Source organism: Amborella trichopoda, chromosome 8, assembly GCF_054954075.1.
Source record: "Amborella trichopoda isolate Santa Cruz 75 chromosome 8, AtrichopodaSantaCruz75HAP2 v2.0, whole genome shotgun sequence".
In the NCBI taxonomy this organism is placed as follows: domain Eukaryota; kingdom Viridiplantae; phylum Streptophyta; class Magnoliopsida; order Amborellales; family Amborellaceae; genus Amborella; species Amborella trichopoda.
Genome location: NC_142343.1, coordinates 8,822,780 through 8,935,525, shown reverse-complemented (window position 1 = coordinate 8,935,525; position 112,746 = coordinate 8,822,780). Strand labels below are relative to the sequence as shown.

Sequence of the window (112,746 nt, the reverse complement as noted above, 5' to 3'; positions counted from 1 at the left end):
ACCAAATAAAAATATGAAAAAAATAATTCGCAAAATATAAATCGATCAAAATACCCACAAAAATTTATGAAGGTATTTTGGTCAATTTATATTTTACGAATTATTATTTTTTTATTTTTTTATTAGGTGCGTCTTATTAAGATGTACACATGCTCCAAATTTCAGATCATTCTGATTAGTAAAAAAAAAAATTACTACCGAAAAAACTGTGACCGTGCAATGAAGTTTGGATGATGATGAAGATAGGTGAAATCACTGTTCATTTTCACCTATAGGCGTTTTGTAATATTATATATATATATATATATATATATATATATATATATATATATATATATATACCACAAAGAAAAATATAAGGACCCAGTTTCTATGCAGCCAAGCCCGCATATGCAAAAATGCGGGCTTCTTAAGAAATCTATTTTTGAGATGGATTTGAAGACTTAATTTTTAAGGACATGTAATCTCTAAAATGGAGACCATGAAAAAGAAAAAATAAATAAATCTTAAAAACTAGAAATAATAATTCTAGTAAAAAAACATTTGGACCATTAGTTTCCCTTGTTTTGAAATGGAACACCTACTTGCATTCATTTTTAAGATGGATGCTTTACATTTTCTAGACAACATATGTAGAAATGCGGTCCAGCCCGTATGAAACAATTTTCCACCGCAAAAATATATGCCATGGACGTGTGTTCTAGAATGGAGACATGCAGTACATAATTACGTGAAAGCATATCGTTCTAACGTTCAAAACAAGGAATATATATATATATATATATATATATATATATATATATATATATATATATATATATATATATATATATATATATGGGAATAAGAAAGAAACAAAAAGGCATATTGTCTTTATGCACATAATATCGTGGGGCAAAGGTTTCCATACTTCCCTACTGTATAGAAGATATATACTTCCACCTCCATCGAGCTATCTAATTTAATCAAGTGATCAACTAACCATTTGATCTAGATCTGATGTCTCCAAATATTTATTTTTTAATACTGTTTTTACAAATTTAATGAATATGAAATTTGGTTCATCCCATCATCTCAATGGGGAGCACTTAAAACAAATATTAAAAGCATATTTGGGATAAAATACTATGACCAAAATACCCCTAAAATATTTGGTACCCCCCTAAACGTTTTAGGGGTATTTTGATCATGGTATTTTATCAAGAATATTTATTTTGTAGTATTTATAGGTGCTATTTTAAGAGAGTAGTAGATGCCAAAAATTTGGTATCAAATTGTGTTATACAAAATAAATTTAAAATAAAATAGTGTACAGTCGTGACATTGTGATTGGGGTTATCTCAGCCATCCATTCAACATGGACAATTGGATTTATACAGTAGGGGAAGTAAAGAAAGCTTGCCCTTCTGGATACGGTGGACAATCCCTAGAATAAAACTAGAGAAAAAAAAAATCCCAAAAATGATTTTTCAAATTGAGAGAAAATATTTCGAATATGAACCATGAAATTTAGGGCAAAAAAATATCTTAGAGTCATAGGGAGATTTTCACTATATTTTGTAGATTGCCTCATCAACAAATAAACAAATTAAAATTTTAAAATTAGTTACTGCTATCTTAAAGGGCCTAATCTAGCCTAGGGGTTGCAATGGACCAGACCAGACCTGGGATCCAACGGGTAGACCCAATCTCGAGTCAAGGTATAGGCCAAATTTTGGACCATAAAAGGTATGGTCTGGGTCTAGCTAACCGGACCCAAATAATATAGGTGTATGTGGGTATTTATAGATGTTGATTTGTTTCTTAAGAATTTTTAATTATTACGTAAAATAGTAAAGAATGTGGGTATATATGGGCATTCATAAATGGTCTGCAATACTATAAATGTTGTCAATAATATGGGTATATGATGGTAAAAGAAGGGCTTAAAAAATAAAAAAAAGCTAATGGTCATAGCACATAAACAAAGGGGTGGCAATGGACTTGACCAGACCCGAGACCCGACAAATAGACCTGACCTCAAGTCCTGGTATGGGTCCAAATTTTAGACCCAAAAAGTTGGGTTTAGGTCCAAACCTTGGACCCGAATATTATTTAGGTGGGTCTAGCTTTACCCAGACCCGACCTGTTGCCACCCCTAATCTAACCGTCTATGAAGTAGAGTGCGGTCAGCACCCAAGCAATGATATAAATAGTGATGCAGGACCTACTTCCTGCCGCATCTCCCAACCCATTGATGAGACTGCATTGACTAACCCTACATTAAGGTCTTGTGCATTAGAAACCTAGTCCTTTTGGCAAAACCGTGTGTCTATGGACATCAGCATGTTGCTCCCCCTCTGTGTCCTTGCACTCTGTATGACCTCCCCTTTCAGCTATAATACTACAATACAGTGAAGCATTTACCACAACCAAGTTCCAAGGCATCCTCTTGATCCACTAACCCTAAGTGAGATCTACAATGCCCATGATATACTACTATCTGAGCACCCAAGCTTCTCTGCTTCCACCATTCACTCCTTGGTCCTTGAAGAGCCCCCCAAAAAACAGGTTTTGTAATATGCTTGGTTATGGTGTAGATTTAGAGTTTTCTTTCTTAGTATAATTTTGTAAGCATGGCTTCTTTCATGCATATCTTTCTCGAGAGATATTTTTCAGAGGAAAATTCATCAAATGACCACAGACTGGGGATCATTTTGAGGAAGACTTGGGGAGAGACTTGCAGCCTTTGCATTCCCTAGTGTTTCTGATGATGGTTCTTTGAAATAATTGTCTGAACATCAATCAGTTTTAATTGTTTCCATGATGTTCTCATCTATGATATTCAAATTAATGGTTGGGATCTGTGCAGGAAAAATCGGCTGGTCCAACTCGGAACCAGCCGAGTTAATCGGAATTGAGCATTTGTTGAGCTTGGTTTTCCCTGGTTCCGGGGTTCCACTCATGGGACGATGGGCCGATTTTTATGCCGAATCGCAGGGGACGGGTTAGAAACTGGGTGGTTTTTTAGGAATCGGTCGATTTATCAGAAAACAGCCGATATCTACCCGGTATTTATTTATTTTTTTAATTATATATATATATATATATATGTCAAAGTGGTTTTAAAAGAATTTAAAATTCAAATTCAAAGGTTTCTCTCTTTCTCTTTCTTTTATCTCCCTCTCTCTCCGTCTGTCAGGTCCCTTCTCTCTCTGTGTCAAGGGTAACCCATCACTTTCTCTCCATATCTCTCTAGAGACGAAAAAAAGTTAGAGAGAGATGGAGAGAGAATGAAAGAAAAAAAGACAGTCTCCGAACTTTATTTTCCTTTTTCTCTCTAGCATGCTCTATCTCGATTTATTGTTATACTAAAATAGTGTGGTCCATAAGGACCACACGCACTTACTTTTTATATTCTTTGCGATAGTTATCGGAGTCACTATTCATTTATTTCCACATTTATCCTATCTTCTAAGTTCAAAGTGAGAAAATCACATATTCCAACGGCATCTTACGTCACACACTCACCTGATCACACCTACCTTATCCAACCATGAGGGCCTCTCTTTTTATCAAATACCAACTCTCGACTTTACTAAATCTCAACTCTCAACTTTACTAATGGGACCAAGTGGGCCACCACTTCTTATTTCTATCTCTTCATTTCTTCAATCATTGCCCTTGACCTTTTTGCATCTTAAATCTATTTACAATCTATCTCACATTTTAAAATTGTGATGTATATCACCTGAATTTATATAAAAAATTATTTCAATAGTATTTTTTTATTAATTTTATTTATTTCAAGATACATGTAAATAATAACAAAATATAAATAAAATCTGGATCGTTTCATATTTATTTGATTTGTTTTAAGATTTTTTACCCATTTTAAACAAAAGCTTTTTACTTGACCGACTCAGACTAGTTAACTAGCCGTTCTGAGTTACTTGGAACCGACTTATGGCCGGTTTCATTTTGTGATGAAGGTCAGATCCACCATGGGTATTCGAGGTTTGGAGCTTCCACTCCATCACTGTTCCAACCTAACATTTATAACACTCATGAGAACCATAGCATAGTTTCGACAACCAAGCTGGGTTGAACCGTAAACGCCTGAGTTACTCAAAACTGACCATTGGCCGTGGCTGGTTTGGTTTTTTTAACACTAGTCGGAATATGATTGATGGAGATTTTTCGAGCACTAGTTGTAATATGATTGATGGAGGTCAGATCCACCACGGAACCTATTCAAGTTTTGGTAGCTCCCACTGTCCATTGCCTTCCAACCCTTTTGATTACCAACTGTCAGCAATTGTGAGGACCATAGCACAGTCTTCGACAACCAAGGCTGGGTTGAACTGGAACCTGTCATTGGCCGGTTAGGGTGGCCAACCTGCTTGACCATCCTAGCTTTTTTATATATATATATATATGTAATTCAAAAAAATGAAAATTGTTTGTAGTATATTTTTTAAATGTTTCATGTTGATTCGAAAAAGATTGAGGAGTATCTTGGCCATAGATACTTATTTTACATTTTTTTCCATCCTTTTTGGATTATTTCCAAAATACATTTGCACGAGCAAATTGATTTTTCAAAATCTATTTTGTCAACATTTTTTTAATCTCATTTGGATGTACTTTGTTTAATTATACTTGAAATATACTTTTTATATTTTTTGAGATTTATTTTAGATTTATTTCAACCCTGTTTGGACGGATCAGGACTTGCCCCCTTAGGACCGGTTACCAGGACTGGTTCTGGGTTACTCGGACCCGGCATTCGTGCAATCAAGCACTGCATACCATACTCCCCGTTGTGACTCTAAAAGGATTCCTATAACTCAAGTACTTTAAAAAACAGGATCAAACCACCAGGACAAGGGATTGATCTTCGAGGTCGTGGAGGGGCACCAGGTGACATTGGCCTGTGGAAGTTTCACCTCAAGCCCCACCCCCGGGCCGGTCTAGTAATTTCTCAAGCGACGGAACGGGACCCTGTCACGGGGGAGTTGCGGAGCGTGATGTATATGGGCACTGCATCAGAGCTGTTCGTTCCATACATGGACCCCTCCAATGCCTGGTATTTCAAGACGTTCATGGATGCGGGAGAGTACGGGCTGGGGTTGTTGGCTATGCCGCTAGACCGGCTCAATGACTGCTCTCGCAGCTCGTATTACATGGATGCGGTGTTCGTGGGATCGGACGGGATTCCATACGTAAGGCCTGATGTAATATGTATATCCGAGAGGGATGCCGGTGACGTCGCGTGGCGCCACACTCACATCCTCTTTCTCTCTCTTTCTCTCTTGCAACCTTCATTGTTCTCCTGTAAAGTTGTTTGTTGTTACAGGGGGAGCAGATAAAGAGAGGTGAGGCCGAAGGTAAAGCTGGTGGTGCGGATGGTAGCGACAGTGGGCAACTACGATTACATATTGGACTGGGGGGGTTCCAAACTGACACTAGTATCAGTGTCAAGGTACAATTTTTTACTATTAATTTATTTCATGAAAAAATAAGTCTCACCTCAAATCCTTGTTGAGAAAATACTTTTTGGATATGAAAATCTTTATGATGGCTCGAAAATCAATTTTCAACACCGATGATAAAATTTAAAAAAGAAAAAATGGTACAGATCTTGCGGATTTATGAACAGGTATTTTTAAAGCACAATAGACAAGCTAGATAATTTTTTTTTAATATATATTATTTTTAGAACTTTGAAATCATATTTTTTTTTCACAACCACAATGTTCAAGTCCAAATGATCGATGTAAAGGTTTTCCGATGCTTAAGTTGCTATTTTCGATGAGTTATAAAAGGAGGATTTACTTATTTTAATATCGCTGCAGTCCTATCAAACCATTTTTCAAAAAAAAAAAAAAAACTTCGACCAAGGATGTTCCATATTTTGGAACCACCACCACCATTTAAGCAGATCAAAAATTAGAATTTCGAATGAGCCATACGGGGATAAAACAGAGATAGAAATAGTCTATGGCGGGTCTGAGCGCTATAAACGATTCTCAGATCGAGTATCGGATGCTGTTACTCACAAATAGAGATCAAGTTCCTTGAACAAACTTCTTGTACCTGCCGATTAGTCAGTACTTCACAAAACCAAAAGCTCTTTACTACGAAATCTCCAAAGATATTGCTGGTTCTGCCAACTCCTGATGGCCCCGTTAAACTCAGGTTTCAATCCTTATCGATAATCTGTATCATCCTCATCTTGCTGATCTGTTATTCCTGATCGAGTTTAGAGATCTCATGATAGAGATCTCTCACTTTTATCAAGTATTGATTGATTGACATCATTCTTTGGGACACCGATTCGAGCTTGTTCGCAATGAATTGCAACTGAGCATTGTTCCTTTTGACAAACAATGTTGCTAACGCATCCCAAGATTCCTTTGGAATGGTGCCTTCTCGAAAGTTGTTCAATAGTTCATCTTATAATTATTAATGTGGCCTTTCCAGCCTTGATACACCTCGACATTCTCATTTATGAGAGTGACTGTTTCATTGCCGCCAGCAACCTCTCAGAGGTCGTGTCCTTGTACGTATGATTCTATGGACCGAGGCCAATCGTCGTGATTGTGGTTGTTCAACTTCTCAAACCCTCCAATTGTATTTGTTAGGTCTGCCATCTTGATTGGTGGGTCGCTCGCCGATCTCTTCCACCAAAAAGCTCGATCCCCAACCGATTAGGTTCACAGGGTCTCATTACTTACATAAAATAGCCCCTTACCGAACCCACTCTGTACCACTTGTTTAGAGTCGCACCGGATAAAAATCATCATACAGGAAGAAATATCTCTTTCTATTAATTACTATGAATGCTATTAAATCACAATTTACATGACACACCAACCTCACGTCTACTCACTAACTGCCCACAACCCATTCACTCCTTAAATTACTTGTATTATCTAATAGCATACACATCCCGTCTATTTATAAGTTTATGGACCATTCTATGTGGTGTAAAATGGGTCACATGGTCCATCACTGTATCGGTGAATGAGGACCACGTGAATCGGATCGGTTTTCTAACGGGCTCTTAAAATTTGTCAAGATACCATGTAACAGGCTCGGTTTTATAGCCGCTTCTTGAGATTTGTCGAGAGGGAGGGAGGAGGGAGGAGGGAGGGAGGGAGGGAGAGAATGAGTTGAAAAAGAGACGAGCAAGCCACTTATTGCTCCTACGATTAGATGTTTCAAACAGGCCCATTGTAGAAAACTGGTTCAGACATTTAATATCTGAATTGATCTCTCCTTAAAAAAAAAAAAAACTTGGTTCGGAGATTGGATGTACAAATCCTTTGAATATTAGATGTCCGAACCTCGGGTAATTTAGAAATTAATAAAAAAATCACAAAAATGAATTGAGCATAAATAGAAAATATGGAGGACTATTTTTAAATATAAAAAAATTAATGGGATTGTTTCATAAATTTCTCTATTGTTTATGAGAAAATTATAAACTGTTAATACATTAAAAATAAGTATATACCATGATAAAGTTTCACATTTTCGTTTAAAGAAATCTCTGTAAATCTAGGATATTATGTGTAAAACTTACATAGTATATCATGCACTAAGATCATCCACTGCTTTGCAAGATAAGGCATGGTTCCAACTGTGAAAGTGGTGGAGTTTTGTTAGATGACTCGTTGTATCAATTATAAAAACATAGATTTTTGAAGAAAATGAATGGCTCATCCATGTTGCTTTTCATTTAGGAGAAAAATGTGGGTGGTCCTTAATGGGACTAAAACCGAGAATCACTCTCGGTTTTGCATTTCACCGATTTATTGATTTACACTGTTTAACCAGAATAAAGGAATGCATGTAGGTGCAAGGGGTTAGTAATAATAGATAGAATCAGGGAAAACTCTTAAATACGGAGTGGGAAATCGATCAAAATATTCATGAGACTTCAACTATTTAATATTTTACTCATTAGCAACTATTCTGTATCTTTTGATAGGTATTTTAAAATTAAATTAAAAAAAATACAGGTAGAATGTTAAAAACTTAAAATAGTACATCTATCATGGATATTTGAATAAATTTCCCATATTTTTTGGATGACCTAGTAGAACATTATATAGGTTTTCATTTTAAGTACCTTTAAATTAGCTTTGTGCATGGTAAGAACCCCATTTTCCTTCTGGCTCAAAATCCATCTAACTTATCAAAACTACAAAAACAAAACCCAAATATAGAAGGATGCTGTGATGGTGAATGCCGCGAGTCGAACAGGTGGGACTAAGCGGGGTCCTGATGGTGAAAGCTAGCCCCTACAAGAAGGTTCCATCATATCAAGAAGAAGCAGACATGGATGGCATTCTAGTCTCAGAGAACGTGATTGGTGTCGTACATGACCATTTCATCACATTCTACTTGGACATGGATGTCGACAACTCTAACAACTCATTCGTGAAGGTGGAGTTGGCCAAGCAAGAGACAGCACCAGGTGAGTCCCCTTGGACGAGCTACCTTAAAGCTCATAGACGTGTGGCTCGAACAGAGACAGAAGCCCAAATCAGGCTCATAGACATGTGGCTCGAACAGAGCCGACTGAGTTTCATATCATCAATCCAACCAAGAAGACTCGGGTTGGAAACCCGGTTGGTTACAGAGTGGTGCCTTCTGCTAATGCTGCTAGCCTACATGACAACCATTTTCTCCTCTCACATTCACTCCCATCAAAATTGGAAAAATCTCCATTTATAGGAAATTATGTGAGGAACTTTTGTTTCTTGTGATATTCCTTATATTTTCTTCCTGCTTTTTTTGGTTCGGTTGGTTAGCTTGGTGCAAACACATGACCACATTGATTGCCTCCATATTTGTTGTATTTTTTATCTTTTTTTCTTGGAAAATGAATGTATGTTTTGAACATAAATATAAATGTACCCATAATTCATAATAGATATATTAAAAAAGTTTATATAAGATTCCAATCTTATTTGTAGAAATAAGGTTGCATTAATTTATGCCATCCATTTTATTTGGATGATGTAAATTCGACAGTATCTTAAAAGATCTACCATGTATTGATATTGTTTTAAAAGATGCGTCAAATCTACATCGTTCAAATACAATAGAAGGTATAGAGTAATACAATATTATTTCTACAAATAATGTTACAACTTTATGCAAACCACACCCACAATATAAAAGTACTAGTTTAAAAGAACTTAAAATAGAAGAATGTTTATATTAAGAAACTTTCATTTCCCTTTCATAAGTGTTTCTCTTAGTTTTTCGAGTACTTCAAACTTGTGTTTAGTTATTTCCATTTTGTCGAAAGCTTACATTGCCTAGAACTTTGCAGTAATATGAAGACTAGGGCCTTACACATACATTGATTCACTTTGTTGTCCTTGTGGTGGTGTTAGATATGGGTGACCCCCTACAACCAGAGCGAGCAATGGGCAGGTGGCTTATTTGCATTGCAAAGCCATGGTGATGACACCCTTTCGGTTTGGTCCCAGAGGATCCAAACTGAACATTTGCCTCTTTATGTTGTCGCTTCAAGGGAAAATACACTACACAAGAATAAGCTATTCACCATACATTGGAAGAAAACATGATGATTCAAAATCTTCTTTTTTGTATGAAAAATTTATCCAATTTTTTATTATCATTTTTAGAAATGGGGTTTTAAATATCACTGAGTCGACTCCGAATCATTTGATTCCAGATCGGAAATGGTGGGTGCGCGATTTCGATTTGAAGAACCCTAGAATTGTCTGATTCTATGATTTTTGAAGTATTTTTATTTTCTATTGTATTTGTACAATGGTCCGACTCCGGAATCACCCAAGTTTGTCGATTCAGAATCGATCCACTAGCAATTCAGGGTCCAATTCCAATTTCTTTTTAACACTACATAGAAACAAATCATGGGTCCAATTCCAATTTCTTTTTAACACTACTTAGAAACAAATCATTCACGGTATTCATCGTGAAGAATGTATGGCAAATTAAAATTGCACATTGCAATATTTTTATATTTAATGGTATAATTTTTTGTTATTGGCAGGAATCGAGAGATAGAAGATAGGGACATAGTGTTGTGGTACACACTGGGATTCCACCACATCCCTTGCCAAGAAGATTTCCCCATCATGCCCACTGTCTCTGCAAGTTTTGATATCAAACCTGTCAACTTCTTTGAAGCAAATCCCATCCTCAGGGCTGCCCCCAACTTAAACAAGGACATCCATGATCCTGAGGATTCCTATGCTTAAAGGGGGACTCTCTATTTATAGTTACTATTTTGTCTATTTAGATTATTAGGAAGATGGTTAATTCCTAGGCTTTTATTTTGGTATTTTTGCGATTTACTATCTTACCCCTAATGTTCAAGTCGAAAATATATATATATATTTCTCTTTTTTTCTGGTGTACAAAACAACGAGGAGAATCAAGATTTGTAGGACACAAAATACATCAAAATGATGTACGTCTATATGAGTGAGAAAATATGCAATAAAAAATAAAAATAACTTATTGTCACCGAGATTTACATGGTTCACCTTTTCAACCTACGTCCACGGGAAAAAGAGACACGTCCACTATTAAAATAATAGTTACAAAGTTCTTCCAAAAAATAAGCTTTCTTGGGCTCTGTGATTTCTTCTAGAGGGTTTTCTTTCTTTAGATTTTACCTCTCAGATGTTCTTTTCTCTCTCAGATGCTTCTTTTCTTTTCTAAAGGCTCTCTCTCTCTCTCTTAATGAAAATGTTCTCTCTTGCTCTCTCTAACAAGCTTCTCTTTGTCTCTCTTACTCTTCTCTCTCTAAGAAGAAGGGTGACTTTTTCTCTCTTCTTCTTCTCTCTAAAAGATTGCTCTCCGTATTTTTCTAATGCACCAAGATAGGTACATCCAAAGAAGAGACTTAGCATATTGGGGAGAGACAATATTAATATTACGTGAAGCTTTCTCTTTTTATAATGGATGATATTTTATTTCTCCAAAATCTCTACCTTATCTCACATAGTTTTCATCCGATGTTACGTGGGAAGAGATTATTATCCTCTCTCTTTCTCTTTAAAGAGTTAAGAGAGAATATTTCATAACAACCAACTCACATGAGTAGTTATGTACTCATAATAACTCAATAGGTTGTTATCACTTAATACCCCTTTAATGGGATATTATCACCGGTGTCCCACCCTCATGGGACATGACACTTAACAATCTCCCCTCTAGTCCCAGGAGGGAGGCTTCCCTTCACAAATCAACGAGGTGCTCATACGGCACCCATGCTAGTCATGCTTCTACACAGCTTTTGCTTGTCTCTGGCTAAGGTCATCGTCATCATATCCGATGTACTCCTGTCGGTATGGATTTTCCCTAGTTGCAAAAGTTCTCACCCTTTTGTAGCTTGGATTGCCATGAAACAGTTCCCCTGCAAAAGTAAGCAGCTATCTCGAGATGGACTCTCTAGAGTCTAGTTCTCTAGCCATATATTCATCTGTGTACCCTTGTAACACAGGTTTTCTTTCCCCAAAATTCAAACAAACTTTAGATGTTCTTCTAAGATATTTGAAAATCCAACTGACTGTTGCCTAGTGTTCCTTACCAAGATTAGAGATGAATCTACTCAGTACGTCGCCAACTACGAGAGCAATACGGTCATCATGTACATTGTGGCGTACATCAAACTTCTTACGGCCAACTCATAGGGTACTTTATGTATGTCTTTCTTCTTCTTTTCAGTTGAAGGGCTCTGCTCAGCACTTAACTCTTGTGCCTTCTTGTCTTTAGGGAACTTTATTAAGTCATAGTTGTGGTTCTTATGCAAGGATCCAATCTCATATTGCATAGTTTTAACCCACACCCCTTTATATTTGTTAACCTAGACTTCCTGGTAGCTTTTTGGTTCACCCCCTTCAATGTATAAGACATACACTGATGCGAGGTACCTAGGGTTTATGTCGCCTAGAGGACCTTTTCAATTCAACTATAGGTTGCACTTCTTGAACAACATGCTCCCCCTGCTCCACATCACCCAGAATTGGCATGTCAAACTCTTGGGACTCATCCTCTTGTTGCATTTCTCCCCCACCTTCATTTACCATTGTAGGAGGAACTATGAAGTTCTTAATCATTGAAGATTCGTGGCTTTTCAGACTTCTTCAAGTCTTCAATGGTAGTGTCTTCTTGAAATACCACATCCTAACTCCTGATCACCTTCATATTATCAGGATCCCATAGCATGTAGCCGAACTCTTTATTTGAGTACCCTAGGAAGATGCATAAAGAGTGTTTTCTATTCCAACTTAGACATTTGTTCCTTGGGCACATGGACCAATGCCTTGTGAGGACTACATCACCCCAATACGGCTTTAATAGCTTAGCGACATATAACATGCTCCTACCTCTTTCCATAATGATGTGATGCATTCTCTCTGCTACAACATTATACTGGGGGGTATACAATACTGTATTTTCGTTCATTATGCCATACTTGACACAATAGTTTTTTAAAATATTCCAGTTGTACTCCCCTTATTGTCTAATCTAAGACACTTTAGCAGCTTAAATGTTTCCCTTTCCACCTTAGCATGGAAATTATGAAAGATCTCAAACAATTGATCTTTCGATTCATTACACCCAAACCTTTATTGATGCATCTTAAGTTGACGAAGTATGATGCGCCACCAAGTGACTTAACATTTATGGGATCACACACATCTTAATACACCAAATCCAGGATTTTCGTATCTTTAGAGCCCTTACTAGAGAAAGAGAATTTATATTGTTTGCCTAGTTGATCACATGGGGCTAGAGATGTACTCTTAACACTAGGAAGAATTTGTTTCTTTGCTAAGATTTGTATTCTTTTTCAATCATGTGTCATCCTTGCTTGTGCCACAAGTCTTGTGAGAGTTCTTTCATGACGCCATTCACTTCGCCATTAGAGATCTGCACCTGTGTTCTATAGAGTGAGTAACATTTCTTTCCCTTTGCTATGACGAGATCCCTTTGTCAACTTCCAATGTCCGTACCAAACACCGAGTGATATCCTTCATCATCTAAACATCCTCCTAAGATGAGGTTAGACGGATATCTGGTATATGTCTGACGTTCTTTAGCATCTGCTTCATCCCAATATCAGTATTGATGTGTACATCTCCCTTACCCACAGTCTTTGAGGAAGCAGTATTCACCATATTTACAGAGCCAAAATCTCTCACTTCGTAAGAACCAAAATAACATCTATGTGGGGTAACATAAACGATGCTCTGGTATCTACAACCCAGTCTGAGTTGCATGAACCTGATGCAATATTGACACACCCATCACCACAATTTCCGACGACACCAACATCTATCGCCACTGCAGTGGTTTCTTTGCAATCATTCATGGCATTGTTCTCATGCACTCTTTTTTTATGTGCCCTTCCTTGCCACAATAAAAAAATGTGATGACCTTTCCTGTCTTCGATCTAGCGTTATCATTAGATTAGTTTGATCAGATTTGGTTCCCATTCTCGGACCTTCCTCTATTTGTGAGAAGAGCTTGTAAGTTCGATGTATCGGAGGATCTTCTTCTTGTCTCCTCATTCAGCAGGCTATTAGTGTCCTGACCCATGGTCATTATCCCATCAAGTGCTGAGTTACTCACGGAGACTACCAGGTTCACTATCTGGTAGTGAACTGAGTAAAAATGAAACTTGCAGCTCATCTTTCATGAACAACTTCATCGTTGCGAGTTGGTTGACAATATTTTTCACCTCATTTAGGTGATCTGCAAAGGATCCCCCATCCTTGAACTTCATATTCACAAATCTCTGGATGAAGAAACCCTTATTTTCGGAAGCCTTTCTCTCATACAAATCATGTAGCTTATCCCACAATGACTTGCCAAATGTCTCTATCGACACATGGAGGAATACATTTTTTTCTAAAGCTTTTTGGTCTATCTTCTTCCTCTCATCATTTTTCATACTTTTGGGCTTGTGTTCTACCCCTTCAATGGGTGTGCACAAGTCCTTAAAATATAAAAGATCTTTCATTTTTGGCTTCCAGATGATCCAGCCATTCACTGTCACACCCCAAGTTTACTAACATTCCTGATGTGCAACAGACTATTCTTCTACTATATATATATGTAACAAATTTAAAATTTCTACTATTATATTCGCACAAAAACAAATTCTTCCATTTCTTTTAATCTGTACAAAGTCTACCCACAACCGATATTAACATGAAGGGATAAATATATATATATATCTCTTGATAGAACAAAAATTACAATGGCGCATTTGATCAAAAGTTACAAGGGAAATGTCAATCAAGCCTACAAATTCTTCAAAGATGGTCCTAGTGTATTCGAACTATGAGACTGCAATTACCCTGAAAAATATTTACCATAGTTTGATGAGTTTGGTTACTCAGTAAGTGATCAACATGGTCTTAAAAAATAATCATGGTTGGAAGATATAAACATTTTCTGAAGAATGTATGTTAAAAACCACCAGAGGAAGATTTGCGAGCAAAAGCATTTATAGATAACAATTGCACTTTCACAAATACACAGTTAAACATAATCCAAATGATTGAAATGCATGTAAACATTTTAACAAAAATGCATAACTCAAAGGATTCACAAAATACCTACTGGCATCCCAAGTAGGTCACCTGTATACCCCACCAGCGTCCTGATGGGTCCAAACAATCCCTGCAGGTCCAGACATACCTCATCGGTATACCGAATAAGTCCAAATAGCCCCTACCAGATAGGTCTAAATAATCCCTGCAGGTCTAAACATACCTCACTGCCGTCCCGGATGAGTTCAAATAGTCCCAACCGGCCAAACCGGATAGGTCCTAACAATCCCTACCGGTCCGATCATACCTTACCGGCGTCTCAGATGAGTCCAAATAGTCCCTACCGACATAACCGGATAGGTCCTAACGATCACTGCAGGCCCACTTATACTCAAATTATCTTTGAAACTCTTTAAACATCAGAAAGCAACAATATCATATATGCGAAATATCATTGAAAACATTAACATCAATTCACTTGAAGCAATTTAATAACAAATACTTCCATTGAAATATCTGTAAGTAGCCAGTCAAACATTTTGAACAATAATTCCAGAATGGTTGAGACATTCTTGAAATGTACCATGATAAATAATCTATTATTAATAGAAGAACTCTCATAAAAATCCATAGGTAATGTTTAATATCCTTAACAATAAATAGACATATCACAAATCATGTTACATAGCCATGTAAAACTTATAACACGGAATTCTCAACTGTTTAGTAAAATAAGCTTAAAGATTTGATGAATCGAATCTTTAAGGCTTTTTTGGACATCATCTTCCTGAAAAATCCATAGGTAAATACAAATTCTCAACTGTTTAATATCACTTACTGCTGAAACCCAATAGCAGCCATGAGTAGTGTATTCAAAGGCTAGCTTCATTATTCTCTGTGACCCAACTATTTGTAGGGTTTTCACTCCAAAGCAGGAAGGCCTTGAAGCTTAATGCTATGAAAGAGAAAAGGCAGGGTAGTGCAGGGATTGTGAGAGGTCTAGAGAGAGAGAGCGTGAGGTGCTGCAGTGCAAGCAAGAGTGTGATGAGAGGTATAAAAGAGAGACTTTCTAAAGTTAAAATACCTTTTTAGAAGGAGAGAGAGAGTATAGCAAGAGAGAGAGAGCTTTTAAAATGTTAACACCTGTTATAAAAGGTGTCTTAACTTATGAGCGTGGTTTGTTGGGTTACCACGTAAGGTGGTAAACATTCTCGTTTAAAATAAAATATAGTGCAAAGGAAGTGTAGACCATAAGGTCTACAATATAAAAGTAGACTAGCACCAATTTAAACAAAAATAATACCAATTGATTGGAAATATTTTGTTAAAGCACAACACTACCAAAGCTTGTAATCTAGGCCAGCTAGTTGTAAGCATTTTTTTTTATTTTATTTATTGTTTATATCTATCAACACTATTAATATTATGTTTTAATTTCACAAATTTTAGAGTCGTCACATTCACGTTGAGCGATATATTCCTAGTCCTAGTACTGGATTCCATCTTTAATCAACACAAACTATCTTCCACACCCCTCTCTTCTATTCACTGGTGGTCAGGGAGATTCACTGTCTATCAAGCTCCCATTGTTGGCTAAGGATTTGTTGACAGTCAAGGATCCATCGTCTGTCAAGGATCCGTTGTCTGTCAATTCATCGGCAGTTAAACTCCCACTAGCTATTAACTAATCAGTGGTCCAGTATCTGTTGGCGGTCAAGCACTCACCGATTGTCAAGGTGTCACTGTCAATCAATGTGAGTCACCGACAGTCAAAGTGATTCGTTGTTGGCCAAGGTAGTAACCAACGGTTTGTCAGTCAAGACTTTCTTTGCATAAGGACCGCTCACCGACAGTATCTGACTGACAACGTGTCCCAAAATGCTTCGTTCAGCAGTCAAACAAGATCCAGCCTACCAAGAGGTTTTTCCTCCTTACTCGTCCTATGACTACTAGACTTTCTACACCAACAAACAATGATATAGATAACCGAGCGGAAGGGATTAGCAAAGAACTTCTCATCCTAAAGTCCAATATTATGGCTTTAGCAGCAGATTGGTTCTCATCTCATAAAAATAGCGGGTCAACCCCAAAAAGCCCAATTATTAATAATCTGTTGGCAAAGGCATCCTTGGCCTTTGTCAACGTTAATCTAAGAGCTGATGTTTGGTCCCCACCACCTACTAATTCAATTAAGCTAAACTTTGATGGAATCAGTTTTGGCAATCTCAGTGTAGCTGGCTTTAGTGGACTGATTATAAATAACTAGGGCCATATCTTACGCACTTACTCTGGCCCATGTAGTTTACTACCTCTAACAAGGCTAAATCTCGAGGTTTGTTAGAGGGCCTGAAGTTGCTCTTTAGATGTGAGGGTAGATGGATAATTGAAGGAGATTCGGCAAATGCTATAGCTTGGAGTAGATGGGAGTCCAATATTCCTTGGAGATTGAGATCCTTGTTTTATGAAAGTAGATATAAGGTATAGCTGCTTAATGTTGATCTTCGTCATTGTTATATGGAGACCAATGAGGAAGCAGATTGTTTAGCCAATGAGGGAGTTTCAAATTCCTCATTGATCATTAATATTTCTTGATTTTATGCTCCTATTGTACATCACATCTTGTAATATGATTTTATGTTTAATGGAAAGCTTGCGTTAATGTTCAAAAAAAAGAGAGGGATATCTGAGCGATGTATCTTAGTCAAGGGAAACGCGATCTTATAGCACTTGTGGGGATCATCCAGTCAAGACCTCTCATATGAATGCAGATGCATGCAGCAGAACCCAGATTTGTGGGACACAAAATACATCAAAATGATGTGCATGTGTGAGAGTGGCAAACTATACAATAAAACAAATAAAATAAAACTAACATGCTGGCATCGAGATTTACATGGTTCATCTTTTTAAGCTACGTGATCCCAAGATTGAATAGAAACCATCCAATTTTTAGAGGGTGAGATCAAAATAATAGAAAACTTAAATTTCAAATTTTATTTTTTTGATGAGCATCATCTGGTTATTCTAAGGTGGCTACCAAAATTTTAGACTGAAAATCCTCCCAAGACCGAGAGAGTTAGCATCGTATATATATGCGCTCATCTGAAAATCTTCTAGCTCTGGATATAACGAAACAAGCACTGAGCCATAAAAAGAAGGGTGTGGTTTATATAGAGTCGAGGCTGTAAACAATCAAAGTAAAGCAAACCTTCAAATAGTGTCAAGAAATGTCGTTTCAATACTGGAAATATTTAGGATAATCTTAAAATATATTTTCACATTTGATTATAAAATTTAAAGCTTAAAAAAAAAAACGTAAAACAAGTAGATCTATGAAAACTTGAAAATCTTGAAAATTAACGGTCCAAAAATACGTCACAAGATGCACTATTTTCAAAAATTGAAATCCATTTTTTTTTCTCATATCCATGCATCTTGATGTCGAGATGATCAATTTGAAGATATTTGGGCATCAAAGCAACCTTTTCTAGTGAAATTTTTGAGGTGGGCTCTAATTCGATTGTTTAGAGCCTCAGCTCTATATAAACTTTTTCCTAAAAGGAAATAAAACTTGAGAATCCAATACCACAGATTACACCAATATGATTCAATATAAAACAAAAAAATTTGATACCACAAAGAAAAATATAGTACCACAAAAAAAATACATGCCATGAACGTGTGGTGCAGAAAATGGAGACGTAGTACATAATTACAGAATGTATACCTTCAAAAAAAAAAAAAAAGGCATATCTTTCTTCTATCTTTTATGCACATAGCGGACAATCCCTAGGAAAAAGGAAAAAAGTAAAAAAGAATTTTCAAATTGAGAAAAAATATTTTGAATATGAACCATAAAATTTAGGGGGGGGAAATATCTTAGATAGAGTTATAGGGAGATGTATTTGACTCTGTATTTTGTAGATTGCTTCTTCAACAAATAAACAACATAAAAGATAAAAATTAGTTACCACTTTCTTAAAGGACTTAATCTAGCCGTCTATGAAGTAGAGGCCCTGCATACACTAAGTTCAAGAAATTCTTCCTACGTTTTTTTCAAAATATATTTTCATAAGACTTCTTGAGAGTCCATGAAAATGTACCAACCAAATTCAGGGCCAAACACATGCCGTTTAACGCTACTTAAAAAAGACCTTTATACTAAGATTTTCCTTGGATTATATATGAATTTGTGAGAAAAAAAATTAAAATTTATCTTATTCCAGACAAATTATATTTATTCCCCAAAAAAAGAAAAAGGAAAAGTATACAAAGATACCATTTGCTTTTAATACAAAGGGGTTAAAATTATTCATGTCCATCTGATTTCGTATTGAGTGGTTTGTGAGTATGTAAAGCCCCAAGCCATCCAATTTGACATCTAATGGCTAATGGCAATTGTCACTCATTAATGTCAAATTGGATGGCTTGGGGTGAGATACAAGTTTGAAAAAAACAAAATTCGGAACTTTGTGTCTATTCAATGGCACTCTTAAAACCACCCATTTTAAAATTTAAGGGACAAGAATGATTATGACCTTCATGTACAAAAGATAACTGATCTCGTAGTAGACAATCCCTTATTTAGCCAAAATATTCTATTTCCTCATAAGTAAAATGTTCATTCTCACTTGGGTAAAACCCCACCTAGAATTAATTTCAAGACCCCAAATTTTTGGAATGTAACCTCTTCAACCATAGATTAACCTCAATATAAAAATAAAAATATAAAAATAAAAATAAAAAATCTTAATTGCATCCACTATGCATTTAAAAAAAAAAAGAGGTTGAATAAAGATCATCTAATTTTTAGATGGTGAGATTTAAAAAAACTCAAATTTGATTAGAGAACAATCTTCCAATAAGTTTTAGGTGGCTCCCAAAATTTCATATTGAAAAAAAACTTCCCAACTAGTTCTTTTAACCAAGAAAGTAGAAGTAAACTATGCTCTCAAAGAAACATAGCATACATGCTAAAATAAAATAAAATAAAAGGCTACAAGAGGTTGGACCACGCTGACGATCTGCCCCAGGGCGATCACCACCCAAGCAATTAACTATTGTAATAAAAGTAGCATTGATATGGATAGGGATGCAGGCCCTGCTTCCTCCAAAATCTTCCAACCCTTTGATTGCCCAGCCCATTGATGAGACTGCATTGACCTCTAGGTTAGGAAGTTACTAGGGCTTTATCCATGATATTAACCATACCCAAACATACCTATAAGCCATGATCAAACTAACCCTACACCAAGGTCCTGTCCATTAGAAACTAAGTGCTCCCCTTTGTGTCTTTGTACTATGGACATCAGCATGTTGCTCCCTCTCTGTGTCCTTGCACTGTGTATGATCTTTTCTTTGAGCAATAGTACTGTAATACAGGGAAACATTTACCATAACCAAGTTCCAAGGCATCCTCTTGACCCACTAACCCTAACTGAGATCTACAAGGCCCATGATATACTACTATCTGAGCACCCAAGCTTCCCTGCATCCACCATTCACTCCTTGGTCCTTGAAGAGCCCCCCAAACAACAGGTTTTGTAAATGTGCCTGGTTACGGTGTCTATTTAGAATTTAGAGTTTTCTTTCTTAGTATGGTTTTATAAACATAGCTCCTTTCATGCATATCTTTCTCAAGAGATGTTTTTTCAAAGGAAAATTCATCAAATGACCACAGACTGGGGGTTATTTTCAAAGAGAGTTGGGGAAAGACTTGCAACCTTTGCATTCCCTAATGTTTCTTATGATGATTTTTTAAATAATTTGATGAACATAAATTAGTTTTAAGTGTGATTTATGTTCGGCCACTAAAATTTTAGGTAAAATATAAAATGCTATGTTTATAGGCAGAAATTACAAAAAAAGTCAATCAACCCGCTTTTTTTAAAAAAAAAATTGCCCCTTGATCAACCGAAATTTGATTTTTTTTTTAGTTTTTCATTAGTAGGGAAGTGCCTCAAGCTTTAAGGCACTGCTTCTAAAAAAAACTTTAAAAAAATCCAAATTCAGGTTGACCAATGGGCAATTTAAGAAAAAATACAATTTTAGAGATCGTATGTAAATAAATCACTCTAGTTTTAATTGTTTCCATGATGTTCCTTTGTTCCATTAGATGTCTAATTTGATGGCTTAGTATGTATCACAAAATTCAATAAAAAAAATTCTGAAGTTTGAGTCAAGTAAAAAATATATTGGTAACCATCAAATTTGAAAATTGATGGACAAGCATAGTTGTGACCTTGTATTAAAGTAAATGATCTCTTTATATATTTTTCCTTATAAATAAGCTGAACAAAGTGTACAGTACTTGCGTGTATAATACAAGGTTCAGAAAATACATTAGTTCACCACCATTGTCATTTGATAAGCACGGATGTTGGATAACTAGTCTAAGTATTCCATGCTATGCTTGTGTATAATATAACACCAACTCTAAATAATACAATCCAATGTTCGAAAAACTAAACCAACTCTAAATAATACAATCAAATGCTCGAAACACTAAACCACCGTTAGAAACCTGCTTCAGAAACTGGCTAAGAGCATGTTTCGAATAACCAATAAACCGGCCTATTCAATTGGCCTAACAGGTCAGGCTCCTGCCAGTCCAAAAAGTCCAAAAAATAATAATATGAAGAGTGTATTTAAAACATGATTAAACAAAGCACATCCAAATGAAGTTAAAAATTAGTGATTTTTTTTAAAAAAAATCGATTTGTGCCAAGGGGTAGTTTTGAATTTTTAAAAAAAGATGGGAAAAAGTGAAATAAATATTTATTGCCAAAACACTATCGAACTTTTTCCAAAATAATATAAAACATTCAATAACTCATTACAAACAAATCCCTTATCTTTCGGGATTATATATATATATATATATATATATATATATATATATATATGAAAAATTTTGGGATTAGCCCACTAGCTCATATGAACATATGAGCCCAACGACCCAAATTAAATCTAGGCCGATCTGACAATCACGGATGTCCGATAGTACGTGAATTTAATATTTTTTCTACAAATCCAAATCACTTGAAATTTTAGTAATGTGTTCAACAAAAATAGTTGAAGTTTTGAAAAATATCAAAAAAAATATTTTATGTGAAATAAATTGACAAAAATACCCCTGAAACATTTTAGAGGTATTTTGGTCATTTTGGTTTCTATGAATAACTTCTTATATATTTTTATTAGGTGCGCCTTGGTGAGAAGAACACACTAGATATGCTGGCCATCTGTCATGCTAACATCTCAAGGTCAGTGAGTAGGCCTTCTAATTCCATAAGAGACGGTTGGGTCTGCCAATCCCTGATGGTTGTCATAAACCTATTTAACTCAAGTCTCAATCCTCTAGTGATAATCCGTCTCATCTTCATCTTGTTGATTTGTGATTCTTGACCGAGTTTGGAGATCTCATGATAGATGAATTCTCACTTTTGTGAAGTGTTAATTGATCGACATCATTCCTTGGGACACTGATCCAAACTCGTTCTCAAGGAATTGCAGCCGAGCATCGTTCCCATTGACAAACGTTGTTACTAAGACATCCCAAGCTTCCTTTGGAGTGGTGGCTTCTCGGAAGTTGTCCAAAAGTTCATTTTGCAACTGTTGTCTTTAATACAAATATGTCCTTTCCGGCCTTGATGCGCCTTGACATTCTCACTTATGAGTGCGACAGTTTCATTGCCGCGAATGACCTCTCTGAGATCTTGTCCTTGTAGGTACGATTCTATGGTCAAGGCCAATCATTGTAATTGTGTTGTTCAATTTTTCAAGCCCTCCAGTTGTCCTTATTAGGTTTGCCACTATGATTGGTGGGTCGCTTGTCGATCACTTCCACCAAGAAGCTCGATCCCCAACCAATCGGCTTCACTATGTCTCATTATTCACATAAACTAGCCCTTGACAGAACTCATTCTAATACCACTAATTGAGAGTCTAATGTAGATCAAAATCAAATGGATTTAGTACTTTTCATTCTTTTCAAATTTTTGGGGTCTTAATTATTTCTTTATTTTTTATGAGTGTATTTTTTTATTAGATTCAAATTTTTGCTTTATTAAAGTCAATTTTTAAAAATAGGATTAGTATTTTTTTTAGGTTACTTGGTTACAGTCAATTTTGTTATAGTGAATCCATTGTCAAGAGATAAAAGAGTCCGTGGTTTTAGTTCTTATTAAAGAATAAAAGAGCAGGCGGGTTTTAGTTCTTTCGGTAGGAGCTAGCCTATAGAAATTTTTAATTTTTGGGAAGTACGGTTAGTTTCCTATTTTGAGGGGATTGTTATTTTCTTTATTGGGTTGGAACCAGAGATAACGATGGGTTATGTAGATGGAAAAAATGAAGTAAGGAGTTGTGGTTATCTTTTAAAAAGATGGTGGTGGAAGAAAATAGGAAGAAAATAAAAAAGGGAGTGGATGTGCGATGTAAAGTTGATTAATTTTGATGGAATAAAGAAATTTTTTTTGTAGAGAGAGAGATTCTTTTTGCCGGTGTTATTTTCTTCTCATGTGTTTGTGGGCACGTGGCAAAAGGCTCGGATCCGTACGTTTGTTCTTTCTCCTTGTTGATTTATTTCTACGTTTTTCTTTTTCTCTTTAAAACGTGGTGGATTTTGCCTGTTTTTGGCGGTTGATAATTTCCAACTGCAGATCTCGAACTTTAATAGTGTGTAAAAATCGTCATAGGGAGAAATAATGTTACTGTGAATACTATTACAACACCATTTACATGACATACCAACCTCACATATACTCACTATATGCCCACAACCCATTCACTCCTTAAATTGCTTATATTATCTAATAGCATATGGTGTAAAATGGGCTGCATGGTCCAACACTGTATTGATTATGGATTTCCATCCTATCATAAGTTTATGGACCGGGTGTAAAATGGGCCACGTGGTCCATAACTGTATTGGTTTATGCGGGTCCACGTCCATCCCTTCTATACCATGTAACAGGGTCAGTTTGTAATTGCCTCTTGAGATTTTTTAGAGATACCATGTAACTGGGTCGGTTTTGTGATTGCCTCTTGAGATTATTTGGATGTATAAATAATTCGGATATTAGATGTCCAAACCTTGAGTGATTTAGAATTACAAAAAAAAAAAAACACAAAAATGACTTGAGCATACATGAAAAATACTAGGACTATTTTTAAATATAAAAAAATTAATGGGATTGTTTCGCAAACTTCTCTATTGTTTATGAGAAAATTATAAAGTTTTAAATACATAAAAATACATATATGCCATGACAAAATTTCACATTTTTGTCTAAAGAAATCTCTGTAAACCTAGTATATTGTGTTCGAAACGTACATAGTATACCATATACTAAGATCACCCAAAGGCTTTCTAAGATAAGTCATTGTTCCAATTAGAGTGATTTAGGTATCGACTCTAAAATTTTAGGTAAAATATAAAATGCTTCACTTATAAGAAAAAATTACAAAGAAGGTACATCAACCCACCGTTTCTATGTTTTTTCAAAATTGCCTTTGGTCAACTTAAACTTTGGTTTTTTTTTGGTTTATTCGTTAGTAGGACAGTACCTTAAAGCTTGCAGCCCTGCCCTACTAACGAAAAAACTAAAAAAATAACAATCAAAATTCAAGTTGACCAAAGGGGCAACTTTGAAAAATAAATAAATACATAAAAGGGTGAGTTGATCGACCTTCTTTATAATTTTTACCGATTTTTTTTATATTTTACCTAAAATTTTAGGGTCTGTGCATAACTCACTCTTCCAACTATGAAAGTGGTGGAGTTTTGTTAGGTATCAATTATGAAAACAGATATGTTCGAAGAAAAAGAATGGCTCACCTGTTATTTAGGAGAGAAATTTGGGTGGTCTTTAATGTGGACTAAAACCGAACCACTCTCGGTTTTGTACTTGACCGATTTATTGAGTTCCACTGTTTAACCGGAGTAAAGGGATACATGTAGGTGCAAGCAGGCATCATGGTTAGTAATAATAGGTAGCATCCGGGTGAAGTTGATTAAAATATCTTTGAGAATTGAAGTATTTAACATTTTACTCTCTTCTGATCATGAGTATTTTGAAATTAAATCAAAACATATAAATAGAATGTTAAAATAGTACATCTTTCATGGGTAGTTGATAAATTTCCCATATTCTTCGGATGACCTAGTAGAACATTACTCATGTTTTCATTTAAGTACACCATGACGGCACCAGGTGAGTCTCTTGGTGCTTAAAACTCATAGATGAGTGGCTCGAACAGAGAAGGAAGCCCAAATCAGGCTCAATCTTTATGAGCCGGCCGAGTTTCATATCATTAATCCAACCAACCATACTGATTCCCATCTACATCTACGGTCCAGATTGAGAATGGGGTTTTACAATAGTGGGGGCCACCAACGGAGCAAACTTATTGGAGGAAAAATTATTGGAGTAAAGGTAGCATTGAGATTAAAATTGTGATCCAGGATCTTCCAACCCACATTATTTGCCCCGTCAATGTCAAAGAGTAATTACACGCAAAACCATGGCAATACTCATATACCCAAACGTGCCAAAAACCATCACTCGTGTAGCTAGTCGTTTAAAAAACGGATAAGATATCCAAAAATTGAATCGGTGAATCGGTGTTTTGGATCGAAAATCGGTCAAATTGGTCAGATTCGGCATTAAAAAACTACAAAAATTTTATTAAAAATCATTATAAATATTGCATTTTAAGAATCCAATAAAAAATGAGGGCACGGCATTATGAACTTTCATTTTTTTATCAATATACGAATATTGAGATGTTTTTTCCCTCTATGAATAAATTTTAAACTTTATCTTATAATATCATCTAATTTTTTAAAAAATTTATTTACAACTATAATAAAAATAATACATTATTTAATTTATAATATAAATAATAAATAAATAAAATACAAGATTCGGTTATCAATGTATAATTATTTATAATAAACAAAGTAAACAATTTAGAAATGTAAATTATTAATAATAAACAAAGTAAAGAATTTAGAAATGTAAATAAATCTACAAAAGTAAAGAATTTAGAAATGTAAATTTGTAATTATATTGTAATAAAATTAGAAAAATATATAACTATCATACTTGCAATGTGGGATAATTGGCAAAGCAACTTTACAATAAATTTTAAAGTGGTTTGGGCTGGTATTATTTTTTTAATTTTAAAATGTCTCATAAACTAGTAATTTTTTTAATGATCAATAAACTAGTATTAATATTATTTTTTTTAGTTCTAACATTAATAACTTTTTTGATGAGTATAAATTATAGGTATGACTTTAATGAGTGATAATGTTATTAACTTTTTGGAGTTATTAACGACACGTTAATAACTTTAATGTTAATGAGTTACACGTTATGCCCATTAATGTTATAATAAAGCAAATTTTTTTTTATTAACGACACATTAATAACTTTAATGTTAATAACTAGTAACTCATTAACGTTAATGAATGATAACGTGATTAACTTATTAACGACACGTTAATAACTTTTTCGATGGGTGTAATTGGACAACACGTTATACCCATTTGCAAGTGGATGAGTGATAGACAAAAAGCATCTGCCCCACATCGAAAAGATGAAGTACTACACCGTATAAAAGACATGGCACAAGGCACAGTCGAAATGTTTTGTTTAGGGGGTGGGATTACTTGGCATTGAAGATGATCCTTTCAACGTGAAGGACAATGCACAACTAGATGAGCCCTTGACTCACCTACAGCACAAGGTAATGCCGTATCAATTGGTTTTTTAATGGACCACCTATTTGCATCCATAATTATTTTTAGATGGACCATCTATTTGCATAATGGACCACCTATTTGCATCCATAATTATTTTTAGGTGGACCATGTATTTGCATCTATAGTTAAGATGAATGTTTTATACATAGAAAATTATAAATGTAGAAATGTGATTTTCACCTCATAAAAAAAAAATTTTAATATAATATATGTATTTAATCCATATACATATTTAACAAATTTATAAAATATATTTAAAATAAATTTAAATATATAGATATTTTGATGTTTGGGGCAGGTCCGTTGGGATCAAAGTCCATGTCCGAATCCATATCCTATGATATTTTTGGAGTCTGAATCGAGGTCTGGGTCCGGCCCTACCGTTGCCACCCGAAAACACTTTCACCCTTAATAAACATAAAAATGCAAGACACGTGCTTTTACACTTAACAAGCATAAAAATGCAAGGCACATGAACGAGTGGGTAGTCGCAAGCGGCAGCAATGCAGTTGCCCGTCACACCGTTCGTACATATTTTTTACTCGACCCGCCTGCTTTTTCGCTTTCGCTTGGGCTTTCGCCTTCGCTTTTTCATTCTCGCTGTCATCTGAGTGAGCCAAATTTAAGCTTTGTTTGTTTAATGGGAATCTTTTAGGGGTGTTTGGGTACTGAAAATGAAACATGTTAAGTCTATTACATGTAGACAGTTTGTGAAATTCATTACGCGCTTATCAGTTAATCTAACTCCATCGTCTTTTTTACTTAAAAAAAAAAAAAAAAAAGGCCTTTTTTGTGCCGTCATTCTCAAACTTTCCGTGCAGATCCATTGTCTTTTTGTAATATCTTCACATGAAAGACTGGACCTCTCCTTTGTGAGATCTCTTCATTAGATAATGACCGGACCTCATCAATATAATAATTTTTTTTAAAATACATCACCATTTATAATTTAAACTACAAATTAACGATATTTAAAAGTTGTAACTAAAATAGTTCATTCGACCAATATTAATTCACACTATTAAGTTAAAATTCTTTGAGGCAATGGTCATGCTATTTATATATATGCATTTCAATATTAAATAGGAATGTCTACAAAGAGACCATTTATCTTTTGTGAACGGAGGTCACAATCATTCTCAAATACTAAATGTCAAATTCAATGGTTTGAGGTGAGTCATGAAGAAGTGAATTTTTGTTTTTTTAAATTTTGTATTTAGACACTAGTAAAACCACCCATTTGAAATTTAAATAACACGAATGATTGTGAGTACAAAATATAAATGTCTAGACAACTCCATAGTTGTTTGGACGGATCTTGATCATTTGAATCTAGCACCATTCAGAGTGGCACCGACACACTTTTCAATAGTGCCAGTAACTTTTGGTCCTGATTTGCCTTCTCTAGGAGCATTCTTTGGTGCTTCAAGTCTTGCTAGGCTGACCTGGTGCATGGCATAGTTTGAAGGTTGGTTTGTGGTTGGCTATGAATGGTTCAAGTTTTCGGATAGTCTCTTTGGGGAATTTTGGTCTTCCATAGTTTCCTCGATCGGAACTTTAAGTTCTCATAAGAATTTTTTGTAATGAATAGGTTGGAAGGTGAAGATCCAAGCATATATCATTAAAAAATATAGAAGTTTTTAAGACAAAATCTGAACTTCATGTTCTAATCTAGGTTTTTTTTTTTTTTTTTAACTGAAGTTCATATAAAAAATGGGCCAACAATTGGAGATCTAGGTTTCTTTGGTGCTTCAAGTCTTGCTAGGCTGACCTGGTGCATGGCATAGTTTGAAGGTTGGTTTGTGGTAGGCTGTGAATGGTTCAAGTTTCCGGATAGTCTCTTTGGGGAATTTTGGTCTTCCATAGATTCCTCGATCCGAACTTTAAGTTCTCACAAGAATTTTTTGTAATGAATAGGTTGGAAGGTGAAGATCCAAGCATATCATTAAAAAAAATAGAAGTTTTTAAGACAAAATCTGAACTTCATGTTCTAATCTAGGTCTTTTTTTTGTACTGAAGTTCATATAAAAAATGGGCCAACAATTGGAGATCCGACCGGGTCAGTCAGAAGAGGAAAAATGCAAATTAGAAGTCCAAATTAGAGCTTCACGTGCCAACCCAACCTTCTTACAAAAATTTGAGTTGAAAACTGGGTCGGAAGATGGAGATCCGGCGTAGTCATTTCAAAAAAATTACTAATTTTTGGAGCGGGTCATACCTAGCTCCGACCTGTAAACTATGCTTATAAAAGATATGCCTTTGATTGGAAGTTTTTTCTTGATTGGAACTTGGAATTTCGATCCGAGATCATTTTGGACGAAAGAAGATAAAATTTAGAAAATAACAAGCGTATAATATAAAATATCAAAAAAAATTAACGCACAAAAACAAATTACAAAAATTTCAAGTGTTTTCCCCTTCATATGGACGGCATTCTTTTTATTTTTTATTTTTTATTTTTTTGGTAAATTAGTGGGGAATACACACTACTACCCATTTTTAGAAATAATTAGACATGTAATACATAATTATGTATTGTCTACTCTCCATGTATGGTCTACTCTCTTATTTGTCAGGTTGCAGTGATAAAACCCCAAAATTGATTTTTTTTAGTAGGCAGAAAATATGTTGAATATGAACTATGCAATTTACGAAAAGGAGGTACCTTAGATAGAGGTCCCAGGGAGATTTGTTTAACTTTATATTTTGTAGATTGAATCAGTACTAAATAAAAGGTTTCAACACTAAATATTAATTATTCAGTTCTTGAAGTGCTAAATCAGGCCTTCCATGAAATAGACGGCCCACACTAAGTTCTAAAAATAAAATTTCCCACATTATAATTTTTTATGGGGAAAAGTTTATATAGAGTCAAGACTCTAAAAAGTCAAATTAGAGCGCACCTCAAAAATTCCACTAGAAGAGGTTCTTTAGATGCTCAAATATCCTCAAATTGATCATCTCGGCATCAACATGCATAGACATGAGAAAAAAATGGATCTCAAGTTTTGAAAATAGGTCATCTTGTAACGTATTTTTGTATCGCCAATTTTCAAGATTTCCAAGTTTTCATAGATCTGCTCATTCTAGACTCTTTTTAAAGATTTAAGTTTTATAATGAAAGATAAAAATATGTTTTCAAGCTATCACAAAGACTTTCAGTATTAAAACTTCATTTCTCAATGCTTTTGAAGGTAGGCTCTAATTTGATTGTTTAGAACCTCGGCTCTATACAAACTGCACTCTTTTTTATATGAAAATTGTTCCATGAGTCCACGGGGGCAAGAGCCCCTTCTCTTTAACGTTCATCTTAACCATCTTTAAGGTGGACGTTGTGTTTCACACACGGGTCAAATCAAATATGGATGTGCCAAAAACATTCTAAAAAAAATTACACTAAAAAATTCAATTGTTTTTTTTTTTTTTCATATTAATGATCAGCTTGGCTTAAACAACGAAATCCCTAAAATTGTGAATGAAAAATCCTTTCTATATATATATAGTGATTAGCTTGGCTTAAATGACGAATCCCTAAAATTGTGAATCAAAAATGCATCTTTGAGGTGAATTTTAGAGGAGGGGTGCAAATGTATATATAGTCGGCCAATTCAAAGAAACCCTATCTTTTTTTATGTGGGTTTTTCAATGTCCATGAAAATGTACTTGACAAATTGACGACCCAACACACCTTTTTAAGGCTATTTAGTAGGGAAGGGTGGACCCGTAAAAACCCCTTCAAAATTCTGGCTAAAAGAACTTTTAAAAACTTCAATTTTGACTTATAAAAATCACAAAAAACTTTAAAATTCATATTCAACTTTAGATCTTCCGATTCTATAAAGCATAGAGCATCCAAAAAAAGAGAAGGTCACGTAAATCAGAAGATCGGCCTAATCCAAGCCCGAAACTCTTGGTTTTGAGTTTAATTTAATTTTTTTTTCTTCATTTAATTCTCTGCTTTATTTTATTTATTTTTTTTAATTAATTTATTATTAGATTTAATTAAATTTAAAAGCGTTTTTTAGGTGAAAATATAGATTTAGAGTCGGTGCTGTCATTGGACTCGAAAAACAACTAAATTTGTATAGATCTGAGATTTTTTTGAGCTCATAATTCAAACGACTCCATTTTCTCTATCTTTTTTAAATTTAACTCAGCCTTTTTACTAATATTTGAGCATATCTCATTCCATATCAAAGCAGATCGGAGCGTAAACAGGACCATTATGATAATCTATGGTAGTAACTAGTGGTTTATATCCGGATTGCGTATTGGATTACTGCATCAACAATCTTGATCGGTATGAATCAGTAATCTAAAAATACTAAAAAATAAATGAAATAAAGATAGAGATTTGTAGGTTGGAGATTTGAAAAGACCTAAAAAACATTAGATAAACTTATATAAAGAAAAAAATTATACGAGAGGAGCTTTTAAGGATAATTGATTTGTAATCTGTACCATTTCAAAATCAATTCAGTCTGGATTGAAAACGGGGTTTGAAAACACTGGGGGCCACCAAGCGAAGCAAACTTATTGGAGGAAAAATTATTGGAGTAAAGGTGGCGGTTTTAAAATAGTGGGGGCCACCAACGGAGCAAACTTATTGGATGATGAAATCAACCCTATACAAAGGTTCCCTGCATTAGAAATACAGACCTTTGCATCCATGGATATCAGCATGTTGCACCCTCTCTGTGTCCTTTCACTCTGTATCTTCTTTTCTTTCTGCAATAACACTGTAATACAGGGAAGCACTTACCATAATCCAAGGCATCCTCTTGACCCACTAACCCTAACTGAGATCTCCAAGGCCCATGAGATACTACTATCTGAGCACCCAAGCTTCTCTGCATCCACCATTCACTCCTTGGTCCTTGAAGAGCCCCCCAAACAATAGGTTTTGTAATATGCTTGGCTATGTTGCCTTTGTAGAGGCTTCTTTTTTAGTATAGTTTTGTAAAGATTGCTCCTTTCATTTATATATTTCTCGAGTGATCTTTCCTAAAGGAAAAGATTGGGGGGCTATTTTGAGTGAGTTGGAGAGACTTTGCAGTAAGAGTACTGAAATTCGACTTGGCCAAGGTACTCTGCCCTTGACTGAATTGAGTAACTAGGCTGAATCCGAGTGGACTCGGTGGAGATAGGTGCACCCCAAAAAAAGTGAAAGAAAAAGGGGTAAAAAATCTCTAAAAATTCTTGAAAATTTAGAAGGTCAAAAAGGATCATTAGGATAAAACTAAAAAAAGCTATAAAAGATGGATTATTGGGAAAATGGATTTATACCTTGAATATTAAAAAAATAAAATTTAAAAGAAAATAAAAATAGGAAAAGTTCCCAAATGATCTAAAATCTATCAAAATCTTCTAAAAAGTATTTCTAACCGTTATGCTAGTGTATATATATATATATAATATTTGTATTTTTATTTAGTTTTTAACATTTATTTGGACCCGGAGAGTCCTGGTACACTGCTTACAACCTCTGCATTCCTTAATGTTTATAATGATGGTTATTTGAAATAATTTGCAGAACATTAATTAGTTTTAATTGTTCTCGTGATGTTCCTTTTTTGCAGGCGGCTCCCTACCTCCACGGCGCGCTTCTGTGACGGCCTTGCTCAATGGTACAATTTACCAGCTCTCTGTGGATCTTGGCTCAAGCTGCATAATCCAGGAGCAAGCAAACAAGAGCCCATCTGGATTCCCGACCTTTACACTTGATGACATGAACTCTGCGACTGCTACCGCTTTGGCTGACCAGAGGTTTGTGAACTCATTGAGGGCTCGCGGTGTGGAACCCACACATGCAACCTGCCTGACCCCCTCCACCAGTTGGTAAGGTCCTGGGGAGGAGGGGCGGAGGCTGGTGAAGGTTCAGTGCTACTCATCTGAGGGCACTGCTAACTACTACATGAGGCCTGTTGAGGGCTTGACAGCGTTGGTGGATGTAGATGCTAAGGTGGTGGAATGGGTGGTTGATACCGGCCGCGGCGTGCCTGTGCCAAAGGCCGAGGGCACAGACTATCGCTTTGATCGGCCTGAGAATGGTAGTATTGTGCTATCAATTCATTTTCATAGGGTAAAGTATATGTTGCACGTATTGGGTTCATGGTAGCAATAGACGTGGTTTTCATTCCCATTGACATCACTCCACTAATTCATTCAAGAAGCTAACTCGTAAACTATTTGAACAAAGAAAAATTTACCTACGGTTCATATTGGGGTCAATTATAAAATGGGATCATGTTTTTTTCAAATTATAGGTGGCATCCCTCCCTCCAATCGTGAGTTTTTTTTTTTTCAAGTTACATCCTATCCGGTAATACGAATACTGGACATATGAGGATTATATTGTGCAAAACAAAACAATTGTCCGATGTTTTAAATATCGGGCAGTTATCTGCTATCCCCAAAACCAAAAAGCACTCTCTCTCTTCAAAACCGGAGGTCCACACAATCAACTATGTTGCTGATCTTGCGAATACTGGACATGTGAGGATTATATTGTGCAAAACAAAACAGTTGTCCGATGTTTTAAATATCGGGCAGTTATCTGCTATCCCCAAAACCCAGAAGCACTCTCTCTCTTCAAAACCGGAGGTCCACACAATCAACTATGTTGCTGATCTTGCGAATACAAAAATTGCAACACAAATGTGTGTTCATCAACAAATTTTTCTACTGAATTTCAAGAAATTTCTCTCACAGCGGGTTGAGTGAAGGGTTTGAAATCCACTGGTCAATAAAACAGAGAAAACGGTGCAAAATTTTGATGAATTTTTGGGATTCCAAATGGTTTTTCGGCCATTTTGGCTAAGCATAAAGCTGGAATTGATTGATTTAAGTGATATTTCTAAGTGATGTAGGTAAAATTTAGGTGAACTTTGCAGGTTTTCAGTCACCTCCTGGTGTATTTCAGGCCATAGGGTGAGATTTTCCAACCAAAATTAGGACAACATTGCAGCTTGGACGTCACTCTATATGCTGTTTTTCCTGGCGATTTAACTTTAGCTTTTATTTTGGCTGTCTTTAGTTTTTACTATGCAAATATGAGGTTTTCTTTGTTGGAGCATTATCTTTTTGCTTTGAAGCTTTAACTTTTAAGAGATTGGAATGTGTTTGCTTGTGTGGCTTTTGGATTGGGTATTTTTTGCAGACGAAATCCCTAGGTGAAGATTTAGGAAATTCGAGGATGAAATCAGATCCTTGAAGTGGAAAATCGAGGTGATTTAGGAATTTCAAGGTTGCAGAAGTTGTTGCTCTGTTACTCAGTCGATAGCTTCGTTTCATTGTGAAAAGACAGGATTTAGTTATGTCTCTCTACAGTGGGCATGAAAAGCTTTGTTTATTCGGGAGCTCAAATCCTTTTCAATCAAATTGTAGATTGTGATTGAATTGCGGGATTCTTTCCATGACCAGCGGATGAACAGTAATACGAAGTGAACATCTAGGGTGTTTTTATTTTCTATGCGGGGGACTTGTATTTGTAGAGAGAGAAAGAGATGACGTATCAACATTTAGGTTACTTTGTAAAAGCAAAAGGAGGCTTTTTGTATTTGGAGATGGATGTTTGGTATTTCAAATATTTGGACATTTGTTTTGTTTTGTACAGTAAAAACTTCACATGTTTGGTATTCGTATTATTGGACAGGGGATAACTAGAGAAAATTAAAAATATGTGAAAAGAGGTCATCCGTAATTTGGGACAAATATGATCTCATTTTATAATTAACCCCTTTCTATCAAATATAGTCCGTACTTAAATATCTTTTGAAAAAATAAGTAAGCACGGTCTTCCGCAATAAATTACCATAAAAAAAAAAAAATTCTATATATGGGGTACTACTATCATCCACCCTATGTAATTATTATCACTGTATACTTGACTGTGTGATATATTGGAACTAAAATTTTAGGATACGTAAATCTCAATTATGGGGGTGGTCATCAACGTAAAATTTTCTCTTTCTGAAATAAACAAATGATGATTTTAAAAAAATTTCTCCACCATCTATTTTGACTTTTCAACGGAGGTAATATTTTGTAATATCATTCGTATAGATGGGCATTTGATGATTGAGAGGACGCCGAACGATAGGTGAGCCAGCTGACTCATCCTTTGTACACAAACGAAAAAAAGAAGTATACCCCACACTCTTCATGACCAGGAAAGGAATGGACATGAGGTTCATCTTTGACATTCAAATTAGGGGCGGCAACGGCTTCGAGCCAAATCCGAGTGGACTCTGATCCGGAAAAAATTGATAGGACTCGGACCATATCCAAACCCCACCAAAAAATAAAAAATAAATATTTGAATATAATATTAAATATATATTTATATTATTTAAATATTATAACAAAAATATATAATTATATATTAAATATAAATAACACAATATTATAACCTATGCCCCAAACCCGGGTCAAGTCTTAGTCGGGTCCAGACCACCCCTAATTCAAATTAATAGTTGGAATATGATTGATGGATGTGGGATCCACCATGGCAGCTGTTCATTGGTAGCTCCCATTATCCATCACCGTCCAACGAATCATATGATATTGATAACCCTCATAACTACTAATTTTCAGTAGTCACGAGGACTATAGCATATTTTGACTGTACAATGATACATACCTATATGTAAAAGCAGGATCAAACCACAGGAATGAGGAAGTGAATTTCATGGTGGTGGAGGGACACCAGGTGATATGGGGACCCTGGGAGTTTCACCTCAAGCCTGACCCCCGAGCCGGTGTAGTCATTTTTCAGGCCACAGTGCGAGACCCTAACTCAGGGGAGGCGCGAAGCGTGATGTACAAGGGCTCTCTATCAGAGCTACTCGTTCCATACATGGACCCCTCCAATGCCTGGTATTTCAAGACATACATAGATGCAGGGGATTTCGAGTTGGGGTTGTGGGCTATGCCGCTAGACCGGCTCAATGATTGCCCTCGCAACGCGTATTACATGGATGCGGTGTTTGCAGGATCAGATGGGATTCCATACATGCGGCCCGATGTAATATGTGTGTTTGAGAGGGATGCCGGTGACGTCGCATGGCGCCACACCGAGGTTCTCTCTCTCTCTCTGTAAACTTCTTTCATATCTTTCTCTCATGCAATGTTTTAAAACATGGCGTTTTCCAATTCTAATCGTTTATCCAGATGAGAATCATCGAACCGGTTTGGCATGGTATGGGTCCTGGCTCATTTTCCTCCCTAAAAAAACCCCATAATATGTTTCTTCCCTTTTTTATGCTCGTTTAGGTGCCCTCTAAATCCCCCATCCCATAGACCCATATTTAAATTTTTATTTTTTATTTAGTTTTAGATCACCAATTCAGACCGCTTAAAACCCGATTAGGATCACCAGACCAACTATACAACATAAATATGTGGATGAACGATCCGGCCCACCAATCCGAATTTTAAAACACTGCTCACATGTAAACTTTTTTTGTTTTTACAGGGTGAGCAGATAACACTGGTGGTGCGGGTGGTAGCGTCCGTAGCCAACTATGATTATATTTTCGACTGGGAGTTCCAAACTGACGGTCTCATCCGTGTCAAGGTACATTCCTTCACTATTGCATTATAGATATGGACTAATTTGATAAAAAAAAAAAATTTGTTTCATGCGGTCTGTATCTCATAGCATCCATTTTAATGATGGATGCAAATATGTGGTCCATCTAAAAAGAATTCGAACTAACTGTTTAAATATTTTCTTAATAGAGTTATTAATTTTATTTTTATTTATTTTATTTTATTTTTATTTTTTATTTTTTTATATTCATGATTTCCATGCTGAGATTATATATCCTTAAAATTTAAGTCAAAATTTCCATCTCAAAAATAAATTTATTAAGGAGCCCGCATATCTACATGTGCGGGCAGGCTCGCATGCTAACCGTGTCCATAAAGAAATTTGGCTATTGCTACTGCAAGACACCTCAATTTAATCCTTATATTATACATGCTGGAAGTATAGTATTGGTTTCTTACTGGATATCTACCATAAGTAGTTTTCATAAGCTGCTATTCTACCTACGTATAGGAAATTTATGTTATAATCATCAAAATAATTTTCCAACTATTTAAGGTCAATTAGATAGAAATTTATGTAGGGACAAAAAAACAAAAAAAAAATTCGGCCTTAAAAAATATTCTATAGTTTGAGAACATTTTACAGTGAGATCTAAAATTTCAGAGATCCATTTTTTCTTTTCTTGTCTCACCCCTATTTCAAAATTCCAACTTTTGAACTACCTAGAAATACAAAAAGGAAGAGGAAAGAAATACAAAAAGAAGAGGAAATTGTGGTTAAGCAATTTGAAAGTCCAAAACACCAAAAACAATTGAGCATTTAGGCAGTTCAAAAGCTGGACTTTCAACAAAAAGGATAAAACAAGAATAAAAAAGGGAAAAAATTTATATAAGGATGCACCCTTATAATATAGAGCTACAAATGATGCACCTCAATAATCCATCGGAAAAGGTAGTTTTAATTTTGAATAGCCCTTCGATTGATTATCTCAATATGAAGATGTATGACTGTGAAAATAAAAAGATTTTAAGTGTAAAAAATAGTTCATTATACAACATATTATCTACACCGTTCATTTTCAAGATTTTCATATATTTATAGATCTACTTGATTTTAACCATTTTTTTAAATTTAAAATTTAATAATTAGATATAAAAATAAATTTTAAGATAATCCTAAAAACATTTTTCATCAAAATTATATATCATGATAAAATTTGAAGTTGCACTTTACCTCTACAACTACGGATGCATCCGTATGCAAACTGCACCCATAAAAAAAACTCAAAAGGTTTAGACATCGCTATACAATATCCCAAGAAATGCCAGACCTTATTTTGGGTCGCACGAAATAAAGATGGACTTAAAAGCTGAAAGTGCCCCATCTTCCGCAGATGACCTCCAGTGTCCATTGGGAGGTATGGATGGTGGATGACCAGTAGTAGAATCATGTATAACACCTATTTTACGAATTTTTATATGGAAAAAGTTTGTATAAGGTTGCAACTTTAAAATATAGAATTAAGATGCACCTCAAAAATCTATCATAAAAGGTTCTTTTGATGTTGAAAACCCTCTAATTGATCAGTTCAACATCGAGATGCATGAATATGAAAAGATTTTGAACCCTAAAAATAATGGATCGTCCATAATTTCAAGATTTTCATACGTTTATAGATCTATTTGATTTGAACCCGTTTTAAAATTTAATCTTTTGTTTTTAATTTGAGATCAAAATAGATTCTCTAGCTATTCTAACATTTATGATACAATTTAGGAGCATGCCTAAATTTGATGGTTTAAGGCTGTAATTGCCTTTGTTCTCGGGGAAAGATGAGTTCTGTAATTCGATGTCCGAAACGGGCCCATTACATAAAACTAGTTCGGACATCTAATATCTAAACCTATCTTTCCCTTAGAAAATAAAAACACATGTTTGGATATTGGATAAACAAACCCTTTCGACATTGGATGTCCAAACTTGGGGTAATTTAGAAATAAAGAAAAGAATTATAAAAATGAATTGAGCATAAACAGAAAATATAGATTTAAACATAAAAATTTAATGTGATTTTTCCATAAATTTCCCTATTGTTTATGAGAAAATTATGAACTTTTAAGTACATTAAAAAAAAAAAAAAAAAAAGAGGTACATAATAGGACAAAATTTCACATTTTAGTCTATGATCTCCGTATATCCAGTATCAATAATGAAAACAGAGATGTTTAAAGGAAAAGAATGGCTCATCTCTATTGCTTTTCATTTATGGGAGAAATGAAGGTGGTCCTTAATGTAACCAAAACCGAGTCACTCTTGGTTTTATACTTCACGGATTTATTGAGTTACACTGTATAACCATAATAAAAGAATACTGGCATTATGGTTAGTGATAATAGTTAGCATGGGGGCAAACTCTTGAATATGTATATCCATGAGAGTTGGAACTATTAAAAACTTTACTCATTCGCAATTATTCCAAGTCACATTCATGTATCTTGATGGGTATTTTACAATGACAACAAATGAAAGATATCGGTAAAATGTTAAATAGTACAACTATCAGGGGATTTTGGATAAATTTCCCATGACCTCCTATTAGAACATTATTCAGGTTTTCACTTAAATTCAGGTTTGTACAGCCCCATTTTCGTTCAGGCTCAAAACCTGTCCAACTTATAAATAAATAAATAAACAATTTTATGAAATAAGCATGGATGTTGTGATGGTGAATGCTGCGAACATAACATATAGGCGGGACTAAGCGGGATCCTTATGGTCAAGGGCAGCCCCTACGAGAAGTTTCCATCTTATGAAGAAGAAGCAGACATGCATGGCACTCTAAATCTCAGAGAATGTGATTGGTGTCGTACACGACCATTTCATCACCTTCTACTTGGACATGGATGTCGACAACTCTAACAACTCATTTGTGAAGGTGGAGCTGGTCAGGGAAGAGACAGCGCCAGGTGAGTCCCCTAGGAAGAGCTACCTTAAAGCTCATAGACGCGTGGCTCTCGAACAGAGAAGGAAGCCCAAATCAGGCTGAGTCTCTATGAGCCAGCCGAGTTTCACATCATTAATCCAACCAAGAAGACTCGGGTCGGAAACCCGGTTGGTTACAAAGTGGTGCCTGCTGCTAATGCTGCAAGCCTACTTGACCCAGCAGATCCGCCGCAGATGAGAGCCGCGTTCACCAACTATCAGGTGAGATAACCAGTTTATCCTTTCACATTTACTCTCATCAAAACTAAAAACAATCTCCATTTATAGGAAATTATGTGAGAAACTTTTGTTTCTTGTGATATGAAGATTATGCCTTACATATACATTAATTCATATTGTTTGTCGTTGTTGTGGTGGTGTTAGATATGGGTGACCCCCTACAACCAGAGCGAGCTATGGGCAGGTGGCTTATTTACTTGGCAAAGCCGTGGTCATGACACCCTTGCGGTTTGGTCAGAGAGGTTCCAAACTAAACCTTTGCCTCTTTATGTTGTTGCTTCAAGGGAAAATACACTATACAAGAATATGCTATTCACCATACATTGCAAGAAAGCATGATGATCCACCTTCTCTTTTTTTTTTTTATGAAAAATATCTCCAATTTTTCATTAATTAATGTTAGAAATGGGGTTTTAAAGGAGGAAAATGTTTATATAGAGTCAAGGCTCTAAACGATCAAATTAGAGCCCACCTCAAAAATTTCACTAGAAGATGTTGTTTTGATGCCCAAATATCTTCAAGTTGATCATCTCAACATCAATGTGCATGGACATAAGAAAAAAAATGGATTTCAAGTGTTGGAAATAGTGCATCTTGTAACACATTTTTGGACCGCCAATTTTCAAGTTTTTATGGATATGCTCAATCTATACTATTTTTGAAGCTTTAAATTTTATAATTAAAGATGAAAATATACTTTAAGGCTATCACAAATATTTCCAGCATTGAAACTACATCTCTCGATACTATTTGAAGGTGCATTTTACTTTGATGGTTTAGAGCCTCGGCTCTATACAAACCGCACCTTTTAAAGGATTGTATACTATGAGATTATATACCATTATTTTGCAGAGGTCACAATAACTCCCGGTCATTAGATGTCAAATTGGACGGTTTGAAGTGTGTCACAAAATTCGAGAACTTTTTTTTTAATGATGAGTCTAATTAATGACACACTTACAACCGCCTATTTTGATGGATAAGAGCCATTGTAACCTCCTTGTCTTAAAAATAAATGGCTTGTTTCTTTACTTTTTCCTAGAAACAAAACATGGTTCATGCAAACAATCACCTTGGTACAATTAATCTTCATTGTGTTCATAATGAGGAATGGATGGCAAATCAAAATTGCACATTTTTATATTTAATAGCACAATTTTTTGTCATTGGCAGGAATCGAGAGATTGAGAATAAGGACATAGTGTTGTGGTATACGCTGGGATTTCATCACATCCCTTGCCAAGAAGATTTCCCTGTGATGCCCACAGTCTCTGCAAGTTTTGATCTCAAGCCTATCAACTTCTCTGAAGCAAATCCCATCCTCAAGGCTGCCCCCAACTTTTACAAGGACATCCATGTTCTTCAGGCTTCATATACTTAAAAGGGGGACACACCATTTATAATTATGTTTTCGTAATTATATTTGTCTGTTTGATTTTTGTAGGAAGATGGTTAATTAAATGTGTTTTTATTTGGTAGTTTTTAGGGTTCAGGGTTTACAATCTTATTCCTAATTTTCATCCGGATTTTTTTTTTTTTTTTGCAAATCAACAAGGAGAGAAGAGATCTCCAACATGGGTTCCGGGTAAAAAATAAAAGGATGCACCTCTAACTGGAAAATGCAACTTTGGTATCAAAAACCCCTATCATGGACTAAAAATCTAATTGAAATTTAAAGCTCCAAAAATAGTATAGATCGTGTACATATATAAATATTTGAAAATATTAAAAATGGACCATCCATATACATATTTTTAGAACCTGAAATCTCTTTTATTTTGTCTTATCTATACATCTCGTTGTTGAGATGATCCTTTGAGGGTTTTCCAGTATTGAAACAACCTCTACCATTTGGTTTTTTAGCGTTTCAATTTTATAGTATTCAATTATGTCTTATACGAATTTTCTTACATAAATCAAAGGCTCTATCCCAGAATTCAATTTTCAATAATCTTGTTAACATTGGTGGTGACCAAATTCGGAAACCTTGATTTACTATGTTCCCATCAAGGAGCATAATTAAAAAGGTTATGGTTTGCCTAGGGTTGCAACCTTAAACAATCAAAATAAAGGTGCACTTCCAAATTTTATAATGTGCCGAGAATTCTAGGATGGTGCATTCAAATTAAACGGATTTATAAACACATAGAGGTATTGAAAATAGATGGTCCAGATAATGTATTGCAATATATATTATTTTTAAAACTTAAAATGTCTTTTTTTCTCCACATGTATCTATCTACATGATCTATTATATATTTTTCCAACATCAAAACAACCCTTTTCAAAGAATTTTAGAGATGCACAATAATTCCACATTTTAAGATATTAATCTTATATAAACTTCTTCCAAATTGAAAATAGTGGGTGGATTATAAGAACCACGAGTGACCCACCGGTCCCTATTGAACTTCTATACCATTATTATACTAAAGGACAAATATACTATCGACACAATTGTCAATTTCTATAAGATTGATGAATCCCAAAGAATGGTGATAGCCAAATCACAATATTAAAAATTAAAGGTATTATGGTAAAAACAAAAAGGGGGCTTCTGGGGAAGCAAGAAAGTGATATCTTCTTTGGTGCAGTTTCTATAAGGTTGCAACCTTAAACAATCCAATTAAGGTAGACCTTAAAATTTTATTATAACATGTAATGTTGTTGTAAAAAATACTTAGTATTATCTTAAAATCTATTTGCATACCCGATTAGAAATTTTTAAATTCCAAAAATGGTTAAAATCAAGTATAACTATGAATATATGAAAATCTTAAAAATGGACGGTCTAGATAATGTGTTGCAAGATGCACTATTTTCGGGACTCAAAAACTTTTTTTTTCATATTCATTCATCTCGATGTCGAGATGATCGACTAGAGGGTTTTTTTAAAATTAAAACAACATTTCCGATAGATTTTTGAGGTGCATCTGCGATTCTACATTTTAAGGTTGCAACCTTATGTAAACTTTTCCCCTCTAAATACTCATATTTTTTATGATCATCTCTTTGAGAGTTATGAGAAGGGATCTCCAAGATGGAGATGGGTCTTCAAGAGAGAGAGACATGGCCACCAAGAGAGAGGCAATATTTCTATAGGATTTTGGATTAGTTAAGTTTCCATTTCTAGATAGAGAAAGTCTCATGGTTTCTCTCACGTTGCTTGGTTGAGTGCCGGTGGGAAAGAAGATGTAGATCGATGGTGCTGCACGGTCGATAGAACAAGTTTAGAAAGAAAGATCCATGAGGGTTTTTTATCGATGTTTAGATAGAGGTATTATCTTTTGTTACCCAAAATTATAATCTTTATTGAAATAATGGATTTCTACTTGTCGATACCGTGGATATAGCCCTATGGAGTGGACCACATAAATCTTGTATTATAGTGGTGTGATTATGTTTTTTGTTTTATTCTTTCAGTTGACTATTGTTGTATTCACCTATTCGCAGTTAGCCAATCATATACATTGTCTAGGGTGAGATCCCGGTGTTTGGGATTCCCGATTCTACAAGCGAAGGATTCTCGAGGACCCTAGAATTGGTGTCAGAGCTCAAGAGAAGTGTGTAGTAATTTGAGGAATGGCTAGTTACAAAATTACTATAGAGAAGTTTGATGGAAAAAATAATTTTGAACTTTAGAAAATTAAAGGTCATGATATATTGGTACAACAAGATCTTTATAAAGCACTCTAAGATGCCATAAAATATTAAGAATGATGATTGGAAAGAAATAGATAGGAAGGCACTCACCACTAGTTGCTTGTGTTTAGCGAGTGAGATATTATTTCATATCTTAGGAGAAAATACTACGGTGAATTTATAGGCGAAGCTAGAAAGCTTGTATCAAACAAAGTCCCTCACAAATCGAATTTTCTTAAAAAGAAAATTGTACTCTTTGAGGATAAGAGATGGTATGAAAGTGTCGAAACACTTGAATAAATTCAACATTAGTATTTGTCAACTCGAGAGCATTGGGTTAAAGGAAGATAAGGTGGTAATATTGCTATGTTTGTTACCGGAGTCTTATGACAAGCTTATTACCAACTTAAGTTGTAAGAATGAAGAATCCATCAAATTAGATTCGGTTTATAGTGCTCTACTTGTCAACAAACTTTGAAATAAGGTATCAATGGATGATTCGATGGGCTCAAGAATGAATGTACTTGTGGCAAGAGGCCTGGGAGAATGGGTTGGTTCATCAAGAGAGGGGATCTTATGATAAAGGTTATTGGTTTTGTCGTAATCCCAACCACACAAAAAAAATTTGTTGGAAAAGAAAAAGGTTAAATTGCTCAAAGGGTTCCGGCTCGAGAATGGAAGATCAGGGTCAAGCCAAAAATGATGCTCATCTAGTTGAAAAATCAACATCCAGATATGTTGAAGAAGATATATTGAAGAAGAGGTATTGATTCTCTTCATTAACAAATATTGCATGCATTTTGCTCATGCAGCAGCATATTGTACACTTCATGTTTGGGAGAAAGAGGTACTTGGGGTGACTCTTTTTTTTATATCTAATATTTGAGATCCATCTGAGAATCATCGTATGTTTATTTTTAACAAAAACATTCTCTTCATTTGACAGAGTGCGTACAATTTGCTCATGCAGGGGCATATTGTACACTTCATGTTTGGGAGAACGAGGTACTTGGGAGGACTTTTTTTCTTTATCTGAAATTTTGAGATCCATCAGAGAATCATCATATGTTTATTTTTAACCAAAAAATGGATTTTGAGTCTTCAACATTACTCTCCAAAACAATGGGCAGACTTCGTTCAATGGGCTTCGTTCAATATTGGGATGTTATTTTTTCAGGAACAAGCGGAGTGTGATATGGATTTCTTTTCTATTTTCCTGAATTTGAAGATGTTACATCAAAAATGCTTCTTGATTGGGTTTGACCTAAGGGAGTAAATGGATAGTATGCTCCCATAAAAGGCTAGAATATCAACTTCTCTTATTTTAAAAAGTGTCAATGACATATACACATCATTTTCCAAATATTAAGTCAAACATCTCGAGGAAGAACCAAGAAGCTGATGAAGTTTGGGTTCTACCATCAAGACCACCTAAATCTAGTGTTTTTATGCTTTTGCACCACCATCATCATCATCCTAGCTTTATCTCAATGATTTGAGGTTGGCTATATGAATTACGTTCTTTCATATATATGAATCATGTTGTTTCATACTTAGGTTCAAGATTCATGATAAGATGTGACAGAATTTTATGCAGGTTGCCTAACTAATGCAACCCACCTCCGTTACCCAAACATGGGAAAGTTTAAAGTCCTCACCCTTACCTGATGGTTTTGCTCCGTCGCTTTATACAATTAAAAGAGTCCTAATTTTACATAGTTACACCCACTTCATTCGACATACATAATAACTTTTTTTCTCAATTATGTAATTCAGTAAACAATCCGCACAACCTCGCCACATTAAGGCATATTTGATTAATGGATGCGGTTGCCATAAGCACCTCTTCCATCCGATTCAGAATCAACCGCTTCCATGGGGTAGAACGGACATTGTGGCTTCCCATTTAAGCTCATTTTATTTTTGTTTTGAAAGACACGAGAAGCAGCTTCCGAAACAGCATTTCCCGTTAACAAATACAATAAGTGCTGCAGTAACTAAAAGTTGTTGCTTCCATTTATCAAACACAAATCAGCTATTTCTTCACATTAAAAAACATGGGCAGTGGCTAATCATTAATCTTTACCAGCATCCTAAGTCATTTTACATATTCAGTTCAAAGTGAATCTCGTTCCGTAGGGTTTCATTTTCATAACGTACTCTATTTCCAATTGTAGCAAGATGGTGTATTTCCACCTGTTGCGAGATGGTCCTGTAGCCAACCACCAACTACTGTCATTTTTCTTCAAATTCTTGTTCAAGGCTTGGAATGGTTACATCAGATGTGAATACACTTAGACCTTTATCCGATTACCTAAGCTTGAAACACACACACAGCCTCTTAATATCTGATCTCCTAACCTTGAAACACACACTCAGCCTCTTAACATACGATCTCCTAACATTGAAACACTCTCAGGCAGGCTCTTCTGATCATTCTTTGGCCACATTCATCTCGAGTTGGTCTTGCAAGTGAATGTGATATGTGTAATAGAAGAAACAAAGTCGGGGTTGGTGGGTGTCCTTACTCTCTTTCTGAACCAGTAGTGATACCTAACGACCCACACTGCATCCTTGTAGACATGGCATTCCTTGTTCATACTCGACTTCTATTTCACTGTCTTTCACTTCACTTTAATGAGAGCCTCTGCCCATTTGAGCACGTGCTCTCTAGAGGCCGTTCAATTCCTTTTCACTGTTTTTCAATCAAATAAAAAATTCCTTCTCTGTTTCTACTTTGCTTTTGAGGTCACTCCAACTGGTTAACGGTCTCGTCAACATTAGTCAGTTGACATTGTCCTAGGCAACTAATGTCCTCGACAAGGGGACCAAACACATCAAGAGTACGGATAGCAATGGACCCAGACCCAAATTGGGACCCACCAAGTTCACCCGACACAGGTCTAGATATGGGTCCAACATTTGGACCTTGGGTCCAAAACCTGGATCTGTACACTATTTTGGTCCGGGTTTGGGTCAAGTTGGACCCTACCCATAAACTATTGGAGATAAAATGCTTTAGGAAAAAGTTTGTATAGACTAAGGCCCTAAACAATCAAAGTAGAGCCCATCTCAAAAATTTCATTAGAAGATGTTTTAATGCCCAAATATCCTCAAATTGATCATCTCGACATAAGCTGCATTGACATGAGAAAAAAATGGATTTCAATATTTGGAAATAGTGCATCTTGTAACACATTTTTGGACCGTCAATTTTCAAGAATTTCAAGTTTTCATAGATTTGCTCGATCTACACTATTTTTTAAGCTTTAAATTTTATAATTAAATATAAAATATATTTTAAGGCTATCACAAATATTTTCATTATTAAAACCACAATTCTTGACACTATTTGAATGTGAGCTTCAATTTGATCGTTGAGAGCCTCCGCTCTATACAAACCACGCCCAATACTTTAAGCCCTATTCATTTAGGTGTATTAAGGATCGTACACAATAAGAACCCGTAGACATCTTTGACTATTAAATGATAAATCCAATGGTTTAAAAACCGGATCGGTGACCCGGATCGGGCTTTTCAAAAACCGATCCAGATCGGCGAATCGACGATCCGGATCGGCGAATCGGCGGTCCGGATCGGAATCGGGTGAATCGGTCAGAATAAAGCTTCAAAAAAATCTGAAAAAATTATTAAAATTCATTATAAATATTGTTTTTTAGGAATTCAATAAAAAATGAGGGTACTCCATTAAGAATTTTCATGTTTTTGGATGAATATGCGAATATTGATATGTTCTTTCCCTGCATGAACCGCCATTCAACATTTAATTTACATCACACAAAAGGATAAATATAGAATTATCATGGAATAAGTATATCAACATACATGGACTACAATAAAGCATAAAATTAATAACATACGATCTAAAAATAAAATGATAGACGACGTTGTTGTTCTTCTTGGTCACGTTGGTGTCATTGATTGAATTCGTTTGACAATTCATTGATTCGATCTAAAAACGAATCATCGATATTAGCGGGCGTCTGACTATTCCCAAATCCCTGAGTGTTAGTGTTTTGTTGTGTTCCCAGTCCAAAATCCCCGAAGCTTGTCCATCCTTCATGCTCACCTGCACTGTCGTGCTCATCCCTACACTGTTGCTGTTGGGACTCGATATGTGAATAATATGGCTGGGATAGGGTGGCCTCAGAATCATCATCTCTCTCATTTTCTCTTAGACCCCCTTCCCACTCTCCCTCATTAGGTGCAATATCATCGACATATTGTGGATACATTGGCTAGCTGCTTCCTCTTTCATGCCGCTCATCAGTTTCTTCAATATCTTCATCACCGATAGCCTCAAGGAACGCTCTCTTGTGCAACACTGGCTCCTCCTCTTCGACTACCCATCGGTCTGCTGTGTCTGTGACAAATATTGTGTCTAAGTCTATCGGCCCATAGTCTTCAAGCTTCCTTCTTATTTGTCGCTCTCTGAGGTTTAAATTATAATGAACGTAGACTAGTTTATGAAGCTTCTCAGAAGCGAGTCGATTCCTTCTAGTAGTGTGCAACCATTGGAACGTACTCCAGTTGCGCTCACAGCCAGTAGCAGAACATGTCTGGGAGAGCACCTTGATTGCTATCCTCTTTAGGTGAGGTGCATCAGTACCATATATCTCCCACCATTCAGCTGGATTAAAATGTAAAAAGCATTGTAAGGGCAAGAACAATTCATAAGATTAATATATGAATAAACAAAATATTAGCGAGGGGATAACCTGGATCCATCATAGTTCGAGAATTTCTGGCAAGTCTAGTTCCGAAGGATCCTATAGCATCCCTATACATAGCAAGCTAAAACAAATATATTACGTTTTAGTGCATTATTCCTCACAAATATAACAACTCAATGAAGTTCTTACCCAAACATTAAATAATACCTCTTGTATTGCTGCTACTTGGTTTCGATAGCTTCTCTCCAACCTTGCAATAATGTATCTGACCCCTTCCATAATCTTGTGGGGTTGTTCAGGTGTCAAATAGAAAAATTTTGGGTTGAAGTAGTAACCTAAAAAATATATAGGTAGAAAAATGTCATTTACAATTTCATAAAAAAATGATTTAAACTGAAACATTGTAATGATATAAATATATATTTACCAGCATAATGAATTGGACGTCCGAATTTGTTGTTCCACCTCTTTTCTATAATCTCGATCACTTTGCTAGCAAAATTACACTTCTCCCCAATAGCTGATTTCGCCCTCTCAATACCTTCATAAAGGATACCCATGGTAGCTTTCTTATCAGCATCCACCATTCTTAACACCGTGACCAAAGGGGCAGTGGCCTCTACAACACTGGAACATCGAGACCAGAACAGCCTATTTGAGATTATGTTATCCACTTTTACACCGGTACTGGACTTCGAGAGGCGGTCATTTAACCACTCTTCACAAGTAAACAATCTCTTTAATGCACCTTCAGATTGTCGAATGGAGTCCACAGCTAAGTAATCGGTCGCAAAGCGGGTTATGGCAGGCCTGATTATCTCTTTTTTCTTAGAGTGTTCTCTAAACAGAAATAATATTTTCGAGTGGTTGTATATAAATCTCGACACCAACCTTGCTTCATCTAGAGTCTCCTTCACAATTTTGATCTCACCGATTTCCTCTAACATAAGATCGATGCTGTGTGCAGCACACGGGGTCCATACTAGATGCTTCCTCTTATCCATCAACTTGCTGCCCGCAGAAACACATGCACGCGCATTGTCCGTAATAAACTGGACTACATGCTTATCCCCCACCTCCTCCACTATCTGATCATATAGTCGTACGTAGAAGTTTGCATCCTTCTTCGTCCCTGATACGTCTTGGCTAGACAAAAAAGTTGTACCTTTTGGGGAATAGGCCAAGAAGTTTAAAAACTCCTTTTTGCTAACTTTATTCAACCAACCATCACTCATGAGAGTAATTTCTGTCCTTGGCCAACTTTGTTTATATTCTTCAATCCACTTTTTAACTTCCTCTACCTCTTCGTCTAATATTGGCCCACTGAGCTCATATGCCGTCGGGGGTTTTACCCCGGGCCCGGCTCTCTGGATTGCACTAACCATAGGTGGAAAATATGGGCTATTGGCTGCATCAAAGGGAATCCCTTTATCGTAGAACCATTTACCAACATATCTCCCTAACATGTTTCTTGTACCTTTAACCATGCATTTTAAGGTCATCTGTTGTGACTTAGGCTTTGAGAGAAATGGGTCTTTATGACCATGACCTGCAATGCTGGCACTCCTAGGTAACTTAGAAACAATTTCTTCAACAACTGATTCTTCTTGATACATATTGCCACCAACCTCTCCATACATATTTGAGCTGGGCCCGCCATACATGCTCGAGCTGGACCCGCCATGCATATCTGAACTAGGCCCACCATGCATATCGGAGCTAAGCCCACCATGCATGTCTGAGCTAGACCCACCAGGCATTCTAAACCCACATTCCCTCTGATATTGTTCATATAAACTCAATCTTGTGGCCATGTCCAGCTCATTATTATATTGCTCTTTTAGGTCATAATTATATTGCTCTTCTGTATCATTCCTGCTTGATGGTGTATATAAACTAGCTATCTCCTCATTCATCCTATGTTTGGCAATTTTTTTACCTTTGCTAGCATTAAGAATTGCCACCATCTGTTTTTTTACATTACTAGGGACACTAGTGCATGCAGAAACTTCTCCCTTAACCCCTGCCAAGTGTTGCTTGAACCTATGTACCCCACTACTTATCACTCTTTGACAGTAATTACAAATAATTTTGTCTTTCTTGTTGGGATCAAGTCTGACCCCATGTTGTCATGCAGAGTCTTCTGTAGATCTTGACATGATTCAACTGTTTTAAGATGTAAAAAGTTTAAATTAACCTGACAGTTCAAAAAGAAAAATAATCACAATATGTAGTGATAATATGTTGCGGTAGTTCATGTAGTCATATTCGTTGTTATTTGTTATTGCAAAATACCTTTTTTGCCAATAATATTTCGTACATATCAATTACAAACATTTAGAATAATACAAAATGCAAGCTCCAAACATGGCTACAACTCAATTATCAAGAACATACATTTTTTGCATTAAAAAATTAATAATAAAAACAATTCTTCAAAGAGCCGGCTAACATCAGTCATTCCAACTTAAAAATCCATGAACAACAGATAAAAAAAATACAGTTTTGTATTGAAAATATAATAACATGCATTTTTTTGCATAAATAATCCATCAACATACAATTTTTTCAACAAAAACTTTAACAATAAAAATTTAAAATATGGTTTAATACCTCATGATAATTAAAACCTTGTCACGATTTTCACATCTTTTCGGAAAATCATCAATTTTCAAAAAATTCGATCATGAAAAAAAAAAAAAAAAAATTACAGCAAACTCAAACAATAAAAATTAAAAATTAGGTTTAAATGTTTAATACATCATGATAATCAAAACTTTATCACAATTTTCACATCTTTTCGAAAAATCATCATTTTTCAAAAAATTCGATCATGGATAAAAAGAAATAAAAAAAAAAAAGTACAGCAAATTTTCAAAAAATTCGATCATGGATTAAAAAAAAAAATTAACAAATTTTCAAAAAGTTCGATCATGGATTAAAAAAAAAAATTCATAAATTTTCTAAAAATTCGATCATGGATTACAAAAAATTCGATCATGGATTACATAAAATTCGATCATGGATTACATAAAATTCGATCATGGATTACAAAAAAAAAAAAAAAACATAAAAAAACAAAAAATTCGATCGTGGATTACAAGAACAAAAAAAAACAATTCCATCATGGATTACAAAAAATTCAATCATGGGTTACAAAAAAAAAAAAAACACAAAAAATTCGATCATGGATTACAAGTAAAAAAAACAAACATTTTGATCATGGATTACAAAAAAGTTGATCATGGATTACAGAAAATTCTATCATGGATTACAAAAAATTCGATCATGGATTACATAAAATTCGATCATGGATTACAAAAAAGTCGATCATGGATTACAGAAAATTCTATCATGGATTACAAAAAATTCGTTCATGGATTACATAAAATTCGATCATGCATTACAAAAAAAAAAAACAAAAAAAAACAAAAAATTTGATCGTGGATTACTAAAAAAGAAAAAAACAATTACATCATGGATAACAAAAAATTCAATCATAGATTACAAAAAACTCTATCATGGGTTACATAAAAAACAAAAAACAAAAAATTCGATCATGGATTACAAAAAAAAACAAACATTTCGATCATGGATTACAAAACATTCGATCATGGATTACAAAAAATTCTATCATGGGTTACAAAAATAAAAAATAAAAAATAAAATTCGATCATGGATTACAAGAAAAAAAAACAAACATTTTGATCATGGATTACAAAAAATTCGATCATAGATTACAAAAAATTCTATCATGGGCTACAAAAAAAAAAAAAAAGTGTTCTTCACAGAGTCGTTTTACATAAGCGATTTTAACTCAAAAATTCACCTCCAAGTGAATAAATTACATCCAATTGACTATATTTTCTGATAAACAACAATATAAGGAATCAAAAACCTAAATTTTTAACACATTATTTCTAATATATCATGAAAACAAAATCAAAAGGCGGAAAAAAAAAAAAAAAAACAGCGGAATTTGGTTCCGCAGACATCTCACTGTTCATATCAAATTTCTTGCTGTAATTGACCAGATTACGTAAAATTGAAAATTTTAAATCATACTAGACACAATAAAGATTAAAAACCCTAATTATTGAACTCATTTTGTTCAAAATATGCCATGAAATAAATCAAATGGCGGAAAAACAAAAAAACCCAAAGTTCTTACCTGTTTTTGTGAACCGAAGCCTTCAATCTCCAAAAAAGTCTGTTTTTCTCAACGATTATCACAAATTAGTAACAAAATCTTTTGATTCACAGCTTTAAGATCAATATTCCTACAAATTTTGAAAGATTCATGCCCTATTTGACATGAAATTTCAGAAATGGCGGAAACCCTAAACCCCGAATTTTTCTTGATCCAAAAACAACCAATTTTTCCACCATTAAATCGTTAAAAAAGCTGAATAAAGCTGTTTACAGCCTGAAAAACAGATCACGTGCCGAAAAAAACAAAAAAAATGATCAAAAAATGACAAATTTGAAAAAAATCCGTGAAGAACACTGTGCAACCCGTGTTCTTCACGGACTCGCCGATTCCGCACAGTGAATCGGCGAGTCACTGTGCGGAATCGTCCGGTTCTCTCTAGAACCGGACGATTCCCGGTTTTTGAACCGATCCGGTCCCTTTTTCGTGAATTCCGAGTCGAACCGGGCGAGTCCGGTTCGACTCGGCGATTTTTAAAACGCTGGATAAATCAAATGGCTAGAAATCTAATGCGGGTGATTGTGACTTTATTGCCAATAATATGGGTCACTGATGTTAAAAAAATAGCAAAAAAAAAACACGCTCATAGTGAGGGTGACAATGGACCCGACGGGTACAGGTATGGATCGAATTTTTGGACCCGGATATTATTCAAGTCCGAGTCTAGGTCCAGTTGGACCCAACCTGTTGCTATTGACAACCAAGGCTCTCTCGATTACCCCTTGTTGGCAAATCGGGATAACACAAATTCCTACTTGATGTGGTGAGCACTCTACAACAATGAATCCAACAACCCAAATAAAATAACTCAAGAAATATTTGTGTGTGCAATATATTTGGGAAAATTATAGAATCATGAAACAAGTAATATAGGAAATCACTATAACCAAAACACGAGAAAAAAGTTGAGGACACACGAATTAACATGGTTCCCCCAAAATGGGCTACATCCACGAGCAAGAGGGCAATGATGCATTCATTCTCCCAAAAAAGAAATTTATAAGCTTAAGGTTTTGTAGAGATTACCTCATACATGCAAAGAAAGTTCAATAGAAAGTTCCTACAATAATCCCACCATCAATTTTGTCTCTATCGACTAACGTCGTCACTGCAAGGAAGCCACGATCAAATTCGGCCCATTACAAGAGCTATAATGGTGCTAAGATTTACACTAGAAACCCTCAATATCTACCTCCCAAACTTCTTTAGACCTATTTTTTCTCTTCTATTCTTTTCTCCTTATGTTTTCTCTCTATAAAAATGTCTTTTATAAACCTCTACAAAGGGTTCAGTTTCTATGGAAAAAATGCTCTTTAACAAAAGAAAAATACCATAGGGGGTGATATTTACATCATATCTCAACGATCTTCACTTTGATGCAAAATCATACCCTTGTCATGCCAAACCATATCTAGTTATTCCTTTTTTCAAGAACCTAGAGAACTTAGTCAATTCCTCAAGCTCTCTAGCTCAATAACCGACATGAACATACCTTGCTCATCTTCCTTTATGTTTGTTCTTCTTATGCAAACTCCATCCAATCCAATACTCTCATTCTTGAGTTCTTGAGACCATCTTGACTTCACACATGCTTGAGGTGACTCTACACACCTACAAGCACAACTGGTGCTTGATCTCATATCACTTAGATCACTTGCATAAGTCTCTCCCATGAAGTCTTCTTTATGTTCATCACATTGACAATCTCAAACTTTCAAGTACCCATTTCATTTCATTCCATCTTTTTCGTCCTAGGCTAAACATAAGCCATTCAAGAAAACTACAAACAAGTGGAATAACAAATTTTATAGAAATCATGGCAATAACTCAAGCAACATTAGAGTAGTATGCAACATTCTAACAACATGGGCCATTCCTTCGACAAATTTTGAACATTAGCCGAAAAGAAATTCATGTGATGTTTCTGGCTTTACATCCCCTTGTGAAAGTCCCTTATCTTCAATTTCTCTACCTTGCCGAATATCCTCAACAAGATCTTTCTTTATGCCATCAACATCTTCAATTGCCAAACCACGTGCCCCCTTTTGAGCTCCATCTTTCTCAACAATCAAATTTAGCCTTTCACTTATAATTGTGCTCCCTAATACTTAAATGAGAAAACGTAATGATATTGAAGAATGATATTTCTTAGTTTAGGGTTTGTGTCTCTGCTTTCGCTATCTTTCTCCAGTTAAGGAAGATGAATGAGAATGAAAACCTCTCCTTTATTCTAATTAAAAAGCCAGTGCACTATAGAGGATAAATTAAAACTTCATGGTATTAAAAACCCAATACAAAATGTTTCAACATATCAAGAACGCAGGAGATTGCCATCATGAACCAGCAACAGACCAGGACAAAGTTTTTAACTTCCACTATTGCAAAGCAAGGTCAGTGGTACCTGTTTGACTTCACAGTAACAATTTTTCCTTTTTTTTGCCTTTTTTTCTTTGGGGGGAAGTGGTTACTGTGGGTGTGGGCATGGAGCCTAAGCCGCAAACAAGAAACTAACCCACCTGTTCTGTTCTTGACCTCGGACAGTTCTCGAGGAGCCAGTCGGTATTACATTTAGAACCAAACAATTATTATAGCTTGTTTCGTTTTAGTTCTCAATAATCAAGACCAACACAAAGTCTTAATTCGACAAAGGCCACATGGTCGGATTGTCATCTGGTACCAGTTATTTTGGTAATCAGAACAAGAAATAGTTAACCACCAGAAAAGAGAAAAGAAACAAAAGCTGTAGTTTCCATACGTAGGGCCACTTTATCGGTCGAGCTTTTGTATATATTTCTAAGAAACAGGAGCTATAGTCTCCATGCATGGGGCCACTTTATTGGTCATGCATTTGTATATATATTATTACCACATTGAAAATCCTTATGATGGAGGCAATTGACAGGGAAATTGCTGAATGACGCAAGCTTTTTAAGGTTTTCTATAGTATAAGGATCTTCAGAATTGCTTGGGCTTCAAACCTGATATCTGGAGTAGATTGGTTTCAGTTTACGAAAAGTATACTGTGTTACCTATTACATCATGCATCTATCATATCATGCATGGATATGAACAAGTCCCTGAACCATTTGATTTTAAGTGGGCAGGTGATAACATCCTTTAACATTAACCTAATGCTTTTGGAAGAAACAACAGTGCAAAGCATACTTTAGATCCCAGTGCCCGACAGAACAACACTCAACATGATCCTTGAAATTTCCCATTTCATCATGGAAATAAAGTCTCACAAAATCACAATTACAAAAAGACTACAACTCCAAGTATACAGCACAGTTGATTAAGCTCAAACTGCACAAAAGTCCCAGAACTAACCCGCTAGAGCGACCCAAAATCCGTTAAAAAACATTAGAGTCTTCTGAACCTGAGGACCAAAACATGAAGAGGCTTTTCTAAACTTGCAGCTCACGCAGAAATGGTTTTCTTCCAATTAAAAGCAAAGGTCCAATGCAAACGAATAGTGCTTGTTTCATACTTCCACTTCACCAAGATAAGAAACCTGGCAAATCTCGCTCCACAGCTGCACCATGGTCAGCTAGTTTCTTAATACGCAACGAGAACTCACCAGCCTGGTAAAACCCATAGAAATCTTATTAGCTAAGCTCTTTGTTTCTTTTTCTGACGCTATTAGCTAATTTCATGCACCCATGTTTATACATTCTATCCAAGAAAGGAAGAGGACCAACCCTATCATCACCATAATTAGTATAAAATAAGCTTAAAATGATCATGCTAAAATACAGAGCTAGACACATTCTCCTAAGTTTAATAACAGTGAACACTAACCTTACTCTAGAATCTAGGAAATGTGGATGAACCAGCCATGCAAAATCTCAGTTACACAGAAAAGAAGATCTCATTTATACAGAAAAGAAGACTTTAGTTCATATGTATACCAGAAAACTAGGGAAATATGAACTTTGAACTCGTGGGAATTTGAAAGTATCATCAAACATAAGAGAAATTCCAACCAAAACGAAATTCCAATCATCAGTTAATCAGTTCTGAGTTGGGAAAGGAAGCACCACTTCCACACACACACACACAAAACGACAGGTAAAAATATCAGGAGGACACATTAGTACCAAGAAAACATAAGCTTCAAGAAGCAAGCAGAACCTAAGTTATATGGTTTTCAGTAATCTAGAAATGTTTACATGATGATCTAAACACCAACCGCAAATATGACAATGAAATTTATACCATCACAAAGTAAAGAATCTCACAAGTGAATATGTAGAAGAGTTAGTGCTATTTCCTATATTTCATAAACACAAATAGTCATTCTTAATATTATATATGAAACGTACCATCAGAATATAAAGCTATATTTTATGGTGACCTAAAAGAGTAAACATATTATTTCCTTATTAACAAAAGGTGAAGTACTACACAACTGAGATGAACCATTTACTCGGTGGATCAAGCACTGACAGCCTTCAATGGAGTAGCAGGCCATCTCAGCCCACCATTGTTCACAATGACCGTCGAGAATGCATGTGCTTTGTTTGTATATGACGACATGAATCCCTTAAACTAGTAAATAATAGGCTAGGAAGAAAAACAAAAGCAAAAATCATGCTCACCTTTTCATCAATCCACATTAAGGAGCTCAATTGATTATTTAAAATCCGAACGACAACATCAAGGGGAGTCATGCCATCCATACCGTCAAGATCAGAACCCTGGAGGAAAATAAATTTAGCATCCACTACATTATAGCACTTCGGAAACACAAAGTGAACAATGTGTCACCTGATTCGTATTTAAGGTCTGAATAATTGATTTGATTTGTTCTGACATCTGTTCCATCTCCCTTTCAATAAACTCAGCTTGTTCATACCTGCCATTTGTATACAGATTAGAATTAATCGAACCATAGACAATATGTAAGCATCAAAAGAGACCATAGACAATATGTAAGCATCAAAAGAGTACTTCCAAATGAACACAAACAAGGAAGTTTAATTAATGGAAAATGCTGAGGTTAGTCCACTAGCTCATATCAACATATGAGACCAACGGCCCAGATTGAATCTAGGTCGATCTAACAGTCATGACCTCATCTCATATTTGAAATTTTTTTTTTTTTCTCTACACATCCAAATCACTTGAAATTTTAAGCATGTATTCTTTAAAAATAGGAGAATTTAATAAAAATATCAAAAAACTAATTTGCAAGAAATAAGTTGACCAAAATACCCCCGAAATTTTTGAGGGGTATTTTGGTCAATTTATTTTTGCGAATTATTGTTAAAATATTTTTATTGGGTGCGCCTTGATTAGAAGAATGGATGCCTAAAATTTCAAGTGATTTGGAGTTGTAGAAAACAAAAATTCAAATTCAAATACGAAATGAGGTCGTGACCGTCAGATCGGCCCAAATTCAATCTGAGCCATTGAGCTCATATGAAGATTTGAACCAGTGGGCTAACCTCAGCAATTTCCTTAATTAATACACAGAACCAAAAGAATAGTGTATGAAACTAGTCAAAGCAACACTGCAAAAAACACTTTTAGGACTCAATCTTGCCTCAGGAACTAGCCAAGCACTGCAAAGAATCAACTCAAGACTTCGGACTTAGTGTGTCCCTTCCAAATTGTTTTAAAGAATTATAAAACAGGTGATACCTAAGTAATCTATTTTTTTGTATTGTCGCGACTCAATACTTGTTGTTACTTGTAGAATGTAGAAACAGCTCACACCTTGACCGTGAATGTCAAGTAATTTTACTGCTTGTTAGTATGTGTTGACACTTCTTAGAAATGTCCTATAAATAATAATATGCATATTGTTATAATGAAAAGCTCATGGCTCATGCGATAGAGTGGACTTTAATATTGTGAAGTATTGGATTTGAATCCCGACGTGAACACACCTTTTATTGAGCCCAAATTTTTTATATAAAATCCAGGCTGTAGAAAGCAGATGTCACAGTGAGCCCAAGTTTGGATCCCACGACCTCTTCGCGAGGCTTAGTTCAATCAACCACCACATTCGGTTCTGGTCTCATTCATGAGAGGCTGTCAGCTTTGCCACTATGAAAACCATAGCTTTGTTTGAAAAATATCTAAATTTAATTATATAAACCTACTTTTTAATATAACATATTCAAACTTATTTTCCTGTACAGATGTCTTGCCGATTCAGTTTTTTTTTAGAATAAGCACTAAACATTCTAAGTGTTAAACACCGACACTCTTGTCAGTGTCTATCTCAAACACTATAAAAAAGAATAAGACAATATAATAAAAAAAAGGAGAAACAAGAAAAACCATGATATACAAGGTAACTCCAAATTTTCTCAAAGTTGCTTTGCCTCTAGGCTAGCAATAGGCCATGGCGGGTGGCCCTTAAAAATCAAGGCCTAGGCCACAAGATTTGGCCTGCAGACCGGGCCAAGAGTCATGACTGGTCCAGCCTGGCCAAGAGTCTTTTTTATTCCCTTTTGTTAAATTATGATGGTCTAGCCTGGGCATGGGCCTGCTTCTTCCTCCCCCCCCCCCCCCCAAACCCAACCCCCAAAATAAAATAAAAAAATAGAAAAATAGAAATAAAAAGAAAACCTCCCACCCCTAGGAAGCCAAGCCTAGCCTTTAGTGACCCAGGCTAGGGCTGGCAATGGGCCAGCCCTATTTGCCACTATGACATACAAGTACAAATTGTATGAAGCTTACATATGCAAGCAAACAGGCCACATAATCCTAATGGCTAATGTGGGTTTAGGGGTGCTCAAAAGAATATAAAAGTGGCTGGACACCAAGAAATGCATTTTTCCTTTATGTTTTCAATGAGTAAAATGCATTTTGGTTTCTTACTTCCCATATTTCCCAGAAAAACGCGTACAACAAATTAAGTCTTCACCGATTCCATTAGTCAGCAAAACCATATCTTTTCTTTTTTGGTTTTTTTTTTAAAAAAATTGTTGTCCTTTCTGTTTTTCCAAGTCAACATGACATGGAACTGGCTAGCCAAGTCAACCCAAGCATGTCCTGAGTCCCAATCCCAATTTTGAACCTCTGCCACAAATAGCATACACATGTCCTCATTTGACGACAGCAGGAGTCTAGCTTCAACAGAATGAACATTCTAAAAGGTGCAATCAAACAGAAATATCATTGTCCATTGTATACTGAATACAATAAAGAATACACTTAAAGCCATCACTTAATTGAATAAATAGGTACCACACTTCCACATATCAAAAGAATTCCACTCAAGCTTGTGGGGCCAAATTCATATGGCTTAGTATACATTAGGAATCAGAAATGCCTCTAGCTACCAAGTACCCACAATGAATACAAAATATACAGGCACCAAGAGCACAGGTTTCCGATATTTTTTTAAGCCAAATATCCAGCATTTGGGATGAGTTGTGACTTCACAAGGTATGTATACGAAGAATTGCACCCACTATTTTTTTGGGTAGTTAAGATTTGCACCTATTAGATTATCCTTATTCACTAAATGAAGGACTATAACCAGAATCATCATTAAGGAAAAACAAATTTAATGAGCAATCAAAGCAATGTAGAGAGGCTGATATCTTCAACTCTATGACAGAGACTGCCAAAACTTTGTTCTCTGGAACATATTGCAAAATAGCCATTAATGGCAAAATGTAAATATCTTTCTCACTAGTTACAAAGCTAAAAGAAAAATTGCTACTCACATGGAATCTCTTGTTGATGCCACCTCATCTTCAAGGAGTACACCACGTTCATTATTGTACATCCTCTCAGCTTCTTCTTCTATACTTTGCAATGCCTTGTCAACCTTCATAATAATGCAGAAAGTATTATATTCAACTCAATACCAAAAGAAACAAACAAGTTTGTCAAGCAGGTGAAAACCATTGTACTTCACAATGAATTTGAGCACACCAACTATATATTTCGTAAAAGATAAAAGTTCATTCTTTTTTATTTTACAAGAGTACACGTCATAAAATGAGACTAAGTCATTAAAAAAAATATAAAATAGTAAACCAAATCAATTATAAGGCTAAAATAGCAATTTGGCATCATTTGTCATCATTATCATTTGAGCCCCATTCCAACTATTTAGGGTTGATTACTTGAATCTTGCTCAGCCACTCCGCTTCTATCAAGGATCATACCCTCAGTCAGACTACTATAAGCCACCGTATCTTTTCTCTCTACTTCCATTTATGTCCTGCCTTCCCTTTACCTTTTTGGAGCCTACCACTTCAAACAAATCACCCCTTCTAACTGGTGATGTTTTAGGTGGACATTGCACATGACCAGACCACCAAGTCTACTTTTCCTCATTTTATCGTCTGTTAGAGCTATCCCTAAGTTCCTTTGAATGAATTAATACCGAATTATATCCTTCCTTGTCCATCTCAACATCCTCATCTCAGCTACACTCATTTATAGTGACCGCCTAACATTCCGTTCGATAAAGCATAGCTGGTCTTACAGCCATCCTATAGAACTTCTCCTTCAGTTCCATTTGGCATCCTAATCAAATGGAAAATTCCAGACACATGCAATGCAGTCTATCAAGGGAAAAAAAAACATATCAATTTCCACTTGACTGGAAGTGTCAAGTAAGAGCTCCAGGAAGCCAAATTCTGATCATTCCATAGGCAAATTGGAAGTTGTATACAAATATTGAATAAGGAAATGTGTCAATAAAGTCTTGCAGATAAAAAACGTCTCTCTAGTTAATATCTGATCCAGATTGTGAAACCAAAAAAAAAAAAAGATTAACAGGTTATATTATCAGCAGAACATTTCTACAACTTCCGAACACATTTGTGTGAAGTTAGGCTGGACAATAAGAATAAATCTTCCCAATCATTATATACAGGGAACTTACATAGCATGATTTACTCGAGAAGTTAGAAAGCTACTGATGGGGCCTTGAGTGGTGGGGAGTTAACACGTGAATCAATCATCCACCAATTAACTAAAAAATCATGTTGCATTCTAGGTCCAAATTATTCCAGTACGGAACTTTACGTTCCCAATACTTGGTCTTATTCAGCAAACTAGAGTTGTTAACAAGAACATGTAAAAGCTTCGGCGATTGTCTCAAAATTGGCTAATTTCTATATTACCACCCAATATTCAGGAAGAAAAGTAATGTACAAGTTAAAGCTTGTGATAAAATAAAATAAAATTGAAAAAAAATAAAAATCCTTGTGGACAAGACAGAGCCACTAAAACTCATGCAAAATAATAGTGGAAGAGTTAGCACTAAAACAAATCCAGAGGACACAGAAAGAAAGAAACTGATTCCCAAACTACCCAATACAAACCTCTTGTTGATGAGTTTCAATCAACTCCAGTTGGCGCTCCAAACAATGCTGTCTCTCAACCACATTCGCCAGTTCTGTCTACAGCAGAAATACCATTTAGGACAGCAACAAATTGATATAGTGACAAGGTAAGACTCTTCTAGAGGACAAAGTGGACAGTACGAATGAAGAAAACAGCACCATTCACTTCCATGGCGATTCAAAATAAATACAAATAAATATAATTGACCTAAAACTAATCCACACCACATAAACCAAGAAATAAAAAGTGTTAAACCCATTAATTAATGAAAGAAGAAGCGCTCATCATATATAATACGAAAGGGAACAAAACAACCCATAAAAGAAAGGTTTCTGAAGATCATACTTGCCAAGATCAGTAAATCAAGATGTGAGTATAAGTAATACAGACATCACTAATTTAAGGAATATAAACGAGAGAAATATAACATTATTAAATCAATGAGCATACAAGACACAAAAACATTATGGTAGATTAGTTTATACAATACAAATCTTAAATCATGGATCAAGCACAAATTAGGGGTCAATTAGGAACTCATTGAAGGCAGCTCAAGGACCTGTCAAGACATTCATAGGAGATGCTAGAACCCATGATGAACCATATACTGAATTTGTTCACCATTGATTGAGTCACTTCAGTCCATGACTCACTATACTCACTTGGTCACTAAGTTCACTTGCATGGATACTTATATACGAAGCTTATTGTTTCCAATATGGACATGCACAAAACAACCAAACGATGCATGAGTCAGGAGTAAACTCAACTCAGTGCCAGGACAAGTCAAGTCAAACTATGGTTTGGACCCTCTAGACTAATAATAACACATGTCCTTCATGGCTCAATGAGTTGACAGACCCAAGATTCGAATCGACACCAGCAGTGCCTGGACGAGTTTAACTCAATATACAGCCTGGACCCTCTAGACAAGAACAGCGTCATGGTGAAAGATCCTAGTTGTAATAAATGTTCAAAAAAGCAGAGGCGGGCGCCGGGGGGGGAAGCCTTTTGTACGATAAGCTTTTTGAGATGGGAAATCACCGGTCTTACGATAGCACTTAACCGCAAGGCCAAATGAACATGTAAACAAGCATATATTATAAAAGTCAACATTATCAAAAAAAAAATATGTAAACGAGCAATATTTGTTACATTATTATTTGAACACCTCTTGGCTGGCAATTGTTTTCTTCGACCAACATTTGGGTGCAAAAAGGACAAATCACAATGTGACTGGTTCATATAGAACAAGAAGATAGCATATGCAAGAACAATTTCGAGTATACAGCAAAAGAGAAAAAGTAACACGCTCTAAAACATGATGGAATACAATATAGTGAAAAAGTAAATCAGGGTTTGGAAAGATCCCTGCCATGTCCAAAATCAAAATCAGAAGCTAGCTAGATAGATGGTGAAACCAAAAGAAAGCAAACCTAATTGATGTGACATATATATGTATCAGCTCCAAAGAGAAAGATAAAGACAACATCTAAATGTCAAATATAAGACTGGTTCACACTCATCCGTGCCAGATGTAGGCAGAAATGATCACTCCATCAATGCATTATATTTAACAATTATATTCTCATTGTGGATCTGTTATGCATTTTCATGCTGAAATACGGGAAGACCATCTAGGAATGACTTTTTACAAGAGTTGCCAAGCAAAAAGCATACAGGAAACATAACATCCTGGGTGCTAATTGGTATCAATTTCTCACTGGATATTGGCATGTACAAATGAATCCCGTCACTGAGAAGCCTATAAGCTGAGAAGCCTATAATGGTGCGGAACAAATTTCATATTTACAGAGTCCCATTTACATGAGCAACAACTCGTGTCAAACAGACAAGAGAATTATGGCGATCTGACAGTTTATTATACCTAGAAGTTGCATTAACAATTGACACTCTTAGCTAATTCTGAAGTCTCCCCACCCATGCACCATTGGTCATCCACAAATTTCTGCAAGCTACATCTGATGGGACAATCTCTACATTACGATCACTAGTAACTAAAAAATTAACAACTTCCTACAATGAGCAACCTAAGGCAATCAAGCTTCTAAACTCTTGAGAGGACACCAAGTTTAACCACTTGAGAAGGTCAGGTGCAGCACATGAGGGAAAACAAAATATGAATGACTAGATGGAATGCATCTCGAATTGATATTTTGCCATATTGCATCATTTTGGGGCAAATCAAAGTAAAGCCAAAGATTTTTATATTTATATTTACTTAAAATATATGGCCAACAGTTCAAAATGAATCACAAAGAGAGTAGGTCCAGTACATCTCAAGCAAATGTAAAGAAGAAATACCATCAAGTATTACATGTACAAAAGTGGTTACAAAGTTATTTTTGTGGGTGAGGCTCACCCATGACACAGTTCAAACCAACAGGAGAGTGATGATCACTATAGGGAAAACAATACTGTCCTGATAACCTAAATTATGTGATTAACAGAAATTAAAACATATTTTGATAAATAACCAGACAAAAAAACATTAGATATATTGCAACTGATTATCTACAGTGTTTCTTAAGTTCCAGAAGACGCTTCCTCTTCATGCTAATATAAGTTTCTAGGCCCTTTTAATAATGAATCAGTATTTATGTTGACTTAGATAGGAAATAGTGGGATTATAATACATTGGACATTACCAAACAGATGCAAATAAATGATTCCCCTAAATTTTGATCACACTCATCTTCTATTAGCTGCAATTCCAGTTTTCGATTTTTGCTCCTATTCTTTTTAACAGCATTTTTTTCACCCTTTGAACTTTTGAACCACAAGCTACCAATTAAGGTTACAAAAAAAACTATCAAACTCAGGGATAGGAAACAGCTAATTGGAATGAGCAACCAAAGATCATGCACAGCCTAGACTCGCATTTTGTTGCACTGATGCAAAGTTTACAACCATATCGGAATGAGCAACCAGAGATCTTGCACAGCCTAGACTCACATATTGTTGCACTGATGCAAAGTCTACAACCATATTCTGTTTGACTAATATACCAATGCTACCAGTGGGATGCCAGGTATACCCAGAAGCAAGATAAGACACCAATTTCGGACATGGTTCATCTACATTGCAAACACCTATACTTCATACAGTTGTTTGACATCATCCTATCTGTCAGACATTCAAAGAATGAGACTCTGACAAGTCATCTGCTCAAAGCCAAATTCATTCCTCCACAAATTCTTCAAGAATTTGGCGAATTTTAGAGGAAGAACAGCACACCTCAGCCATCCAATGATGTCAAACAACTGTAGGAAACTAGATATGCTTCCATATGATACATTGCATTTCAGATATTATCCAAATATTGTATAAACAAATAAATTTCCCATGCTAAAGTAGCAATATAAGAATGCTGCATTCAACTTATCAATTTGAATGCCAATTGAGGAGATTTACATCCATGCAGAGCATGTAAAGGAACAAGTACACTACATATACCTCATCAGGGAGAAAATGAATGAAAGAAAAAAAAGCACTATCTGGTAGTGTTAAAGAGAAAATACAGATAAATCACCTCTAGCCTAATGAGAACGTTTCGATTTTGTAATATCCTCCTATCCCACTCAGATATTGCCCCAGCTTGCTTTCTAAACTTTGCAGTGCGTTCCTGTAACTCGGAGTTCCAATCTTTGATGATCTGCATCCACAGGAAATTTTAAGTGAACCCAGAAACTCTATGCTCAGTAGGAAAAAATGAATGGAACAATTATATTTGTCAAAAAATGACTGTAGTTCCAACCATGATAAAAGAAAAAGAAAGAAAACATGCAGAATTGGAAAAACAACTAACAACTGGAGACAAGCACCAAATACTACATGTCACACAAAACATTCAAACTAAAAACAAAAGAGCCCAGTGATCGTTTTATCAAAATCAAGCCACTTAAGGAAATCCTAGAGAGAATCATAATGGCCAAAAGGGAAAGTAGAGAAAGAGCAGAGATAGTCAAGAAAGTTACACATACCTCTTCTACAGTCTTTCCAGTAATCTCAGATGGCAATTTCGGTGCTTGTAGTGGTGTACTTATTTTTGAAGACATAATCCTATAGACAGTGTGTTTCAGTGAAAACCCAACATCAGGTTACAAGAAAGCACATACCAAAGCTATTCACAGTAATCTAAAGGGAAAAAACTATGACTTATTAAAAAACACTAACAGAATAAAACTTAGTCTTCAGTTAGAGACAAACCCCGCACTACTGCTTTGACTAAAAGAAGGGGCTGCCTGGGTTGTACCAGCATTTGGACTTGCAAAACTAAATTTTGCACCAGTTTCAGTTGACGCAGCAGTTGAGACAGAAAAACCTATCATCAACAAAGGTAATATCAGTGTCAGTATCCATTTATCCGCCGGCTGACCCACAGTGTTTAGATACAACCCGATCTTTCATAAAAGGGTGACGTTTGTATAAGGCTCCCTCTTTATGCTGAAGAAGTAAGGTGCGCCTTAAATTTGGTATGGAGATGTAGCTACGGTGTCGGAAACCTTAGATGGCTTGAAAATATATTTTTATCCCTGGTTATGAAAACTAAATTCCAAAAATAGCATAAATCGTGTAGATTTATAAACACTTGAAAATTTTGAAAATAGACGACCCAAATAATCTGTATTTGTTACAAGATGCACTATTTTTTAGGAAGCAATAGGATGCAGGAAAGTAGACTTATGTGGGCTGACATAACATTGTTACACATACACAAGATGATCAGTTCAGTATTACAATACAATTAAAGTTTATAATGTGCAACCCATTCTGACTGTACTCGCAGACTTGTACATAATATTACCTTATTTTGTTAGAAATGCACCATTAACCGATTGTGCAAAACATCAACAGATAGTGTAACCCATCCTTTTTACCGTAATGAAGTGTAGTGATCGTGACCTCACTTCACAATAAAATTGCAACAGGGCTAACTTTGAACCTCCTTCCAATCTTGTCCCTACTCTAGTTGCTTTCTTTAAAATTTGACACAAGTGTCATTGCAAAATGTGTGCGTCGTAGAAAATTTGAGGAAAACTGAATACTATACATGAATAAAATAAACTTTATAAGTGCATCTCACCCCCATGGTATCGGATACTCGGTTCTTGGTATGATGGAATCGTGGTTCCAAATGATATTGGGACCATGATCTTGGGCATGGGGCTCTAGATCCCGCTTGCTAGGGACCTCGCTTCCAAATAATAGGAATCGAGTTCCCATAAGCAAGGAAGCGCCTGGAATCGAGATCCAGTCAAAGTGCGAGATCGAGATTCCGAAGCGGAAGGGGAACCCTACACGGGCACTCCCGGTAACTATGGTCAAGATTCTAAGAGGAAAACTAACGCAGGTGATCAATAAGCATCAGTCTATCACAGAAGGATCATTTCGCTTGCTAGGAATAGCTTTTTTGAAGATATCTAACCAATTCGTCAACAAAATGAATATATGAAAACTAGCTCACCCTTTTGAAACTGCTCATGAAAAGACAATTTTTAATATGTCTCGTTGTTTCATTAAAGACTGGCCATTTAGCAATTTTCATGGACTTACATTATCTTCATAAAGCAGAGTTGGAGCAATAAGTTGAATGCCCATATCACTAGGAAGCCATCTCAGTCAAACTACTACACTATTGGAAAAAGACAGGTCTATACTCTGATAGTCTGATTCAAATGTGGAATTCAAAACATTAGATTTCTTAGATTTCCATGTGATAAGTGATGGACCATCTTTGAACTGGCAGGAGCACTTTCTAGGTTCCTCATCTTTGGCCCTTCCCAAGCCTACGTTGGACCACCGTCGCATTTTGCTTGATTCTAATGTAGTAAAGAGGGGGCCCAAACCCTTTAGATTTGAACTCCACTGGCTTCAAGAAGAGTCTTTACATACCCTCATCCAAAACTGGTGGAACTCCTTTTCCTCAAAGGTCACGGGCAGTGCAAGATACATTCTTCAAACCAAAATCCAACTCCTCAAATCCTCTCTCAAAACTTAGTCGGTCCAGGCCTAGTAACTTCTCTCAGATCAAGTCTTCTCTTTTAGAGACTATCAATAAGATTGATCTTCTTGAGGAATCCAGAACCCTCAATGCAGGACCTTAGGTCAAAGACAAAACAGGAATACCTGTCCTCCCTTAAAAAAGAAGAGATCTATTGGTTTCAGAGATCAATAATTTCCTGGTTGAAAGCGGGGGACCAAAACACTGCCTTTTTTCATCGGATAGCTAATTGTCGTAGGAGAGACAATACTATCTCGATGATCAAAGTAAACAACTGCTACCTTTCTCAACTAGAAGACATAGAGTAGGCTATTATAGAGTTCTTCCAGACTCTATACACTGCTCAACCCGGTCCCAGACCAAGGATGCCATCCCTTGACTTATTAACCCTCTCATAAGATCAAGTCGTCTGGCTAGAGAGACCCTTTTCAAAAGAAGAAATTAAACAAGCTATCAATACTCTAGCCAAAGATAAGGTCCCTGGCCCTGACGGCTTCCCAATTGCTCCTTTTAAGGCCTTCTGGGATACCTTCCATCCTAACTTACTCAAGTTCTTCGGGGAATTCTTCTTATGGGGTACACTTCACAAAGCCTTGAACGCCACCTTCCTAGCACTCGTCCCTAAAGTAGAAGGGGCTCAGGAAATCAAAGACTTCCGTCCTATCAGTCTTCTCAATTCCTCCAACAAGATTCTGGCAAAAGTTCTTGCTTTTAGGCAGCAATCTATCCTCGCTTCTATCATCTCATCGTCACAATCTGCCTTCATCAAAAACAGGCATATTCTCGACAGGGCCTTGATGGCCCACGAGGGCATCCACTCGAGGCACTGAGAGAAAAAACCAGGGCATATCTTCAAAATAGACTGGGAAAAATCCTATGACCATGTTGACTTGTTAATCCTGGAAGAGTCGATGGTCAGAATGCGTTTCGGGGACAGATGGAGGAAATGGATGAGACGTTGTTACTCCCATCCACATTTTTCTATTCTTGTCAACGGAGCACCAAAAGGATTCTTCCCGTCCTCGAGGGGCCTTCGACAAGGTGACCCCCTCTCCCCCTTCCTGTTTGCTATAGCGACGGAAGTCTTTACCCGCTCTATTTCTCGGCTATATCAGACAGGTCTTCTTTATGGATTCAGGAGCAGTAGACATGGCCCAACGGTGTCTCATTTGCAATATGAAGATGCCACGTTGGTGATCACTGACCCAAGGTTCAGACCTTCAACTGGCTCGTCGGCTCTCATAGTGCCCTCACGGTGGACCATCTCCAAAAGAGAGGGGTCCTAATCCCTAATAGGTGCGCGTTATGTCAATACAAGGAGGATTCCAATCCCCATCTATTCATTCTATGCGACTTTACCTACGATCTTTGGGGTCAAGTCTTGCAACTATTTGGGTCACCCCTCCATCGGTCAAGGCCTTGATATCGTACGATTTTGACTTATGTTGGCCAAAGGCCAGAAGAATCCTTTGGAAGGCGACAATAGTTGCAACCATTTGGACAGTCTAGGTGGAAAGGAATAATAGAATCTTTCAAGGTCAAAAACTTCACACATCAGCTCTCCTTCACAAGGTGACCTCCTTGGTAACCTTCTGGGCCTCTAACCATAAGGTATTTTCAGGCATTCCTGGAAGCATGTCCCTCACTCAATGGAAAAATGTCCTCAATAATACACCGAGGTTGGAAACTAGACCTAACAACTGGCAACCACTGCCAATAGGTTGTATCAAGTTAAATTTTGACGATTGTTCCCTGGGGAACCCAGGCCCGGCAGGGGCAAGGGGGGTCTACAGAGACGACCAAAGCAACACGCTCCTAACATTTTGAGTGCACCTTAGCCTCAAGGATTCCACTCATGCAGAAGCCTTGGCCCTCTTAGGCTTGAAAAACTTTAACAGTTCTTGGGGCCCGCACCTCATAGTGGAAGGAGACTCACAAAATGTCATCTCATGGGCAAGCAAAGCATCTTCTCCCCCATGGGACCTAATCTCTATCTGTGATGAAATTGATCACATTTGCAAGGCTATGGACGTCTCTTGGAAGCATATATGGAGGATGGCCAACGACTCCGCAGATCCACTGGCAAAAGAGGGAGCTAGAAGCCCAGCTAAGGCAAGCTCAAGCCGGGTCCAACTCCTCCTTTTCTGCTCTGGACTGGCATATAACCTAATACCTTTGTATACTAGCATTTTTTGGCCCTGCTGCATTTTTTGGAAGCTCCATGTATATCTATGTAATTGGGCAGTTCTATAAGCCCATTTTGTACATGATAAACTAAACACATTTTTTGCCGAGACCCCCTGCGTGGTGTCCTTGGACTTGCTCATCGATGTAATCTTTCTACAAAAAAAGCTTTGTTGACGCATTGGTTTGGTAGTTAAGGTGTCGAGCGATGTGGCTAAGGCTAACCTCATGAAAAATTGCAAGCCAATGCTTAGCAGCATTGAAGTAAGGGACAAATTCTTACCATGTACATCCCTTTGAGCTGCCTTATTACCAACTGCGAGCCTCCATAAATGTCTGGATTCTTTTCGCTTCATTGTTTGAGCAAATCTTCTGAAGCCTAATGCCGCTTATGGGGTTACAAATAGGATGCCTACCTTCGCATCTGAACGTTTTGAAGCCTTATTCAATTACATTTTGCATTTCGGAAAGGATGGGATGCAAACAACGACTTTATCTGAAAGAACTTCATTGACCAAATCGACTTGGCCCTGCCCATTTATTGCTTCTTGGGACACATATGTTATGTCAAACGTCATAGAGAGTATTGGCCATTTTGCCAAACAGCCTGAAAGTGTTGGTAGTAACATGAGGTATTTAATAGGATCAGCCCGTAAGATGAGCTGTATTGGGTGCTCCAAGAGATAGTGTCAGAACTTCTGAGCTGCAAACTCCAGAGCCATGCACATCTACTTGATAGAGAATAATTGTGTTAAACACCACTCATGTTATGTCTTAAATAATACAATGCGACTTCCTTTCCTTCATCATTGTGTTGGGCGAGCAGTACACGTCGGATACTTCACCTCTCGAATGAATCCAGCTTTAAGGAGCATGTCTAACTCCACCTTAATCTTGGGGCTATGACTTGTGCGGGCGCTGTTTGATCGGGACTGCCTCTAGGTCGACTACCAATCTATGAACAACTATTCTGGGGTGTAACCTTGACATCGCCTTTTTTGTCCAAGCAAAGACATCCATGTTTTCATGGATAAATCCAACACATAGGTCCTTTATTTGGGCCCAATTTTGCGCTATGGAACGTAGTCCTCGGGTCACCCTAATCTCCTGAGCTACTTCCACAAGTCCATTCATGGTACTTTGACCACCCTCCTTTGCTATGGAGCGGCCTATGTCTTTGTGAAGGACCATTCTCTTCACTAGGGTCGTCCCCAACTTGATCATGGGAATCTGTGTTACAACTTGATAAGTGTTGAGGGCAGCATGTGTCATCATCTAGATGGAAATTGATGATGGTAGGTCGTGGGTTATCGTCTTCGCGAGACCTGTTAGGGGTGATTTTAGAGTTGTCACCCATATTGGACTGGCTTGAGGGGCTTTTTATGTTATCACTTGTTTTGAATGATTGTATCGAACGACTTCTTCTCTAGTTTACCCCTGCAGCAACTTGGGCTGTTCCAAGTGGATCCTTGCATTCATCTTCTTCGACTGTCAAAATGATGTTGGAGGCAGTTTTTCTTGATTTTAATTTTGCCACCACTGACTGCGAAATATCCTAGACCTTGGTTGCGACTACATTGGTTAATTCCTAGTTGGTGGAAGGCTCATAATCCATTCTACGTTGCATATTATGTGCTTGAGTGCTGTGTCTATGCCATTGAGGTTTGGACACGCCATCTTTATATGTTAGGGCCATAACCTTGATCCTTCCCTCACTTGCCACATTGGTTAATGACTCGATGGGGATGGTCGGGATTTGTGCCTTATGACATTCGACTTCTAGGGAACCGTTTTATTTATTGATGCATCATCCTGCCTTCGTGATGTTGCAGCCTTTGTCTCAACGAGTATTGATCCTTTTAACGACTTGGTTGTCTGGCTTTGTGCCTTGGTGACATTAGCCTTGTTGGGACTTATTCCTCTAAGGTACGAAGTGGTCAACAGTTTAACAACATTCACATCATCTATCCCTTCAAATGCACGGATCATTGCATCGTCGATGCTTTCATCGTCCAAATTCTATTCCATAGGGTTTGCCACATCAATTTCTGCATCCTGGATGTAAAAGTCCATAAGCTTGGATGTGATTGCTCTGGCTCCATCTCCAACGACTTTCTTTCACTTGTGAGGTAATACATCACTTTGGCATATAATGGAATTTTGCCTTGCCAAGCGGCAATGTATTGTTTCCCATCCTGAGAATATAAGAACATTGCTGAAGCGTGGATGGAACAACCCCTTATCGTTCATCCACAGGTGTCGTAGTAACCGACATACGTGGTAATATCTGCATTCTTCAGCTTCAGCCAGATTGTTCCTATGGCTGGCTGACCTGATTGGTTGAACTTTTGCACAAGAAGTTTGCAACTTTCAAGTCTGAAATTCACATGTTTAAGTCATGTAAAGTGCGCACTCACCACCGATCCTCCATCCATCATGATTCAGTTAACACATCTTGTGCAAGATTGCAATCACGAATAGTGGCCGGTTATGGCATTTCATGTACAGATTATTGTTAATGAAAGTCATAGAAAAGCAATTTCTTGCAAGGGCAGGATCATAATCCACTCTGCCAACCTCGTTTCATAATCGAGGAGCTCAATGCTTTTAATGAGCTCCTCCCTCAACTCCTTTGGCATCATGAGGGCATTATATATATTCTTTTAAGGCTCGGATTTTACGCAGATGAGGACCACACTATATTTGTTATTGCTAGATAGTGAGTCTTAGTTGCTTAGGGACCGTTTGGCTAGTGGAGCTTGCAAGTTTGGAGCTTCTGTTTGTTCGAAATTCCTCCTTGTTCTAGGGAGTCGAATTGGCAATGTTTTCCTATGCGATCATAAAAAAATCTGATGGGCCCCTGATGAAGGTTTCAGTTTGGTTATCTTCGCCAAGTGGCACATCATGCTTGAGGGCCATCTTCCTGTTGGTGGGGACTCTACCCGTTGGCATCGTCTTGTGTTCATGGCTTAGGCACAAACTCATTAAGCGTAGGGAGGAAACTTGTCTTAGCTGTTGGGGACTCTCCCCGCTAGAACCGCCTCAGGTGGCATTTCCTTTTTTGGCTCATTTGAGAAAGTTCCATTGCTATGAAGGCCAAATGTAGAGCATCTTGACGAGTCTTAAATCTAACCGTTGCATCCTCTTATGTCAGCTTTGCTAACATACAATACCCATCCGCCTTTGTTATCCTCTCTTTAGGAAAGATGGGAACAAAAAACACCTGATGCTCAGATCATTCATTAAATAGTTTAGATTCTACTGGTTCTCTTTCCCCTAGGTGATTGGATTCTGAACAACCTTACTCGGTGAATCCTTTTATTTCGACGGATTTGGTGAACCTACCAAAGTTTGTTGTTCGGTTCCTAATTCATTGGGTGTTGGCAGCCTATCTTGGGTAGCTATGGTGATCATCGCTTTTTCTTCTCTAATGAGGCGCATAATTTCGCTTTTAATTGCTCAGCATGATGCTTCCACATGACCAATCTTCCCATTATATCCACACTATCTTAGATGAGATATGTTGATATTCCGAATGGCATCTTAACTTCAAGTGGGTGGATCGATCCAGCAGTGGCGGCATAATCCCATGCTTGTAGGATCTCCTTTCGTTCTACAAGGGAAATCTATCTTCATAACCTCCGTCATTACTTGCATCTCGAAGGGGCGGTTTGAGTCGAACCACTGAATTTTTCCGTGCACAGAATTGGGGGTTCCAAATGCATGTCTTGAGTGACGGGCTTGTTGGGAATCCCAGGTTCCACCATAATATGCCCTTCATTGATCAAGAACAGTACTTTATCCTTTACTGCCCAACACTCATGCGAGGTGTGACCAGGCGCATCATCATATTCACATTGGGCCAATAAGGCCCTTATTAGGGATTTCTTTGCAATTCAAGTCTATATGAGTCCAGCCGGCACCACGTTCCAAAAGACCCAAACCACTTCCTCTTAATCAAAGGGGAAGTACTTATGAGAGGTTTATGAAGGCGCCTTGATGACCATGGGCGCAACAACCTGTTCGACAACTTCTTCACTTTCTGCGCTTAAAGTGATCTTTGTGTTTCTTGAGCATGTCCTCAATCATGTCTTTAAGTGGCCAACAATCCTCTACCACGTGACCCAACATCATGTGGTAGATACAATAGTTTGGGTCTTTATCCTTCCCAACCTCCTCCGGTTTCTTTGGAGGTGGTAGCCCAATCATCCCATGTGCTAGCAAGTCCTTTACAAATGTGGGGACATGCTCTCGTTTGAAGGAGTATTCTTTTAATAGCCACTCTTCCAAGGAAGGTTTATACCCATATTGTGGGGCTGGGAGGCTTGGGGGCGAGGGAGGAATCTGCACACCACCTCGGGGTTGCTGCGCTTCACCTCCGTTTCGTTTTGGTTGTTCCCATCTTCAATGACTGTTGTTTGTTTCCTTGGTTGTTCCCTTTGCCTTCGCTTTTGAAATACCATGGTTGCTATGCGGCCATTGATGGAGAGGATTTAAATTTTCGCTTCTGGTTATTTCCATCGACTACAACTGGTTTCGAGTTATTTGCCGGGAGTATTCTTTCAATTTTGAAAGCCCTAGATGTCATATCGTTGAAATCAAAGGGCGGCTGCTTGTAGTGGAATAATGGTTTCTTGGTGCATACTTTGTGTAAACAATTGGATGATCAACTTTTAATCCATTGGAGATCTTTCGCTTAGGTTAAGTTTCTGCCATCTTGTTATAAATTGGTACACCGGCACATTGGGCTTTTGCTTGGTATTCATGAGTTCATGCGGGAGGGCATCCCTTTCAACACTTTAAAATCGTATGTAAAAGGCTTACTCAAGCTGCCTCCATGAAGTGATCAATTCTGACAATAGATGGGAAATACCAAGTAAAAGCTATTGTTGGTAAGGCCTCTACAAATTGCCTGATCGAAATGTGCTCTGTTAGGTGCTTGTGTTGGTTGAAAGCAGTGTACAGAAAAACAACTCAGCCAAAGTACTCGGACTTTGGCTGAGGCGAGTTACTCGGGCGAGTCCGAGTAGCTCGCCTGAGTCTAGCCCGAGGTATATAACAAAAAGAAAAAATCAATATATAGTAACTCCTATTTTTTTTAAGTAATTGTAAGATGGTGTTTTGGTTAGGTTTGCTGCCCTTGTAAGCTCCTTTATGGGAAATCATGAGTTCAATCCCCATGGTGGCACATTTTGAACCTATTTTTTTAACTCCTAAAAAAATGGTTGGGTTTATAAAAAATTTGGAAGCGTTTGTTTTTTATTTTTTTATTTGGAGAGGGGTGGATTTGAACTAGTGCTAAACTGGCAAGCAAGAGGGTATTCTTGCCATAATGATATTTGATGATTTTTTACTTCAAGGTATTGTATCATTATGTATAACCTATACATGCCTCAATGTACAACATACTTGGGAAAAACTAGCCTTGCCCGAGTAACTCGACGGTGTCCGAGTAGACTCGGCCGAGTCTTGGTACGTTGGCTGAAAGATAATGGCCCAAATGCTGCTGAGTCGACCAGTTCCTTCAAATTGAGGAATCTTTGGCCTCTCATGGTTAGAAGGGAAAAAATGGCGGTGGATCGAAATATGCAAGGTACAACACAATGGCTTTTGGTATAGCTTAGGTACTCATAATCCCAGTACATGCAAACGCCTGTGGCCTTCCATGACCGTTGTCAAAATCGCCTCATGGCTCATTTGTGTGGTAGCGGATGTTAGAGCTGCCAAGTTCATTGGCATCACGCGCTGGAGCCATATTGCTGGGAATGCGCCTACAATTGTAGGCCTATGGTAGGGGTAATTACCTATGTTAAAGGTGGGGGTAATGCCGGTTCATTGGCACTTGGTTGTGATGTTGATGCGTATTCCTGAGATAAGGAGATGGTTATTTCATGGCAGCTATCTCGGCATCTTTTTGAGCTACGAGAGCTTTTAGAGGGCGGCGACTTCTTGCTCAGGGTTAGGTTTCGTCCACACCATCATCACAATGGCTCTCTTCTGCATTGGTCTTTCACCTTCTTGACATTCTCTTTTAGGTGCCATCTCCCTTCCTCCTCTGGAAAGATTTGATCAACCAAGACAACTTGTAGGGAGCCTCTTTCCTTGGCTATTGAGTTATGACACGTCACTCCTCAAGGTGTCTGTCATTTGGAGTCTCCACTATTTCAAGCTTTTCTTCATACACTCTTCTTCTTCCCAGAGGAATTGTTCAATGCACAATGGACCAGGCTGATTCTCACCCTCTATTGGGGAATCTTTAGTTTCAACTCTGTCTTGGCATTGCTTTAACTTGTCCTTTTCTTCTGAGGTGGCCTTCTCCGAAATGTCAAGCTCAAAGACCTATCCTTCAATAAGTGGCTCTCGCCTTTCGGATGGGTCGGCTTTCTTCGCCTTGATCACACTTCTAGTCTGGCATTGGATGTCGGGGTTTGGCATACTAGCTGCCTTTCTGGTTTTCTCTTGAGGTACCTTTATTTCCCCAGTTGGGACGATGCTTCGTCCACCTTACCTTTGGTTCGCCCATACAGCTCTTGCTATCATTTCACTCTTCTTAAGACTTCTTGTTTTATTGCTTTTAAGCAGTAACATTGATCATCTTGCATGACGTAACCTAATTTAGGGTCTCATGACTCCCTATGCGCATCAAAGGGCTGAAATGTTTTTCTGTCAAGAAGTTGTGGATGATGTTGGTGCCATCCCTCCTTCGCCTCTCCAGTTTCTTTGCTAATGGCAAGTGTTCCATTCCTTCAACCCTTGCGCTATGCGCTATTAAAGTCTAGGAGTATGTTTTCCTTGATCACTAGCCAATTTGAACCTCTGGAATGCGTAGATGATGAGTTCACAAACAATGTGAGGACACACCTACTCGTTGTGCGCCTTTTGGCACTGCCTAGGGGCTCCATGGGTCTGCCTTATTATCATCTAATCAAGGAGTTTACTACCCTCCATATGTGCGTCGCAAACCAGTATATGAAAGGTTCAATTAGCCTTTCCCATCCTCGAGCCTTGATCCTGCAACCACTTTAACAATCAGTTTCTGGAAGGCCAGGTCCAATGGTGGATAGGTGATAATATCTGGCGATGTCTTGGAACTTTCCAAGGAGTCTGAGTCTTTGAGGCTTCCTGGATTTGGTGAGGGTCTTGCCCCCTGCTCTTAGCTTTGCTGGTCATCCTGACTGCATTATTCTTAGCCAAATATAAATGTTCTACTGTCTTTCTCTAAATGTTTCTTGTTCCACTCCCTAAGGCCATGTTTGATGCCCCAGTGTTCTAGCTATTTTCCCTGCAACCATTACTTGAGCTGTAATTCTTTGACTCGCGTGAACCATTTTTGCCTCGAATCCAGGCATTAGACATGTTTTGAATGCAGTATCGTGTGCCTTAGTAACTCTCCCCAACTACAGTCTGAACCTGAATCGTGGTCTCCTAGACCACTCTAGGGGTTAGAACTCCATGACTTTTTTCGGCATTAAGGCAATGTGGCATTGCTTATGGGTTCTTGCCATGATTGGCCGAAGAACCTTGGCAGTACGACATACAAATGCCCCTGCTTTTTTTACCCAAAAATATACATACCAAGCCAATCATTGACCTTATTATGGGCTGGTTTCTCAATTGCTCGTTTCTGGTGAGTTGACTTAATTCGTCATCTGCCCCCTTTGTGGGAGCAATAGTTGGAGTAAAAGTCACCCTAAACTCGAGTGGTACATCTCGATGAGTGACGGTCATTGTGTACAGTCTTCCGCTGTGATCATACACTATCTCAACATTTTGTTTACCTAGAGTGGCCTCAAGAGCCCTTTGCCTAGGGTTCCTTTGTTTCGTGCATGCGCCGTCTAATGGAACATTCGAGGCACCATGTTTTATTAGATTTATCCCCTTTTGGGGATATTGCATCTCAGAATTTGACATATAAGTCCTTTTTATAGCACGTACCTTGGCATATTTGTACTAGATGATGACAAAATGGGTTTTGTTCCCAAAGGATTTGTGTGTTGATGTCTGAGGTCAGAGTCCGGAAGTATGGTCGGGAGCTATAGCACTGAAGGCGACCATCCATTAGCGGGTGACCACCTCACAGATTCATGGTGGGCTTTGTGCCCTGATGCTGCTTCTGAGGGACGGGCTTTGTGCTCAGTGGCTTTATCCTATCAGGGCGTTACCATAGGCCCTTTGTTGGTTGGGCCTCATAAGGACCTCTGGATCAGCACCTATTAGGGGGTAACCGAACCTTCAGCCAAACGTTCCCTCATAGGTAAGGCCCTCAGAACTTTGGGAGTCAGAGTGGAGTGACTTGGCGGTGACACCTTGTATGTAGGTTCTAATTCACACTGACCCATCTGTGGTCGCCTTGGGTCCATGCATGTTGATTAGGTGCTGCTCGACAAACGGGAGAGGAGATAATCAAGTGGTTTCGGGCCGATATTGTGGGAAATAGCTCGGGATGCATATGACTAGCGGGGATTGTATTCTTTGTGGGCTTTGTGCCCTGATCATATCGCTGGAGAGAGGCTGAATTTGGTGGCTTTGTGCCAGTGGCCTTCCACACGCTTGATACCCTTTGCTGTGCCGTGAGCGATGATTTGGAGGGCTTTGTGCCCTAATCTTTATGTTTTGGAGACACTTGAGTTTTTGGCTTTGTGCCTGCAAGCTCCAAATGCCTTGCTCTCTTCTGGTGGCAACATGTGACACCACCACAATTCTGAGTGTGGAGAATCTGTGAGTCATCGTCACATCTTCTATTGGTTTTGATCTTTGGACCTTAAGACCTTGGACTGACAGGATGAAAGGTAATATCTTCCCTAGTGGAGTCGTCAAAGATCTGATCCGCCCAAAATGTGTCCTTACAAGTATATGATGAATTCCAAATAATCAGAGAAGACAACAAAAATGGGAGAAGAGATTCGAGTTTCTTTATTGATTTGTATGTGGGTACGAGAAGCGTTTTGAACGGTTACAAAAGGCACTTGTCGAGCAAGGAACACCCTTGATCAATTAGTCCAAAGATATCGAAAGTGTACTTAGAACAATGTAGATCAACCTTTATGGCCTCACTGGTGAGAGATATAACGGATGAGTTTTTACTGCGGTTAACCTAAGAACAATGTTTTCTTGTGCTGCTTCCTACTGCAGCTTTGCTTTGTGCTCCACTACAAGATAAAAAAAAACTTGCTAAAGGACCTGAAGAAATGGGTCATTTTCTTCTCATCAATCAGGGTCCTTTTATAGACTTTACAGAAAAATCTTGTTGAGATATTTTAGCTCGTCATGATCTTCAGGTCATCGTTCAGTTTGACAGTTAATGATGATTCAAACAGATTTGGTTGTCGAAACTTTATCCCAATCGAATCCATATCTCTGAAGTTCTGAATTTGAACTCAAACCTCCGTTCATTATTCTGGCGAGTAAAATCTTTTATAATCATTTAAACGTGTATTTGTTGAGATTTGCTACTTATTCAATCATAATGACTTTTTAATTAAGATGATTTAAAAAGGTTCCTAACTCATTTGCGGAAAAATAACAACCTCTACTAGCAAGGTTCTATTCCCAACATTTCTTGCAACTCACTTTGATTATTTATGTTTATTTAAACTTTTCTGCCTTTTTTACAACCACGGTGAAACTCCATGAGTGTCACAAAACACATGCAAACACATCCATAAACTTACACTTCCTCGCATAGACGCGCCACTTTCACTTCTTCTCTCAAGTTCAAGCAAACCTAAAGTGAAGCAATATATCAATGCATATATCGATATCCTCCTTATACAAATAGAAACCACATTTCATATCCTCCACATGAAAAAATAACCAAAAAAAAAAGATCCCTAATATTAGTGCATATATATGCCATATATCAGTGCTTTTTCAAACACTGATATATACTATAGATCAGTGCAAATATTGATATCGTCTATATGCTAAGAGAAATCATATATCAATATCTGCCATATACAAAGTAAGTTTATATATTGATATTGTCTATATGCTAAGCGAAACCATATATCAATATCTTCCATATACAAAGTAAGTGTAGATATTGATATCATCTATATGCTAAGAGAAACCATATATCAATATCTTCCATATACAAAGTAAAAATATACGAAACACACACCCCCCCCCTCCCAAAAAAAAAAAAAAGAAAAAAGAGAAAGAAAAGAAAAAACGAACCCCCAAACAAGCACACACACAAAAAAAAATGCATATATATCCACTGATATGCATTATTTTATATGTAGAAATAAACAATATATCGCTATATTTATACACTGATATACACTATGTAGTGCCGACCGCAAATAGTTGGGATAAGTCTTTGATGATGATGATGATATACACTATGTACTTTTACAATATATATCACTGCATATAACTCTGATATACACTTTATATTATTGCATAGATGGCGTATATACCAGTGCATATTTATACACTTTATGTACACTATTGTAGATCAGTGTAGATACATGCTATATATCAACGCATATACACACTGATATGCACTGTATATTAGTCTTTATACACTAATATAAACTATATATTAGTGCATATACGCACTGATATATAGCATATATATGCACTATATTAGTGCTTATATACACTATATATTAGTGTATATATAGACATATACACTACATATATGCACTGATATGCTGTTATGAATGTATATAACCTGATGTATGATGATGTATCCTTATCATATGGTTATGCTCAAGTCCTTTTAACACATAGAAGTTGAAGAAGGATCAAATAAAACAAAATGAAGAAGAGGACACATACCTGAACATCTTGTGTTGCTTTCCATAATGGATAATTGGATATACAATATGTACTATTCCCATAATACACAACCATGACAATTCTTACATATGCCATGTCAACTTCTTAAAAGTAAAATCTATGGAAAACAATGTGTTAGATAGAAGGCAAGCACACTTTCATCTAACATAGTTAATGCACTCTGCCTGTCTAATAAAAAATCGCAGTTTTCATTATCACTGTTAAGTGCAGAAGTATCACCATCATCGTCAATTTTTAAAATAAATTCTCCACCTAAAGGGTATTAGAAGCATGGTATTTGAAAATGATGTACACCCATCATCTGACACTGAAATGTAATGAAAATAATAATATTTAAGTTGTAGAAAACTACAACTCTGAAAAATAAACCGTTAATAACAATCAATTTGAATTTTTTAACCTTCTAATACATTTTGATTCCAGTATTTTCCACATATAAGTGCTTGTACTGTCTCTAGAGCCCCTAGCTAATCGTAGCTACCTAGAGCTATCGAAAACTACAAACAGATATTAGTCTTCGGACCAATATATAGATACTCATACTAGCTACCTAGACGATGCACGCACGCTACGATGGGCATATGGAACTTGCCCCAATGTGCTAAATGCTGATTCTGATGCCATTGTGGAAACAAGACTCGCCAAGATATTTGGAGCCATCTTCAAAAGGTTCAGAAACTTTGGTGCATTGAGTTGCCTCAAATTTAGGATGTTGAGATATGGATATAGTGGGAAGAAATGTTTCCCTAAATATAGGTCTAATTCTAACTTCTAAGGACGTTACTACAACTCTCATGAATGAATTCTATACTAATCCCTCGCTCTTATCATGAGTGCCTGGTGGTTCCTTAAATTTATACTTATTAGAGAGATCATGAAATACTTGATACATCGTCTTATTTGTTGCTTTGCATCATTACCATAGATTTGGGAATAATAGAATTCCACTAACTTAAGTATAGAGCGATGATCATTGACAAATGCAATAGCCAAATTGTATATCTTCTAATACCTGTCAAACTTTTCTTTCAACTTGATTACCTTGGAACTAGTATGCTCATATGTAATCATGCTCTATCCCATTAAAGACGAATGATTTCACATACCTCAAGGAAATAGAGATTCTCTGGTGGATACTTAGTTCTGGAAAATAAATTATATGTATAACATCATAAAATCGTTTCTGACAATCACATATTTCTTTTGCTCTTTCCTAATCACCTCAGTTGGTACCAAGTTGGACATCAATTCATGCTTTGCAAATCGAGTTAACTACTTACTGCAATTTTAAGGCAACCTCTCGCGTTTTATATGTTAAGTTCTATCTAGTTGGTACATCAAGATATATGGCTTTCTAGTTTGAACTAAGTAGGTTGATTGCCTCAATACACTATTCTTGCTTGCTTGTGAACCTAAATATGCTTGCTACTCTCATGGATTTTGTTAGCCACCTCTTGTATGAACTCTAATCCATCTTGCACGATAAGGTTCAAAATATGCGTACAACAGCTAATGTGAAACATCTTATCTTTAAGTGCAAGTGATGAATTTCGCGATAATTGACTTTGAGGGATGATGCAACATCATTGATGCATTGTGTACAATAAAGAAATGTTTGTCAATGTTTTTGATAAAGTTGACCATTTGCATTGATAATAATAAGAGATACAAGTGAGAGAACAAAACAAAATTAGGCATTCCCACTGGGTGCCCTTTACAACCCCTAAGGGTATACGACAAATTAGAAATAAAAGGAACATTGTGCGCTTGAGAATCGTCTCTGGGCTCCTGAGGATAGTTTAGGCTAGCTCCCTCCCTAGATAGAGCATCAGCCCCTCCCCCACCGACTCAACTTTTCAAACCTCCCCATTATTGCCCCCCTGTACTTCCTCTGCTCCTCTCTCCACGTGTCCCATCAAGCCTGCCAACTCTCCCCTTGAGCAGTGTGTGCAGCCTCCACCTCCTCACCACGTTGCTCTATCCTTTCCTCCATCTCTCCCATGTCCCCTCAAGCCTGCCTACTCATTTTTTGGGCATCCCTCGCCACCTTTATCCTCCCTCCACCTGTCCCGGTGCTCCTTCCCTTCTCTCTCTTCTGAGACAGCTGCCAACTCGCCGACTTTGCCGCCCCTGCCTCCCACCCAGCTGTCCCAGCTTCCTTCACACTCCCTCTCCTCCCCGTCGCAGTCTGACTTAGACGACTCCCTGCAGCCCAACCCCCCTAATGTCAAGGACACTCAGCTGCCCTTTGTCGGGTCATCTGTTTTCCCTCCATCCTTCTTGCCTTTTCCTATCTTCCTCACTCCATCCTTCTCTCCTACCCCTGAGAACATGTCAAATCGCCATGTTCCCCCCTCTTTCGCTCTCCTATTGAGGGCGACATTTCGAGTCCCCCCTGCCCCTTAATCACTGAACCTCAGCCGGTCCGGTCTTACTGCCCTCTTTCCCACCCTTCTTCTTTGCTCCGTGTTATTACCTCTTCAACCTCCCAAGCTCAAACCACCTCTCTTTGCTGGTGGCCTTAAAACCTTCGCCTCCCCCTTCCCTGCCTACGATCCCTTGCCCCTCTTCCAATCCTTTCTCCCTGCATTTCTTCCCCCTTACCCTAGTAGCAACCCTCAAACCTACCACCGGAAGTTCCTCCCCTATTAGCCTTGCCCTCAACCAGTCAACAGACAATGACCCTGCTCCTCTGGGCTTAGTTGTTGTACATACCATGGACCATCCCCCTCGACACCCTACGTTCATCGCCAACTTGCTGGGCCCACACCTTATGTTCACCCCTCACCTCGTACAAGTTCACAGTGTGCATACCCTCCATGTGGCTTGGCCCCCTTCCACTCCTGTGTTGTTCTCCTCTTTTTCCTCTGTACAGACCAATCATTACATTACCTACCTCCCTTCTTTCTATAACGGGACCCCTTCCTTCGCTCTCCCCTCTCCTCTTGATACCTCAGCACCCTTTGCTTCTCCCCCTCAAATTCCATCAATCCCGAACAGTAACCCTAACCAATTTCAACCTTCGCAATCTCTTCAGCCCCTCCCCACACTACCTCATAATCTCTACCCCTCAAATTCTCCCCCAGTGGATCAGGAAACAGAGCCCCTTGTGACTCCTGCAACTCCCATCTCTCCCCCTCTGGCCTTCAAAGCAACATAGGAGGTTGACCGAGATGGGACAAACAGGGACGAGGAGAGGATGATTGAAATATATAGAGTAATGGGTTTTGAATATGAAGGACCCGAAGGACCGACTCACAAGCAGAATGCAATCTTTTCACCTCAATTCCTTTTGCGGGACGGCCCACAGATAGCCTCTTCCCTACTTCCAACTCAACTTCTTTGAGGAGGTCCCCCAGACTGGCTTCCACCTCTTTGCGCAGTCTTAAAAAATGAAGTTGCTGGTTTGGAATGTTTTAGGTCTGGGACAACCTTTCAAGAAGGAAGCGATCAAGTACCTAACATCTAAACACTCTCCTGCAATACTTGCACTCATTGAAACCAAACAACCTGAGCCTGACCAACAACTCATTCGCCAGTTATGGGGTAGAAGACCTAGCCAGGGGATCTCTCTAGCGGCGAATGGGGCCTCAAGAGGCATTTGGATTGTTTGCAACCCCTCAGACCACATTTTGAATTCCTCTCACATTGGGGATTTCTCTGTCACTGTTCTCTTAACTAGCACCTCAGATGGGTTACCATGGAATTCACGGCCATCTATGGTCCAAACTCACCAACTCTAAGAAATAGGCTCTAGTCAAAGTTGGAACTGGTAGCGTCCCTTCCTCACCCTATTTGGTGTTTGGGAGGAGACTTTAATGTTATCCGATGGTCCCATGAGAGAAACTCCTCAACATCCATTTCCTAGGGAATGAGGGACTTCACTGATTTCATCAACCAGAATGAACTCTTGGACATCCCACTCCAAGGCAGTCAGTATACGTGGTCCAACCACGCAACCAATCCCACCCTCTCTAAACTAGATAGGTTCTTTTTCTCTCTGAATTGGAAAGAACACTTTCCGAGATCCTTAGCAATGGCTCTACCCATTTTGGACCACTGTCCCATTCTTCTAGACACATTGGCTATTAAGAGGGACCCAAGACCCATCCTCTGGCTGCAAGAGGAGTCCTTAAACTCTCTCATCCAAATTTGGTGGAACTCTTATTCTTCACTCGTCTCGGGTAAAGCTGGTTACATTCTTCAGACTAAAATCCAACTCCTCAAAGCCTCTCTCAAGTCTTGGAGTAGGTCAATCCCTAGCAACTTCTCCCAACAAAAATCGTCGCTATTGGACACCATTCAGACACTTGATCGTCTCAAGGAGTCTAGACCACTAGACGCTTTAGAGCTTGATCTCAGAAACAAGACAACTGAAATACCTTTCCACTTTCAAAAAAGAAGAGATATACTGGTTCCAGAGATCAAGAGTCAAGTGGTTAAAAGCGGGAGACCTTAACACCGCCTGTTTTAATCGGATAGCCAATTTTTGAAGGAGAGACAATTCTATCTCGATGATCAAAAACAACAATTGCTACTTAACTCAACTTGAAGAAATCGAACAAGCCATTGTAGATTTCTTTAAATCTCTATACACAGCTCCTCCTGATCCTAAACCAAAAATGTCTTCCCTCGACTTTTTGAACCTCATTGATGATAGAGCCACATGGTTAGAGCAGCCATTCACAGAAGTAGAGATCCAGCAAGCTATCAATGCTCTAGCCAAAGATAAAGCCCCTAGCCCCGATGGTTTCCCGATAGCACCCTTTAAGGCCTTCTAGGATATTCTTCGTCTTGATTTCAAAAACTTCTTTGAGGAATTCTTTCTTCGAGAAAAACTTCATAAAGCAATAAAAGCTACATCCCTAGCCCTAATTCCCAAAATGGAAGGGGCTGAGGAGATCAAGGACTTCCGTCCAATCAGCCTTTTGAACTTAACCTACAAAATACTTGCCAAAGTCCTAGCGTTAAGGCTTCAACAAGTCCTCCCCTCCATGATTTCTTCATCCCAAACTGCATTCATCAAAGACAGACATATCCTTGACGGAGCTTTAGTGGCTCATGAGTGCATCCATACAAGACACCTGAACAAAAAGCCTAGTCTCATATTGAAAATAGATTGGGAAAAAGCTTATGACCACGTCGATTGATCAATCTTAGAGGAGATTATGGCCACAATGGGCTTCCGAAACCGTTGGAGGATGTGGATGAGAGGGTGCTACTCACACCCTCACTTCTCAATTCTAATAAATGGAACCCCAAAAGGTTTCTTCTCATCCTCTATGGGTCTTCGTCAGGGTGACCCCCTCTCCCCTATCCCCCTTCTTGTTTGCTATTGCTATGGAAGTTTTCAGTCGTTCTATCTCCTGGGTGTTCCAGGCAGGACTACTCTCTAGCTTCAGGAGCAGTAGACACAGCCCAACAGTATCCCATCTGCAATATGCGGATGACACTTTGGTGTTCTTAGACGCATCTTCAAGTGAAGTGGATACCCTAAATCTCTTCCTCAAATGCTTCCAAGCAGCAATAGGTTTCAAAGTCAACATGGAAAAATAAAAAATGATGGGAGTAGCAATTTCAAATGCAGAGATAAGAGCGCTTATTCCAAACTGGGAATGCAAAGTGGAGGATCTCCCTACAACCTATTTAGGACTCTCTCTTGGACTAAGCAAACCCAAAAAAAGACAATGGTCCCAAGTCCTAAATAGGGTTGACAGACGCTTGGCAAGTTGGAAAGGTAGACTCCTCTCTATGGCAGGGAGGTCGACCCTGATTAAAGCCACCTTATCAAACTCCCCATTCTATCTCATGTCCCTCTTTCATATGCCTGCTCAAGTGGCTAATCGCTTGGACCAACTTATGCAAAATTTCTGATGATCGGGGCAGGCTGAGAAGACAAAATTCCATCTCATTGCATGGGATAACATGTCTTCCAAAAAATCAGGGAGGTCTAGGAATCAGGGTACTCAGAAAACATAACCTCGCTCTCTTAGGCAAGTGGTGGTGGCGTCTAGCAACCCATCCTGACTCTCTTTAGGCTCAAGTCCTAAGGAACAAGTACAGGATACCTGAAGGAGTTTGGGTGCCAGAGAAGACCCAGAGACATAACGTCTCATGAGCATGGAAATCCTTTTCTTCGGCCTTGTCTCACTTCAAAAAATACATTAGATTTCACCGTAGAGAAGGTTCCCGTGTGAGATTCTGGTCAGACTTATGGATAGGTACATCAACTCTGGCCATAAACAAACAATCAACAGTGGCTGAGGACTTGGTCTTATCAGGAGAACGAAGAGTCTGGAATCCATCTTTTCGGAGGAACCTAATTGAAGAGGAGATCAACCATTTTCAATTGCTCATAACAGGTCTTTACTCTCTCTTTAGTCCTAACCAAGGGAGAGATGCTATGGTCTGGACACCCACTCCATCGGGTATGTTCTCAGATGCCTCCTTCCATAAAATCCTTTCTCAGCCTCCCACCCTTCCGGGCAACCCCATCTCGGTGGAATCAAAAGTGTGGTCTACCATCGCCCCACCTAAGGTCCAAACTTTCAATTGGCTAGCCTGCTCCCACAGAGCCCTCACAACGGACCACCTCCAAAAGAGAAGGATTCCTATCCCCAACACATGCGCATTATGCCAAAATGAGGAGTCAAATTCCCACTTATTCATACACTGTGACTTCTCTGAATTTTGGGGCAAAGTATTGCAACTCTTTAGCATCAAATGGGTCACTCCCTCTACTGTCAAACCACTCATCTCTTATGGCCGAAGGCTGGCAGAGTCCTTTGGAAGGCTACCTTAGGGGCAACCTTATGGACCATTTGGATGGAAAGAAACAATAGAATCTTCCGAGGTTCAAAACTACAAGTTTCAACACTCCTGCACAAGGCAATTTCCATGGTTACTTTCTGGGCCTCGAACCACAAGGTCTAGTCGGGTATACGAAGGAGTCTGTTCTTTCCCCAATGAAAAAATATCCTCCATCACCACCCACGACAGCCACAAAGATCCAGCATTTGGCAACTACGACCAGAAGGAATCATTAAGTTAAATTTCGATGGTTGCTCCTTCGGGAATCCTAGCCCGATTGGGGCTAGGGGGTCTTTAGAGACCACCAAGGCAATGTACTGCTTACAGTCTCAAAGCATCTTGGCTTCAAGGATGCACATAACGCAGAAGCCTTGGCTCTCATTTAAGGCCTGAAAAAGTTCAACCGCTCTTGGAGCTTACATCTCATCATAGAAGGAGATTCAAAATATGTTCTCTCATGGGCTCGTAGAGCTACCTCTCTGCCACCTAACCACTATCTTTGATGAAATTGACCATATTTCCAAGGATATGGACGTCTCTTGGAGGCTTATATGGAGGACGTCCAACGACTTCGCAGATTGCTAGGCAAAAGAGGGAGCTAGTATGCAAGCACATAATCAAACCAAGGTCGACTTCTTTTTTGCACAAGACCTTTGACACAACTCTTCAACAAAGCGTATTAGTTAGCAATTTTAGGCCTCTTGTAAATTTTGTAATTTTTTAAAGCTTCATGTAAATCCTTTAAATCAGGCAGAATCTATAAGCCCCCTTTTTTGTATATGATACGCTGACTGTTATTTACCGATCCACCCCTAACGAGTGAACTCAGACTTGCCAATTCTTGTACACAGCAATTTTAGTAATACAATGTTAACTTTATCTCAAAAGAAAAACGTTTGCTTCTTTATGGGTATGTCTTCAGGAGACATGGATTCTGCTACTAAGGAGGGCAAGCTCAACAAAGATATTGTCTAGTCTCCACGGGGAGGGGATAGAACAAGAGGCCCAAGCGAAAGTATTTCTGGAGTCCCCTTCTACCAACACCTTAGTATTCTAGTTGGGATCGAATCTTCTAAGGCCCTCGCGCAAAGCCTTAGCCTCAACACAAGTGGAGTCCACAATACCAATGAGAACAACAGAAGAAAGGAGAGTTAATCCATAGGAGTTCGTATATATGCCTCCAACACTGAAGGGTCCTGGGTTGCCAAGAGGACCCTTCAAAATTTAATTTAATCACCTCAGATTCTGGCGGTCTCCACAAGGAAGCACGGAAGAACCTCGGCGTCCTGAGGTAGAGAAGATCCTGGCAATGCTGGTGAAGATCCGTGAATTAGAAGAGAGAGAAGCTTTTGTGATTAAGGGCCCAAAACGTAACCAGGAATCTTCTCTTCTTGATGAAAGTGGAGATGGAGGCTCTTTCCCCTCTAAAAATCCTGTTATTCCTTTCAATCCAAATAACCCAGAGGGTGGCAAAGATGGAGGCTCCCCAAAGAAGGTTCCTAGATTTGTTCAAAGGGGTATGAAGACAAAATAAGAAGAGGTGAGAGATTGACTGGGGAGTGATCCACATCCAGCTAAAGAGGGGGAGAAGGTCATTCCAAAGGGACGAGGCCACTTCACAACAAATGAATAGATGACGGTTGGTTTCTTCTGCTATACAACACATAATACATCGATTAGGCATTGGAACCTCCCTACGCTGTAACAGATCAAGAGCAAGGGCCCCTTCGTGAGTTGCAATCCAAATAAAAATATGGATTTTGAGGGGGTAAGAAAGAGCACCCGACCTTGTTTACAGGGGGTGAGTTGGCCAAAGGGGGAGAGGAAGGCAAGGAAAGGCTTTGGTAGGAGGTAACAATGAAAGAACCAGCGGGGGAAGGCGACAAAACATTCTTGTCTTCCCCTGAAGATGATAGAAACTTTGAGTGAAGCAGGGTTGAGGGTTCCAGAAATTGGTCGAACTCGTTATCAGCTATTGGTCGCCTGAAATTTGGTTTCCAAGCTCTCGCATTATTTGGTCCAGCAACACTCTCGACCATATAAGACGAGCGGTTGTGAGCTAGAAGGAAAAGTGAAGGATACTGGTCCTTGAGAGCCGATGATCCAACCCAAATGTCATGCCAAAATCTGACCCTTGAGCCCCTTAGTGGGATGCAGCGAATGTGATTGAGGAACAGTTGGCGACAGTGTAGCAATGACCTCTAGAATCCATAGATGTTGCTTCCTGTCTTGCATGAGGCGAGCCATTCATGGTCGTCAAGACAATACTTGCGCTTGACCACCTCTCTCCAAAGATGATTTGGGTTGGGTAGCGAAACGCCACCACCATTTCTCCATCAAAACTAGATTGGTGGTCCTAAGATTCTGAATGTCAAGAACCCCCTAAGGCTCTAGGTAGGCAAACCTTAGCCCACTTAATGAGGTGAAATTTGTGGGCTCCTTCATCGAACCACATAAAGAATAAGGACATGAAGAAGAGGGGAATACTCGAAATTGTGGCCTTAATAAGGGTTACTCTACCAGCCAGGGAGAGAAACCACCTTTTCCACGATGCTAGTCTTTCTACTTTGTCGAGGACTGGGCTCCAATGCTGAATTCTAGGAAGGCCATTGCAAAATGGGAATCCTAGGTATGAAGAGCGTAATGGGAATCCTAGGAATGAAGAGGGTAATGCATCAACAATGTATCCCCACCAGTGTTTCAAAAAGCGTTAGGCAGCAACTAGGCGGTCGGGGGGGTCCAAACTGCCCAATGACTAAGCGAGCACCCAGAACCTAGGCAACCTAGTAGAATTTTTTTTTTTTTTTTGGGGGTTTTGTCTTTAAAATAGCCTCAAATGGGTTTTAGGTTTCAAATGAACCTAAAACCCACAATTTTGCCGCTTTAGTATTAAAAGAATGACCCAAAAATACCCTCAAGAAGTCGCATTTCTCCCCCTGGGTGAGGCGCAGGCCCTGGGTGGGCGCTCGACGGGGCGACTAGGCGAGTTCAAGCAGGCGTCTAGGGATATCCGCCTAGTTTGGCCGCCTAGGCCTGGGCGATGCGCCTAGGCCTTCTGAATTGCTTAGGCACTGGGCGGTCCGCTTTTTAAAACTATGATCCCCACGCATTGGCATAACTTTGGATCGCATACTGTTCAAGGCAAATCCTAGTCATCTTAGCCTTTTTTAGGTTCACCCTAAATCCTGAAGGCATCTGGAAGCATTGAAGAAAAAGCATTAGAAAGTTGACATCATGTAGCGAAGCATTGCAGAATAGGACCGTATCATCAGCATATTGGAGGTGGGAAATCAAAGGACCCGCAAGGTTCACTTGGAATCCTGAAAGGTGGCCCGCATTATAAACCCGAGAAATTGAGGCACTAAAGACCTCAGCCACAATAGCAAAAAAGAAAAGAGAGAGACGATCCCCTTGACAACGACCTTGCAATGCTTGGAAGTAGCCATTGGGTGAACCATTAATGAGAACCGAAAACTAGGGGTTGGAAATACACCCTTGTATCCTTCCTACGCCAATGAAGCCCAAAGCCCATTCTGGACAAGGTTTCATCTAGGAGTCCCTAGTCTAAATGGTCATAGGCTTTGTCCCAGTCTAATTTGATGATCAAGCCCGGGGACTTCGAAATAGACCGGGAGTGAATACATTCATGGGCTACTAAGGCCCCATCAAGGATCTGGCGGTCCTTCATAAAAGTCCGTTGAGAAGAGGAAGTCACCTGGCTAAGGACGAGCTTGAGACGAGAAGCCAATACCTTATAGAGGAGACTTGAAGTCCTTGAGCTCCTTGGCTCCCTTTTTCTTGATAATAAGAGCAATAAAAGTTGCGTTCATCGCCTTGTGGATAGTGGCTCGAGAATAGAATTCAGAAAAGAAAGCCTTGATGTCAGGTCTAAGGGTGTCCCAGAACCCTTTGAAGAGGCCTGCAGGAACCCCATCAGGGCCAGAAGCTCCGTCTCCATTGAGGTCATTGATTGCCTGGATCACTTCTTCATCAGAGAAAGGCATCTCCAAAGAGGCGGCAGTCTCGGGGATGATAGAAGAGAAGGAGAGATCATCCATTACTGACTTGAGGCCTGAAAGGGAAGATAAGAGATTGGAGAAATTGAACTGCTTCTACCTCAATAAGATGGGGTTGGTCTACAGATTGGTCCCCAACCATCAAATGGGTAATCAACTTCTCTCTTCTTTGGCAATTAACATTCTTATGGAAATAGGTAGTATTTTGATCGCCAAGCTTGAGCCATTTTACTTTGGCCCTCTGAGCCTAATGGATCTCTTCTTTCTTGGGGCACTGATATTGAAATTTGTTGTTGGATTGGGATTCCAATTCTTAAGGGGAAAGAGGTCTTGTTTCTTCAATGGAGTCCCACTGCTGAATTGAGAAGGATTATTTTTTGTGGCGGAAATTCCCTGGCAGCTGAGAGTTGGAGTTTGTTTTGCAACACAAAACCAGCCCATCCATTGACAAGGGGAATGAAGGATTCCCATTGCGATTGGACCAGAGGAGCAAGGCTAGCCTCCTGAAGCCAGGAGATCTCGAATTGAAAGGGTTTGGGCCCTCGAGGAAGGGCTTGGGTATTTAGGAGAATAGGTCTATGGTCCGAGATGGGCTTCGGCAGCCCCCGAGAATGGGTTCTAGGGAAAGCTTGATCTCAATCCAGGGAAGTGAGAATTCTGTCTAGTTTTGAGAGGCTCGGGTTGTCAGAGTGGCTAGACCAAGTAAATTCCATGCCTTTCAAAGGAATATCCAGGAGATTGTTGTGGGCGACGAAGTCCGAAAATTGGACCATCGATGGGGTAATACGATCACGGGAATTGCATTCATGAGACCATCCAGTAAGATTAAGTCCCCAACTAAACACCACGATCAGGAAAGAATGTTTGCTGCTGATTGTAACTCTCCCAGAAAGGCCAATTTTTCAGTGTCTTCATGTGGTCCATAGGCCACAGTGCACTTCCATTGAAAGGAGTCAGTGATTCTAGATTGCCTGATTTACTCACATTGTTCATGCGTAGCTTCCTTGGATAGTTGGATATTGCTTCATTCCTATTTCTTATGCTGGAGGCAGGCTATGCGGGAGTAAATTGAATCATTAGAGCTAATTGATACTTGCCATCTGATACTACTGCCAAATGGAGCATCTATTGTTCGAAGCAAAGGTGTTTACTCTATAAGGCTCCAACCTGATTGTTCTATCTGCATGAGACACTCCAAGTGCACAAGGGTGCGAGCATGAGTGTGCTTGGATTAGTAAAGTGACCTTTTCACCGGTAGCCAATGACTACCGTTAGAACCTTTGTTGCTGTTGCCTCAATAAATAATTGGGATATTTCTTTTTTTGGATAATATTGTGATATATTTCAGATGGCGTCAAGAATGCTTTCTTAAGAGATCTTAAGGAGACATGACAAAATGTATTTCTTGCCTGTCTACAAAAAATTTGCTTGTTATGGAAAGCTTTACATGGGATGAAACAAGCCACCCAGGGTCTTGGTTTGACCATTGGAGATGAGTTATTAATTGAGCCGATTAACTTAAAGCCATAATGACCACTCATTGTTCACTTGACGTGCATCAGCGCAGTTTTTCTTCTTGTGTATGTTGATGATCTCATTAATGGAGATGATTCAGCTGGAGTTCAGGCATTAAAGGGGGTTCTTGCCAATTCATTTAAAATGAAGGGCATGGGTCATCTTTATAATTCTATGGGGCTAGAGTTTATTGCGTATTTTATGGGGCTAGAGTTTCATTGCACTTCACAAGGTTATTGGATTGGACAACATAAACATGCTCAAGGTCGATAAAGGTTGCCCATCCCACAAATTCAATGACTATTATAGCTTAATGAGAAGTATTCCTAAAATGATATCACTCATCCTTCTACCTATGAATGGAGTGCTAGAAAGGAGTAGAGTAACTGAAAATTCGCCTATAAAGGAGGAGTTCAGGGTATTGTCAGTAGGGTCCCATAACACCCAAATACCTCCTAATGCCCCATTTGCAAGTAAAGAGACCCACTGGTCTACCCCAAACCTGGCAAATGAGACGAAGGTTAGGCTCTAGTAGTTTAGTTTCACGAAGGGCTAAAATCGTAGGGGAGAGTTTGGAGGTAAGGTTCTTGACAGCATCCTTTTTGAAGGATTGTCCTAGTCCTCTAACATTCCAAACAAGCAACTTCATCTTTTGGGAATGAGTGAGGAGGAGGAGGCCAGTCTGGGAGACCACCTTGGGAGGTCCGTGGTGAGAGGAGAGGGGCGACTCTCAACAGGATTCCCTACAAAGTTTAAGGAGGAAAAGAGGTTGCAAAGCTCTCTCTGACCTCTGAATCGCACCTGCATCCTGCTTTGTGCGTCCGCCGTAATGAATATGTGAGCCGGTCCCTCAGATCCATCATATTCGAATCCCATCAATTTGTACATATCTTCTAGCCTGTTAGTCCCATCCCTGTCGACCTCCTCTGTGTCGTCGCCAACCAGGGAGGGAGAGATGGGTTCCGAAACTATCTTTGGGGGCTCATACATGGGTCCAGCCAAGGTTGGAGTCTTGGGAGACTCTGTTTCAGAATCTGCCAACTGGGGGGGGTTGGAGGGGTAGACGTCAAGGGGAAGGAAAGGAAGGGGTGAAGCAATATTTGGAGGAGAATCCAGTGACGGGGGGGAAGATGCAGGGGGCAAAAAGTTAAGCTGTTGGGGGGTGAGGGTCAGAGGTTGGGGTTGGGTCATAAGGTAAGTAGGTATGAAGGGTTGCAAAAGGGAGGTTGACAAGGGTAAGCAAAAGAAAGGGCGGGGAGGAAAGTGAGAAAGTGGTGTGTCTGAATCGAGGAGTAAGTGGAGAACAGGAAAGGGGAAGAGGGGGGCCAGGCAACATGCAGAGTGCGAACACTGCGAATGTGTACAAGGTGAGGGGTAAAAGAGAGGTGGGGTGCAAGCAGGTTCGAGATCGAAGCTGGGTCAGGGGCGTGTGATCCATCATAAGAGCAGCGACTATAACTATAGGGATAAGGTCGTAGTTAGTAGTCTGGTTAGAAGGGTTACCGACCGGCAGCTTCAGCTTCTGGCTAGGCTGGAGAAGTTCAGCGAGATTAAGAGGGCAGAAGGTAAGGGAGAGGGGAATATGGGGGGGGGCAGCAGTGGCCAATTGGGTGGGGTTAGGCAAAAGAGGGGGGTGGGAGGTTAGAGAGGAAAGGTCAGAGTCGCAGCGAGATGGGGAAGGGGTGAAAGGGTCCTAATCACCAAAGATTTGAGAGAGGGTGGTAGCGGGGGGGGGCAGAACTGGTGTCGGTGGAGTGGTTCAAAGGGGTGGAGGAGTAGCGGGGGGGGGGGGGGGGCAGAACTGGTGTCGGTGGAGTGGTTCAAAGGGGTGGAGGAGTCCAGGGGGTTGGGTACAGGAGGGGGTAAGGGTAGGTCGAACAGGGGTGGCAGAGGAGTATAGGGCTTAGAGGGAGAGGAGAAAAGGCCGGAGTCAACTTCTTGACGAGATAGAACAGAGGGAGTGGTAGGAGAGATGGACGGTGGAGGCGAAGCGGTCGAGGCAGGAAGGGTTGGGGAACAGGAATGGTCAGCAGAGAATTAATAAGCACTGGCTCCGACCAGGACACGTAGGGGGACACCTGTGGGGGAGGGAGACTGCTGCCGTGACGAGTGGGTTGCAGTCTGGGACAGAAGAGGGAAGGAAGACGATTGTGGCAGGAGTTGAGAGGACGGGGGCAAGTCAGGTGACGAGTGGACAGGGCTGAAGGGCTCAAGGGTACACTTGGAGTGGCCTGGTGTAAAGTAAGAGAGAGACAGGACAGAATGGGGGGGAAGAGTAGAAAGGGCCGGGTCAGTCTTGTGGGCCAAGAGAGAGTGGGGAAGAGGTAGAGTCAACTAGGGCTTCTTTACTGGGTCGGTGAGAGAGGGGGGAGACAAAGGGAGAGAGACGTCGAAGGGGAGCCCGATCGCGGCATCTTCAAAGGAGTTTAGATAAGAAAGTAGCGGGCCCATATGCTTCCCAGAATGATTTGAGGCCGAACCCTTTCGCTTGGATCGATCAAGAGACTTTTCCAACGGGCGCCAAACAGACTTCGTCTGTGGTTGTTTCCCCGGGTAGCTCATCAAAGGAAGGGTGTCGCTTACAGTGACACTTTTTCCTAGTCACCAAAGTCCAGGGTTGAGCTGAGGTTTCCGGTGACGAAAAAAGGTCGGCATGCTGAAAAAACTGTGGAAAGAGGGGCGAAGCCGATGACCACGAGATGGAGACTCGGTAGTAGAGATCTTCCACCTCAAGCCAAACTAATTGTGGGATTCGCCTAGTGTCTAGAACCTCCATTAGTAATTGTATGGAACCTAAAGGCAGAGTTTCCAGAGAGGTCCAGTGAATAAAGACAAGAGAGCCACAGGCTGCCGCCACTCTCCGAAAGGTTTGAGGTGACCATGTGTGAAGGGGAATGTGGCACAAAGTGAGCCAAATTCTTTGTTTCCTAAAGGAGCCTTCTTTAGGCGACCACTCCCGAAGAACACAAGATGCTCCTTTGAAAGAAGGGCTTTTAGCTTCCTGTAAGGCAAGTTTTGCTGCTGCAGGTGCTGGAAAGGAAAACAGGAAGTCACCTTTAGAGAGACGTCTACAAGTTAGGTTTGGCTCCTTCCAAAGGCTCCTGGCCCAGCTTTCAATCCCTCTTTGGTCGTCGTGTTCGGATTTGAAACTACCTACTAAAGATGCCTGAAATTTAGATATGTTTCTCACTGTATCTTCCACAAGGGAGGAGATGCAGAAAGGGAGGTAGGGAGAGCTGGCGGAGGAGCTGGAAGAGTCACTTCAGGGCAAGGGGGGAGGGGGAGGGGGAGAAGGTTTAGAAGAGGTAACTACTTTACCAAACGAAATTTTGAGGGTGTGCAACAACGCCAACAGGTTGGGCTTGGCAATGGGTGGAAGAGGAGGAGAGATTGCTAGGCTACATTTGAGGGGGTAAAGATGGGTTTTGGGGTACAAGTCATAGATGTCGTTTCAGCTGAGAGGAAGAGGGTGTTGGTGGTTAAAGGCGCTCACGGTAGAGGGGAGGAGAATATGGCGGTCTCTAGTTCTCGTCTCTTCCCCTCTTCCCCTCTTCCTAACATTCTTTTCTGTAAGTTTTAATGCATCGACAAAGCTTGGTGTCTTTCGTCCTCAAAGAACGACAGGTTGGACAAATCCCCATATTTGTAAGGCAAATTCTAGATCTTGAACACGAACTAGATGCAAATGTGGAAAGAGATCTCGAAGAGAAATTCCCCCGTACCCATTTGGCAAAAATAGTCCTGCAGCAATGTGTATAAACACGACCACGAAGGTTTGGTGCCAGCCCATACTGGAGTACAAATTGCAAGGGCAGCTCCCAAGCAACCGCAAAGAACAAAATGCCTTGAGAAGACAGCCAAGAAGATATCCTTGTATTAACCGGGTATTGCATCAAAGGTCTTTTGATGCCATTATGTTGCGATGCATGTGATGGAACGAAGTGCAACAAGCCGTAAAAGTGCATGACGGGGTGTGTGGTTCGCACCAAACTGACCCAAAGTTGTACAAAAGGTTGAAGCGCCTCGGATATTATTGGCTGTCAATGGCCTCCTATGCCATTAAATATGCCAAGAGATTCCATATATGCCAGATTCATGGTGATTTGATTCATCAAGTACCAGAACCTCTAGACACCCAATCGTGACAGCGTGGCTTCCTTTGGGTGGGGGATAGATGCCATAAGCCCCTTTGATCATCCATCAGCAAGTCTTCATGCTTACATTTTGGCCTCAACAAACTAATGCTCAAAATGGGCTAAGGCGATCCCTCTAAGGCAAGTCACGGCTAGGGCGGTCCACAACTTCGTGAAACATCATCATTTATCAGTTTAGAATACCAGAACGAATCCTCTCGAACAACAGGTCGCCTTCCAAATTATTTAATAGACCGGCTTTTGAGCCAGTTTCACATAGATTGGAGATACACAACAGCCTACAACCCAAAAGTGAGCGGACAAGCAGTGGCGTTTAATTAAATGCTAGATAAAGTCCTAAAGAAGACACTCTTGGAGTCTAAAAAGGATTGGCACGAAAGATTGCCTGGAGTACTATGGGCCTACCACACCACAATGAGAATAGCCATGGAGGATAGGCAGTATTCCATCTCAAGTTGAAATTACTGTCTTTGAGAATTGTAGTAGATTCCAAGCTATGAAAAGAAGATGGTTGTGGTTAGAGGAAATGAGGCCTTAGAAGAGAAAAGGCTATTGTCTCAGCAAATACTTGAGGCTTGCCAAGCTCGGATAAGCACAAAAAGGTCAAAATAAGAACATTTAAGCAAGGGGAATTAGTCTTGGTAATTAGGTGTCCCATTGCAAAAAGGGGGAAATTTGGGCCAAAATGGGAAAGACCATTCATTGTGAAAGAGGTATATTCTTGTGGGGCCTACCTTGGCTCAAAGCAATGGAGAGGATGTAATGCCTCCGATCAATGTTCGTTTTCCAAAGAAATACTATCCATAAGTATGGTTCTTTTTATCCTAACTGAAAAATATTAAAGTACATAGCATTCAATCCCGGTTGCATGACGTTGCATGAACATAAACTGCATGGAAAAAAAATTGTGGCAAAAAACTAAAAAGGCGCTATGAATAAATATGAACAGAATTGTCCCTATTGCATGACAATAAAATACGAAGCGATGCCCATCCCGCATGACATACAAATATGTGGTCGGCTCGTGAATAAAACAAATACATGACTTGAAGAGTAATAACTATTTCAAAAACAAATCACATAACAAGATTCATAAGGAAAGACCTCTCCAAAAATGTTTAAAGGACACTAAGTCAAAAGGGTCGACCATCAAAACAAAGTATACATGGTCCAGAAGGAAAAAAAAAAGAACAACAAAACAAGGAGAAAGACGTGAACCCATCATTCGAGACAGTCTTGACGCTCCTTTATAGCGGCTATTAGGCCATGATAAGAGGCTTTGCTCGTGGTAATCTCAGCATGAAGTTCCTCTTTTGCCATAAGAGCTGCAAGATGGTCATGAAGCGCAGCATCCTTGGCTCTTTCTAGTTCTTGGACCTGGTACTCGATCTTCTCATGCAATCTTCTCTCCTCAAAGGCAGCTGATTGCTTCAACTGAAGTTTGACCTCAGCATCTGCAAGGGCTTTTCTCAATTCTTCCACCTCTCGTAAGCATTCTACTTCAGCAAAGTGAGCTGATGCCTCTTTTGCTTTTTGCTCATTAAGCACCTGCATTGTGGAGGCATGTTGTTTCTCCAAATTTTCGAGGGATGAGGAGCATGCAATTAATCGTGCTTCATGTTCTGCAGCAATGCTTGCATACTCCATCCTTAAGCAGAGTCTCTTGGCTTGTGCCTGTTTTGCCATCTGTACAAACCTGGCCATTTCGACATGGATTACCACAGTCGGAATGCCAGCTTTTTCTACTAAAGCCAAGTAACTCTAAAGCTGCCTCTGCCTTGGGTAGGTTTTGGACCTTCATGCTTTTCAACTCTTCAATAACAAAAGCATATGCCTTCCGGCCCATGCTTAAGTCATAATCTTCTTCATCCTCCTCAGGTCCCAAAAGGGATGTTAGCATATGGGACGAAGGGATGGACTATAAATAGGCAGGAGTATCGCCTTCAGGCATTTCGATTTCAGGAAGTTCAAGAGAAGCAATGCTTCTAGATATAGCAACTAGCTGCTTAGCGGCCCCTATTATAATGATCAGGAAGAACGGTAAAGAAAGCTGAGGAATGGACCGAGTGCAGTAAAATATAAGAAGACAAGTGGTTACCTTCTTCAGTCTCTTCCATCATAGGATGGAAAGATTTCAGAGCATGTGGTGAAGGTCCCTCGATGGTAAGAGGCTCTAAGGGCAAGGGATTTGACTCCATAGGAGCGCTAACGGTTTCTAGTGTCTCTTTGAAGGCAATTGGAATTAATGGGCCCAACACACCTGCATGGTGTAAAAAGAGATAAGAAGAGAAGTATAAATGCATAATAAGTGCAAGACAAAAAGAATATACCTTCTCCAGCATCAACAATCGAGGCATGCAAAGATTCATGAATGGCCAGTGAAGGCACTGAGGCAAAAAAGACTAGGGAAAAAAAGAAACTAGGTGAGAACAAGGATCATGAAGCATCCCTCTGGTTCAAGAGAATTACTACTTACATAGTAAAGAGCGTGCAGATGGTTCCCTATCCTGTGTTAGTGAATGTGAGGTAGTTCTTACTTCTTGATGATGAGCCATACAATCGTGAACCCACCTTATGGACTTTACGAGTAAAAGGGGGAACACAGTATGACTCTAGATTCGATGAAAAAAAGGGTAAGAGGTTAGCCTCAAAAAGAGTTTATGGAAGAGTGTAACGAAAGTCCTAATTGGCCTTCATGTGGGCTTATTTCCGGAGATTGATATTGTGGAAGTCTGGTTGATAAGGGCCGGATGTCCACAGCATCTGAACCATGAACCCACTCTTTGGTAATGATCAATGCAGGAAGCAATTTGGAACGAGACCAGCTGGAAAGCATGTCATCTACAATGAAAGAAGGATGATTAGGTTTTCGAAAGGTGGGACGCCTAAATACGTAGGGTGGAATGTCATCAACATCAGAGCCTTTTCTCAACTAATTGAAGTGAGCTACACAAATCTCAGTCCACCATTCTGCTCTACTAAGGGCCATACCCTCAGTGAGACCATAAATCCCCATATTTTTCTCATTGCTTCCAACCATGTCCTTTTGGGCCTACCCCTTGCCCTTTTTTAGCCTTCCACTCGAACTAACTCACACCTCTTGACAATTGTTGTACTGGGTCTGTGCTGCACATGGCCAGCCCACCTAAGTCTACTTTCTCTCATCTTGTCACCTATTAGTGTCACACCTACATTCTCTCGAATGTGTCCATCTATTTTAAGTCGTATGATAATGGCGGACACCTAAGGCCATGCCACAAAAGGACACCAGGAGTATAATTTTTTAGTGCTAATTCACTCAGCTCTGGGTATTGGGTCATACTTTTTATAACTTCCCCCAAATCCTCATCATCAACAAAGTCCCCAACTGAAAATCCTATAGGTACTGCCCTTTCAGAGCTAACTTCTTCCGGAGCTGCTTCAGTAGAGGAAGGCGGTGTATATCGATGCACATTTTCCTGGAACGGAAGGCTTAGTGGGATGGTCACTTCGTTTGGTGGTAGGTTTCTTTTGGAACCTTTTGGATGGAATTGCCTTTTTTCTTTTATCGCTTGACCAACAATGTAAGAGGCATCTTTGTTATGGAAGTCGTTTTGTCTCTAGTTGGCCCTGAGGAAGGGCCGGTGGCGTGGATGCCATTATCTGAAGAGGGTGAGACCCTTCCACCTCCATGCATTGGCATCCGCTTGTTATGTACAAATAAATGTGAGGTGTCTCGATATCAGTTTCTTTGTCACCCCTATTGGTGGCTAGCTTCATTGTAGAGATCTCAAAAAAATATATAAAAAAAAAAAGGGATTTAGAAAAAGTTGATTTATGGTTGGAGACATTTTAGAAAAATCCAAAAAAAGAGGAAAATATCAAAATGAGGCATATGACAAGAAAAACTCACAAATCATAGAAAAAAAAATCCAAATTACATACATAATTTTTATACACATTTTTTAATTCTTTTTTTAAGCGACCCAAGTACTTGGCTCGTCAAGGAGCCAAGTCCACTCAATCACTACTTAAATTGATAATCTAATTATCAATTCAACTAACTCTAGTTCCAACTATCCAGATTTGAGGTTGGACTTGACAATGAACTTTCTCGCTTGTCCTTGTATGTCATCACAATAGAAGTTTATATTCAATAAGACTTATATATAGTACACTCTTCCTGTCCAGATAATAAACATAACCACTATTAGAACAATAACACTAATATTCATGGCTTCCAAGTTCCCGAGGAGTCCATTAGAATGCTTAGTTGATAGATATGCAATTCTCTTGAACAAATGTAAAATGAACTAATTCAACACAAACAATACAATCAAGCAGCCGAAAAGTATTTGCAGCAGAGATAGCATTAACAATTAAAAGAATATAGTAAAAAGATAAAGTGAAGCCATAAAACTCACATAGTTATAGTTAAGTCTTATGTTCCGAAACTTACTAAATGAAGGCACCACAGAGGTTGTTTGAAGTGAGGAAGATGATGAAGGCTTGGTTGCAAGCGAGAAGCTTGAAAGATTACTTGTAGAAGCTGCTGTGGTGCTGGTGTTGGTGGTCGTGGCAGTGATGGTTGAAGCTGTGGTGGTCTTGGTAGAGATGATTTTGCTATCAGTTGCAGATGCAATAGCAGGTGTTGCAACTGATGATGATGAAGATGAAGAAAAAGAAAACCCAAAAGAAGGCAATGCAGGAGAAGTAGAAGCAGAGGTTTGAGAGGACATCAGTGAAGGTGCCCCAGAAGTTAAAGGAACCACAGTACCAGTAGTAGAGAGAGAAGAAGAGGCAGTTAAAGGAACCGCAGTACCAGTAGTAGAGAGAGAAGAAGAGGCAGTAGAGACTCCAAGTGTTGGAGTTGCAGGTTTTTGAAATGAAAAACCAGTAGACCCAGAAGTGGGATTCTGAGAAGTTGATAAAGGAGATGACTGAGTTCCTGATGGGAGACCTGAACCAGAGAACAAAGAAGAAGATGAAGAAAACAAAGGAGAACCTAGGGAGACAGGGGAACTTGATGAAGATGCACCAGTTGAAGATGTCAAAGAAGCAGAAGTTGAAGAGAGCTTAGATGCACCAGAGCTTGGAAATGAAAACAAAGGTGAGGGAGAGGAACTTGAAGCAGGGAATATGGAGGGAAATTGAGAACTCAAAGTTGAAGAAGACAAAGAAGCAAGCGATGGGGTGGTAGTCGAAGAAGAAGAAGGGGTTCCAAATAAAGCCTTAGCAGTTGCAGGCGCAGAAGAGGGAGGTCCAAATGAAAACGCAGGAGTGGAAGATGATGAAGTTGCAGGAACCGAAATGCCAAAATTAGGGCTTGAACCTGCCGTTGCAGGAGCCACCGAAGGAGAAGGAGAGGAAGAAGAAGAAATAGAAAAATCAAAACCAGCGCTTGAAACAGCAGTTGCAGGAGCCATGGAGGCCATGGAGGAAGGAGACGATGAAGAGGAAGACGAAGCAAATGCAAAAGAAGAAGGCTTCAAAGCCGAGGATCCAGAGAAGGAAAACGAAGGTGCAGAGGATGGAGGGTTCTGAAATGAAAAACTAGGGCTTGAAGAAGCAGAAGAAGACCCCATGGGAAATGCAGAGAAAGCAGGAGATGCAGATGATCCTGAGCTCAAAGAAGAAGAAAAAGAAGAACCAGATGCACCAAATCCAAAACCAGAAGCCGACGGATTAGTAAAAGAAGAGGAAGAAGAGCCAGATGTACCAAAGGAAAACGCAGGAGCAGAAGAAGAAAATGGAGAGGCAGAAGAAGGGAGAGAAAATGTAGAGGGAGAAGAAGAAGAAGAGAAGGGTGCAGAGCTAGACTGGGCAAACGAGAAGGTAGGGGTCGTAGTAGATGAAGAAGAGGAAGACGAAGAAGAAGAGAGGTTGAAGCCTGTAAAGGAAAAGCCCGCCATTGATGAAAGCCTGGAAGTTGAAACTTCGAATTTACAGGTTTGGCCGCCAAAAACCTAGGGTATAGATGATCGGTACAGTCCACAAAATCCCACCATAACAATTCACAAAAGAGAGGGAAACCCGGGGCTCGCTTGGAGTTCTCCGTTTCGTACTGACGCGTCGAAATTCATTCAATTTACCGGATAAATATCTTTCTTATAAAGTAGTCTCCTAGTATATAATATGGAAAAGTCTTTTTTTTTTTCTTTTAAAAAATAGATAGAGCGATTTTTGTTTTTTTAGGTGCGGTTTCTATGCGGTTGCAACCTTAAACAATCCGATTAAGGCGCACCTTAAAATTTTATTTGTGATTTTGTTGAAAAAATTTCTTAGTGTTATCTTATAATTTTTCTTCGTATCTAATTAGAAATTTTAAAATTAAAAAATGGTTAAAATCAAGTAGATCTATAAACATATGAAAATCTTGAAAATGGACGGTTTAGATAATGTGTTGCAAGATACACTATTTTGGGGACTCAAAAACTATTTTTTTATTCATATTTGTGCATCTCGATGTCGATATGATCGATTAGAGGATTTTTTCAATATTAAAACAACATTTCTGATAGATTTTTTAGGTGCCTCTGTGATTATACATTTTAAAGTTGCAACTTTATATAAACTTTTCCCTCTTTTTTTTTTTGGTATAAAGAGGTCATAATCATTTTGCCAGTTTGATTTCAAATCGAGTAGTTATAAGAGTACCATTCACTAGATTCAAAGTCTAAAAATACATTTCTTGGATTTTATGATGCACCCAAGCCATCCAATTTAACATGACTGGGGGTGATTGTAACCGTTTTTTGATAAAAAATAAGTGCTCTCATAGTATAGTATACAATTCCTTTATTTTTTAAGGAAAAAATTACGTAGATGTCTTTAAAATTTTGTGCCATTAGGAGTCTTACGAAAAACTTTTGTTATTATATTCATCTCTATCCTCTATTTTGTGAAATAACTAAATTGTCCTTTCAAAGTCCAAAGTTCGACCTTTGTATAGTTAAAAACAAACTTTGGTTTGCAGAAAAAATAGATTTTGGACCTTTAAGGTTTAAGTTTCTTGTAGTATACTAGTAAGTATTACGTGTATTACACGAAACCTTAGGTAATCTCATCTAACAAAATAATATATAAAAAAATCCAACTATATCCATTATACATAAAATATTATCGAGCATAAATAAAATAATTTATAATTTATACAAAGAAGTTTAGTTGTAATGATGCAAATCGCATCCAAGATGTTCATTTTTTATTTTCTTAAAATTGATTTTAAGAATGTGGGTCGATTTTTTTTATTGATGGGGATCAAATGGGAATAACTTGAATTGAAGGGGAAAGTTAGCGAGAGAGAGAGAAGAGTTATCTTCTTCTTTTTTTTGCTTAAGTTTTTTTATTTTATATTTCAGTGGGTGGAATGCCCCATTAGGAGAAGACTTTGATATTCTTTTGTAAAGAGGTTTTTTTCAATTAAGAAGAAAAAAGTGTTTATTCCCCTTGGCTTGATTTACTACAACTTGTTTCTTCAATTGTTGCCGAGTTTTTGTATATTTTAAAATCAAAACAAGGCTAGATTTAATTTTTAATACTCCTTTCACATCATTTCGTATCAGAGCATGATACAAAAAGGGTTAGCGACCGCAATGGCTGGTCATTGAGATCACAATTTGTAGGAATGCTAAGCATGACCAAATATAAAAGAAACTCGACAATTTAACGCAGATAATTGAAAACTTGTGGCAAAATGAAAGATTGCAAGAACACACATCAACAAGGTGAGATCTATGGTGTTAGATCCATATTGTGCAAGTTATTGTGGAGATCGATGTAAATTAGAGCACGGGTAAGACTGAGAATAGCATGATGTTATGCTTGGTTGCACTTATGGGTTCGATGCACGATAGCATGATGGGAGTATGAATGCAAAGAAAAGTTGGGTAACCGACAACCCCAAAGCCGATGTCATTGGAGTAAGGGAATAGACAAAAATCAGTATCGAGATGAGCAAATAAAGAATTTTACCACATCCAGATCCACCCTTAGAACAAGATCCTGCCAGGCTAGAAAATTGATATCTCCAACCTGGGGAGTTGCTATCTCTATAACAAAACTACGACTTGAGTATCAGATAATTAAACAGATAAAAGTATATGATTTCTTTATAAAAAAAAAACCCTAAAATTGTTACTAGAGAGGTTGATGCATTAAAAGGTACAAAAAACCTCAAATCTTATGAGAAAATGATAGATTATTTCTAGATAAAAAAGAGAAGAGATAAATGAGGATATGCCTAGCAATTTTATTGATAAAAGGATGGATGATTTTATATCTGCTAATGATGAAATTCAAAATTGTGTAGATCGTAAGGAAATTTTATCTTCTAAAACTATCTTTGTTAGAGACAATGTTGAATTTGTAAGTGAATCACTTCTAATGAATAAGGAAAACCAACCCATAACTATTATCAAAGGGGATTTAGGATTGGATGAAAAAGCAAAGGTAGTGGTTTTTTATCAAAGTAAAGTGTTGATGGTCAAACATGAATCATCTTTGTTATTATTGAGTAAAGAGATTCCAACTAAGTCTTCTAAAAAGGTAGGTGTGGCTCTACTCTTAATTGCACAACACACAGAGGAAAGAGATGTTGAAGACAATGCTAGTAAGGATATTACATCTATCAATGCATTTTCTAGGTTTGGGAGGTTATAGGAGATGCACATGAAGGAATTGATGATAACTCCTTTTGGGGCATCAGCTTGTGGGTTTATTATAGGGGATACTCATCAAGTAGTGGATGTTATGTCTACCAATGCATGGGCCAAGGATAGGTCACTACTTTGATTTGATGAAGCAACCAACTATATCCCCTCTCTTCTCCTCCCAAAACCCAAACCAAATAAGTCCAATATCAACACCTCAATAATGCAAAATTATGAAAGATCTGAGCACTTGCAAATAGGGTAGATAGTTTGTTCTAGCATTAAAGGAGAATACTCATCCTCTTTGTATTTGATGCTAGTGACATTGCACATACATACCAAGGATGTAACATTTTCTGGTATGCAAAAAATGTTATTGTTAGGATGCCTATGAGATGCACAGTATCTAGGCATATCGCAATCTCATAATTACGTATCAAAAGCAAGAAGGATATAAAAGCAATTAAGCAAATACCGACCAATGCTCAGAGAAATGGGTTTAATAGATGCATTTGTGTTGCCAATGCACTCTCATCTGCTTGTATCAAAGCTGATTACTTGATGCAGCCATGCCCCTTCGTGACTGGGCCAAAGAAGGGTCGCATAACCCAAGAAGGAAAAAAAGGGCAATAACGCAATAAGGAAAATTATTAGGGTTATTTATTAGGATTATTTTAATTATTCTTTTGTTTAGGGAGTGCGCAGGGATAATTAGCAGGGTGACTTTAGAGTTTATATTGTGTTTATCTTGTACCGATTGGGTTAGTTTGAGGGATATAATTAGGATAAGGGTAAATTTAGAAGAGAGTTTATCTTTATCAACAATAACCAACTTGGGAAGGTGTTTTTGGGTAAAATATGAGAGGGAAAACGTGGCTATCTAGAAGCCCATGATATGAAAGAGCGAAAATAGGGATAGGTGTAGAGAGAAGCTTTTTATTAGTTATCTTATTTTAGTCTATTTAAATAGACATCTCCTTTCATTGTAAATTAGTCTATGAATTGAATAAAAATTAGCCTCCTGAAAGAGATTGTTTTGGGGGTAGATTCCCTTGCAAACCTGTGAGAGATGATATTTTTCCATTAACCTTCATTATTTTTATTGTCAATTTTCTGGTTTTATTCTCTCCCTGCATCAATTGGTATCAGAGCAGACTTTGATGGCTTCACAAGAGACACCCCTCGATGGATTAAAGGTATTGGCTGGATTAGTTCAAGCCCTAGCAGAGAGAGTAGACCAATTTGTGCCTATAGCTGCGAAAGTTGATGAGTTTGCACAAAAGTTCGCTCAGCTTCAGGATGGAAGGAATCCAGAGACCGGTGTTAAAACTCAAGGCAACATAGATGAAAGATGTATGCATCTTGTTCCTAACCAACCTCGGGTGGCCCCGACTAATAACAAATTCAATGAACGAATTCTTCGATTGTTGGAAAGAGAAAGAGAACTTGAAATAAAAATTGATATTCCAGAGTTCCATGGTCAATTGCATGCAGATGATTTTTTTGATTGGCAAAGTAAAGTAGAGAAAGTGTTTGAGTACAAAGATATTACAGATCGCAAAAAAGTAAAATTAGTAGCCACAAATTTTTCTGCCCATGCATTGGTTTGGTGGGATGATGTGCAACAGGATCGTCTTCAACAAGGCAAAGAAAAGATTAATTCATGGGAAAAGATGAAGACGAAGATGTGACAAAAAATTTTACCAGTAAATTATGCCTGAACTTTGTACCAAAGGTGTCAAAACCTCAAGCAAGGTGCAAAGTCAGTAGGCGACTATACTAATGAGTTCCATATTTTGACATCTAGAGCAAATTTACAAGAGTATGAAGATTAAAAAATAAATCGTTACTTGAATGGGCTAAATCAAGCCATTCATAATGAATTGGCCTTTAAAGATGTCTATAAGATATTTGATGCCTATACTTTGGCCCTCAAAACAGAAAAAATAGTCAATTTGGACCTTGGGAGAAATAACTTAATAATAAGAAGCTCTACTTCAATACAGGGGCAGCAAGTTTTAACCTTTAGAAGACCACCTATAGGGCGAGAAAACCAAACCTCTCAGAATTTCTCAACTAGGCTAAACCCTAATATGGGGAGAGGCGGTGTTGGGAGAGGGTCGGGAGCACCTAAAACACTTCGTGATAATATACAAATAGTGTGTTTCAAGTGCCAACAGCCTGGACATATGGCATTCAATTGCCCCTCACGTCAACCCCTGGTCAAAGTTAATTTGGCCTAAAGAAAATTATGAAGACGAAGTTGATGAAGGATAGACCCATGAAGGCCAAGGCGATATTGGGACGAGCCAGTCTTATGAAGGGACTGTGCCTTTCAAATGTGAAGTTGAGGATTTGTATGGAGATGAAAAGGGCGAAGCCTTAGTTATCCAGCAAACTATGTTATCAATCCCAATACCTAACGAGGATGAGAAGTGGTTGCGACGTAATATTTTTAGAACAATTTGCACATCAGGAGGCAAGTTATGCATAGTAGTAATTGATGGTGGGAGCAGTGAAAACGTTGTACCTAAAGAGATAGTGGCCAAACTTCAATTGAAGGAACATAAGCACACACGCCCATATCACATCCAGTGGTTCAAGAAAGGAGGTGAGGTACCAGTTCTTACTCGTTGTTTAATCTATTTTTCCATTAGTGCTAACTATAAAGATAAAGTGTGGTGTGATGTAGCACCTATGGATACATGCCACATATTACTTGGTAGACCATAGCTTTATGATAATGATATGGTGCATAAAACTAAGCCAAACGCTTATTCTTTTGTTATGGATGGTATTAATATAATACTCCACCTTATGAAGCAGCTTCCTACACACAAATCCACTAAAGATGAGGGTTCAAAGTTGCTTAATGTTCAAAAATTAAAAGGGGACAGCATAGATATGGATGTGATTTACGTATTGGTTGCAAAAAAACATTTTGCACCAACTGCAATTCTTATGTCTCTTGAACCTCTACTTGATAAGTATAAAGATTTGATGCTTGAAGAATTACCTGATGGTCTTTCTCCAATGAGAAATATTCAGCATCACATTGACTTGGTGCCCGAATCTAGCCTACTAAATGTGGCCCATTATCGAATGAGCCCCATGAAACATGAGGAGTTGCACAGACAAGTTGTTGCTTTGCTTAAGAAGGGATTGCTTCGAGAAAGCATGTCACCATGTGTCGTTCCTGCATTACTGACTCCAAAAAAAGATTGGTCATGGGCGATGTGCGTGGATAGTGAAGCAATCAACAAAATCACAATCAAGTATCGATTTCTCATACCTAGGCTCGATGATATGTTAGATATACTTAATAGAGCCAAGGTTTTTTCTCAAATATTGATTTAAGGAGTGGGTACCATGAAATTTGGATTCGTCCTGAAGATGAATGAAAAATCACATTCAAAACTCGAGATAGACTATATGAGTGGCTTGTGATGCCATTCGGCATTTCTAATGCATCAAGTACATTCATGCGCCTAACGACTGAGGTACTTTGTTCTTTTATTGGCAAATTTGTTGTGGTTTATTTTGATGATATCTTGGTTTTTAGTGATAATCCACATGATCATCTTAACCACTTGGAACAAGTTTTTGATGTGCTAAAGAAGGAATCACTTATTGTGAATTTGAAAAAATGCTCATTTATGACAAACAATGTCATCTTTCTAGGGTATGGTGTTTTATCTGAGGGAATTAAGGTGGATTAAGAAAAAGTGAAGTAGCCAGTGCCAAAGTCACTCATTGATGTGCGTTCTTTTCACGGCCTAGCGACCTTTTATTGTCAATTTATCAGAAAATTTAGCACTCTAGAGCACCAGTGATTGATTGTATGAGGGCTGAAAAGCTTTCATAGAATCCCGCTACTGAAAAGAGCTTCACTCTAATTAAACAAACGATGATGAAAGCACCAGTACTTGCCTTACCAGATTTTTTTAAGATGTTTGAAGTTGAAAATGATGCATCAAATGTTGGCATAGGGATAGTTCTAAGTCAAGAGGGACGACCATTGGCATTCTTTAGTGGGAAATTGAATGATACACGTAAGAAGTATTTGGTTTATGACCTTGAGTTTTATGCAGTGGTGCAAGCCTTACACTATTGGAGGTACCACCTGATTCATAAAGAGTTTGTTCTATACTCAAATCATGAAGCACTCCGACATTTGAGTTCCCAAAAAAAGTTAATGCGCGACATGCTAAGTGGATGACCTTCCTTCAATAATACACTTTCCTATTAAAGCACAAGGCTGGAACCTAAAATAAGGTAGTTGATGCTTTAAGTATAAGGGTAGTGTTGCTTAGAACTTTATCTATGGAAGTGTTGGGGTTTGAAGTGATAAAAGATCAACATAAAGTTGATTCAATTTTCAACAAGGTCCTTGAAATATGTGTTGATGGGTGAGACCCTATGGGTAAGTATCTCATGCATGATGATTATTTATTTAAAGGTGTGTGGTTATGTATACCTGATTGCTCCCTAAGGGAGAAGATAATCATGGAGCTTCATGGTGGGGGCTTGGGTGAACACTTTGGGAATGATAAAACTATAGTTATGGTTGGAGAAAAATATTTTTAGCCACGTATGCGACGAGATGTTGATCGATTAGTTACCCGATATCGAACTTGCCAAGTATCTAAAGGTCACACATAAAATACAGGTCTTTATACTCCTCTTCATGTTTCAGATGCCCCATGGGTTGATATTTCTATGGACTTCCACGTACCACATGAGATACTGTTTTTGATGTTGTTGATCGAATTTCTAAAATGACACATTTTATTCCTTGTAGAAGAACTATGGATGCTACACATATCGTAAATCTCTTTTTCCAAGATATTGTAAGGCTACATGGTGTTCCTAAGTCTACTACATTTGATTGGGATACAAAATTTTTAAGTTATTTTTGACGCACTTTATGGAAGTGCATGGGAACCAAACTTCAATTTTCTAGTGCCTATCATCCTCAAACAGATGGGCAGACTGAAGTAGTGAATAGGAACATTGATAACCTCTTGAGAACTATTGTTGGTGATAACATATCTCAATCGGACCTCGCTTTGCCTTAGGCTAAGTTTGGTTACAACAGTTCACTAAATCGATCTATAGGAAAATCACCATCTGAGATTGTTAATGGGCGGGCGCCTAATCATGTGTTGGACCTAGTGCCATTACCCATGCCAAGAAAGATAAATGATGATGCTAATGCTTTTACTGAGCATATTCGAGATTTGCAAGTCCAAATCAAGAAGAAAATTGAAGAGAGCAATGCAAAGTATCAAAAAGCTTCAAATGAGCATAGAAGAGATAAGATTTTCAAGGAGGGTGACTAAGTAATGGTGTATTTCTGAAAGGAAAGGTTTCTATTGGGAACCTATAATAAACTCAAGTCCAAGAAAGTGGGTATTTGGCGCATCTTGAAGCAATATGGGAACAATGCATATAAGGTAGAGTTACCAAAGGCATTGGATATCTCCCTGATATTTAATGTTGCTGACTTATTTGAGTTTCTTAGAGACCCTCTAAAAGTCGCAGAAGATGTAGTTGATATGATGAAGAAATTACCAAAAAAGAAAGAGGATGACATTGAGCAAATTTTGAAGACTGAAAGCTTTCAAACTCAAAAAGGTCCCTATCGCTAATTTCTAGTCAAATAGAAGGGCATGCCATACTCTGATAGCACGTAGATTTCTAAGCCAGTGTTCAAAGAGTGGATCTAGACTTATATCGCATATATATTGTAGCTAACTCACAGAAGTCGAGTTCCTTTCAACTGGGGGGGAATGATGCAGCCATGCCCCTTTGTGACTGAGCCAAAGAAGGGCAGAACCCAAGAGGGAAAGAAAGGGCAGTGTCGTAATAAGGGGAAATTATTAGGGTCATTTAGTAGGATTATTTTAATTACTCTTTTGTTTAGGGAGTGCATAGGGATAATTAGCAGGGCGACTTTAGAGTTTATATTGTGTTTATCTTGTATCAGTTGGGTGAGTTTGATGGATATAATTAGGATAAGGGTAAATGTAGAAGAGAGTTTACCTTTATCAACAATAACCAACTTGGGAGGTTTTTTTTGGGTAAAACATGAGAGGAAAACGTGGCTATCTAGAAGCCCATGAATATGAGAGAGAGAAAATAGGGAGAGGTGTAAAGAGAAGCTTTTTATTAGTTATCTTATTTTAGTCTATTTAAAGGGATATCTCTTTTCATTGTAAATCAGTTTGTGAATTGAATAAAAATTGGTCTCTTGAAAGAGATTGTTTTGGGGGTGGATTCCCTTACAGACATTTGAGAGAGGGTATTTTTCTCTTAACCTTCATTCTTTTTATTGTTAATTTTCTGGTTTTATTCTCTCCCTGCATCATTACCTCATCTCTACATATTTAATACTTAACCTTGCCAGTCGTAGAGGTGAAGGATCTTGTAAGGTTGTTTCTATTTGAGTTCTAAATGATGCTCTTCGCATTCTCAAACATCATTATTACGGGGGAAAGCTCCTCTTTTAAGGTATCAATAGCTGATGGATCATTGAGTGCTTGGTTTCCATGGGATCTTCTACATTTGAAATATATGAACTCTACTGGTCTTGTTGTTTTTCTCTCTAACTCCAGCTTCCAAGAAGTTGATAGATAATTTGATATTTCATCTGAGGTTGACTATAGAGTTGTTGCAATTATACAACTTCGGTATGGCAATATCAGAGGACTATGCACCGGTCTTATTGATGTGGAAGGGGCAAGAAGTAATTGGGTCATTGTACATGTCAGCCATGTAGAAAATGGCGATGGTTTGTGGACGTACACTTTTTGCACCAAGATGACTTATTTTCAAGTGGCACCATCAAGTGGTAAAAACCATTTTTTCAGAACTTGATGGAAGAATCATGACATCTAAAGCAACCTTTAGTCACAAAACTCTAAGAAAATACATGGTTGGGGAAATTCTAGTTCATGAACAAGCCCTTGCTCAACCACTCCATATATTCACACTATTTGATCAATGTGTTATAGTAGCAAGACTTGTAAAGTTTGTTTTTATTGGTGCAACAATGTTTGCAAGCCGATGGGATGCACCTGATGTAGGCAACCAGCAGACTATCCTCAATATCTCATGCAACAAATTGATATATTCAACATCAACAAGACTTTGATGAGTATTTTGCATACCTTGTATTATTATTGTGAAGCGACGTAGAAAACTTTGATGGGATTTGAGAGTGCTGGCTACCGAAGTTTGGCCATTAAAAAAAAGGTCATTTCAGCTACGGAGAAGAATGGCCATTATAAAAGGGCACTCAGGTTTTACCATTCAGTAGGAGGTGTTTCTTCTTCTTTTAGTATAGGGGCATTCATATGTAATTTGTCAAATGACAGCGCTTTGTCCACTGTATATGTCAATTGGATAATCATCGAAGATGAATCCAGGGTATTCAACCTCATGCCTCATAAAGAACAATTATGTGGATATGTTGGACTTCACCATTAGCTAAGGGAGGGTGAGGATGCAGCAGCAAAAACTCAAAACGTGTTTTTTTTCTAACCCAAAGAGCATGAGCAAATTGCATCCAAGATGTTTATTTTTTATTTTTTTATTTTTTTATTTTTTAAAAATTTATTTTTAGTAC

At 38.3% G+C, this 112,746-nt stretch overlaps 2 protein-coding genes and 2 pseudogenes across 11 annotated transcripts; 2 read left to right on the top strand and 2 right to left on the bottom strand.

Moving 5' to 3' along the window:
• The first annotated feature begins 3,920 nt into the window (after positions 1-3,920).
• LOC18436105 (amine oxidase [copper-containing] gamma 1-like) lies at positions 3,921-8,925 on the top strand (annotated as a pseudogene). The gene is made up of 3 exons (XR_016061525.1): positions 3,921-5,204; positions 5,339-5,464; positions 8,254-8,925. The product of XR_016061525.1 is annotated as an amine oxidase [copper-containing] gamma 1-like (transcript).
• A 15,837-nt stretch (positions 8,926-24,762) lies between these two features.
• On the top strand, positions 24,763-40,490 carry LOC18436107 (amine oxidase [copper-containing] gamma 1-like; annotated as a pseudogene).
• A 1,800-nt stretch (positions 40,491-42,290) lies between these two features.
• Positions 42,291-51,127, bottom strand: LOC148780767 (uncharacterized). The gene is made up of 4 exons (XM_088874855.1): positions 47,870-51,127; positions 47,650-47,777; positions 47,488-47,563; positions 42,291-47,399 (listed from the first exon to the last, which is right to left on the bottom strand). The coding sequence occupies exons 1-4, from the start codon at positions 49,407-49,409 to the stop codon at positions 47,008-47,010; spliced, it is 2,136 nt and encodes a 711-aa protein (XP_088730981.1). The 5' UTR covers positions 49,410-51,127; the 3' UTR covers positions 42,291-47,007.
• Positions 51,128-54,853: 3,726 nt separating this feature from the next.
• On the bottom strand, positions 54,854-102,570 carry EMB2766 (structural constituent of nuclear pore). 9 transcript variants are annotated; one of them, XR_016061521.1, is made up of 10 exons: positions 100,925-102,563; positions 98,585-98,746; positions 65,207-65,321; positions 64,981-65,059; positions 64,530-64,652; positions 60,955-61,028; positions 59,341-59,444; positions 56,423-56,510; positions 56,254-56,352; positions 54,854-55,236 (listed from the first exon to the last, which is right to left on the bottom strand). XR_016061521.1 is itself a non-coding variant. In XM_088874851.1 (10 exons), the coding sequence occupies exons 1-10, from the start codon at positions 102,375-102,377 to the stop codon at positions 55,150-55,152; spliced, it is 2,388 nt and encodes a 795-aa protein (XP_088730977.1). In that variant the 5' UTR covers positions 102,378-102,563; the 3' UTR covers positions 54,854-55,149. The 9 variants fall into 9 exon arrangements, 5 of the variants coding, with proteins under 5 accessions (XP_088730977.1, XP_088730980.1, XP_006846196.1 ...); XR_016061523.1 differs by lacking the exon at positions 98,585-98,746 and adding an exon at positions 78,857-78,909; XM_088874851.1 differs by having other exon boundaries at positions 60,955-61,032.
• Positions 102,571-112,746: the final 10,176 nt, after the last annotated feature.

Bases quoted from the DNA above. Each gene is read 5' to 3' on its own strand.
- LOC148780767 (XM_088874855.1), bottom strand. From the start codon at position 49,409: ATGGTGGCAATTCTTAATGCTAGCAAAGGTAAAAAAATTGCCAAACAT. The intron at 47,778-47,869 runs GTAAATATATAT...TATATTTTTTAG, and splicing joins ACGTCCAATTCATTATGCTG to GTTACTACTTCAACCCAAAA. The intron at 47,564-47,649 runs GTATTATTTAAT...TATTTGTTTTAG, and splicing joins AAGTAGCAGCAATACAAGAG to CTTGCTATGTATAGGGATGC.
- EMB2766 (XM_088874851.1), bottom strand. From the start codon at position 102,377: ATGGCGGGCTTTTCCTTTACAGGCTTCAACCTCTCTTCTTCTTCGTCT. The intron at 59,445-60,954 runs GTTTGTATTGGG...ATTATTATGAAG, and splicing joins TTGAAACTCATCAACAAGAG to GTTGACAAGGCATTGCAAAG. The intron at 55,237-56,253 runs GTGAGCATGATT...GGGTTTTACCAG, and splicing joins TAATGTGGATTGATGAAAAG to GCTGGTGAGTTCTCGTTGCG.